Source organism: Lethenteron reissneri, chromosome 18 (genome assembly GCF_015708825.2).
Source record: "Lethenteron reissneri isolate LAM-NWPU_2019-01 chromosome 18, ASM1570882v1, whole genome shotgun sequence".
Taxonomy (NCBI): domain Eukaryota; kingdom Metazoa; phylum Chordata; class Hyperoartia; order Petromyzontiformes; family Petromyzontidae; genus Lethenteron; species Lethenteron reissneri.
Window position 1 is genome coordinate 9,575,647 of NC_083796.1, and position 144,179 is coordinate 9,719,825.

At 42.9% G+C, this 144,179-nt stretch overlaps 1 long non-coding RNA gene across 1 annotated transcript; it reads right to left on the minus strand.

Moving 5' to 3' along the window:
* Positions 1–37,380: 37,380 nt before the first annotated feature.
* On the minus strand, positions 37,381–39,221 carry LOC133343594 (uncharacterized). Its single transcript, XR_009755269.1, has 3 exons — positions 39,095–39,221; positions 38,832–38,909; positions 37,381–37,636 (listed from the first exon to the last, which is right to left on the minus strand). It is a non-coding gene; the product is annotated as an uncharacterized LOC133343594 (long non-coding RNA).
* Positions 39,222–144,179: the final 104,958 nt, after the last annotated feature.

A 144,179-nucleotide genomic window follows, 5' to 3' on the forward strand; every position in this document is an offset into this window, starting at 1 on the left:
TTTCTAGATTTGAAGCTTTCGTGACTGCAATGATTCATATTCTTAGGTTTTTCGGTAAAGTCACGTAGGTAAAAAAATTTAATTAATAAAAGTAAAATAAAAATAAAATAACATAATAAAATAAAAACGTCGTGATTTTTAATTTTATTTCTATTTTACTTTGATTCATTTTAATTTTTTTACCTACGTGACTTTACCATACAGATATGCCGATTATTTGCCCAAGAAAGCCTCAACCGAGACTCGAGACTCCGTTTCAGCAGGGGCATGCTTGACATTGGGATGCCTGACCAATTCCAGTGACGATTGTTTTGTCACGTGGGAGGAAACTGCAGCACAATTAGAGAACGCTCCCAAATATACGGGGGGGAGGGGGGAGTGTAACACCCAGCACTGCCATCTCCTGGCCACCTCACAGCGCCACACCTACCACGCCTGTCAATCCCTGGTGAACATTCAGCACAAGTGTAATAAGAGCCTATGTCCGGCTCACGTGGTGATCGGCTCTGCCGGTCCTGCTTTACAGCCAATGGGGGGAGAGCCTGGGAGCATAGCCCTGGTGTGATCGAGGGGTGCCAGATAGGGTGATTGGTTCTGCTGGTTTTGGCCTCAGCCAATGGGAAGACAAGTCAGGGGCGTGGTCCCGGGAGTTGATGGGGAATCTAGAAGATTCGGCGCAGGCTACCAAGGATTGTCTGGAGCGTACCACGTGACCCAGGCATTAAATTATGGGAGAGATGAACGACACGTGGTCAGACGAAGAACGAAGGAAGAGAGGGGCCACGCGCGAGCGGGGCTCCGAGTGCCACGTGGCGGTGCGTCTCTTGTGGTCTGTCTGCCCACTTCCCGTTGCCTGCCAGCAGCGGGGAGTACTTGTGAACTGGAATAAATAAAAGGACCGATTCCACAAGTCGTCTCCAAGAGTATTATTACACAAGTGCTAACCAAGCTCAGCCTTGCTCAGGTCTTTGGAACAGATTAAATTTGGTGCTTTTTTGTTGATGCTGCCCAGAATTGGTCCCAAATTGCAATATACAAGCAATATTAATGCATGAAAGATACCTTATAATTACGTCTAATGATAACGTGGTAGGTATCAAATGAATGCAAAAATATACCCATGATGGATACATTTTTTTTGAGAAATGATTAGTCAAATTACAATATTTTTGTAAACTGGCCAGTACACTATTCAGCCATCATGGCTGTCATCCATCATGTCATGTTATCACTCAATCATACCTGCAAAAGACAGTTCCACCCTTTAGCCTGTTACCAGGCAAGTGCTGTTAACGAGCACCTATTAAGGCCCGCACGGCACACGAGGACGCAGGTGGGCAGGCCTACACTCGGCTGCCTTTTTCTCGACAATGCTCATTTTTACACACACACACCGCATCAGCTACTACTCATTTCAAGCAGAGTCAATGTTGGGGAAGCCTAAGTACCCGTTTAGTCTGTGAGCTGGAATCGAACTCGGTTCGGCAGGTTCATAGCAGAGCGTACTCGCCGCTGCACTTGCCTCTCGTCTCAACACCAAAGCTAGCACAGTCAATGACGACACCGTCGGCTTATTCGGAGCTTTAGAGGGGTAGCATGCGGCTGAGCAAATGCCCTCGCGTGGGGTAAATGCCTCGCGTGTGCGTACAACGTTGCCTAAGAAAAACGAGGAACATTGTGATACATTATTTGCGTTTGGTGAAAGTATTAATAACTATTAATTTTACCAAGAAATATATATTTTTAAGCAATTACTGCACTTATCCCGATGCTGTAACTTGAGGCTATTGCGGGAGCAGCATGCCAGTTGACAGAGGAAGTAAAGTGCTGTGTTCGTGACGATGCGACAGTTTGAACGCGCTGAAACCACGAACGTTGGCATTCATCACGTCTTCTTGCCACACTATAGCTAGAGAAGATGAAAGGCTGTTTACCTCAATGGGCAAATTAAAAGAGGAATAACACCGTACTCTGATGTCACTTAAAATTAATTTAAACATCTAAAGGTTACAGCCACGGGCTTTTCATTTGCTCCATTTTCCTTTAAGTTAGGTTTAATAATGGACTATTTGTCAAACATTGCTTTGACTCATCATAAACATACCACACAGCTGGAAGTGACACATTTGCGCCATGTATAAAAATGGAACTGATCAACTATAGCATGACTCAGATGTGGATTTCAAATCTTTCGTAAACATGTATAATGCGTATTCTTTGGGTCTTTCGGTAAAGTCACGTAGATAGGTTCAAATTAATAAAAATTTAATTAACAAAAAACTACGACGTTTCGATCGCAACATAAGCGATCGTCATCAGGAAAAAAAAGAGGGGGAAAGCTGCTGAGGCAGACTGTTTTAAAGGCTTAAAATGGGTGTGAGAAATGGGCATGTTAATGTAAGATTGGAGAGCGGCCTCCATGACGAGGGCATGGAGGTAGCGATGTTGGTCTGAATTTCTTTTTTAAACATGTTAATGTAAAATCGGAGAGCCGAAGCCACGGGGAAAATAAAAACTAACATCGGAAGGTGGCAGGATGTGAACATCAAAGCCAGTTATGACTTCAACTGGTTTATGACGTCATTCCAATGATTGCTGAGTTTGTACCCATCCTCTCGGTTGAAATTGTGTGTGTGTCTGTATATCTGGATTGGCTTCATGAACGAATCTTTGTTTATAGTCAGTGGGCTTACAATCCACCTTCGTCGTAAAGAAATCTATTTCGTGTGAGCTAACCGCATTAATACAATTGTAGAGGAGTAGAAGAGGGTAGTGGCGTCATGTGCGCTGTCCGGTGCGATGGCGTCACGGGACGTAGGGTCACGCGCGCTAGACGGCGCACATGACGACACAGCTCCTCGAGTATAAAGGGGAAACCCCGTGACGTAAGCGGGGTCGTAGCTGTAGAGTAGTAGGGTCGAAGTAGGGTGGAACGGGGGAGCCAGGGGCAAGAGGGTAGGAATAGGAGATTGCACAGCATCAGGGCTGGACGTGGCTGTGCTCCTCGGTCGGCCGGGTTGGCTGATCCAACGGCCGGCGCAGAAGAGACGGCACAGGGCAGCCGGCTGTGTCGCGATTGAGTGGGACCGAGCCCGGGACCCCTAACCCCTGGGAAGTGGTTCACCACCCCCCCCCCTCCCGTGTTTTGTGTAGCCCTTAATAAAGCCCTTAACCTGACCTCCGTCTCTGAGTGAGTCGTTGCCAACTCTTCTACACAATGATCAGCCACAGCCGACGTATTGGTCCTAACATGGTTCAAATCTGCCTTATCTTAACGAACACGGTCCGAGACGTGTCCCTTAGTTTCCTCAATGCAACTACTGCCGCAGACACAGCCTAGTTTGTAGATGCCAGGGTATTGCATATCAGGGATCCTATCCTTCACAGATGGGATCAGATCACGAGTTTTAAGTAGTGTTAAATCGAGCCTGGATCTTGTGTTTGCTCCAAATTTTTTAAATATGTTGGTGACCCCTGCTATGTATAGCAAGGTGATCGTGTTGATTGGGTCCTCAGATGGTTCTTTCCTAACGGTTGGGGTGATAGATTTACGGATTGTGTGGTCTAAATATCCATTCATCTTGAGAGCTTGGTGAACGTGTTTCAGTTCACTGGCTAGGTGATGATGGTCGGAGATACATCGAGCTGTATGGTGTAGAGTTTTGATGAGGGAATTCTTCTGGGATGGATGGTGGTGGGAGTCCGGTTTTAGGTAGGCATCCGTATGAGTTGCTTTCCTATAGACAGTGTCCCATTGAGCCATCTGGTCTCTTTTCGATTAGAACATCCATGGTAGCTTGCCATTCTTTTCCACCTCCATGGTGCATTTGATAGCTCGGTGTATGTAATTGATGTAGTTGAGGAATTGGTTCAGAGCTGGTCGGCCATGTGGCCAGATGACGAACGTGTATTCTATGTACCTCTTCCACAAGGACGGGCGTAGAGTGGATGCCTGGATGGCGTCCGTCTCAAATTTTTCCATGAAAACATTGACTACCACTGGAGATAAGGGAGAACCCATTGGGGTGCCTTCGACTTCTTTGTAAAATGTTCCATTCCAGGTGAAGTATGTATTGGTGAGGCAGTGTCTAACCAGGGCCCGTACATCAGCATTCTGTCCTTGTTGGACTAAATCTTCAATGATTGCAATGGTGTAGGGCACATACACTTTGGTAAACAAAGAAACTACATCGAAACTAACGAGCAAATCACCTGGAGATAGTGAGATGTCCTTATTAAGGGGACCAAGTGAGCTGAGTTAAGTACAAATGAGGTGGTCTTACCAGTGAATGGTTGCAAGGTTTCAGACAGAAGCCGGGCCAGTTTGTAGGTGGGTGAGTCAATGGTGGAGACGATGGATATTTGGTAAGCGATACAATCTGGGAGGTCTATAGCAGCAGAGGGTTTTAAGGAAACCCGTTTGGTTTGTTCAATTAATGAAGCCGAATCAGTGATGATGCTGTTGGTTTTTGTAACGAGGCTGTTGGTGGGATCTCTTTAAATGTTTGTGTTGCTACCATCATTGAGTAGGTCCTGAATTTTGTTGTTTTATGTAGTTTTGTACATGATGACCGTGGCATTGCCCTTGTCAGTTGGGAGGATGACGATGTCATCCCTTTTTTTTATTGAGATAGCTCAAAACGTTTACCCTTACTGATGTTGCTGATTGGTGTCTTGGCGTTGTTGACGATTGTCTCAAACCCTTAAGGGCTACAGCGACATGGGCAATGATATCTTCCACTGGGATGTGTTTAGGGGTGACTGCAAAGTTCAACCCTTTAGCCAAAACCGATTTTAGGCCATCAGACATTGGACTATTACTCAGATTAATAACAATCTTGTCAACATCTAACTTTGTAATGTGTTGAAATTTATTTTTCCACACCAACATAGCCACCTCCGCGCCCTCATCATTGAGGCTGCTCTCCGATCTTACATTAACATGCTAATTTCTCACATTAACATCACTAGCCCTACCCACTTCGTTTATGACCTATGGGCTACACCCATTTTAAGCCTTTAAAACAGTCTGCCTTAGCAGCTTTCCCCCAATTTTTTTTCCTGATGATGATCACTTGTGTTGTGATCGAAACGTCGTAGTTTTTTGTTCATTTTAATTGTCATAATTTGAACCTATCTACGTGACTTTACCGAATGACCTAAAGAATATGAATTCCTGCAGTCACGAAAGCTTTAAGTCAACATGTATAATGCACCTTATCATTCCTACATATATGTTTCGAAGGTTAAAAATGCAGATGTGCGTGTGCGATAAGCCCACAACAGAGAATTTAAATTGTACACCCCAGTGGGAGGGCATACTCTGTGCCTGGACAGAAGCTGCTTAAAGTACGCTTTATATATATTCTTTTCTTTTCTGTTGCTGCATGGCAACAGACACTTTTGTAAATTGCGCAGCAAGCTTGGAGGCGCAATCACACATTCATGTCCCACAACATGTGGGTCCTCGTGGTTGTGTTGTGCACTGCAATCTATGAAAAGCAACTCGTATGAGATCATTGTGTTCTTTAATAGACACCAGCTACTTCGAAGCTGCACTTAGGAAGGGCAGCCGGTACGTCTCGGATATTTTTTTTGAAAGAAATCACAGTCAGTGCCAACAGACGTGCCCTCGTGACTTTATTTTCTGATCTATCGAACAAGCATGAAATATCCGATTTCATGACGTGCACCCCTTTTACGTAAAACGCGCGCCTTTGAGTGGCGAGAGGCTTCAAGGCGACTCCGCGAATGTATTCGGGTGCATGAAAAACCCAGCCATGTGACAGCTTCCCACCCCCTCCCTCCCACCACCACCACCACCGACCAGGCCATCTGACCGCGTGCTCAACATCCAAGAACCTGCGGTGATGTGGTGACCTTTCGGCGTGACCACTGAACCACGAGTTGCCTCTGCGGCTTGTCACGTGCCAGACAAGCAGCCATGCACGCGGACTCGCAAACACAGCGGGGTGAAAGGGGGGGGGGGAGCGGGAATTATAGCCATGCCAGCGTAGAACATCAGCTCAATTCCACTCTCTTCATCCACCCGCGTCATTAACTGACTTCATGTGAAATTAATGGCCAGATAGGCCCATTACAGATTTTGTGTTGTGTGATTTAAATCGATGGATAAATACACAAATGATACTTCACAGCCCTCTATCAATCCGCTTCTGCTGTGAAGGCCACCCCGGCATGCCACCGTTGTCCCGTCATGATGGGTTGTCCGACCATACTTCGCCAATGCTGGTCAGTGTGGGTTTGGTGTCTTTGTATTCTTTGCGAGAAACGAAGAAAGAAAAACAGCGTCGTAAAAATGTGCACGCGAGTGATCTATTCCACGTTAACAAAATGGCGTCCTGCCTCTCGAACTCTGGCCTTAACTTTTGGTGCTCAAAACGAATATTTGCATTTCACGCAGACCCAAGCGAAAGCATTACTTTCACGAAATATGCATGTTATAGCCAATTCGTTTTTAGTTAATTAACATAAACAAAAAGTGTTGCAGCTAAATAGCTTCATATATAGTACTTGAAATATATTTGGGCAGACACAGTAAAACAAATTATTTGGCTGGTTCATCAGAACTTCATGGATTAATTAAAACCACGTGCTACTAGAATTATAAAGCAAAGCAGACACTAATCTTAATCTGAGCACAGCAAACAGAACATAATTCAGTTGTTCGCATATTTCCAAAGCTCTTGGTTAATATCCTAAGCAGGGTTTTACCTCAAACATAGAGAACACATTCATGATGGCATGTCACCGCTCCGGAAATAGTGCTTCTCTATGCTAATTATACACAATCTCAGGAATGTTTAACAAGTTATTTCTCATAAATCAAAGCAGGGCCTTCTTTCAAACAAAACTTTGTGCAGATTATTGGAGCCACCCTCTGTGATACAGATAACATTTCGTTTATCGCATTGCAAGCGCCTTAAAATGGATTAGGGCATTAGAACCTAAGTTTGAAGAAACGATGCGTTTCATATCGTATATCGAAGTTAGCTCACAAACGTAAAACAGTTAAAAGTCGGTGGCGCTACTGACTTATCTTTGGAGCATATGGTTGTTTTGTTTGGGTGGATATCTAATGGGGAGGATGTATTTTCAAATTGTGACGCTTACAAATACGCATAAACCGTCAGGTGAGTTGTAAACTTGCGTGATACGGTTCAGGATTTGGGCATATCCCTCCGCCGCATTCACAAACTCGCCAATCGCCGCGTGGCAGATTGGGCACGACATAAAACACTCGGCGTGGCATCTCGGCTTCTCCTAAAGGGGTCCCTCACAAAGCCCTGTCATTCAACATTTTGTCAACACATGTGAAGGGTATAACAGAACCAGGGTGACTTTGCCTCGCAATATGCAATACCCTTGCTTCTCAATAAACTATATATAAGGATAAAAATGCGAACGCGTGCTCGCATGTTTGTCCGAATGCGCTAAGTAATAATAAACAAATACACGCATGTTGATTAATATTAATAATAACAATGGAAAAGAATAATGGCATTGTGGCGGCATGTAGGTGCATTACAGAGTGCTCTATGGGAGCAACAAACAAAAAAGTCGGCACTTGCAGCCTTCGAGTCGCTGCATGAGTTAGCGATGATTTTGTGTTCGTGGCAGAAGTGATGGCACCACTGGTTGACGCCTTCCCGGGAGCGACATCTGACATCCTTGCCAAGGCGGGGAAGGAGGAGGGGACCGGGGAGGAGGGTGGTTGTGCTGCCTGTGTCACAGATTGTTTGGTTACGAAAGCAACAGGGTGTGACACCCTCTGTAGGGGGGGCGGGGGGGGATCGTCATATGATCTCCTTGATATGTAGCATGCCCAATTAGTGTTTGAAAAGTAAAACAGTATTTTCTTGTTTTTTTCGGTAAAGTCACGTAGAAGGAAAATAATAAAATAAAATAAATTAAACATAATAATAGTATCTTCTTGGTTCTTTCGGTAAAGTCACGTTCTACGTAAAGTCACGCACTTTATCGTAGTACGTGACTTTACTGAAAGAACCAAGAATATTAATTCATGCAGTCACGAAAGTTTAAAGTCAAAACAGTATACTGTATATGCTTAGATGCCATTAGCAAAAAGAAGCGGGCGGAAGGTTAAATGATTGCTTTATTGTTTTTGTATTTGTTTTTAGTCGTGTTGATATGGCATTCAACAAATGTCATTCAACGAGCCTTTTGCCCGTCCAAGGACGGGTGTATTGCAGTAAATCTGAAACTTGCAAGCGAAAAGCAGACCGCGACGTGATATTCATTGCATCAAATCGTGTGCAGTTTGTAAGGGCGCGGTGACACCGATTAATTTAATTTTAGAGTTATAATTCGTTGTTCATCATGACGTCCTTTTTACTTTGATGTCTCAACAGCGTTACGGAGATCGCGTGACGTGAGGGTTCTGCCTTTGTAGTGAGGGTTGTAAGTTGACGCTGAGGAGGGGGGAGGAGGCGCCTCGCCCCCCCCCCCCCCATGTGGAGTGACGTCACCCAATAATTATTATGAAATGGGGGGGGGTGTACATTTGGAGGACGTCACCTGCTCATGATTATTAATGAGGGGGGCTGTTCGATGTGGAGTGACGTCACTTGTGCATGATTATTAGTGAGGGGAGGGGGTACTCCATATTGAGTGATGTCACCCACTCATGATTATTAATGAGGGGGGGTGGTCCATGTGGAGGATGTAACCTGTTCATGATTATGAATGAGGGGGCTGGTCGACGTGGAGTGACGTCACGAGCGTTGCACACAGACATTTTTGGCTCATTATAGTAGGTATGAATAATAATGGGGGGGGGGAGTGTCCATTTGGAGGACGTCACCTGCTCATGATAATTAATGAGGAGGGGTGGGGGGTGTCCATTTGGAGGACGTCAACTGCTCATGAATATTAATGAGGGGGGATGGTCGATGCGGAGTGACGTCACGAGCGTTAAGGACAGACATTCCTGGGTGATTCTCGTATTTTAGTGATTGTGTTAAACGCGTGCGTAACTTAATCGAGTTTCTTTTTTGTGCAGGCAACTAAAATTAAATATACATTTAAATATATGATATGAAACGTCGTTGTTTTTTTTAAGTGATTATAATTATTGCAATTAATCTTAGCACAGCTTGATGTGAGAAACGCTTAAATGTACTTGCCTTGACATCAATCTTAGGTTCATATGCTATGAGAGTATGTAAACTTGACCCTTGTATGTCTGTTTAGCTAATAATTTATCTTGAAACTATTTATTAACTATTTATTAACTCGTAGTGACATTTCGATTTAAGTGACATGTATTAGTGACATGTATTAACGTATTCAAATGCGCTTCCAGAAATACACCGTTCATATTTTGATTGACACTTTCTTTGAGGCTTCCTCGTTTGATTGTAAGAAGTAAAGTATTGGCCTAAATACCGGTATTATTGTAATCTTTTTTATCCTCAATCGATTTTGTTCACTTTGATATTGGAATGCAAAAGAATAATGGTATATATACATAATTGTAGCTTCCTATTAAATCATGCCAGTAATTGATAGCACCAACAGAGAATATACCGATTTTGAGTTTAATACAATATCTCAAAGGACGCCTGTATAAGATACTTAAAACATAAGCACAGAAGTTTATTCTGTGGCGACTTGTGAATAGCTTAAAATGTGCTTTCAGTAGATCTACCTGCTCCACGCAATAAGTGTTTAAACACATTTTTTGCCGGGGCAATTTTAGAGCGCAATTTAACTCTGGTTACTTTGACAAAATAGAAATTGTGTTAATCATAATCATGTATTTCTTTCAATCTATTATGGGAATATAGATTGGCCCATTTTTTATTTTTCAAATTGCAATGCGTCGATACCATCGTGATATTGGTCAGTTGGTTGTGATTGTCAGGTTAGTGTAATGAGGTGCATCTATTTAGTCGTTAGCAACAACAGGGTGTCCTTAATCATATTAAGGTGTATTGTGTCGGTGATAAAGATCGGGTTTTAATTCTATTGTCATTCTAATTGGGCGTTGTTTCATGATTTAACCGGGTTCACGTGCGTGACTGTGCCGATGGCGTCATGGAATCCACTTAAGGACCCAGATTCAGAAAGCGCTTTCACATTGGAACTGAGCTCCTGTTAACAACCTGATGATGCAGGATGTAATGTCAAGCAGAACGTGTATAACATTGACAACATTTTGTTTGTTTTTCAACATTCCAGTTTTTGCTTAAATATCCTAAATGTATTTGCATATTTCCCCACGTGACAATTCGATTTTCTTGGTTCTGTAGAGCGGGGAGGAATACATTTGCATTATACCAAGATGATTATCTGATACAAAATAAAACTAACTATGAATCATAATACTGGTCGTGAGAGCCTACGTGTAAAATAGCCAACCTCTATGGGTAGGATACCTTTCTTAAAACGAGAATATTGGAAAGGCTCCACATCAAAAGAGTGAAACTGCTCTCTTCGCTGACCTTTTTGAAGATATGTCGGGTCTCGGAGGTAACAGCTATGCATTTAAGTTAACGCACCACATCAAATCGCTAAACGGGAATAAAATACTAACTCGTGTTCGCCAATCCTTGCTAAGAGCGAGAACTGCTTTTTGTCTTTAGTCTGTTGTCCTTCTCCTGTACCTCCGATTAACACGGTTGACTATGTACGGTGCAAAAAAGTTCAATATACATACATGCAACAAAGTAGAAGTGAATTATCTTCTTGGTTATTTCGGTAAAGTCACGTAGAAGGGAAGTAATAAAATAATAAAAATAAAACATAATAAAATATTTTATTATGTTATTATATTATATTATTATATTATTTTATTATGTTTTATTTTTATTATTTTATTACTTCCCTTCTACGTGACTTTACCGAAAGACCCAAGAAGATGAATCCCTGCAGTCACGAAAGCTTTAAATCGAAATAGAAGCGAATTAATAAACATTTACAAAATCACTAATGCATGTACACCTGATAACACACCATTCAAATGGCAATGTTTTTAGCAGCATGAACAAAAATTAAATAACTAAATTCAAGAAATTGAGAGATAAACAAGAACACACTACCAATGGATCAATTCCTAAAAACGGTAATTAATGTGGCGAAACCAAAATGTACTCCTCATGAATCACATTTGTACGATATTCTTAACCGCGCGGGTTTTCGAATTCCGGGTCATGTCCACCTTGTTGGATAGAGCGTTTGCCGTCGATCAAATTGCGCTCGCTTCCCCATGGTTCAGACACTCGCGCGAGGACACACTCCTCGTTCGAGCAGAAAGCCATGCCTGGCACCAGCACATTGTGACACGCAACTGCCCCTTTGCTTAGAAATGTGGGCATGACACACAACGGATGCCACCACCAAACCCTCCCCCCTTTCCCAATGGGGGAGGGGGAAGGGGTTCATTGGACCCGTCAGGGATTTTTTTACTTTACTACCATAGATGGGAGCCGTGTGAAGTGGGCTTATGTTTCTCTGCAAAAAAGGTTGGCAGCAGGTGGAATGTTGGCTGTAGCGTACAGGAAATGGAATCCAGATGCGGCAAGGTGAAGAGACAGGATGGAGCGGGTGGAAGGGCATGGGTGGCGTGGCGTACGAGGAGGAGTTGGGAGGGGAGGCGGGAGGGGAGGGAAGGCCCCACCGGCCACTGACCCCATAGGAACGCAAACCAGCAGCGCGCAAGTGACGAAGCTGGGACTTGTCGAAAATGGCCAGGGTCTAAGGCCAAATTCAACCCATATGGCGGGAAAATGTCAGGATGGAATCCATTCTGAAACCCAGCCAGAATGAATTAACCCTTCAGAGCACCTAAGTGGAACCTGCTTTAGCCGACAGGGTGAAACTTGCACAAAAAAGCAATGCTTGTTTCTGTATTTTTTATACTTATTCGAAGTTATGTATTTGATTTTATGGGAGGGGGTTTTTTAATTAAAGAGAAATGTATAATTACGAAAAATGAATTCGGTCTCTTATTCAGTGGTAAATGCAGATCGTGATGTGTATGTGCGCATGCAGTGTATGTATGCAATGGTGTTTAAAATTACTGGAAAATAATTAACATCTCAATGATCAAAAATTCATGTCACTGCAAATTGCATGAAAACGGCACATCAACATATCACTTTAAGGTGAATATAATTTTCACATATACGTACAAAATACATAGCATGCACAATTGTCCATTTAATTTGAATATCATGAAATAAAATCCACTGGGCTGGTCTTGTGGTCGCTATGCAAGACCGAAAATGTGGAATTAAATATTTAAATAATATTTTAAATAATATGTTTGGAAGGCTATGGTTTTAGGTATTTCATGACCGTACCTAATCTCAGAATGCGTAAGTAAAAAGACAGGTCGTAATGCCATGGTGATATAAGAAGATTTAACAAAGCCAATGGAAGAGTCAGATTTTAATAGATATATAAAATGAACCTCGGCACATTTCCTTAAATTGTCAAGGTTGTGTTTTCCGGGAGCGTCTGTGTGCATTTAAAAAAAAATCGTGAAAGTGTACTGGTTATTGAAAAGCCGCTGTGTTCGAGAATTCCTTCCCACTGTCATCATTTATTCCAATTCACAACACAATCATGAATGCCGTTCGAAATGTCAAAAACTCATAATGACACAGCAGTGTCATTATGAGTCCACCAGTGTCTACGTGGTCCCTGAAGACTCAATGCGGGACATTTATAAACGTGTGCGTACAATGGTTTGACGAGCACATTCAACAGCAACGAGACAGTATCGGCAATTACACAGAACGTGAGAATAGCTTAAGTGGCAATTTGGGAAAAAAATAAAACATGACCTTGTATGCCAGTTGCAACATTCAAACCTCGAAGGAGCTTTACCATGTGCAAAGAACAGTTTCCTTCCAATGCGGTAGGTCCTCTGTACTCTCGCTGGGTGAACGGATCAGCTTCTTTCACTTATTATAAGCTTCCGTTGAATACATGCCGCTGCACACTTTTCCCCATCTCTTTTGCCAATAATGGCATTTGTCAGCGTCGTTAAAGCGAGTCATCGCCAAGACTCTAACATACCAGAGACACTGTTGAACCAGCATGAGATACATTTATCTCTGCCTTCAGGCCTGCAGCGTTCTCGTGTGTCACGCATTCGTACAGGCTTCCTGATAAAGCTGAGACGCAGCCTCCAAGCGAAGGCGCGCTTGTCTTGTGAAGAGCGCGTGACATCACCCTGCGTCTGAGCTTCCTAAATCTTACCGCTGGACGGCTGTCAGACTCCCCTCGGCTACGAACTGTCGGAAATGGCAGCGAGTCTTGTCAGCTGGCGTAGAATTTTATATAACGTCCTCCCTGCCCTGGCAGTGACCACCTCACGATCCCGCAGGGCTCTGCGTGTGTGACGGGGAGGGGGGGGCGGTGAGTTGGATGGATTTTTATTTTAAATATATATTACTTTTATTTTTTTTACGAGAGCCACACCTTCCGGTCAAAAGGTGAGTAGGGATTTTCCTTAATCTGAGCGGATGATGCAGCAGATGAGATCAAAGCTCGGTTTTGATTCTTGGGGATGGATAATATGCTTTGAATCCAAATGCAGCTGAGCACGAGCGAGGGAGATGTGAATTTGGCCAACCTCCCTGAACCAAACATAAAGTGAAGCGTGCAGGGTCAGGCCACGCTGTCAGCCAAACAGGCTCTAGCCACAGCACGTGAACATTTAAGCCTCCGCCCTTTTGGTGGAACACCAACAGAAATCCTGTGCAATGATATCATGTGCTTGCTCTTTTCCCGAGAACGGGTCAGTTGATGCATCAGAAGGTGGGTACTCGCGGATCCTATTGGGGCTCTCAGGGCTATTGCTAATAACATTCAAACAGCTTCAACAGATATCTTATCAAAGATCACGTCGCCTTCATAATATGAAATGTGAGTGTGGGGGGGGGAGGTATGGGCGATAGTGAAGTTATTACATCTTTGCAGCGTATTGTAATAGGTCAGAAACAATAAAATTGTTGGGTCAACAATAAATAATAATGCATAATGGTAGAATATGATGCGGTAAATATGGGCAAATAGAGCTTGGAGGCTCTAGAGAGGCAAAATATGTGCTGTTTGTGCCACGCCTTATATGTGTCCTTTGAATCGAAATTCATCTATTTAACATCACGGATTTCTCAGCACAGCCTATTGCATGCTAGAGAATTAAGTGGATATTGCATAATCTGTGGTATTTCAAGTTCTGGTATATGACTCCATTCTATAAAGCCACAGCAACAGCACAAGTGCTAAAGTTCAAGATATATTTTCACTCAAATTCTACCACAAATTTTTGCAAGCCAAGTCTGCAGCGGCTCTAAAAAAAAAAAGGTCACGCACAAACCACTAAGTTGTACAATTTCCATCAAAGAAAGTATTTGGCCTAAGCCGACTATCAGATTATGACGAACGCGATTGAAATCATACAAAATTCCGCACAGAGTAATGTTCCTCGATCAAACCATAGGAATGTAACTTTACCGAAAATCTGGGCCAGGTTTTCATGGCAGCCAGGCTGTGTTATTGTGTCACTTTACACAAAAACAGGATGATCATTAAAGATGATTAGTGCAGATTCGGCCGCAAAGCAGTACCAGCGCAAACCATTCAGTGGCACCCGATCAGGAGGCTGCAGCGGGGACTACTACAGAGCTACAGCTGAAAAATATGCCAAACTAGAGGAATGCGAATAGAGAGGGCTGCAGATAAAAACATTTAAGTACCGTCATTTAGGTAGGTGTTGATGTATGGCTGTGTTATCTCATGTAATTACTGTGTTAGGGACAACACTGCTATGCAAATATGACTCTATATTCTTTATTTTCTTCAAGTCAATGTTAGTACCCCGTTTGAATACATGTGCAATTGAGTCGTCATTGCGTGATTTAATTTAAATGTGGCCCCACATTTTATTTGTCCTCTATTCCTGTACTTCACAACTCAAATACCACGTTGTGTTTTATTTTGACTGGCATAACCAATGACGTCTTGTAAATATTTTCATAGGTCTGCATGATTTGTATAACAAAGCTGGTTTAATTTTATATTCAAACAATAAAATATAATATTCAGTTGTACGAAGAATACACTTATTGACGCCCAGTAAATATGATATTAAGTAGAACATTTCTGACTACTTTATCCAGACACATATAGTATATATACCCAGAAGCACATATGAGAACAATTTAACGGTGTACTCTTCAGAATCTAAAAGATATGTCATGCGGCATTTAGCCTTCACTGATTATCAAAGCTATAATAAAATGTAAAGAAAGTCCCACTTCAAACAGGCTCTTCTGAAAGCCCTTTCTACCTGAGCCCCTGATGAAGTGAAATGATGTGAGAGGGTGGACGGGAACAGCATGACTTCAGGAAGCAAGAAAAATAGAGAATAATGGAACAGCTTTGAGCTGTGAAATGAAAGCATCCAAAGTGGCGAAGAAAAAAAATACTGAATGCGTTACGATGAAACATCGCGAACGACGACCTCCAACAGATGCTGCTCTCGCAGCGAGAAGCCAGGTAACGGCTGTGAAAAAGCAAAAAAAAAGTGTGTCCTGTAGATTCAAATTAAAATCTTGCTCAACAAAGCTCTTTGGGAATTTTAGGTGTCATTGTACATATATAATACACTTGATAATTAAAAACAATATTTAAACAATAATAATAATAATAATTTAATCAAGCGAAGAAAAAAATGTAGTTTCGGCTGCTCATTAAAATGTTAAAGTCAGATAATTAAGGAATGTTATACAATTATGAAGTAGTCTTCTGATTATGGAATCTACCATGGGTTCAAAGTCTCCAAGTTTTATTATCAGCCAGTGATTTAAAGACATTTAAAAACTTGAGTGACTTCATCAGACAAAAGAGGAGTACAGGTATTACTGAACACTGCACAGCCAGGCATGAGAAGATTAATTATGAAACTCTCTCGGAATTCAACTCAAAGTTACATTTTCTAAACGTTATACATTGATAATGGTTCAAAGTCAGATGGTTAACGCTAACACTGACTTTAATTTAGATCTTATACAATCCACAAGTTTTAGTGATTGTAATTGATGTACGACACTATTTTCCTAAATTTTTATTTTCATTTATGCCAGTGTGGTATTTCTCGTGGAAAACAGGTCAACTTCTGACTCTGATGTATTGGTTAGCGCGCAGTGGAATTGCAATCCTGGAGGTTGCCAGTGCGATTACGTCTCCCGAAGTGGTAGTTGAAACCATGGGCAGGTATTTTTTTAAACCAACTGCCTCTGTTCGCCCATCAGTCTAAATGGGTACATCAAATGTTGTCGATTATCAGGTTGTGTGGTGAGGTAAAGTGGGTATTCCCACCTTTCCCAAAATGTCTTACCAGTACGGAAGAGTAGGCCAAATGCTTTGTGGAGGTACCCTCTACAGGAGCCCCATTGTGCCAATGGTGGGACGAGCGAGCAATTTCACGACTGTACCTTCCCCTTTCCGACTCAAATTCACTCCTGACCCAAACACATACGGACTCTATGGAAATAGTGTAAGACAAACGTGCATCCATAAGCCATGGGCTCTGTGATTACAGCAGCAAAGCTATGAGCTCAGCTGAGATCACTGGAAAGTTAATATGACTGTGGCCCACAATCAGAAAACCCATCAGATGAAATCCTCGGTTGGGAAGGCAACTCCACCTATCATTTAAATAAGTACCATACCACTTTGTGAGAATGTAGCAGTGGTTGTCATATGCAGAGACTGGCCCCCTACCATATAAATATGCAATTTCTATCACCCGCTTAGGGCTACCAGCCAAAATATGTTCTGCCCATTGCTCATTTGAACATTGTGTTTAGTGTCAGCATCATCATCAGCCACGATTTTACAACTGCTGGATGAGGTCCTACCGAAGATGCCACCATCCCTCACGGTGATCGATGCAACGACCAGTCTCATGCACACGAGCCGATCTCAACGATCTATCTCCTCGGTTGTCATCCTCCTCGAGCATTTCCCTGTCTTCGGCTGTCGCTGCGCGCTTTATGATGAACATGAAGTCGAGGGAGGCCAATGGTGAGGGCAAGAAGGGGTCATGGAAGCCACTAATGCCCTGTGTGATGCTTGGCTACGCAACATTTCACTCACACAATGACGGCCGAGCATTAATTCTCAACTATGTATGTATACATATTAAACAAAGTACAGCTTTAACATTTGAGCCAGACCCCAGGGGGTTCCATTGCAAGCAGGTACAGTCGGGTTGTTGGCCGCGGCAGTAAAAAAAAAAATTACGCGATTAAAATGACCGCAAGTCGTTTTGGGTATTTAAAGAAAATACGACCACGGAATTGAGCTACTGAACTGGCACATTTCACGTGCAGTGTCTGATAATGTTTCGGGGAGGGGAATTGTGCAGCCCCGCAGTCGCTGGCCTACGCCACTTCCAGCGGAAGGTGCCTCCTCCTGGAGGGAGCTGCCGAGTCACTGCTGGGCAGCCGTCTTGGAGGAGGTGTGAGTACTCACGCTTTACCCCACCACACGCGCAAACCTGCTGATGGGTGCCACTTGTGCGAATGGTTGTAAAGTAGCAAAGAAGGGATTCAAGAAATGCCACCCCCCCCCCGCCCACCATAATTATTTTACTGCCGCCCTGGAAGATTGAACCGCTAACCTCTGGCTTGTGAGTCCGGTGCAGAGGTCGCAAACGGGTTTTGATTCCTTACCCGTACCCGTACCCGGCCGCACCAGGGTCGCAAATGGGTACCCGTACCCAGCCGGGTACGGGTAGCCGGGTATCTGGTAGGGTACGGGTATCGGGTACCCGGTTGTGACCTCTGTTCCGGTGTGCTGACCATTGCACCACAGCAGCATCCTATCTTGTTTGTGGTATATCGACAACAACAACAATAATGTAAAGCTCTTTGTCAATCTGCTGCTGGATAAAGATCTCCAGATGCCATGCCAGTCATGGGAGTGTTTTGACCATAAGTTACCCTGCTAGTTTAAATAACATAAACTTGTACCTCGTCAAAGTGGGGTTGGTGAAGGAGGGAGCCCAGGACCGGTTCAGGTATCATTCGCTACGGATTTAAGTTTGTTGCTTAGAATTAAACTCAGATGTGCTACTTTCATAGCACGGTTGTGCAAACCGCTGTACGCTGCATTCATATGTAATTGAATGTAAAGTTGTGTCTTAATATGTTTTTACATATCTAGACAGTGTATACATTGCAAAGTGTTTCTCAAGGTAATGTGTTGGCTCAGCCACAGTAAGCAACATTTTGAACAAATACATAAAAGTTGCAGCTTATTCATGTTTGTTGAGTACATACACTGCATCGATCCCACACCCAAGAGTATTTTATTTATTTTATTGACAATCAAGACAAGCGGCAATGTTGAGGAAATATTTTATATCTGTTGCTATCAATTAGAGACCTTCAAAAGCTGACCTTTCACAATATGATACAGCGCACACACATATAGCGCATATCCATCAAATATAGTCAATAGAGTACATCTTCAAAATGGTTCATAGCAAGGTTATCTTAAAGGCATTCTCACTATATAGAGCATGTTCCACCCATTGTTACTGTGTCCCAGCATGATTGCCATCGGTGTGCAATTATAATCGTTGGAGGACCATTTCAGTCAGCGTCACTACAGCTCGACCAAAGGACACATTCTGACATCAAGGTTACAATTTTGATGGTGCTTTCAATGCGAGATATATTTTTTTATTCTTTTCACGAGGGCCTGTGTTTGCGTGCTCGGTACACCAATATGAAACTCGCCGCGTGCGTGTACTTGTGGTATCTCAGTCTCTGCGCATCGCCGAGTGAACCTCTCCAGTGTAGCGAGAGGAGAGAGAGAGAGAGCACTCATCTGCCTGTGGTTAATCATGTGAGGCTGACTTAACTGAGCGGCCACGCTGCCTGCGCATTAATTAATAGAGTGTCTGACACGGCATAGGCACTCATTAGAATCCTCGTCGGACTAATGAGGGCCGAGATTGAATTTTCTGTCAGTTCCAATTGGCAGCGAAGGCACAAGCACATTGATACGCGACTGCAATAGGCGCCACTTGATGCAAACAATGGGGCGCTCTTAGGTGGAACAAGTTTGCGGTGAAATTGCGCCATTGTCCGCTAAACTCTCTCCGCAGAGATGATGCCGCACGGGGGAACCCGTGCCAATTTAGCGGTCACATCGAAAATTTTATTTTCAGCCGCTTGCCTTAGAGCTACATCGCCGCAAGCGGCCGCCTTAAACATCTCTCGAGGAAACGGACCAAAAATGTTACAATTCTCAATTCTTGTATCGGCACACTTCATAAAAGCTGTAAGAAAAACCGGTCAAAGCCAGTGATCTTGATACACCTTAGGCATGTAAATGAGCCGTATCTTATCAAATAAACGTTATTTTGGAAACGCTCACATCTGCCAGCAGCACCACCGTGTGCCAGAGCATGGCCCCTGAACAAGACGTTACAGAACTACTTCTGAAGTCACTTCAAGGGACCCCTTTTATCGGCACTGGGGGCTCCTCTTTCTCATTGTCCTCCAAGACGTGTTCATCACGTGTCATTAAAAGCAACATGCCCATTTCTGAGAGACGTTCAAGGTAAGAGGTGGGAAAGCTGCAGCTCTGCAATTTCTGTCTCGCACCACTTTTGTAGGAAGGACCTCCACTAGACAGCTCATGGGAGCCCTTCCAGATGGTATTTGGCCTACTCTTCCACGCTGGCCAGACGTTTGTAAGCGAAAACATAGGATGTTTTAATTTTTTTATTACCCAGTAGAGACCACGAACCCACAACGCTTGAACATCGAGTTTACTCAGATATGGCCTCCCACACTCAAACCCAGGATGTCTGTGGTGCCAGCTCGGCACACTGACGAGGTTATTATTCACTTGAGCCAACAGGTCTCCAGACACACTTTTAAATATCAGTCGTGTAAGCAAATCTCGACGTATGGCATAGTGCCACATCGGCATGAAAACTGCAGAAGCCAACGTGATCATATGTCACGCTTTCTGATCAGTTACACTTCACATACGCACGAGTCCATACTTTCAAAACACATCTTTAGAGTTTTTTCGTGCAAAAAAAACCAAAAATGCACGCTTCAATTTTTGGATGCGGGTAAGGCTGCTTTCCAATAACGCCTCGCAAAGGTTGCGTAACGTTTTGAGAATGACCCATCCGGTGCTTAACGAAGCACTCGGTAGATTCGTCGTTGAAATAATTACACGAATAAAAGTGCGAGGCACAACGTGTATACACACACACACACATATATCTATATCCCAGTGGATGAGAGTCGCGCGGGCACAAATTAAAACAAATGGAAAACGTCCCTTCGATGAGAATGGACACGAACATAAACACGTGAGCTAATGAGTGTCCAGATGGATCACAGTTTACGCACAAGTGAAACCACCACCACCACCCCCCCCCCCTTTAAAGTTGTGCAGGGCCCACGTGTGCATTTGCCACAATTGTAAAGACCACATCAAACACGCTGGAGTTTGGAAATGTTTTGCCAATTGTGCTTGTCAGCACGTCCATGCCAATGACATGTTATCCCTAAGATCGCCGTTGTTTTGCCAAAACATTTTCGGCCAGCGTGTGAAGTGGGTACAATGACAGGATGTGCTGGGTGGAAACACTCTGGCAGACAAAGGGGGATATTGAAGCCATGGCCATTTGCACAGCTGCTGAGTTCCTGCCAGCCGAGAAAACATCCTCCAAGGTCCAGCTCACCGCCGGAGAAGCTGAGCACATGTGGATGATGATGATGATGCTGCTGATGATTGGAGTGTACCGTGCAGATCAGATGGAGCTGACGCACCCAACCCGTGGTGTGTTATGAGTGAATGCACGCAAGTAATGCAACTGTATGCGTGGCGATGCATGTATGTTCTCACTTGAATGATCACGTGTTGAAAAAGAATGAATGGATGATGGTGTGCAAAGGTGAGACTGATATTGCTGCTGCTTCTGCTCATACTGCTGCGAATGACACTGATGATGATTGTTACACTGCACAAGATAATTTCTACCCAACCGTCTCCAGTCAGCTGATGGACATATATACATCGCCTCGTATAGACTGGAGTTTGTGTGTGGTTGTGAATGAGCTGTTCTTGTGTACGGTTGTAGCTTGTGAATGAGCGGTTGTTGTGTGTGGTTGTGGTTTGTGAATGAGCGGTTGTGTGTGGTTGTGGTTTGTGAATGAGCGTTGTTGCACATGTTTGTAAATAAGCGGTTGTTGTGTGTGTATGTGAATAAGCGGTTGTGTGTGGTTGTGAATGAACGGTTGTTGTGTCCTTGTGGTGTGCATGGTTGTGAATGAGCCGCTGTGTTTGCATCTCTTTGCTTCCTTCATCGTGGCTGCTGAACACAGTTGCCAGTGGTCCGCAGCGCCAATCGGCCCAGCAACAAACAGCACTGTCAGAGACGTCACAGATAACGGGCTCAACGCGTTTATCGAACTGCGCAAGATTATTATATGAGAGCATAAGAATAGAGGGGGTGCCAGGGAATTCCAGAGGGCGGTGGAAGAATCAGAACGTGGGGGTGTATTTCGATCTGCAGTGTGGTGGTTGACCACTGTGGATGAGACAAAACGGCTTGGCAGACAAGAGTTCTTGACGTGTGTCGAGGGCTCTTCTGTTTGTTGAACTTCTTTCGCATCGTACATAGCCAAGCATGCTAATCGGAGGTGCGGGGGGCGAAGGACAAACTAAAGACAAAACCAGTTCTAGAGAAATTAGTTTTCAATCGAGATCATTTCGAAGTGCATAGCTCCAGCGGCTTCCCAATATCGGAAGGAAGAGTGTTCCAGACGGCCACAGAAGCACATCTGAGCGGTGACAGTCTTTGTTCGATGGCTGGCCAAAAAACGCCACAGCGAGAATGGCCGGAGTTCGCGTGATGATGGTTTATGCTCCTTGAAGAGATCAGTTGAGGTGTTGTGGTTCCATTGTGGCATAACAACGACAGCCATGCACTGACTCGCTCATCATGCGCTTACTCACTCACACATCATACACTCGCACAACCACTGACCCATTGACTCATCATGCACAGGTTCACTCATCGTGCGGTGGCTCACTCGCACATCATACACTCACTCACACTGCCGCTGACTCGCTCACACATCATACACTGACTCACTCATCATGCGCTGACTAACACATCATCCGCTGACTCACACATCATACACTCACTCACACTACCACTGACTCACTCACACATCATACACTGGGATTGCCATGCTGCCAGCTATGGCTGCAAGTTTGGTCGTACGTGTTATGTATATCGTTTATTGTTAAATTTGAATCACACGTCCTATGATTACTGTTGTTACAGTGTTTTTATAGCTTCATTTTGGTGATTCGAAAACATATGGTTAATCTCAATTGTCTTATGGTTTTTATTGTTGACTTGCACCACATTGGGATTTTTGCACACAGCGTTTTAATACGTTTTTTTTAATATTTGCTGGTTTATTCCAGGATATTTCTGTTACGCGTCGTCGCTTTAAGATGTTCTGTGTTCATATTTTGTTTGTTGCAGTTGCACCCGACTTAAGAGCCGCATGGCTCACAGGGCTATACCTAATAAATGAAAACTTTAAACTTCAGCAGCAGCAGCTTCCTAGATGCTCAGTTTCTCAGAAGGCAACCTTCGATCAACCCTTGCAGCTGATTGGCTGGTGCCAGTGATGAGCGATGATGTAATCCCTAGTAACTGCTGCCACGCCCGTAGATTAACTCAAACAAATTTAAACCTTTTACCTCTTACAGCATTCTGGAGCCTACTACAATCATAGCATGCTGGATTTACCCCGGTTGCTTGTCTCGGAGCAAATTTCCTGAACCACTGCATCACCGCCATACACAGTACACGGCATTATCCAAATTATGAGTGGCACTTCCGCCCCCCCCCCCCTATTTCTAAAGAAAAACAAGTTGGGGGGGCGCGTCTTATAACTGGTACATAGCACAGAAAAATCGTTAGCCTCCTTCCCATATTTGTTTCTCCACGTCAAAAAAAGTAGAAATTTTTTTACACATCCCATCGACCGCATGGCCTTCTGGGATTTTAATTTTTACAGCAGCATTGTATAATACAGGGGTCCCCAACCCCCGGGCCGCAGACCGGTACCGGTCCGCGGCCCGGGCCACACAGCAGGAGGTGAGAGCGGTGAGTCTGCGCATGGCCCGCCCCCATTATTTTATTTACCTCTTTGCCGCACTGCGCCCTTGTCTCAGTCACAGTTGTGGTAAACCCACAAGCTGCTAACCCCCGAGCCACAATGAGTAAAAAACAAACGTCGCTGGAGAGCTTCTTTGAAAAGGGGGAAAGACCCAATGATAAACCACCCCCTCCCCCCCCCCCCGGTCCAGTGACAAAAATTGTCTTCCACGAAAAGGTTGTGGACCGCTGGTATAGTACACGCAAACTCTGGACCGGTTTCAACATTCAGTATAAAATAGTGGATCTGTGTACGCGCGTGTGTAATACCAGAATCGGACAACTATTTGGTCACTGGGCACAATATTGGGTTGCATCTTACTTTTTGGAGGGTCTTATAGCCTCATAAATATGATAGATAACGGCTGAAATAGGAATGGTTACGAACGAACGCATTGCATTCGACGCATGTGTCTTACTTTTAATATCCCATTTTAAACTACCCTGATCACCTCAAGTCGGTGTCTTCTGCACTCCCTGGAATGCATGTGCCCTTTGCGTCACATATTGTTACGTTATTCGGTGCATTATACACCGATTATACAAACCCGCCGACTCGAAAACAACGTGCGTTACTCGATTATGTAAGCAAGCGCACCACGGATTCAATTGTCCATGTAAACTGTACAGATGTGTCCATGAAACCATGTGGGTGAGATGCTTAAATGCATTTAAAAGCTCTGTGGGTCATGTGGGTCTCCTAATCGCAAAGCCCCGTGCTCAAGGGTTGCCAGCACCTTTGGCTTGGAGGTCAGTGTTTTCCACCCAATGCACATAGGCACCGTTACACACAAAAAGACAAAGATCCCCCGTGTAGTCTTAACAGACTGTTGGGGCAAGTGCAGTTAGTGAGCACCTATGAAGGCCGGCACGGCACACGAGGGATGTGAGTGTTCAGCACCACGCCCGGCCGCCTTTGTCTCCCCAGTGGCGATGATTTTACACACCGCACCAGGTACTCATTTGAGGCTGAGTCGACCTAGGGAAGGATCAGGACCGATTTAGATAATCGTCACCGGTGTTGGCCGTGTGCGGGAATCGAACTCAGGTAACCAGGTTCGTAGCGCAGCGTGCTGACCACTACACTACCGCTACACGACACGCTGACATACACGCACACACGCGCACATGCTACAGCGGGGCATGAGAGCACGGCCATTTATCCGCAAAGTGGTGTTGGCATTACCACGTTAGCAACGCCATGTGAGAGTGCATGAGATGCCCCATTGGGACACGCGTCTTTTGAAGAATATTACTTACCACCTACATCCATCAGGATCAAAAGTTGTAGTGGGGTTAATGGGCCATGTGACCAGTTCAAGCGGAGTGGAACAAACGCAATGTTTACTCACTTTCACTCACACGCGCACCAAGACGAAGATCCTCCAAGATTAGCCTCATAGAGCTGCCGGGGCAAGTGCTGTTAGCGAGCACCTATGCAGTGCAGCCATTGCAGCACATGATGAGGGCGGCGTAGCCAACACCATCATCCCTGTGTGAGTTTTGTCTGCCCAGGGATTGAGCATTAACAACTTACCGCATCAGGTACTTACGGGAGGCTGATCTGACCTTGGTGATGCCTAGGTCAGGTTCAGACTCCAATTATCCTTGCTGTGCATGCCCAAAAATGGAATCTTGGTTGCCAAAATCGGGAGCAAATTATTCCGCGTGCTATCCCAACCGCTTTATATGCGCACTTGCACATACACAAGGGCAAACGCAGGTGATTTGATTCCAAAAACTGTTTTATTATTTATAGGAACAGATTTAGTTATCGCATGCCGCACAGGAGTTATTCGCACCTCCGATTAACACGGTAGGCTATATATATTGAACTTCTTTTGCACCGTACATAGCCAAATGTGCAAATCGGAGGTGCAGGGGAAGGACAATGAACTAAACACAAAACGCAGTTTTAACGAAATTAGTTAATCAACATAAAAGTGCATAGCTCCAAGAAGAGCGTTCCAGACGGCCGCAGAAGCGCATCTGAAGGCGGGCGATGCAGTAGCCGTCTTTGTTCGATGTCCAGCCTAAAGCCGCTGCGGTGCGAAATACGTTCAACACACGTAGATACTCATAATCAACGTTTTTGGGTTCATGAATAATATTGGTCGCGAAAGCCTACGTGTTAAACTGACACGTAGATACGTTCAGTACTCATTTCAGAGGGAGTACTTGCAACAACGACATTGCGCATTTGCTCTTCGCGACATCACCTCCTCACTCGTGACCACCGCTTACAATTCGCACATCAACGCACGCAGGGTTACGAAATCTTTGAGTGTGAGCTACGCGCCTATAGCGACGCACGAGGCCAATATACATCCCCTCGGTAATTCGCCGGTGCTATACCCTGATAAGTCGAGCGCCAAAAAATTTCAACGACACTTTTTTGTCACGTAAAATTTTCGTCTGTGGGACTATAACAGGAGCCGTAATTTTGTTTTATGGTGGGTTGGGCTCGTCTGCTAAGAACTGGTCACAGTGTTGTGGCCCCCATAGCCGCGGCCAGTCTCGGGGGATGTTTAACATTCAGGAGCGGACGGGAGTGCCGGCTTAACGTCTTTTCCACGGCTGCCCTTGCTTCCAACTAAGTGCAGAGAGGTGAGCCAGAGGCCTCCCATGTTATTTCTTGTTTAATTATTTGTGGCTGTTGTTCAAGGGACGCTTTGTGTTGTCAGGCGGCCCCATATGAACGCGACTCCTAGCGTAAAAAAAAAAAAACATCCGCAAAGAGGCGGGTGACTGCTGATGCACAATTATTAACGAGGTGAAGCATTTTAACGATTTGTTCACACTTTAAACGTTTACTTTGCGAATGTGAAAATGTCAGTGTCTTTTTTTTCAATTGACGTTTTGGTTTTTGGGGAAATAACTGATTTAACACGGAATATATTTTCCATCGACGTTAAAAACCAAATTTTGTGAAAATGGAAAATGACTTTGGGTACTTTTTTCTTAAAATGTATTTTTTTCTTTTTTTATAAGGTATAATAAATATAATAACACGATATAAATACTGTATTCATATACGTGTGCATTCATAAATAGTTGCACACAAGTGAAAAACTTAATGTGAAAGTATATGTAAAGGTATATGATTTGTTTTCGCTTGTGAGATACCACGAGGGGGGTTTTCTCATGCACGCATGAGTTTGATTCCTGGCCACGGCTAACAGCAGAGGTAGTTTATGATACGTGAACCGGCCTTGCCCCTTCGCCTTCACGATCACCGTCAGGAATTTACATTGCGTCATCAGGCCACGTGGATAAACTGTTTAAAAACAAGATAAACAATAAAAAAACACATGTACCGTAGCACGAATGATTATCCTCAATGATACCGGCAATAGACTCGACGAGTTCAAAGCAATGCACGTGCTTCACTGATACAAATAAACAAAAAGTTAATAATGCATTGGCATTATCGATCCTTTACGAACTTTTAATTGGATTTGTAGCTGTGGTTTTCATGAAATGATTTAAAATAACATCTGGGTGAGTGGACAATAACATAACTCTAGATATGCCAAAATTATCAATTATATGGCACATGTATAATTCCATTGTTTGTGATTTTAAGTGTGCATCCTATATGCATAGCTGTTTTGGCAGCAATGGCAGATGTAGGCAATACATGGTTAATGGCAGTTATCTATATACACACGCACAAGACAGAGCTCCCCCTTACAGCCTTAACAAACGTTTGGACCAGTGCGGTTAGCAAGCACCTATGAAGGCCGGCATGACATACGACGGGACGGATGACTAAAACCACGCCCAACCGCCTCTGTCTCCCCAGTGGCAATGCTTAACTTACCCCACTAGGTACTTATTTGAGGCCGAGTCGACCTAGGGGAAGCCCAGGACCGATTCATGTAATTGTCACTGTTATTGGTCAAGAGAGAGAATCGAACTCACGTCGCCGGGTTCATAACGCAGCCCGCTAACCGCCACATTATCACTCCACACATATACAAACAAAGATTCCCGTATAGTTCTAGATTTGAAGCTTTCGTGACTGCAAGGATTCATACTCTTAGTTTTTCCGGTAAAGTCACGTAGATAAAAAAATGAAATTTAAATTAATAAAAATAAAAATCACGACGTTTCGGAGGCAACACAAGTCTCCATCATCAGGTGGGACCGTCACAGCCAGATTTGCTAATTTTAATTTCATTTTTTTACCTACGTGACTTTACCGAAAAAACTACGAATATGATTCCCGTATAGCCCGAACAGACACGAGGAACAACTGCTGTTAGCGAGCATCTATGAAGGCCGTTACGGCACACACACACGCGTGTAGAATAGTGGACTTTGATTTGGTCATTGTGGCAGAAATTAGCATTGGTTGCTCTCTGAAGGGATCAAAAACGTGTCCTTAATTCCCAAGTTGTGTGTCCTTCTGGGAGGTGTTAGACCAAAACACCCGGCAGTGTTTTCGCAAGCGGACAAAAAACACACACACACACGCATGAATAATACAAAGCCGAACAATATCACAGATGGTATTTGCATACCGCACCAGAAAAATAGTTTGCGACGACTGCACTAATATCACCACGGCATTTAAATTCCACGAGTAATTAGACACTAATTAAAGTCATGCATCAATAAGAGATGATATCGGAGAAGGAGGAAAAAAGTTTCGCAAAAAAGCACCAAGTCTGCACCTGTTTACTGCAAAGACCCTGAGCATTTTATCAAAGGCATTAATTCCCCTCTAATTCCACGACAGCTATTCAAATTTTTTACCTAATTTGCATGAAAATTGCCTGCCTGCCGTTATGAAAAGGCAATCGCTCATTAATACAGTAATTTTGTAAGAAAGAATAGGAGAAGGCTGTGTCCCTAGGGCTTCCAATCTTGCTGGCAGATGCCGGCATCTCAGGGCTGGGATTAGGAACCAAGGCTGAGCAAACCCCACTTCTTGCCACTCCAGGCACATTGTGTGCTTGTCCACGCACGAGAGTAAGCTGGGTGACAGCAGGCATAATAATCCATTATATCCCAGCCTGATACACGGAAAATAATTACACCAAACAATACAATATCTTCTGAGTGTAAGGACACTTTTTTTTGGCTCATCTGGATGACTGCTACTTAACATTAAATTCCATAATTGGGCTCAGTGGTTAATGACATTTTGTAAAAAAAAAAAAGATAACTTATCATGATCCGATTCAGGAAAACTTTAAAATGAGTGTAAGCCTTTAAGTATGCGTTTTGCAGGTAAGATTATTAGATATGTTAACCGCCACAATTATAATTGGCTTTAGATTGTGTGAGTTGCATATTCAAAAAGAGTGGCACGTAATTTCCGTATGAGAGATGCGTTTTTCAAAAGTGTCCATGTTAAATGTAACACAAATTCAACAAAAATGTCATCGGACCATCTAAGAAGTTGAATCACCAAACATGCAGAACACACGTTTTAATATATTAAAATACAAGATCATGTTTAAACGACACAGCGACTTTAGCATAACTTTTACTCATGGTTATGGAACAGATTACCGTAATTGAAGCTACGCATCAAACGAAGATTAATCTGATATTGAAAACACGTGCCATGTGTATTCAGATAACTGTTCTGAAACACCAGTGAAAGCAGCCGTTAGAAATCAAATATCAACTCTGGTTAGCAAACATGTTGTTACCTATTATCATTTTGTCCCTCAGGAAAGCTACAACCTCAGTACATAATGTTTTCATATCTGTGAGCAAGTTTTTACTCGTGGAGAATCTACCAAAATGTGTACGCGTATTTTGTTAATTGGGAACCAATGATTGCTTGATTTTGACTTTCGAGGAATAATATGTTATAATATAACGTTCCCCAATGGAGTAAACCAGTTTCCAATATTTAGTTAATTTGCAGACGAGCATTTCTTAATCATACTATAGCTACCTTTTCCAATCTTGCCATTGAATATTTGATAGCAAAAAGGTTCTCTCCCCCCCCCCCCCGCCCTTCCCCGATTGAACAATGAACATTTCAATGAGCTATTGTTTCGCAAAATAATTTCAATAGGTCGGGGAGAGCAGACTTCGCGCAGACAATACGTTAAACTTGGCTTTACACATGAGCGGACGCTCTTTCGCACAACTGCAGCTGACATGATACTTCCTGTCGCAGACAACCGGGGTGCCTTTTCCTGCTGGCGAGCGGTGGCTGCGGCTGTGATTAGGCCCCCAAGCTCGCGGAGTGGAAAAGCATGTGCGCGCGTGCACCCTGGGACACCGCAGCGCGGCCCGAAAGGGCCCCGCCGGTGGTGGTGTGGACAGGAATTGGGCACAAGCCAGAGGTGGGACAAAGTCATTGTTATGCAAGTCCAAGTCGAGTCTGAAGTCATCAAATTCATGACTCGAGTCTGACTCGAGTCCAAGTCACATGACTCGAGTCCACACCTCTGCCACAAGCTATGAGCTGTAATATTGACCGTGCTGCCCCCACCGCCGCCCATCAAAACCACCAGCAATGACTTATTTCATATGTCTTCAAACACCCCCCGGGTGTTGATTCAACAACTTATCTGCTGAAAAAGCTTTGTCTGCGAAAGATACCAGGCAGACACCCAACATTTTTCATGGTGGCAATATGTAGGCATGTATTTAAAAATTTATGCGGAGTAACTTTAAATCAGATGAAGATATCTGTTGGATGGACAGAAATGCAAAACACATCAGAGTATATATAAGTAGGTAGTTATTGCAGGTGAACTGTGAAAACAATGATGAAATAGGAAGTGAGCGAGAGCAGGTTGGATGCTTTTTAAAACGTATCTTGATCATTTAAGGTGACAAAACAAAGTGTCTAGAGTGACTATTTACTGCTATGCCAAGGCTCACAATCGTGAGCACAATGGACATGGTCGAAAGTACACAAAGAAGCATGGGGAGGCAGGAGAGGAACGCATGGATCAGAGAACAAATGCAGATTAGAGAAATCATATTGACAGTGAAGAAAGAAAAGTGTTTCCCTCGGTGGGGCGATGGCCGATGGTTGAGCCTGACGAGAGAGTGGCAGCAGAAGGAAAGCACAAAGACAAAGATCCCCCTTATAGCCTGAACAGGCTGTTGGGGCAAGTGCTGTTAGTGAGCCCCTGTGAAGGCTGGCACGACACAGGAGGGAGAGGGGGGGGGGGGCAGCGCCGCGCTCGGCTACCGTTTGGCATCCCCAGTGGCGATGTTTACGCACCACACCAGGTACTCATTTAAGGCTGAGTCGACCTAGCGGAGACCCAGCACCAATTCAGATAATCTGTTACGCACAAAGAAGGAACAGGCCCGAGAGGACAATGATGAGATGAGCCTGATGCTTTGAAGCTATGTGGATAGTTGCATCATAGAACCATGAGAGATGTAAACAACTTGAGGAGGCCTTCATCCAGCAGCAGATAGAGCAGTGCTGCTGCTGATAATTTACGTCGTATTGTATCATATCGTACAACTGCCATTCTTCATCTTTGTGTCTAAGAACATGTACACGCTGTTCGTGAACGGTCTTTTGTTTATTTGTAATACTGAAGTACTAAGTATTCTTTGTTTTATTTTAAATCAAATCATTCCTGACTATAGACATGCACATCAGGGTGTCACTGAAAATCTTAGTTGGTTAATATTCAAGGTTCCGCCTCCCGGTTTTAATATTTTTCCCGCTAAACTGACGCCCCTGCGAGTTTAAATACAACCGCTCCATTTTTACCGGTTGCTTAACGGAGTGGAAAAAATGCACTACCGTCAGTAGACATCGTCATAGTTTAGAGGACTTAAATACAGATGAGAAGAGGAAGAAGATCCCAAACAATCTTGAAATGAGAAGAGATTCAAATGAAATTTTCAGCCGTTGACTTTTACACCAAAAGTAATAAATTGAGAGGATGGTCTAATCTCAGAAAACCGAAACTGAACTTTTTCCATATGCATATTGAGTGGCACCGTAATGCACGCGTAAATTACTTTAACAGATGGCATCCTCACAATCACACATTGTAGTTAACTTAAGGTCAGTCCTGTATGAGTCAACTTTCAGTTGGTTGGTTATCCTCGATTAATAGCATGGCTCATTTGTAAAAATTGATGTCAATGAGGGTCTGAAATATACACTGCAAACCACATCACTCAAATATTATTCTCTGCTTTTTCAAAGTGTGTCTGTAAGAATTACCCGACAGTACAATATCTGCAGTATGGAGATATTATCAACGTTTCCCAGATAATGTGGAAACGGATAAAAAAAAATCTTAAAATGCCAATTTAAAGATATCCTATTTTTTTGTTTTTTTTCGGTAAAGTCACGTAAAAAATAAAAAAATTGCGCATATTTATATTATATTTTTCTATCAACGTGACTTTACCGAAAGAACCAAGAATATGAATTCCTGCCGTCACGAAAGTTTGTCAACATTTCTCCTCATACCCCTTATGAATCTCATCAAGTTACTGGCCATGAATGATCACGAAAGAAGCAACCAACAGTGCATAACCTAAAATTGGTTTGCCTCACATTTTTTTTTAAGTTTTAACAATCTTAACTAAAAATGGTTTAGTATCACTCATTATGTCCGTATATCATTACATTTTCCCCAAAGTAAAATCAAACTTGGGGGGAGCTTCAGGCAATTACGCACAAAAGCTGTATTTGTTCTATTTGAATAAATGATAATATAGGGGGGGGGGGGTTGTGAGATCGCGTAAATATATAAACGTGTCGTTAAACCCGCCAACACTCGACACAGCCAATTAGTGAGGTTTGTCACGTAAACAGAACATGCCAAATCGTTACTCGTACAGCACACCGGTGTGTTGGAGAGCAAATCCACAACATTTACAATCGCCAGTAATTACAACTAGCATCATCAGGCAACAGACAGATTTGAGGTGATATCCTCATGTTTCGTTCCTTAGGGAACTGTACTAGCAACGAATCGGCATGTTCTGTTCATGTGGTGGCGAGTTTCACGACGCATTTATATGTTCGCGATCTAACTCAAAAACCTATAGTGTGGATGATATTGGTCGCGAAAGCCTACGTGTTAAATTGAATAAAGGACTTCATTTCTCTATCCAGTTGCATTATCACGCCTTTCCCTAAACTTGACACGTTTAAACACTCCTGCCAATAAACTCCGAGTCGACTTTCAACGAAACCTTCAATATATTCCTATTGACGCGAGGCGCAAATTGTTGCTGAACATCATGGCAATTGCCCTTCGAGCTCTGCAATGCACGGACGATTTAACGGAGCTTGTTGCATAGTTATAGTGCTTTTAAAAATGGGTTAGCTTTTATTCATTATTCTTCAAACAGCTTTCACAGACATGGAACGTCTGCAATGGCAAGTTGTAAACAATACGTTTCACATCCTTTGATGAAAGTTAAATGTTTATAAAGCCTCCCACGTTCTCCACTGCTCAAAGTGCTCCGGTGTCGACTTGTTGAATACCACGGCTATTTTCAGCTTAACAATGCAGATAATAACGCTTCACCAATGGTTTGCTAAGAGCGAGAGAGAAAAAAACGCCAACCGAAAAACTATATTGAACGGATAGCATTATAAATGCAATTGCAAATGTTACATTTTCAGTTTAAATTTGCTCGCATTTTTCGAACGTTCCAAAAAAGTGCCAGTCACGATGTGAAAAGTAATCCACACTTTCATCCGAAGTGAAAGTTTCACTTTCAATACTTGCTATTGCCGAGATCGAGACAGTAGTTTGCGCATTGGTCTCGTGACCTTTCTCTCGACAGTCGTTGTGTGTTCTGTTTTTAGTGATGTTCGTTTCCCTGCATGCATATCATCCCAATGGGATCACTTCATAAGCAATACTCCCGTGTCACAAGGTAATATCGCGTACACGCTGTAATGCAGTTTTCTGATTGAACAAAAATGTTTTTGCTTCCACTTGCATGGCCTGCCTACCAGCAAAGCTGCCGGTGCTGCTTTTATGTATTGTTCAACAGCTGCGACAGAATACAGAGCAATGGGCAAAGCTCGGGACAGACAATTGCCCCAGCTTCAAGCCTCAACGAGGAATGTTTCTTTCCTTTTATATTGGGGCTCCCGTGATTTCGGCCGTACTTGAGAATGCGTGAGGATGAAAGAGCAAGAGGCAAAATATGATGGTGGAAATGTATATTAGATAACGATAGCTATTTAAACACGACAAAAGGTAAACTACAGTCTAAAATAAGTGGAAAAGTGTTGCCACCATCTCAGATACAACTGTCGATAACGATATTTAAAGAAGAAAAGGTTGGGATTTTTTGTTAAATAGAAATAAAGTTGATTTGAAGCTTTCGTGACTGCAGGAATCCATACTCTTTGGTTGCAATCGAAACGTCGTGATTTGTTTTATTTTATTTCTAACTACGTGACTTTACCGAAAGAACCAAAGAGTATAGAAACAAATTTGGCTATTGAAAAAAAACTGCATAAGTCAATAAAAGTGCCGTTGTACTCAAAGAGAGGTCAGAGTTATGATGAGTGTGCCACTGAGTGCCGACTGCTGTGCCATGCTCTCGCCGATCCCACAGCGAGAGATAGCCTTACCGGCTCCAAAGATGACACTGTCTGACGTACATAGTGAATATGGCGAATGCGTCATGAGATATTTCTAATTATGTCCCAATGTCAATGTTTGAAACCCAGCACCCAAGTATCGGCGGGTACTGTATTGCATTCTTTCTAGATGTTAAGCTTTCGTGACTGCAAGGATTCATACTCTTTTTTTTCGGCAAAGTCACGTATGTAAAAAATCTAATAAAATAAATGAAAATAACTAAATTAAATCACGACGTTTCGGGCGCAACACAAGCGTCCTTCTCTTGACATACTCTATTTAGAATAGAAACAGAATGTATATCCATGCAATCGAGCTTCATTTAAAGCAAGGCACATAATAAACAAAATATTGTAAACACATTCTATTGTTGACACTTTATTTTGGTATTAATGGGGGACGAAAGAAAGCCATCCGCGCACGTGTGTGTGAGTGCGTGAGCTAATAAACATTTTCCACGTTTTAAAGTTACCCGCCATTGCTTATTTGCGAGTAACTTCCACCTCTTGTGTAGTTTGGTATCTTTGTAAAGTTTTCTGGAGATCTGTATTAATAAAAGTGATGTTTAAAATAAGTATATTACATGAAGAGCAACAACTATGAGCAATGAAATACAACTTCTACAGAGAATAAGTGAACAGATGCTCGGCTTTGCTCCGTCGGTGCCGGTCCATGGAAATGTTGTTCGAGAGGAAATCTGTTTCTTGTTGAGGGTGACACAACACAGAGTACTCACTCGGGTCATCCTCGCAGCGGCTTTTGGCTAACCATCGAACAATGACGGTGACCACATCGCGCGCCTTCAGATGCGCTTCTGCGGCCGTCTGGAATGCTCTTCCTTCCCCCCCCCGCACCTCCGATTAGCAAGGTTGGCTACGTACGGCGCGAAAGAAGTTCTACACACAGCACAGCGCCGTAATGTGTTTCCATTGTGCGATGATGAATTAATTGCCACACCTGCTGTTTTCTAAAAGTGTATGTTTTACTCTGTGAATTATTTATTTGTAAACTGTACAATAAACCTTGATTATTTTCAAACGATACAGAACATGATATTGGTATATTCTACCCAGCAAGTTTATTTTTTGTATATGTTCAACAATTAAAACATAGGGAAATAAAACACAACTCTACAGGCGGCAAAGCACTAAAACACGCAGCGTACATAAATATCCGATGTAATCAGGTCACAGCCTCTTAAACCTAATTCTAGACAGCAGTTAGTAAATCTGATCTGTCCCGCGCACACTCTGCGTTTATTGACATCGAGAGCGGTGAAGGCAACACGTTTATTGCTGAGCGCACGCGTCCTTTCGTCGCACAGGGAAACACAGCATTAACCCCGGGCTCGTTGCTTGTCAAGTGTTGGACGGTCTCTTTTTCGTGTTAAAGCAGCAACAGCAGCAGCAGCAGCCCACATTTTATATAAACAAAAAAAGAGAACTTGCCAAAGGCAGCCCCGCTTACTCAGAGCAAAGTCTCCCACATATGCACACACGGGGCCAACGCTACGTAGCCGCACGTCGGGCCAAGTCGCTTCGTTTGCGCATCGCGGTGATCACAACCTCGCTGCGGGCAAAGAGGGAAAGGAAAAACACTCGGACGCCTCTCGATCTTGACGTCGCCAGCAGATGTTGGAGAGCGAGATGATGTTGCAGGTTTGTGTGCGACTGATGTCGTTGCGATGGCCCCGTGCGTTGCGTACGTCGCACCGCTCAGACGGCAAAGACGAAATAATCGGTCGCTGATTCGTGACATAACGTAATATCAGTGTACTCTATTTGGGGTCAATTTGCTGATTCGTGACATAACGTAATATCAGTGTACTCTACTTGGGGTCAATTTGCAATGGGCACTTTCAACTTTCTTAGTCGAGAAATAAAACGCGTGCGGTGCAATGAACTTGACACGTGTAGATTACACACCCAGTGTCAACAGAGAATGTATTTAATTTACTCCCAGCTGTACAATCAGGGTATGGAGTACAAGGTGATCCATTTACGGATACCCCACCGTTTTCCAGTGACCCTCTCATTTCCTTCTCAACAGGTGATTGAATATTGTTAAAGCGATGTTGGGCAAAGTGTATCACGGGAAATTGAGAAATATTTCATAAGCGTCCAGCGTTGAGATTGGAGGTAGAGAAGTAGAGGATTTCGATGTGAATGTTGTTCTCTCTCTTAATTTATTTAAGTGGGGTGTCTATATATTGATCGCCCTCTGTACACTCTTTAATTGTTGTTGTGTTTGCAATCATGCGTAGCTTATATGAAAGAAAAAAACATATACGTAGACGGAAAGAAAATGCGTGGCATTCTGGCGAACTGACCTTCCAGAAGGGAGGGGAGGGGACAGGGGGGGGGGTTGTGTGTAAATTAATCATATTCATACCCATAGTGTTCCCTTTTAATTATCATTAATTGGTACCCATGAGAATTATCAGGGTCTGCTAATTATCAGTTTGAAGCAAGTTACACAAACCTAACAGAATGCTGACATTTCCTATGATACCATTTGACTTGCTGTTAGGTCAGATGGTCAATGTGTTTAGTGTGCGGAGTTAGAGATATATTTTCTTTATCCTCACTGGGCTCTGTTCCAAAAAAGTTAGAGGCATATTTCAATGTCACAATCATGAGAACTGCGAATCTCCATAAATAATGCTTTGCCCGATGCTGACCGCACAAAGTTTGAGAGGTGCACAGAATAAGCATCGCAAACCTTCCCGCAAAACCTGGCACGGTTTGCAGAAATTCGAACGGCATTCAGGCTTTGTGATCGATAAAAGTAATACACATGTAAAGATCACAATAAAGCAATATCTATTGTTTGAAATGTTGAATACGCGATGTCTTCATATGCAGTGCAACATTTACACGTGGGCAAACACTGAGAGCATTTTCAATTTGTATTATGACATTTTTACTTCTTTAAAATCACCGTTTCTGAAAAACATAGGCCACGCATGATAGCATTGCACGTACGACATTGCCGCACGAATTGCGTGTGCAAATCGAGAGTAGATCACACTGCACGGACACAATTCTAGATTTGAAGCTTTCGTGACTGCAAGGAATCATATTCTTAGGTTTTTTCGGTAAAGTCACGTAGGTAAAACATCAAAATTAATGAAAATAAAATAAAACAAAAAATCACGACGTTGCCTCCGAAACGTCGTGATTTTTTGTTTTATTTTATTTTATTTTCATTAATTTTGATGTTTTACCTACGTGACTTTACCGAAAAAACCTAAGAATATGCACGGACACAATTGACGTGTTGAACTACTTTGGGAATGCGCACACAGGCTGATCAATGTTGCTGCACACACCCCTTCCAAGTAGGCTACAGAGAGCCAGAAAACTTTCAATGGGGGGGGGGGGGGGGGGGGGGGGAGATGGGCAGGGGGGGGGGAGATGGGCAGGGGGGGGGGGCAGGGGGGGGGGCAAGGCCCCAGCTCTTTCTCACGGGATGGCAGTGGGGTGTGTGGAAAAGCATCGGAATCAGAGGCTCCAAGAAATCACCCCTCACTCGTGCTTCTACTGAGGAAGTCGAAGTGTTCTTCTTGTTGTTGTTGTTGTTCTCCCCTTCTCCAGGTTTATTCGGCGCTGTCACATGGCGGCCAGAGAGACAGTAAATGAGATGAGGAAGCGTGGACTTGGCAGGGACAGCCCCGGCGAAGGTCGCTATTCATTTCCTGCTCTGCGTTCTCTCAGCTCTCCCCGGCCGCTCGTTGCGGGCTGCCGGATAAACAGGGAAAGGGCCAGGAATCGCGCCGCCCCCAAATCTAGAGGAGAGAACAAGGGGGCATACGCACGCGCACACACACGCACGCGCACACACACGCACGCACACACGCGCACACACACACACGCGCACACACACATACACGCACACACACACACACAGACGCACGCACACAAAAACTACTCCGCTTCATTTATTGTGAACGCGGACGGCGCAATTAATAAAGCAGAACCGAAGCTGACAAAAAGTCTGATTGGGACATTGACATGTAATTTGCGATGTTCATGGTAATCCATTGCAGCTATTATTAAACAAAATTAATTCCCATTTATTTATGGTATATTGCTTGCACATTTTTCTTTGTATTGATTTTATGTACAAAAGGTAATTCTGGCACACCGAATTGTGTGCTTGTGTTCCTAACATTTTTCTATTACTTAAGCATTCAATATTGATCTCGAACACTGTGTTGTACTAATGTATGTCTGTTTAATGCATACTGTCAGTATTTAATGAATATTGATGTGCATTCGATTAAATTAAATTATTTTCTCTCAAAGAACCATTATAAAGTGCTCACCTTATTTCAACTTTATTTATTAACCTTGCATTTTCAAAGTTGACACCCTTTTCCTGATGCCCATTTAAAAACACATCAGGATTGTGCTTAAATTTAGGCATATTGTGAGCCTGTTCAGTTTTAGAGCCACCGACATAATTTATTAATGGAAGTTTATTCCAAGTACAAAGTAGAAATGCTTAATGCGGTATGTTTTTTTCTCCAAAACGTGCACAGAAAAAACACAAATGACTGTAATTAAAACTAAAAGGGCATTGGGATCAAAAATACTTGGAGAGAAAAATTATCAAACAGCCTTGAGATAAAGCAAAGGTTACAAAGGCTAACAAAGCACAAATTATAAACCATAATAAAGGCGCCGTGCATTGGTAATAAGCGCATTAAGTGGCACCAAAGCCAGCTTTGTCATGAGTTGGTCTGGCATTTTTCATTGCCGGCTGCCCCTCGCTGGCCCGCCCGCTTGCACACACACACACACAGGACCCTGCCAAACTTGAGCTCTGGAATTCACTCTGAAAATCTCAATTAAATCTGCAGGCTTAGCCAGCGTGTAGCAGCCTCTTTCGACAGCGCCTGCCCAGGCCCGGGTACCCGATAGCCCGCGTCTCAAGTTTTGGTACCGTCAGTGGAAAACAGCCGTTCCAATAATCCCCACCGTCAATGCCAAATAAAATGCGGCTTCTCTTTTTATAGCAGCCCCTTGCAGCTGTCAGGCCACAAGCATTCACCTTCCCTGTAACAACAATAATAATAATATAAATCTACTAAATAACAATGTAGTAAACTTCAAAATGTAATGACATGGGTGTAGGTGTACCTGTTGAGCGTACTGTTAACGTGGCAAGACAAAAAAAAAAGCTATGCAAATTTAAAGTGTTAATTCATACGTGCTAGATCAATGCGAAGTGAGAAACAAACCATTTTGTTCTGTCCGCAGCAGCAAAAACGCCGTCATTTGAATTGATCCGTCTCTGTGTACTTGAACCACACAAGTGCTTTTAGTTGCGATCTGTGAAACCCCCCACAATGGCTCTGTGTGAGCCACAGCTCACGAAGAGGAAGAGCGCCCCCTGCTGACAACACAACGAGCATTGAAAAAAATATACATTTCATGCAGGCCACATTGAAGAAAGAAACAAGAAACACACCCCCCCCCCACCCCCCCGAACAAAACTCTGCACTGTTCAAGCAAAGAGTTAGGAGGACCACCGTGCTTTTATGGTTTGAACGTGATGAAAAGTAAAGAGAATGTATGAACGTTAACACGTAAAGTGTTTTCAGAATGTCACAATTGTGTGGGAATTGTTCAATTTCAGACTAAACTCATACAGGTGTTTTCGTCTCACATTTTTTTGAAAATAAGTACCACACCAGCGTGAAATGCTATAACTATAAAATGCGAATCACTTTGTTAAAGAAAACATTTACGCAAAGCTTTCCATCTTGAAAGTGAGCAGTACATGCTAAATAATATTACGTGTGTAAAAAAAAAAATCAAATGCCCAGCCTTCTTCTTAGTCTAGCAGTCGTCCTACGCAATACAATTTCACACAGTCGGTGTAATTTTAAATAATTACAAGAAACATCTCACGCACTGCACTTAATATAAGGTACATCCCCCCCCCCTGCCACGTGAAATCAAACTGCAATTCGCCCCCCCCCCCCCCACGCATGCTCCCCCCCCTCCCCCCCTTCTACACAAATCCTGATGCAGGACAAAATGTCGTGTGGCTGTGTTGCTACACGAGATTCTGCCCATTTCACCACGGCCAGGCTGACGAGATTCACACCATTGCACCCCCTTGATAACTGCTTCAAGAAAACAATGGTATAGCCTTAACAGACCGTTAGGGCAAGTGATGTTAGCGAGCACCTATTAAGGCCGGCACGACACAATGGGTGACCAGCACGACGCCCGGTCGCCTTTGTCTATCTCGTGGCGATATTTGCACGCCGCACTAGGTACTAATTTGAGGCTGAGTCGACCTAGGGGAGGCTGGGCACCGTCACTGGTGTTCGTCTTGAGCGGGAATCGAACTCGGGTCGCTGGGTTCGTAGTGCGCTAACCGCTGCATTACCGCTAACCCGAGCTCACACCGACACATACACACACGTAGCACTGAAAATACGGCTCTGGATCTATGACTAAGAAATATATCGTCATAACATGATGTGTGAAGATGGCAGCCACACACAATGCTTCTTCCTTCTTTCGTTTAGCATGCTGTAGGGATAAGCAACTGATTTTTGGAACAGCAACAACAAGTCCAAAATAAATTGATGTCTATTTCTTTAACCGTTCTACAGTGTCGGTTGTAAGCTGGAGAATTGCTTTGGTGTTGCTATTCAATGGTTTTGATGCGCAGCAGTTGACTGTGTGCCCCATTGTTTGTTTCCGCTCCACAGTCACAGCTGGAACTATCTTTCATCTACACAAGCCAACATTACATAGGACTGAACTACCATTTTTCCTTGCAGATATGCCGATAGTTCATCCAGAGAAGCGTTGAGACTGACTATTGTCTGTCTGTCCTTGTAGGTGGATGTGCTGTGTCTGACGTTTGCCTGCAAATGTTATAATCTGTACCCTACCAGACACACAGTATGTATGTATGTTGAACGTCTTTCGCACCGTACGAAGCTCACCGCGATAATCGGAGGTTCAGGGGAAGAACAACAAACTGAACACAAAAAGCAGTTCTAAAGAAAAAAAATCAATCTCGATTATTTAAAAGTGCATAGCTCCAGTGGCTTCCTAATGTCGGAAGGAAGAGCATTCCAGACGGCCGCAGAAGCGCATCTGAAAGCACACGATGCAGTGACCGTGTTTGTTCGATGTCCAGCCAATAGCCGCTGCAAGGAAGACCGGAGTTTGCATGATGGTTTATGCTCAGTATGCATGTCCATTTGTATTACATTTAGGAATACATGTTTAGCAAGTGCTCGGAATTCATGGCAACACTATTGGTGACATCAAGTTATTTACAACGTCAAATGAGAGAAACTGCCAAGTATGTAATCGCTTTGGTTTTGTTTTTCTTTACTGGTAGTTATATAGCTCATAAACAATAAATAACATTCAATGGAAATGACTAGAGCTCTGACAGCCCCGCGAAGACATTGCAAAGAAACAGCCAGATACATATATGAATGTTGCAAGGCACAAAGCAGGACACTAGTTTAAAATGATAATAATATACTATTGCTGCCACTACTTGTGATAATGGTTTCCATAATCAGATAAAACATTCCGTGAGTGGCAGGTCAGTATGAGTGAGGAGCGGCAAGCACAGTGGTTCGTGCCCTGCATGATGAACCCCGTGACCCGAGTATGAATTTTTGGTCAAATCTAACGTTAGTGGAGATACCTGAATTGGTCCTAAGCACCCCTTTTCCCCTTTCACCAACCCACACTGACCAATGTGGTGAAGTATGGCCAAGCGACCCCCATGATTGAAACAGTGTCGATTATCAATTGCTGTTTATAATAACGATATAAATCAATGAGCAGTGTATGCAGTGTGTGTTACAATGTGATGAACGTAGGCTATAAATAATGCGTGATTAATTGTTGCAAACAAATTTAGTCACGTTGTTATCCGATAGTTATATTCAGCTGTGTGAACATTTGTTCTCTAGATAAAGATGGCTTGATCTGATATCCAAGTACTATGACATATGGTTGGACACCGGCTACCACTTAATACAGTTTACAATAATCTAGTTGTGTACTTTTAAATATATATGATGTGTGCATCCACAGCAGAATGTAATTCACTGCTTATTGTTTATATCACATTTACAGAGTGGATGAGGCGAAAAAATATACACGCAATAAAGCATTCCAACTACAGCTTGTTTTGTAATGCCTGTCTCATGCTATAATTACGTGCTGCAATTACTGCCAGAACTCATGAATTATAAATGAGCCAGTACAAGAAAGTGAACAAAGGCTCATCATTTTGCCAATTTATAAAAGAAATGAGATGCACACCAATCTGACCACATTCGTGATCAGGTGACCTCACCCGAGCCAATGGAGTGAATCCACCTTGCAAAAAAAATGGCCGCTGAGATTGCATTCAGTGGGAAAGGAGTGTTGACAGGTTGGTCTCAGGTGTGCGCTTTGACGCAATGAGCCACTTTACCGAATGTCGCTTTTCTTCACTGGCCACAGTTGCGGAAGGCAGAACAGCCCTTTGCCGTTAGTGGAAAATGAATTAGCTATAAATACCCCTCAGGGCAGCTGTTTGCAAATATAGAGCAGGGTTGACAGACAAGGGGAGGGCATTGGCAAGCCATTTAAACCCCTTTACAGTGTGCACCATCACAGGAATTCCATTAATAAAAAAGTAATCCCCAATTTTTGCTAGGTGATTATGAAATATTTTCACGGTGGGATAATAATTTAATTTAGTTGGAGTTGTGCGTATGCCATGTAAATGTATATTCCTGATATACGGTATCAAAAAATATGGCCATTTTAATTTACGGTTGGAACAGATCAGTAGACAGTTGTAATGAGATATTTATTTGGGCACGTTTCTAGGAAAAACGAAAACACATCAACTTTCCGTCACATCAGATTGATATGTGACCTGATGCCAAACAGAACCATAATTATGTCGCTTCCCCAATTATTTTGTAATTTCCACCGACAAAGAGGGTGTGCGCACGCTTTATCACGGTGCACATGTTAGCGAGGATAATCGTTTTTTTTTGCAATGTTCACGTGATTCGAGGCAAACGCTCAAACTTGCAGTTGTTCTCTTGCAGCGTCCTCCTTTAATTGCACACGGGGCTTGGCAAAAAAAAAAAAGTTTGAATGCATAAGCATAACTGTACGACTAAAACACACTGTTTCACCTTCATCATGCTTAATTAGGGTGTATCAGAGCACCCAGCGTGTGGGGCGAATGCACACATACATTTGATTCCCCGCTTTCAGACTCCACACACACCCCCAACCTTCACCTCTGACCTGCGCGATCATGTCATTGCCCAATTAGGCCAAATGATATGTGCAGAGTGTAAACATTCACAATAATATATATAACACGGAAATATACTTTTTTTATTTGGATTCCAAGAATTCCCTTTGTCGTCAACAAGCACACTCATTCACGCTTCGTTTATCTTTTCCGAGCAAGATGGAAGAGACCAGTCCATTGTGATGCTTTGTATGCAGTTTGAGTATAAATTTAAAGCACAATGCCCGTTCAATCGTACGTCCGGGGCTGATTTTTGGTAATATCACCTAAACAGACAAGACAATACGTCCGTGTATATCCTGTTATTTGTTATGTAATCTACAGCTCTTAGTCAATCCATTGCTGGATGAGGACCTCGTCACACTGGGTTTTGGGGGGAGGGGTTGAGGTGGGGGGCTTTTAGGCCTGTGCAGATATCTCTCACCACTTATACCCATGGCCAGAAATCGAACTCATATGGCCACGTTCATCGGCCAGTGTGCTCAACACTGTGCCACCACTTCATCGCAACAGTCTACTATGGAGTCGCAATGTCAAATAGCAACATAAAATTACCATAAATAATGCAAACATAACACAAATAGTGTCTGAGAATAATGAAGTATATGAAATGTATTGAGATGGGTGCGTAATGACACACTTATTTCTTGGGACTTTCCAGATTACATATATTAGATGCAAGCCCTCAAAGTGGTATGCAGGTGCTGCGTTCGGGATTTGTCTAAATAGGAGCTGTGGTGCAATAGGTTAGCATACTGCACCGTGAACCAGACGACCTGAGTTTGATTTCCAACCATGGCTAACATCATTAGCGAACTCAATGTGAATCATCGTTCCCGAACCCCCCTAACACTTCACTCACCTAGCGTGGTAAAGTATAGCCATACATCTCAATGACCAAAAGGTTGTGTGTAGAGGTCTTCACCTAGCAGTGGTTTTACGAAGGGCCATGAATATAATATAAATATTTTTTAAAACTTGATGGACAATATATACAAATATTTAGTCTTCTTCTCTCGTATGGAAAAGGTGAAACTAGCGAAAATGTATGTGTGTACAGCTTCAGCGATGAATACAGATTGAAATAGTCAAATCAATGTATACAGTTGAAGTTACGTATTTTTTTGAACATAAAAAAAACATCACAGAATAGTGAATATTTGGGGGTGTTTTCACAATTACATATGCAAATAATATTGTAAATATATATGTCATAACACATACAGAGAGTTGTATTTGCTGTCATGTTTTATACCCAAAAAAACATTCATATGTGATGTAATAATTCGTGGCCAAGAATCAGAAACGTACTGTTGCCTGACTTGCCAATGTCGACAAATGTTGAAATCCTACTCCACTAATAATCAGCTCAAAACGTAAATTAATATTCCACAGGTTGCATAAGCTTGCACTCCCCCACCCCCCAGTAGCAATTGATCAGAGTAGTTATAGGTGGCATGCTGCATCTTTGAGCACATTTCCTCATTAACATGCAAGCACCGTTACGAAGATAAATGCTTCGAGTAGCTCAGCGAAACTGATGAACCCTGGAGAACAAGCCTTCATTGAAAGTGAAACGATCATAAGACTACTTCACAGCAACTCTGGCTAAGCATCGGGTCAGGAGTGTCTTCAGATCAGAATTAATCACAACACCTCATCTGAGAATTGCCAGGCACATCAAATAAGCAGGGCCAATATATCTGCATCCTATATTAATATCCTCCTAGACAAGATGTATTCTTAATGCATCCATATATAACATTCTGACTACAATTCAAATGGCACAACTCAATTTGTGCAATGATAACTTCAACATGCATTGTATTGCAAACAAAAATTTCGTGCGTTAATTTCTGGTTATAATGACGATGCCATTAGCAAAACCGGGGTGTTTAATACTTTCTCCATTTCTATTCGCTTGGCTTTATTGCTTCAATAAACTTTTCAAAACATTTCCTGACGTCACTTGAGTCCAATAACCCTCCACCACCCGACAAGATTGTCATGGTTACAAATAAATTATTTACGCGTGCCAATGTATTGATCAAATTCTGACCAATAAAGCTCCTTGCTGGTGACTTAAGACTTTTCATCACTGAATGAAATGTCAACATATACGATGTTTCACTCAAACTGCTTTGAACTTCATCTGGTAATCCTATTCGGTAAATCGAACTGGGCTTCATACTTGAACCAAATTCATCAGGATTTTTTGCTGGTTTAATATGATCATTACTCAGCAGCCTTGCTCACTCCACTGCTGGACAAAGGGCTCCCGAAGCTGTTGCCATCTTTCACGATCCTGCACCTGCACTCGGATTTGGTCAAAGCATAAGCCATTGACTGATCCTGCCATGACATGGATAACTGTGCTCTGAACACTATGTATTAATACTATTGTCATAATTTTCCCATTAAAATTGCAATAACAAAGTACAGATTAGATTCGTTCAATACATTCACGTTTAAATATTTAATAATATTAACAAAAACAAAATCACGAACAATACATTTCAATAAGTAAAGTTTTGTGACGTAGTAACCAGAGGTGTGGACTCGAGTCATGTGACTTGGACTCGAGTCAGACTCGAGTCATGAATTTGATGACTTCAGACTCGACTTGGACTTGCATAACAATGACTTTGTCCCACCTCTGAGGTGTGGACTCGAGTCATGTGACTTGGACTCGAGTCAGACTCGAGTCATGAATTTGATGACTTCAGACTCGACTTGGACTTGCATAACAATGACTTTGTCCCACCTCTGGTAGTAACCACCTTCTTCTTCCACGCATTTATCCCACTCATGTGGGGTCCGCTACATAGTAACCATGTAAGTGTTTTCTCTGTGCAATGTTTATATCGGAATGTGTGGGAATTAAAATAAAAAATAGGCGGCTGGTGGTTGGGCTTGTGTCAATAAAACCTCGTTCAGGAGTTTGAAAGTTTGTTATATGAACCCTATTTACCTCTGAATACCGACTAATTAATGTCTGAGCACGGAGTGCATTGATGCAATGCGCATACCAAACAATACCGCGTGTACATGTGAATAGGGAAAAATGGTTTACATCGAACATTGTGGCACCATACTGAATGTTAAAACTCGCTGACCTAGGGTATTTTTACCGGGATTCACCAATTCAATTTTCTTAAAAAACAATGGCATTTAAATATCACACAAAATAAATTGTCTCCAGGATATGTAACCAATCTGTATCTGTCATTGGTAGTTTTATTTAGTGGCATTGCTTGGGGAGGGAAATAGAAAGTGATGCCCTCATCACATACGTTAGATTATGCGCAGACAAATGAAGACCCATCACCTGAAATGTATTTTTAACCACGATTCCTTTTTCTCAAATTAGATTTGTGACACTATTGGTCAGTGTCAAATTTGACGCCCGTGCATAACTCTGAATTTGAGCGCGCTGCACACCAGCGGAGCTCTGCAGGTGACGATGGTGGCTTGACCACTTTGTACGAACAATAAAATGTAAAAAAAAACCATGCTGGGGAATAATTCATCAGTGGCTGATCCAAAGCAGAGCGACGGGGCAGAGACTAACAGTGCCTGGTAGCTTGTCGCACCGGGGCGGAGAACTGCGGCCATCCGTTTGGCGCACGCTCTCTCCGGGAAATAACCTTTGCACGCCTTGCAAGTGCCGCGCATGAGAGCCATGCGTCCATTTTCAATAACCTTTGCGTACGCCGCCTGTTAGTTTGAAAAATGATGCGCGGCAAGCATGCCCGCTGCGATCGCGCCGGCTACTAACGTCCGCTGGGCACGCACGCGGGAAATGCAAGGCACGCCGCACTCGCGGCAGCTTTAATGTCAGTGTGGTCCGGGAGAAGGAGCCAGAGTGGGAGGAGAAGGAGGAGGCACTGGTTCTCCCCAGCTTTGCATGAATTGGGTGTTCCATAGGGCAGCTAAAATAAAGGTTACTCAAGCAGCCATCTGGCATTTTTACTCCAAAATGGAACAACTCTTTTTTCTTCATCCTTTTTCAAACCTATCAAGCCCTGGAAAATGAATTTAAGATGAAATCGAGAAAGGGGAGTATAAATGTATGTTTGTATGTATGTGTTTGCGTGTCTGTTTATAGATTTTATTGAACTAGATTAGCATTTTTGTGGAAATCATATACAGGCGTCCCTCGCATTACGTGACAAGCGTTCCTGAAAATAGGGCGTAAGTCAAATCGCGCTGTATGAATCCTGTTTTCCCATAAACATTACACATGCTATAAAAGGGGAGGTGCGTTAGCAAACAAAAAATAAGTATGAATTCATTAATTTCGCCCCGGATTTACAAAATACGTATAAATGTCATACTCAATCATCATATCATTATCATTACAAACATTACTTAATGAGAAGTTTAATAACAAATAATAATGAAGATTAAAAAGATGACGACTTACAACAGATGACTTAATTAAGAGTAATTTCATGGCTTCTTCAACACTGCCGTTGGCAGCTTCTACTCAGATCCAAGATGGCTGACGCTGACATGATGCGGTAACGAGATAAGATTGGGATTTGAGTTGGTTAACCTGCAAAATGTATTTTTTTTCTTTGAAACGTTATAATTGAAAATACGTTTTTTACTTCGATTTTATTTATTTTATTTCTTTCTTTTCTTCAGCGTGTAACTGTGAAACTCATACGGGTAAGTGTGAGGTATGTCCCTAGCAGATGAGTGGCATAACTACGATTTCACGCTTTGTGGGGGGGGGGGGGGGAGTCTGCGGTTCGCGAGGGACGCCTGTCCTCTGTATTAACGCATTTCGCAGTCTTCATTCGTGCGAACTGCGTTTTATATACACACACACACGCGCACGCAAAAATCTGACTTGTAAATTCCCAACTACCATCATAATAATTAGCCGTGGTCTACTGGTGGATGAAGGCCTCCCATGCCGTCACCATCCCCCTCAGTCCTGTGGTACCACAATACATCTTCCCCCTGCACACTGACAGATCTCATTTCTCCATCTGCGTGGTGATCATTCTTTTAGGCATGTTCCCTCTTCTCACTGCCATTCCATCCCCATTCTCTTCCACTGGCCAACAACCCTTTCTATCGACGAAGCATGCTCAAGCCCACTTGTATTTACACTTAATGTGACGTCTTCTTGGTTCTTTCGGTAAAGTCACGTAGAAGGGAAATAATAAAATAATAAAAATAAAACATAATAAAATAATTCTCACAATTTATTATTTCCCCTTCTACGTGACTTTACCGAAAGAACCAAGAAGATGAATCCCTGCAGTCACGAAAGCTTTAAATCGAAATTTAATGTGACGTGTCACATTTGTGTTGTGTTCCTTAATCCACGTGTTCCTGTCTCACACAGACACGTTAACATGTAACTGGACACGTGGCTGTAGGCTTCTTCTTCTTCTCTTTTTGACCCGGCGCTTGCAGGTCGCCTGATTACGAGATCTTGCGTGGCACAGGGCACTTCCTCGGGCAGCGGGCAGAGCAAGAGGTGTCACGTGGTCTAGCTGTCGCCGCAGATGCAGGCTCACCGCACCCGTTCCACACAAGGTGCTTGCCACAAATGGACCACAATACCTTGTTGATCACGTCAAGGAGCATAAACCATCAGGCGAACTCATGTCATCATTGCAGCGTCGGCTGTCTGGAACGGTCTTTTTTCGAATATTAGAAAGCCACTGGCGCTATGCACTTTTAAATGATATCGATTAAAAACTAATTTCTTCAGAGCTGTTTTTTACGTTTCGTTTGTTGTCCTTACCCCGTACCTCCTATTAGCACGGTTGGCTATGTACAGTGCGAAAAAAGTTCAACATACATGCATACATAATATAAGCACGAATATTTTTTTTCAAATTATAAAACAGGCCAGAAAATAACTAATATAAGATAATTAAAACAGACAGATGAATGCGTTTCCATCACGTGCACACTTATGATTCAGACTTTTAAGTGCCATATCGTTCCAAATACATATTTAGCTGCACAAAGGCGTATCAGCATAATAAAAAAAATCAAGGACAAGCCGTTTTGAGTACAGCGTATTGTAAGCTTCATCATCAAATCTATTGTACACACACATCCTAAAAAAAATGCAACCGTTTTGGTAAGAGACAAGTGGTATTTGTCAAACCACTTCTATTCAGTGCTTGCGGTGGCTGAAATTAAAAGTTATACACTCAAAATCTGTGCGAAGCCATTGCATATTACCAATGAATGGGTACACACGCGAACAAAAAAAGAGATGCAACACACGCAGAGTGCATTTGTGATATATTCAGAGCAAACTGACCAACACACGAGCACAATTGCCAATGAGTGCCCAGAAGCAATCATGATGTTCACAAAGGCAAAGATAAGTAAATAAATAAAAGCAGTCAGAGCTCGGTAATTATAATTTATGTAGTACAGTATTGCATTTCTTTGTTGCACGGACATATTGTTGTCAAAGCCGGAGTAAACATCCCATGTTCTCTTTCATTTGGGTAGGTAATACTGTAGACTCGATATTATCTTTCCTTGCAGTAGCAATCCAAATTATGATACTATACGTCATTCCAAGTATCAGATACAAGAGGTCTTAAGTAGGATGGGAAACATATATTTACATTGAGATACAAATATATTGAGGTGTGTATGCAATAATAAAGGTAAACAAAATATACGGCGGAACAGATTAACCACAATGCGAATATAATATCAACAACAAACAGATTGCACACTTCACACGCATTGCGCTCTTTGCAAACAGGAAAACACGTGCACATGAACAAGATTGACTTCTTCCTTGTGGTATGAAGTCTGATTGAAATATGAATGTGGTCGTTCTTTTGTCTGTCCGTCATATTATTATTATTATACAACTTCACTGTTATTTTGGTGCAGGGACTCGGCCTAGTCTGTGATTGTAAATCACAGCTCATGGCAATCCTCATGCACGTGAGCCGCCGTGAGTTATAACTGAGTCTGACACTTTCAGCCTCCTCAGATTTACAGCTCTCAGCCACTGAAGACGCGTATTTACTCTGAATAATAAATCTTTTCACCGCTGAGATATGAGCGGATCATAAAATAGCTTTATTATGCCTTTTGATTCAATTATATCCTCAAAATTAATATTTATTTCACGAGGATTTATATAGACGGAGATATAACCGTTTTGAATTCCATATATCAGAGCAAAAGGTCCTTCGTCTGAAGATCACAAATTATATTTTTACGCACTTTTTAGTACTCTTTTTGTGCGTGTGTCAAGGAAAAATAAAAGAACGAAAAAGATATTTTTTATGCCCAAAAATTAGTGCCGGTGCTTAAAAAGAAGGTTACCATCATCATTACGGCCATCAATCATAATCATCAATCACTGCCATGAGGGCAGACTTAAGTGAGCCTTCGCTGGACTAGGCAGCAGGATGCATGCGGGGGGGGGGGGCGGGGGGGCACAGTCGCTCTGGGAAGCAAAAACAAAATGCTGCAGGGCTCGAGGGGTAGAGGACGCAGGCGGGATGGTGACAAGGGAGAGCAGTTTGAATGGAGATGAGGGAGAAAGAGAAACTGACCCTTGAGCCAAAAGGGGCCACCTGTCCACTGTCTGGGCCTGAGCCAAGGGCAGGCCCACATGACCTGGCGAGCTTTTTAAAGCCATTTAAACATCATGCACACATGCGTACACGGAGACCGAAATCATTTTCATCGTGACCTATACTCCCGTCATCTAATCTCATGCACGGGGCCATAGATGCAATGTGAAAAAAAGGAGAATTCATTAAAAAGTCAATATATTTCTACTTTACATATATATCAATAATGCCATTTTAAAAGGTTAATTTTATAGGTTCGGTGAAATAGTTCTATATTTAAAATATAGTGTGAACTATGCGGCACAGCGAGATATCGTATTCCTCAAAAGTTAGTTCAAGGTTCAAACTAAAATGCACTGATTCATGACATTCATCTCATGAAGCCAATGCAACACTTCATTTCATATGTTTCACATCTAGAAAGTTCCGTTTAAAATCATAAATATTTTGGGAGGGAATATGGTCAATGTAAGAATAGAATAATTTTCTATTTACTCTACGTTTTAATTATCGGTAATTATGGATTGGCAACTAATAATCAAGTGCGTAGCAGATTGCGGTAAAATAATTTTCCGTAAAGTAATCTGATATTTTTAATCAAACACCAATGAAATTATACCATGTCCTCCTTGCAAATTAACTATGTGGAGCTGAGCAAACCTGCTTTCTAAACAAACATGTAAATGCCTTGCAACACCCTTTTGAATAAAAATGTAATCACTTTTCACACTCCGTTTGTCCTTGGGGAGTATTTTACGCCACTCATTCCTGTTGCAGTGAAGACAGCGACAGAAGACAATGAACCAGTCCCAATCCGGTACGACACCTGTTAAGTCAAAGTTTTATTATCGTTACATATCTGAGATCTTGTGTAAACAGTGTCAATTATTAATCGTACATCATTACGATATTGAAGTATTTTAAATACCCCTAATCTTAGCGTACACATTGCCTTTATACAGCTGCACGTTTGCCAACAAAGAGTGCCACCATAATGACTTCTCTGAGTGTAAAGGAAAGAATTATGTTTATTTTGTGGCCCTTGGCTGCTATGAGCTTTGAATACATTTCCTGCAATTGATTAAGCCATAATAACCGCCATTAAATTCAATACCAATATTATGTTTTTTAATTATCTCCAGAACGGCGTGGCATTTTGGTCTTGACATTGTAATGAAAGTGCCTGGGACGCATTTCCATTCTGGGCAGGGACAGTGGCCCCCATCAGAGCAGAGACACTTAATTGCACAGCAGGTCAATAAGAAGAGAAGAGAGGGCCCTGTGGAGCAAGGGGAGGGCAGGCGCACGGTGACCCTTTGAGGCAAAGGTGCTGTCAGTCTGGAGTGTGGATTAAGGAACAGGGGACCCACGTGACCCCCGGTGCCTTATACCGACAGAACCTGAAGCTGAATCCCGAGACCGCGGTGGTTGCGGGCAAGTCTATGTGTGTACACATTTTCATTAAACGCTAACTGTACCCAAAAAAAAGATAACCTGCCATTATGGTAAATACACATTTCTTTAGCACACTCACCTGCTGGCAGTAATTCATAAAATATATTCTACCGGCAGACTGCTAAGCATCATTAACCACAGTGAGTCTACTTAACCTAAATGTAGCTAATGATCACCTAAAAAATCGTGTTTTTAATTTTAAACCTGTATTTCAGCGAGACAAATTTTTACTACACATTTGCTGGGCACATTAAAGTCTGGGGCTTCGGTCTGCATGTACACATAATAAGAATTAGGTTAACATAACACACGCTCCCAACACTGCAGATTACAAATGTGTAATTTGTTTTAACAGGAGACATTATTTACGATGAAGCAATGCAAAAAAAATGGAATGTGGACACATAAAGGCTGGAGAAAGTGAGAGACAGAACCACATTAGTCACCGAGCAATAATTCTGTCTGGCGGGATGTCTGACACAACTTTACCGCTAACTGTCCCTTTTTCCTCCACAAAGCAATTGACCTCTCACAGTTTACGAACGGCATTGGGCCAGCCGCCAAGCGAAAAGGAAGTGTGTGTCCTCCGTGTGTTATTGTTTCAGCAGAGGCAACGTCAAGGGGGGGGGGGTGGACATATCCTACCATAGTCAAGCCGGTCACGTGTGCCAGCGTACACCCTGGATATCTCTCACTCCAACTAAACAACAACAGAAAACAGGCCACGCGCACATTCCAGCATTAATTAATGATTCCTATTTTGGTATCGTTATAAAATTATTATTTCGCAAGAAAATGCATAGCCCCATTCACTTGCATCATTATTTTATTTCCTGAACTATTGCATGCCCCCCCCCCCCCCAAATAAAAAAAAACATTTGGGCAATGCCAGCAAAGTCTACGAGACAATGCAGGGTTTGGCCTGCGGTGCAAAGTGAATCGAGAAGGGTGTGTGCCGTGTCCTTGAGTTTGCCAAAAAAAAACGGTGACCGATGCAGACAAAAACACGTGTAATGAAAGTTGAACTTTCACAGTCCACACACACACACGGAGGCATATAAATGGGCCCAGTCTCGCTTTCTCAAAGGACCATTGCAAGTGCAGCCAAAGATGTAATTGAATGGTGCTGCAGTTGTCCGCGCAAGTCACAATAACTACATTAAAAATAAAACATTCTAGGGAACAGGTTGGATAACTCTGTGCTGGATTGTCTTCTCAGTAAGTGTTGGTCTGATCAACCCCACTGGAAGTTTGATGTTATTGTGTAGATTTGAAGAGCGGGGCATTGTTTGCGAGAGCGTTTGCAGTTAGCTCGCATAAACTACATCTCGTTAAACTAGATTTCATTGATGAATGGCTCTTAAAGAACAAAGAGAACATTAATAATCCTTTATAATGTTTATATTGATTAAATCACAACTGAACATTGCTCACATGAAAGGAAATTGTGGGAGCTATTACGCCTACTTGATGTGGGCTGACCTCGGTGAAAAATAGTTATTAATTCCCTGCAGACATTCTGACATTGACCCTGCAGAAAACGGCACTGTTTAACATATCATCTGCGTACCTAATTCAGTTGTGAAAATAGATTTGAGGACGTAAAAAGAATAAATCGGTGTGCATCCACCGCTATGGAGTCCCCAATGTCCTTTATTATTAGCCAGCACTAGAATGAGCGATGCAAGACTCACACCTCGCCAATTAAAATGCACTAGCAGTGGAGTCGGCTCAGGGTTCGTGAACCGCGTACGTACATATTTACGTGATGCTGACATACGTCCAGAAGCATTTTGCATTTCTTCGCCGGAGAGACTGAAAGTCCGAACATCCAAACGGAACAACCAGCGCGATTCTCCACTAAGATCAACTCACCAAGTCACTCAACTAGGACAATGCAGACCGTGCCAAGATGCTGAAAGAGCAGTGCTAGAATGTGGACAACAGCATCACCAGTCTTGACTTAAAGCTCTCGTGACTGCAGGAATTCATATTCTTTGGGTCTTTCGGTGAAGTCACGTTAGATGTGACTTCACCGACAGACCCACAGAATAAGCTTCACCAATGTCTCTCCACTGCTGGCTCACCTGTTACACACGAGTGCTGTGATCAAGTGCCTGTTTCGACTATAAGCTATCGTGACTGCAGGGATTCATCTTCTTGGTTCTTTCGGTAAAGTCACGTAGAAGGGAAATAATAAAATAATAAAAATTGTCTTTTATTATGTTTTTTTATTTTTTTATTTCCCTTCTACGTGACTTTACCGAAAGAACCAAGAAGACAAGTGCCTGTTGTTTATATGACATCACGGCTTGTCACAGTGGCACACCCCATGTGATGCACACTTCCCTTCGAGCCACAGACCGAACTTAAATACAACGTCAAGTAGCACAATCATATGCGCACGCGTTGCACTTAGGCCAGCAACGCAAAGCTCCAACCGATCAATGCAGCGACTGAACGCGGTAAACAAATGTCATTACCAACGCTTCCGCGCGCAAAGTTTCCATTTCACATCTTCGACAGGAAACAATAGGTTTGGGAGCGGCCTTTTCCAGCGGGGGGGGCGAGGGAGAGGGGGGGGCACACTTTGTATATGAATTTTGTTGCCCTCTTTGTACAGATACCGCGAGAGGGAGAGCGGAAAACAACTTTGCTTTTTTTTCATTTTGGGATGGGTGGGCTACCGCGCCTCTTGTCCCTGATGTGGGCTCACTGCCCGGCAAGAGTCCATTATTGATTTAGCCTTTCCTCTGACGTCTGCCGCCGCTTCCCTACAGCAAAAGCGGAGCTGTTGGCGGGGGGGGATGGTGGGGGAGCCGCCCAACCCGCTCCGCTACGCCCGCTCGGCATGGGACCGACTCAATTGTTTTCAACCTCCTTCCTGTCTCACCCCGGCCAGCCGCCAGGAAATGGGGAGAAGTCACCACCGGGTGGGTGGGTGGCGAGCGCCACACCGCTGAGGATCGTTCGTCGGCGGCAAGCTTCGCGTGGTGGTGGTTGTCACTCGCCACTCGCTCGCTCGCTCAGGCCCTCACCGGCACCTGCTGCTGGAGCAGAGGTCCCTAAGCTGTGGGCTCCCGAGCCGCATGATGGCTCTTTAAGGAACGCGTCGCGGCTCTTGAAACATTGAGGAGGGGTTTACCGGATTCGAAGAAAAATGGCTCTTCTTTGACTTTTGGTTGCCGACCCCTGAATATGGGAGTCCAGTTTATCATAGGAGTCCAGTTCACCATGGAAAGCCAGTTTATTGTATAAGCCCAGTTCACCAGGGGAGGCCAGTTTACCATAGGAGTTCACTTTATTATATAAGCCCAGTCCAACATGGAAGGCCAGTTTACCATGGGAGTCCAGTTTATCATGGGCAGGGGTCGCCATCCTGTGGCTCCAGAGCCGCGTGCGGCTCTTTAAGGACTGCTTCATGACAGTTATTTACGAAGGACTACCACCGTCTCGTATTCAGACGCCATCACGGCTCTTTAAATATTGAGGTTTTTTTCTTTTTGGGGGGGGGGGGGTTTTACCGAATTCGAAAAAAATGCCTCTCCTTGTTATTTCGGTTGAATGGCCCCTGTGCCAGGTAAGGACTCCGCCGTTACCTTCGCGGGCTGGCTCCTCCGTTGGGGAGGAGGAGGAGTACTCCTGAGGTTTTTTTCGGTAAAGTCACGTAGGTAAAAAATTAAATTAATAAAAGTAAAATAAAAATCACGACGTTTCGGAGGCAACACAAGCTTCCGTCTTCAGGTGGAACCGTCACAGCACGATTGCTGTATCAAGTAAAGAGGAGGAGGAGGAGTTTTTTTCGGTAAAGTCACGTAGGTAAAAAATACAATTAAAATTAATAAAAATAAAATAAAAATCACGACGTTTCGGAGGCAACACAAGCTTCCGTCTTCAGGTGGAACCGTCACAGCACGATTGCTGTATCAAGTAAAGAGGAGGAGGAGGAGGTTTTTTCGGTAAAGTCACGTAGGTAAAAAATAAAATTTAAATTAATAAAAGTCAAACAAAAATCACGACGTTTCGGAGGCAACACAAGCTTCCGTCTTCAGGTGGAACCGTCACAGCACGATTGCTGTATCAAGTAAAGAGGAGATTTTTTCGGTAAAGTCACGTAGGTAAAAAATAAAATAAAAATTAATAAAAGTAAAATAAAAATCACGACGTTTCGGAGGCAACACAAGCTTCCGTCTTCAGGTGGAACCGTCACAGCACGATTGCTGTATCAAGTAAAGAGGAGGAGGAGGAGGTTTTTTCGGTAAAGTCACGTAGGTAAAAAATAAAATTAAAATTAATAAAAGTCAAACAAAAATCACGACGTTTCGGAGGCAACACAAGCTTCCGTCTTCAGGTGTAACCGTCACAGCACGATAGCTGTATCAAGTAAAGAGGAGGAGGTTTTTTCGGTAAAGTCACGTAGGTAAATTTTTTTTTTTATATAAGTAAAATAAAAATCACGACGTTTCGGAGGCAACACAAGCTTCCGTCTTCAGGTGGAACCGTCACAGCCACGACAGCTGTATCAAGTAAAGAGGAGGAGGAGGTTTTTTCGGTAAAGTCAAGTAGGTAAAAAATAAAATTAATAAAAGTAAAATAAAAATCACGACGTTTCGGAGGCAACACAAGCTTCCGTCTTCAGGTGGAACCGTCACAGCCACGATTGCTGTATCAAGTAAAGAGGAGGAGAACGACTGCGCGGATCAGCAACGCGACAGTGGAAACCGCGTGCTGGGGGGGGGCCAGGGCGGCACGAGACGAGTTGGAGCACAGGGCGGGCGGGACGGGGTCACGGGGGTCATCGAAACGGCACGGCGCGAGCGCGCGCGGAGGGAAAGGAGACGTCATAGCAAGCGAAACGGGGCACATCTTCCTTGGCAACTGACATCCTGTAAAAAAAATAAAGACGATGGACTGTCAGAAATGTCACATTAATACGAATTTACAATATCCCTGTCAAAGGCAATGTATGAGAGCATTATGTTTTTGGGTGGGAACAACCGGCGATGAAATGTGATGGTATTCGGCACGCCGTACTGTACGTGACAAATCTTGACACTGTTTTCCAAAGACTCCCCCTAATGTGCACGTTGTGCTTTCCAGGGTGAACAAGTAGACTATCATAACAATAGTTGCGTTACAAACAATAATATATGGTACATTCAATAAATGAGAATACAATTTTACTGAGTGAATCAGGATTTCGTTATTTATGATGGTAATTTTATTTCAAATGTTATTTTTCTACCAATTTCATAGCATTTTGAAAAGGGCAACTTCTATTATGTCTGTAAATTGCAGCAATCATTGGTTATTTGTTCATGTTTGGAACATCTTGCATCAGTGATCAAAGTTGTTTTTTCCAATTCAAACAACCCACTTAAAAAGACATTACATCAGGCAACTGGGCAATAATGCCACCGAGTGACATCGTACAAAAAGTTCAAATAACATGCAACGAATTCGTTTATTTACTTACTGTTTTTTATTCTTCCAACGACTAGGCGATGTACATTGCCTGTCATTCTTCCGACAGCTCAGCCATGAGCATGTTTATTAATAAATTAATTTCATGGCATGAAACGAGCAGAACCAGCTTGATGAATCAGCCTTCCACTTCAGAGGAGCTCCAGTGAATTATCACGGGAAAATAGCATATGGGACTATGTAAACAACATCTGCGTCCTGTTGTACTTTCTACACGACTTTAATTGGCTGCCACGAAGTTGCGTACCCTTCGAGATCTGCGTTCTCCCTGACAAGCCCATATATTCATGCCACACTGTGAGCCGCAAACCGTCGCACCTTTATATATATATGTGTGTATAAATGCAAGCGAGCCAGATACACAGAGTGGGAAATGGCCATCGGCTCCGTGCTAAAGAGCCAGCTGCCAATCCGCAGGATGTGCTGCATTGTTGTACAGCATCGCAGCAAATAGCGCACGTGCGGCATCTCGAGCCGTCAAACGTGCCGCGGTTTTGCCGTGCACTCAAGTCATCTAGAGTATTGCAGTGCAATGTATTACACACAATTTTGATGTCGCAAGTAGCTGGGGGGGGGGGGGGGGGACAAAGACAAATTACTCTTTACCCGCGAAGTGAGTTTCTTTTTAGACTTCACAAAATGCAATTACCGGAATCAAAAAATTACGCATTCCGTCAACACGAAAGCAGTTTTTTTCACATGTATTTAGCATTACTAAAACGGAATAAAACTATCACGTGATAAAAAAAAAACAAGCCAGTGTCTACTACAATGATACCTTGCGCGAAATTTGATTATTTTGTGAGAGAATAAATGCGTGGAATGCGTCTTGCATTTCCTAGTCTCAATACCCACAAAAGCCTAACTCCACAAAATAATGATCGTTCCAGATAAAACAACTGCAGAAGGGTCTGGGGATGGGCAGCACGGAATTCCATTAGACTGCAATGTATATTTTAGTAGATTGCCACCAAGAGGGCTTGTGTCAAGACCCGGCAGTGTCAAGCTAATCGCGCGATATTTAGCCCAACATTGTTTCAAATCAATAACTAATTATCCGAGTATGACCAGAGTACAGCGAGCGGCATGTCTGAGGTCCGCTTATTACGTGCACAGCACTGGGCAGAAAGGTCGCCTTTGTGACATTTATGGAAGGCCTCCAAGATCCCCGTGTGCTGTCGGCCTGAATTAGCATTAGCAACTAATTACTATGGAGCACACTATGCAAAGTTTTGTTCTAGTTTGGAGCTACATAGCCAAAGACTAATACTGGAATTGCTGGGCGTGTATATAAGCCAAACCAATTTACTGCAACTGCAGTAATAAGTTTGCATTGGCTAATATAGCTCCGGTGCAGCTAAAATAAAAACATCAATCCTGTGTTTAAAAAAAAGAAAGAAAGAAAAAAAAATCATTGAATTGCATGTCAGCGCTTGCACGCCTTATCGAAGTGGTTTAAAGTTTTGCGCAAAGTCTCAATAAGACTTTTCTCTGCAGCAGTGCACAAACACAAAACTTCATCCCCCATTTATGTGCCGGCAATAGAGGCCTGCCGAGTCCATTCCCCGCCCGGTAGCTTGTCATGTTAAAGCCCCCACGCTAGAAATGTTTGGGGTCTCCCATCCATAATAAGCCTTTCAGCGCTCAGTTTAGCAGAGAGGGGCTATTCTTTGGTGCGCTGCAGGGGCTGGACCCATTGTTCAGGCCTGCTGGTAGCTCCCCTTCCAACTCCCCCCCCCCTTCTCTATCTTATTCATGCTCGGAGCCAAGAATTACACGGGATTCTATCACGCTGCCCTTGGACACTGCGTGGAAAAATTGCAGTTGATTGCTTAATCTCCCACTGTAAATTTAAAACTCACAGCGTGAAAAAAACACTATTTTGAACGTTAACGCGCTCTAACGAACAGAGGAGAGGGATGCGCCAGGCGAAGACGTGAGGTCGTCGTGCACCAGTCTGTTGCAAACGCGCCGGTTGTGTTGAAAGTTGTCAGAGGCAGGAAAAGATTTTAAACATTTTTTGTTGTTAAATGTTTGAACGTCCTACAGGAATAGTCTGCAACAAGTGCTTTATTCTATTAGGATTAAGATATCCAGACTGACAAATGCAAAAGTTCTAAGCATAGAAAGCAATTAGATTAGCCTCCAGGGGCTGAAACTCATTAACTGACATAACATGCGGTGCACTATCATGTTGCTTAAATATTCAAACAGTTTAATTTCATGAACTCCCTTGTATGAATTTATAGAACACAGCGGGAATTTTTTTTTTTGCTCAAACAATTTTTCCTGTTGACATTTTTGTTTTCAAAATTGTGATTATTTTGCTTGAAACCTGTAATTCGGAGTTGAAAATAACAGCTATAATGCTTAGATGCTGGTATTGAAAGTGTATGATTGTATGATTACGAATGCGGCTTAATTTGTCTTTGCAGACGTGAGGTCTACGAACATTGCACATTCAGTTACATTTAGATCAATCCAAATAGAACGATGGTATATTTTAGCCACCAACTCGTGTGCTGACATGTATATATAGAAAAACAGGATGAATTCTGAGACCCAAATGGGGGCATTTGAGAAATGGGTCAATCGAGGTTTATATTGCACGATTAAATGCACCAAACTAGAAGTGTAAACTTCCAATTGAGTTCATAATACTCACATAGTGCCACCACGCAATGATTGCAAGTGGTAGAAGGGAAAATAGAAAACACATCAGTGAGAGGAAGCATAGATGTCTATGTCTGCTTACCTTAGCAGTACTCACCATTTCAGAAAGCAGGAAAACTGTACAAATAGCACCGGGCACTTTCAGACAATGTATTCTTCGTGAATTAAGTTGAAATTACCACGTTCATCACACTCGCTTGTACGTTTATCAGTTCGTCAAGAGTGACCATGTGTCAACTATTGCATTTAAAAATATATATGCACTACGATATTACACGACAGGACAGAGTGATGTGCCCGGAGCTGGTCTCAGCAGTTTAGACAAGGAGACAGATGTAAAGAAAATAGCCGTGAGACTGGAGCAGCTAAAGAGTTATTAATGTGTGCAAGGGAGTGGATTAATCTGCCCAACTTTACTTTCAACTTGTCTGACATAGCCCCCGGCTAAAAAGGAGATTGCAGGTGGCCAATCTCACAGATTTAAAGGGTCAACCCCGAGCAAGCGAACACACAAGTACCCACACTGAAAGGAGCCCACACTTTGCAACAGGCAGTGAATAATGAAACGAAACGTAAAGCAGTTCAAATGTACTGGGCAGTGAGTCCATACCAGTGTTCTCTGCAGAAAAAGGGGGGGGGGGCGTTAAAAAGGGGGGGGGGGGGGGGGACTTGAGTGCTCTGAAGACCACACTGCATGAAAGTGTTTGGGCCCTGTTTGAAAAAACTACCCCAATAGGTTGTCAATGGAATAAGCTCAGCAATCCGCTAAAGGCAGGGTTAGAGTAGGGGGCAGTGCTCAAAGGCACGATCATGTGACAATGTTTTGCCCAAAACAAAGCCTTACGTTTGCTTAAGGCAGGGGTGGCCATTTTTTTTTCTTCCACAGCTCTAAAGAAATTCCCTCACAGAGGAATAATAACCACCAACACAAAAGTAACAATCCTTCAAACACTCTGCACGGAGGCTAATCATCGCAACTCATACAAATATTCCCTCACTTTCATATTAGTGCTGTGTATGAGAAATGTTTTTTTTATCTTGAAAAGAAGAGGCGGGGGAATTCATGAAATACCTCATCACGAAGCCCAATGATAGTAATAATAAAACAACCTTGCAAGAAAAGTTTATTTAAAAAAATAAAATCAAGGTGTTCAAGGAGAATTGTCTCGAACGGGATCAAATTGGTTTGAAAAAGGACCGGACTGGGAAAGAGACCTCCATGCTATTCAAAGAGATTGTTGAGACCACCAGAATTGACGATTAAAGAAAAGTGTGACCTGTCTGACCAGAAGTGGCTGTGAGTGGAAGCCCCGAGGCAAACTAATATCATTGAGAATCGCACGAAACCTGCAGCACATTATTGGCATTTTAGATCAATGTTATTTCTATTTCCTAAAAGTACAATAATAACAATCTTGAGAGTAAACGTCTTACTGAAAGAAGACAAATGTAAACAAAAGCGAGCCTCATATCACAGTGTTTACTTGAGCTTATAAAAGGTTGGTTATTTTTCTTCGGAATATCAAATGTTGAATTTTGTTTCAAGTAGGAGTTATTGCTCACAGCATACCGTCAACAACATTCCTTTTAAAGTTACTAAAACAAATGCTAAATATCAATTTATCTCACTGTGTATAAGAGACTAATGCCTCTGCCTTTTCTTTTAAACAAGCTCACCGTACTATATTTAAGACATTAAAACAAGCCACAGTACATTCTATATTCTCTAGGCTGTCAATGAGAATTGCAAAAAAATTATTATTTACAGATGTTGATAATCGCATGAAGTTCAATATGGGGTCACATTAACAATTGCTTGGTTTAACTCTAACCCTCAAAGCCATTGGACAGGACCTACAGGAAATTATAGAATGAATGTACAGCGAGTTATTTCGCAATTATATATGCCTCTCGAAAGGGCACAACTGGAATGCACAGCAGAGTATGAATATCTGGGACATTTATTGAAAGCGGACTGGGATATAAATGATGAAATAGAGCGATGAAGAAGAACAGGTTAGGGTGCTGTTGGAAAACTGAACTTAATAGTGATTAATGAAAATTTTAAGACCAAAAGTGCCTCAAAAAGATTATTTACTCAGTAGTTCTTTCCTCCTGTGAAATATGTATAAAAAATGTGGACGACGAAGCAACTGGAACACAATCGGAATAATGCTGAAAGAAGCGACAAAACGTGCACGTTTGGAATTATTGACAAACAAAAAGTGGGACTCATGGATGATAGAACATATACAATTTAGAGACATTAATATTCTTCTTTGTTGAGAAAAGTGGATTTGGGCAGTGCACATCACTCGAAGTGACGACCAGAGACTAATGGCAGTGGCAACCCAAAGAGGTAAAACTTTCATGAGGATCATCACCAATGGGAATGGAGAAATGAAATGAGCTCATTTGCAGGTGCTACGTGGATTTTAGCATCACAAGACTGTGAGAGATAGATAAGTTGTTGCGAGATCTTTATCCAGTATGCATGTATGTTGAATTTCTTTCGCAGTAGACTGATTCTGGCTGATGATTATGCCAGTAACACAAGGCCCCCGCGCACTAAAATAAGTCATGAAATAAATTGTTGTTTGTTCTATGCTTTAATATAGAGGAAGAATTACTTTTTGTATAATTATAATGTATACATGTATTGCTGTTGACAGGTACACTTGCCGTAAAATCACAGATAATATATCCAGGCCTGATGAGGCAGCAGGGTACAAAAGCACTGCAGCCTATTTCTCAGCCATTTATTTCATCCTCGAAACACGTCTCTGGCCCAAAAGTAGCAAAATTATAAGAAGAAAATGCATTTGCTTCGTAAATATAACATTGAGTAAAATCTAGGCCTAGGCTAAGTTGTTCCCCTTTGACACAACGGCGATGGGGGATGGAAACCAACGGAGACCCCCAGCCAACATCATTATGCACTGGGGCCCAACATTTCTCTCGCCGGGCCTGTCTACAATCACACACGACCGCTTGCTTTTCAAGCCTTTACGAGCTTTTGTCCAGAGCCTTCCGTTAATATGATTATTAAAGCCTCCGACGAAGCATTCACTAAATGGATGCACTCGATGCACAGGACTGCATTTTGCCCCAGTGCAGAATCAGTTCCCTGCGAGGCGATTGCCTGCATGTCAGTTTCGTCATACGCCCTGGATCGTCATAGCCGTCAACGTCATATTGATACGGCTTCACGCTGAAGTACGAGTTGATAAGTTTCCAATTCTCATCAATTGCCTAGGTCCCAACGTGTTGTACAGAGTGGTCCAGATGGCCTGTGACCCCCCCCCCACCCCCGCCCCCCATTTAATTCCCTAAAAAGTTATATTTTTTAAGTAAGGTTTATTTCAAACATAAATAAACATGCAAAGGGGGAGGGGGGTGGGAAATATTTTGGGTCAATTCATTGGGGGGTCACAAGATATATGGACCACCCTTGTAGTGTAGTGGGGATTCGTATTGCTTTAAAGACACATTGAGACAACTCGACGAGATATCTAAATTCATTATCTCCGAAGCTCTCCCCACCCCTTCCAATGATGTAACCCACGTTTGCAACGTCCCCCACCCCCCTTCCCCCATGCAGATTTGCTTGGGCTTCCAGTCTAATCCCCATGGGGCTAAGGCCCCATGACCGCCAGGAGCAGAGCTTCTGCCTGGGGTCGTGCAGGGCACGGTTGGGATGGTAATGGAAGTAAGAGGAGACGAGCGATTGAGATTGACACTGACCTAGGCCCGTGACACCTCCCTTCCTTCCCATCTGTCTGGCCTGCCTAGGTCTAGCTTGCAATTAAGACCTGCAGGCCTGTGAGGGGGGCGGGGGGGGGGGGCTAAGCAGACCAGCTGTCAAGGCCTTACGCTCAGCCCGATGCTGATATCATAATTACCTTCTAGGGTAGCTCGTGGGCCCACGCTGTAGCAGTGGCAAACCTGGCTCAGGCCAACAGGGAGAGAGCTCCTAGTTTTCTTTTTTCTTTTTGCCCAGGCCGACAGCAGGGCCCATAAATTACTTTAACAGCAGGACGGACTCCTTAGACGTGACCTTGTTCCCAAACAGCACTTCGCCACCAAGTCTCTGCCCCGCCGATCCCCCTTTCATCTGCCCCTTCTTGGGGCTTGCTGCGAATTCCACAGGAAGGCTACGAGCTGCACCACCACCCCCTTATTTGTCGACTGTCGCTTCTCCAAGATGAAAGATTATGCGGCTTAATGTATGCGGCCTCAACGCGACGTGCGCACGTACACTAAAGGTGTTTTGGTTATTTATTTACTTACACGTCGGGGTTCAAGTTCAGGAATTGAGCCGAGGTCGTGTCGTTGCTGATGATCAACAAAACTGGGTCCAATCAGTGTGTTAAGAAAAGAGAAGAACGCAGTGTACCTTATGTAATTTCGTCAAGTTTGCAGTGCTTTTATTAAACACATGCTACAGGCTTTTTATATGAGTTTCTAAATTTGAAACCTCAAATGATGAATATTTTTTCAATCAACAAGTATTACTTAAATGGACATATCTGAGTAGCTCGTCTGCTTACATAGTGTCGGTCCCAGGGGTTCTCTGACCATACTTCACCATACCGGTCAATGTGAGTTGCAGGGGGGAGTCTAGGATTGTGCGAATCTCCCTCACCACTCATGATGCTAGACATCAAACTCAAGGAGTCAGATATACTGTGGAGCGCACGAACCACTGGGCCATCACTCGACTGAGTACGACTACATTTGAAAGTGTTTCACCGAAGATTACTGAACCAATGTATATGTGTAACCTAACCTTGAAGAACAAAAACATGTGAAAATTGCACGGGACACCTTACGGCAAACTTAATAACAACTTCTGCTTTTGCTGCTACAGCTGCATAAAAAAAAACATCGCCGATGTCACGACGGTGTGTACGGGAAAACAGATGTGCAGAGAATCAAGCAAAGGCCGCTTCAAAAGCCAAGAGAACTCACACTGAGACCTGCATGCAAACAACATTGTGCTGTTGAACATTCAACCAGCCTCCAGAAAACGGTGGATTTGTGGGGGCCATCTCGAACAAGAGCGGCATTTTTTGTGTGTGTGTCATTGAACAATCCAATGACCATTCTTGGCAGTGAACACCCCTTGAGTGTGTCAGCACTAAGCCATGTGCCTTATCTTGTACAAAAGAAAAAGGCACTCCATTATAAACTGGTCCACCAAAGGACATTAAATATCTCATTTAAAGAGTTTAACACCAACGTAAGTAATACGTGTATAATCGTTTATAAGTGAAGATAAATACAAAGCCTACTTATTCCTAAACACGGTGGCGTGTACGTGATATATTCTGTGTTACAACTCGAATTGCAAATTTATTTGAACCTTGAGGAGAACAAGCTGTGTTTAATGTAGTGAGGAATGCAATATGATACCAGTGAGCTTAAACTGACCTGTGCCACGGCACTATGGTGTACGTATAGAATTTAATTAAGAACACGAGTGTTTTATAAATATTTGGTATCTAAACATGAACGTCAAAATCAAAGCGCTAACAAATGGTATTTCATTGCATGCATTTCTCAGCGATTTTAAATCTGCGTGTATTATGCACAGTTGAAATGGGTGGAAAATAAAACTTAATGTAAATCCATTGTGAGGTGATGAATTTGAAGGGAACATCACACTCACCAAAACACACACATTTGGTAGAGTGATAACTTGTGTTACTGCTTCAGGCCACCCCTCAAATATCATTTAAACATTTTACGACCAAACTTTAGGATGGTAATTACCAGTTTCTGTCTGCATCCCAAAAGCCTCAGCTGTCAGATTACCATGATGCATTAGAACGTGTAATTGTTTAAATGAGTTAAAAATCCTCTGGAACAAAAAAAATGGCCTAAGAATTAACTTTCAATCATAATAGCAGGAGCAGGGCTTTTCATTTCCTACTAAGCCATCCAGCCTCTCAAATTTGCCCATAATTAACTTTGTCAACGAAGGAGCTGCGACCAATCTTAAATTAGTTTGCTATAAATCAAAGCTGTACCTTGCGATAAGCAGCGAGTTGGATTAGAGAGATTGCACCATTTGCTTTGACGAACTCCCCAGCTCTAATGTATGTGTGATTTTTTCTGGCCGGACAATGCCTCTCAGCCAGCGTGCCCCTGTCTTGTTAAACGCGAGGCATCTGACCCTGGAGGTTACGTGTTGGGTGACAGTCCATTATCTGCCCTTTTCATTTTTCCGCACAGATGAAGAGTGCCCTTCAATGACCGGCATGTCAGGAAGAGACAAGCGAGCCTTTTCATCCTTTCAGGCCCGGTTGAACCCCAAATTAGTTGCGCTGCCGTATTAGTTTCAGGGCTCCCCCCCCCCTCTCTGCACTGCTCTTGTAACGTGCAACATTCCTTCAGCATGAGCAAAAGGGCCTTCTCCGGGTGGGGGGCAGGGAGGAGGGGGGCAGCAGGGGGGCAGGACCCTTGTAGACCATCCCTACAGTGGGGGGCAGCAATCCCCAGGAGTGGGGGTGGAGTTATATGGCAGAGGGGGGGGGGGGGCACGAAAAGGTGCCCCATTTCTGCAGGTCAATCATAATCACGTACCCCCACGCAGATTAAACAGCGATTGCTTTACTTGCACGGCGCTGCGACTGCGAGAATGTTCCAGCCAAGTGCAGATTGGTCGATACGTCCTGGGAGCCACGTAATCATTAAAGAGTTCATTGACGATGACGTATTTTGCGCGAGTACGCCTATTCATTGCATGCAATGCAGTTTTAAACTACGGGGTTGGTGGGTGGAACAATATTAATTTTGAGATTCTTGCATTTTTATAAATAGGTATATTCGTTTGTTTGAAATGGTAATTATTGAAACGAAATACTTTGAACAAGTTCTTTTTTTGTGTTTACCCATCCTTCCTCGCAAAAGTGCTCTCACGAGGCTACTTTCAGTGGAACTCGATGCTGTAAAAACATACAACATAGTTTTCTTCCAGTATATTTTCCTTTTGTACATCCCTAATACTGCATATGAATGTCGAGTTTTCAGAAAACAAAGTACTCCTATGATAACTAATACCCACACAATGTTATTAAAGCAAACGAAAGAGCCCATGCTGTCATATTACACACAATACTGTGGAATGCAGCTCACAAAAACGCGCCTCTTTGCTATACAATGTAAAGCTTAGTTTTAAGAAACACCTGCCTCCTTAGGCCACGCTTACATTGGACACAAATACATATATATAATTTTAAAAGAACTTTCTAACAGGCAGTGCACAAAAAGAAAGTTGATTGCCATCAAGAGGGCTGGAGGAGGTCATGTAAGAGCCATTACTGTGACAAGGCAGGTGCAAAGGTGAGATAAGGTCACTGCAGCCAATCAGAGGTCGCCGTTAGAGCGTTACAGTAAACACTGCCCGGTGGTGTGTGTCTGGACATGTGACAAGTGTCTGCGCTGATTTGGGCTGTTTGGGTGGGATGTGACTCCGAAAAAAACGGCTCAAGTGTTATTCCTTCCTCGCTGGTGGGTTTCCTTCCTAGTGACCCAGCCCCAGTGCACTGTAAGCCTTTACAAACATTTCCTCATTGTCCCGCAAGGTTCTGCAGGAAGACACGGATTAATGAGCGTCTGACAAGCGCAAGAGCACTAAGTGTCAGCGGTTGAACAGTGGCCGCTGATATATCCATTTATTATTCAGCAACTTTGGCGATGCGCTTGATATTTTGGTAAACGGATTGATTGTTTGGACATCTTTGAGCGGAGGCGAAAAAAAATATTTTCCAGAAAAACTGCTATCTGGCCACCTGTTGTCTATTATTTTAAAGTCTGAGCTGCACATAAATCATAACCCTCTGTGAATTAATCAAACTGTCAGGCCCAGATGAAAGGTCAGTGAGCAAGGTCAGAGGTCAGGTCTGGACTGATAGAGGTCAGGACCACATTGCATTCCTCACTGCCAAGTTGGGGGTTGGTAAAGATGACTGTGGAAAAAAGAAGGTAGGTATGCTAGTCTGACAGGCAAATTTAAACTTGGTTTTCAGTCTTGTTCTGCACCAAATTGGGGTTTAAGATTGGCTGCTTTCTGCTGAACCAAGTCTGAGCAAAAACAAGAGCAAAGCCAAACATCTCAAAATCCAGTAGAAATAATGAAAGTGTCATTTAAGTTTTCGTTTGAGCTATCATGATCCATTATATATATTTAAAAAAACTGTTCTCTTCTTACAAACAACAAGATTGTTTAAATGCTATCGTATTATGTAACATATCTGTTTTTGTACCCATTATATCGACACTCTAAGATGCACCTACTTCCATAATTGTTTATGTTAATGAGACAGGGCGAATACAACATGTGGATGTGAATGAGGAAGATCGATAGGAGCAATCTGAATTGGTAATTTCACGAGTGGGGGGCCAACGTTCCTCGTGCGCCCAAAGCATTGATAACAGAGGGGGTGGACAGAGGTCTAAAGAGTAAAATAAACAGTGAAGGGAGGAGCGAGGGGTCGGCGGTCGGGGGTGTGGAGAGGAGATTGAGAAAGTCGTAAAAAGACAACAATCTTTGAAGGCAGAGAGGACAGATTTAAAGAATGTAAAAAAAAGTATATACACTGTGCATATGCTCGTGTCTGCAGGCTTTGCACACTTTTTATAAGCGTTAACGTCACACTTCGAGGGGAGGTGAGTTACTTGGTTCACTGATGATGGGAATTGTAGACTTTTGAGTGTTTGTCGAGACACTTAAAGTGACGTGCAACTTCATGCTGAGCCTGCCCTGAACGTGAAATCGATCAATCGCTGAGCTGTCGTTGTTTGAGACTGAAATGCAAAAAAGGATCGTTCTTGTTATGAACATAGACCCCACTATTTTAGTGCTAAATTCCAGAATTGTGGTCCTTCTGGAACAGAATTTGCACGAGAACACGATGGTTTATATGTGTGTATATATGATGGGACAAAATAAGATATTAATAGAAAGACTCGTACATATTAGTAAGGACATTTAGTGGTTAAGCATGAATGAATGGAACACACCAGCCACTGAATCTAAGCTCTTAATTTTCATTAAATCTACAAGATTCACTGCGTGTGACCGCGCGGGGGTTTTTGTTTGCATTGTTTATAATGTAGAGTAATACGTACAATCAGGGACAGCTAAATAAAGCGCATCACCCCCCCCCCCCCCCCCGCTCTTCGTGTGGCGTATTGATGTGATTGCCTCTGTACACCACATCAACATCGAGGTTTACTGTCCGTGCATTAGACAAAAAAACAGACAGCTAGCTAAATAACCGAATATATAATTAATTAGCTTGATAAATAAATAAAGGATCTCAGACAGAGAAACATATTACAATGATGTTTCCAATAGACACGGGTTCATCAGAACATGGTAAAACTGTCAGATTGATCAAGGGTGCGCACTAAATAATGCTCACACTTTCCTTTACGGTAATTAATGTTAATGCACAGGCAAGACTGCAAGGACACTCCATGAGAGCATCCTAATGATACAACTCATTAGCCTTTGAAAGAGGTATACAGATGACTTCACAAAGAGTTTTATTCCCTCCTTCATAATTCATCACCCCATAAAGAGAAAAGCAGTGCCCTCTTTCAATAGGATTCGCCTTATACCACGTGAAATATAAGGTATATTGCCATCCAATTGGTTGCTAAGTGCAAATTAATTCCTTGATTCTAAGAAGATGTAATTGTACGTGTGTAATGGGAGTGAATCTGTATGTATGTGTGGGGAGTGGTTGCATTTCGCTACGAACCCGGCGACTCGAGTTCGGTTTCCGCTCTTGACCAACACCAGTGACAATTATCTGAACCAATTCTGGGCCTCCTACTAGGTCAACTCAGCCTCAAATGAGTACCTGGTGTGGTGTGTAAAAACATCGCCACTGGGGAGACAAAGGCGGCCGGGCGTGGTGTTGGCCACCCACCCCCTCGTGTGCTGTGCCGGCCTTCGTAGGTGCTCGCTGATAGCACTTGCCCTAACAGTCTCTTAAGGCTATACGGGGGGTGTATGCCTTTTTGGCAACTATACAAATACGCATGTATACAAAGATAACCCATGTAAAAACATAGATGGCTTGCGTGAGTGCTCATAGTGAACATTTATTAAAGGCTGGCAGAGTGCACGTGGCGGTGCTGTGGCCAAAGCCACGTGTGACCGACCGCCTTTGTCTCTCTGGTGCTGGTGTTTACACACTGCCATCAGGTAATCATTTAAGGCAGAGTCTACCTAGGGGAGGCCAATTGACGGTTGACATATTCGCCACTGATATTGGCCGTGAACGGATATTCAACTCGATGCGCTAACCACTAAACTGCCGCTCCCAATATATATGTGCGCGCACACACACACACACACAGGCAGTATACCATACACTTTATACATGCCCAGAAGGTGCGAACATGAGACACATCAACATCTCCCTCCTGTCCTTAGTGCCTTGATCGAGAAAAAACGTCTCCATTCCCATGCCATTGTCTGCGACCCACGGCTCCTGTGATCCCCTCCCTCATCCCTGCCAATCTGTCAATTTCACCTCTCCACCCATCCCCAAGCCTCTGTGGATTTATCCTGCCATCACGTGGGTGATGTCCCATTGTTCTTCCCGTCCGTCAATTAAGTGCTATTCCAGTCAGGTGTTCTCCTCTCCATCCGGTGTTTCCCTTCAACCTCTCAATCACACCAAAATCTGCTCTACGAAATCCATTTTTTGTGCTCCTCACTCTGTGCGTGTACGTGTGCTTGTTTGTCCCTGACAGAACAGGAAATGCTGAGAGAACGTTGTTGCTTTATCACACACATCTATTGCATGTGTCGATGCTTGAAGGAATTTACATTTTGATCTTGGTTAAATGAACGCATCAAATGTGAACTTGCAAACGAATAATAATTAAAATAATGTTCAGCTCTTTGTAATTTTACTACTGAATAGAGTCGTGATGGGTCGCATAAGAAGTACTTATACTGGTAGGAACCCACTGGTTCCACCAGCCCACAGGGGATTATTGTGTCCGTCGGTCCGTCGTGAATCCAAACATGGGAGGGGTGGGGCTGGGTGCAGAGGGGAGGGTGGGGATGGGCTGGGTGGGGAGGGTGGGGATGGGCTGGGTGGGGAGGGGAGGGTGGGGTGGGGCTGGGTGAGTGGTGGGAGGAGTGGGGCTGGGTGGAGAGGGGCTGGTCACCCCGTGGTGCCCTTATCAAACTCAACGTTTAACCTACTCACGCCGGCTTGTGCCCGCCCTCGCAGTCGGCCATATTTGCAGAATACACCACGCCGCCGTTGACCCCGGCCATTGACCGAGCAACCCAACGTGCCTACCAGCTCCCTCTTCAAGAATGTGTTTCATTGTGCATGTCATGAGCGTTTGTTTCCATTATTCTTCCAGACAGAGGTGCAATAACTCGAATTGCACCGATAGATAAAAAGAGGTACACATGGATCAGAGAAAATACGTGTGTTCGAGATACCACGTTGACTTGGGTAGGACACGTCGCTGGAAAGAATGATGGTTGGCGGTTCGAGACGAACAATGGATTAGCGGACAAAGGAGGGAACGTCCCTGAGAGGATATCCACTGTGGAGATAGGGTGATCAAATCAGCTGTGTGTAGGATGGCGATGTATTGGGGAGGCCTTCATGCGGCGGTGGCTAAATCATGGCTGATAGTGGTGCATTGACATGCAAGTGGGGGCATTCATGTGGCTGTGCTCCGTTGGTTTATAGGGGCACACACGCATGCACACACGTGTGCATACCGGTGGGAGTATATTTATGTAAGTGGAGCAGTGGTGTGGAGGTTAGCGCACTGTATTACAATGCGGTAATTTGAACCTGGTGTGAACCTCCCCTAGGTCAGTCCAGCCTAAAATGAGTTCCTGGCATGGCACGAACATCGGCACGGGGATAAACACGATTTTGGTCGAGAATGGTGTTGACCCAGCTACTAGTTTTAAAAAAAGTGTTTGATAACTCTTGTAAGAACAGCCTATACAATTAAATGGGATTTGTGTTGTTGCAATGTATTCTTTGTATGTGTTAGCAATGGCATACATTACACACTTGACATACGAGCGTATGAATATGATTATTATGAATGAGCTGCCTTCCAATGTGAAAAGAAGCCATCATAACTGACTCCGACTATTGCACATCTCCAAATGATACAAAAAAATAGTTTTCACTATACACCAGCTACACTATTACTACGACTACATGTTGTAAGTAGTGGAATCGATCGCAACAATTTTGTGTAAAAGCTGTATTTTAGAAACAGGACTGCAAGAAGGCAACAATAGACAGCTGGAGAAAATATGGCATCTATCTCTATAGAAACCAATTAGAGGCAATGTTGACCCCAAACCCCCCCCCCCCCCCCACCATCACTGTTTTACTCCAGGGAAAGCAATTGGTAAGTGCAGTCGTGTCACTGTTATGTCTGCTACGTATGTGCGCCAATTGTCCACGTGTGTGATTATGTGTGTGTAACGGGGAGTGGTGGTGTAGCGGTTAGCGCACTGCGCTGCTACGTATGTGCACCAATTGTCCACGTGTGTGATTATGTGTGTGTAACGGGGAGCGGTGGTGTAGCGGTTAGCGCACTGCGCTGCTACGTATGTGCACCAATTGTCCACGTGTGTGATTATGTGTGTGTAACGGGGAGCGGTGGTGCAGCGGTTAGCGCACTGCGCTGCGAACCCCGGTGACCCACGTTCGATTCCCGCTTCGCGGCCGACGCCAGTGACGATTAATCTGAACCGGTGCCTGGGCCCTATCCGTAGGTTGACTAAATCTCAAATGAATACTTGATGCGATATGTAAACGTCGCCATCGGGGAGACAAAGGCGGCCGGGCGTGGTGTTGGTCACCTACCACCTCGTGTGCCGTGTCCGCCTTAATAGGTGCTCGCGAAACAACACTTGCTCTTACAGTCTGTTCAGGCTGTACGGTTGGTCTTTGTCTTTGTTCAGTGCCGTACCTTGCCTTCACGGGCGTTCGCTAAAAGCGCTTGCCTCAAAAGTCTGTTCAGGCGATATGGGGGAATCTGTGTCGTTGGCATGCGCGCATTGCACATAATTAGTGGTGAAGTGGTGAGCGCACTGCTCTATGAAACTCATTAAGCCCGAGCCCGATTGTGACTCATCAGTGGCGAATATCAGTCTTGGACCTCCCCTAGGGCGACTCAACCATTACTGACTACCTGGCACCGTGTTTAAACAGGACGAGGGAGACAAAGGTGGCTAGGCGTGGTGCGTGTCACAATGCATCCGTGTGCACCGTACCGACCTTCACAGGTGCTCGCTAGCAGCTCTTCTCACGAGAGTCTGAATATTGGTCGATGGGAGAATCTTCGTTTTTGTCTTTATGTAGTAAATATTCACGAGATTAGTGGCGCAGTGACTCACCCACGTGAGTTAGAGTCCAGGCCACGGTTAACATCAGTGGCAAGTGGTGTCAGTGTCTCTCCCTGGGTCAAATCTATGTTGACTCAGCCTTAAATAAGTACCTAGTACTGTGTGAATACCGCTGAGCGTTGGCGTGGCCACTTGCGGCGGCGGTGCGCCGCCGCAAGTGGCCACGCCAACGCTCAGCGGTACTCGCGAACAGAACTCGCTTCCGATAGTTCTCGGTGGCCATCCTGGGATCCAGTTCATCATTGTCAGCATCGAGATCGGCGTTCATAATCTCCCGTGCGGCGATCACAGAGGGCGGCAGTGCTCGTGTGCTTTGTCTCTGCGTTCCACGATGTGGCCAGAGTCGTTCATCGACGAAGTAAACGAACCGTGTTGGATCGTAGATTTGAAGCTTTCGTGACTGCAGGGATTCATACTCTTAGTTTTTCGGTAAAGTCACGTAGGTAAAAAAAAAATGAAAAGTAAAATAATAAAAAATATTTTATTATTTTATTTTTATACATTTTTATTTCATTTTTTTTATTTTACTTTCATTAATTTTAAGTTCATTTTTTTTACCTACGTGACTTTACCAAAAAACTAAGAGTAGGATTGTTGGATCGATTTTAAATGGGAACAACACCTGTCTCTTGATCATTAGCCCCCGGCTTGCATGGCCAACCTTGACACCCCCCCCGCCCCGTCCCCCTTTTGTTCATACCTTTATAAATACCGTCGTGTATAAGGTACAGTATTAAATGATCTCAGTCATGAGATACACTTGGCTTTAATATATTCACTCCGCTGTAATTGCTTTGGAGTGGGTTTTCTTTAAGTAATTCTAGATTTGAAGCTTTCGTGACTGCAAGGATTCATACTCTTAGTTCTATCGGTAAAGTCACGTAGGTAAAAAATGAAATTAAAATTAATAAAAATAAAATAAAAATCACGACGTTTCGGAGGCAACACAAGTCTCCGTCATCAGGTGGGACCGTCACAGCCAGATTTGCTGCATCAAGTGAGACTTGTATTGCCTCCGAAACGTCGTGATTTTTATTTTTATTAATTTTAATTTAATTTTTTACCTACGTGACTTTACCGAAAGAACTAAGAGTATGTTTTCTTTAAGTACTTTTGGAAAAAAATTTAACATACGCTGTGAAATAACACTGCTGTAAAACAGTGGCTTGGTTGGCCTTGTAAAGTCTACAGACACCACATGGGGCTGTGGTTGAAGTGCGGGCCTGGGGTAGTGACCTGCCATAATTTATAAGCACATGCCTCACACGCTTCAGACGGTGTTCATATTGCATGAATATGCGCGCATTAACAGACGCAAAAAAAATAAAGTGTTTGCTGTTAATTTAAATGTTAATTTGACGCATTATGCGTAAATAAAACTCCACCGGTCCGTAAAGGATTGAGCGGTTCCGCACATTTCTAGCGCAATATTTCTCATTGTTTGGCTCTTGTGACTGTCACAGCCCGCGGTTTAGAAGCAACAGCTGGTGTCCAGGTGTTTAGTCTCTTGCCTTCTGCCATATCAGTGAACCTGTACTCCTTTCTGGGAGCCACACTCATTTTAAAATGACTCGATGCGTGCCTTCAACGCAGCCACCATCTATCTAATATAAATGTATGCAGCAGGGATGACTTTGGAGTCAAACATTTTGTGAATTGTTAATTTCTAAGGACAAATTTAGTTTGAATCGTTTTTTTTTATTCTCAGTTTTCTAAATATCGTGTGGAAGTGCATAACGTGATACGGCGAATGGTCGTGACTCGGGTGTCACAATTTAGTCTGTGAATCGATCGTGTATTTTGTTTTACATTGTAGTGAATCTAGCGGCCTCTAGTGATTGCAGGGGCTCACGTAAATCACGTAAATCCTTTTTCTATTTGCTTACAAATAGAAAAAAATACGTAAATTCTCGTACACGCAATTCAATGCATGTATCATGGCCAAAAGGAATCGATATGAATACATACTGGATCGATACATCATCACACCCAAAATATGTATGTGTTTTACATATGTGATGTGTTTGCGCTGTTTGTGTATATATGTTCATCAGGACGTGATGCTGGCCACCCACCCCCTCATGTGCCGTGTCGGCCTTCCTAGGTGCTTTTTAACAGCACTTGCCCCAACAGTCTGTTAAAGCGATACGAGGAACCTCTGTCTATGTTCATGTATGGGCATACATGTGCTTTTATTATTCGCTATATGTATGCAAGTCTGTGTACGCGTATAAGGATGAATGAGGATCAACTCTGTCTTTGCATGCACACCGCTATTCTGTTCATTCCTTGCATTCTGATTCAAAGATTTACACAGGTTCTTGAAGGACAAAAAAAAACTGAGAGAAGCGAGAAGTAAATTTTTGGATGCCGATGTTTCAGACAATTGCCCTTCTTCATAGCGCGTGAACGCTGCTACGAAGAAGCGACCGATTTATGTATTCTAAAAAAAGGGCCATTGCCCGAAACGTCACCGACTATATTAATGTTTCCTATGGAGGCAGCGTTTATTGTTAATTGTGGTTGTGCATTATCGTCGAATAATCAATTAATTACAACTACATTGTTTTAGTGATGGGAAAGAACCCGAAACGTAGTGATGGGTAGCTGTAAAGTGCATCACATTATTGAGTTGTTCTTGTCAACAACATTATTATAAGCTTTCGATAATAAAAAAAAAACCTTGCAAAGATATATTTTTTTACAGAAAACTGGCCAGTTAGTTCCGCAAGTAGAGTGAGCAGCTCGCATTTGAAAGGTTGCATGTTAAAATCCTGGTTCGGAGGTTGACTCAGCCCATAATCCTTCTGGGGTTGATAAAATACAATCAGTAGAAGTTAACAGACTGCCTGTCCCTGCCCCCACACCATAGGAATGTGGAATTTCCACCAATGGCCGAGAGCTGTAGACATGAGATGAGTACCACCGCAATGTTAAATCATTTCGATTTTGACTTGAACATTTCCCGGAGGAGGATACAACAACGAGCGGTGAGTTGAGAAAATACGGAGTGGACAGCAATTTCATGACAAAATTGCATCAAAATATTTCCCCTGTGCGTAGTCGTGTGTGAGATACCGTTCGGTATGATTGTACCGCGATTCGCCACACATGTACGTGTTAACCCCCGCACGTGATTCTATCTAGATGTGTAAACTTGCACGAGCGGAGGGGTGGTGCAGAGAAGCAATGTTTCATGAACTCTCGTAGTAAAACCAAGCGAACTGAGCTTGAATCCCGACCGCAGTTCAGCTTGAGTTGCGAGTGATGATTCAGCTGGTACTCAAGCACGCCCTCTATAGCATCCCGTACGGACCAGTGTCGGTGTAGTATCGTCAAACGGCCCACGTGGCCATACAACAGCGGATTGGTGAAAGGGTTGTGAATTATTACCATTATCGTAACATGCTTGATCGTTTTGCTTTTTTTGTTAATCGAGTAAGACTATGTAAATCAACTTTACATGTAGTCATTTTAAGCTACATTCATGACCCCGATATCAGTACACTATTCTCATTCAGAATTAAGCATGGACATTTTATAATGGAGGAGGCACCTGGGAGACGCTTATTAAAGAATGCTATGAACCAGTGCTGTTTGCATAGGCTCCATATGTAATAAACACGAAGCTGTAAGTAAAATATCGACACGTGCACTTTACAAATCTCACACGGAAGAGAAAAATATTTCAGTTCGGCAACACCAAGAAGTAAAATGTTGAACCTCTGCTTTATTACAGTGCAACGTTTGCTGCTGGAACTTGTTTGAAGTTGCTGAGATATTGTATAGTGAACATTTACACATTGATGGAGTTTTAAGAAGCATGGTTTTTTTTTTCTTCTGAAAATCTGTCTGGCATGAATGCCAATTATACATTCAGCTTTACCGGCAACCCAGATACAATCATACAACTATAAAAACACTTGCAATTAACTGAGTCATCAAGGGATTGTGAGGCCTGGTGGCATCTTGGGGAGCTCTTCATGCAGCAGTGACCATGGCTGATGATGATGATCGTGATTGGTGAAATATGATACTACTCTCATACTATTTTCAAAAATAACACTGGTCAACACACTTTTTCTGGCATAAGGTATTCCAACGGTTTTAAGGTAATTTCGGGGTGCTGATTCCAAATCTGGTATCAGTTTTTGTCTATCACATCAGGTTTTTGAGATTTCAAATATTGCATTTTCAATAAAAACTGCAGAAGATAAATATTAAATAAATGTGGATATCTAAATAAAATGATATTATAAACACACTATCCTAAAAATACAGCACCATATTTTAACACTAAAGCAGTCACTGACTCGCAACAACTTGCAATCATAAGTCACAAAGTTAATTTCGGGTAAAATCAATGAAAATGGGGTATGCCGATAGCATAAAATGAGATGTGATAGAGCAAATCTGATATCAGATTTGGAATCAGCACCCTGAAATTAGTCTAAAACAGCTGCAAAAGTCCAGGCCAAAAAACAATGCTTTTTTTTTTTGACCAGTGTAATGTATGCCTCCAATTCCCTGGCTGCTGACTGGGCTCCTTTCCGCCCCAACAACGACTGCATTGTTCGTGGCTGTCGCCACTGAAGCTAGCCAGGTAACTGGCTAAAGAATCTATATTTTCTCCGTGTAACGAATAAACACGGAACTTAATTTAAATGGCGGAATAAGTTCTGAAGACATTGAATAGATGGTGACACCGAAGAGGCGGGAGCAATGAATACAGAAAACTGACACGGTTCGTGTAAAATTGCTCAAACGTTTCAATTGATGCTCATATTAATGTAATTATTTTTCCAGAATATTTCATACATTCTCGAAAATATTCAACAAAATGTTACCTTGGTATTTTATTACGTTAAAAAGTACTTTTATTGCTTCGAGAACAGGATCGTGAGAGGAGTACGAAAATGGCAGCTGTCTCTTATTTTCCATTGCAGAGCAACGGGTTATCTACGAGTAGCATAACAAACAAAAAGGTTTGCTGGCTGGCCGGCACACGGGAGGGCAAGTTGCGTGGTGGTGATGTCACCGTGCACATCTGCGCGATGACATCATGCGTTGAGCTGGGTTCGTGTGGTCGTGATGACGTGACGTCCCCACCCCCCTCCCAATTAGGCCATTGGGAGAATAATTTTGATACGTAAAAAGTTCAAAGCATGCATCGTAATGTGCATACATTGATGTTGCACAACTGGAATGCGTAGTTGCTAATGACCGCATTATCAGCTTTTAACAACCTTTTACAATATATAATTGAAGGTTGTGCACATTTTAGTTCCAGGCTTTTTGAGATAAAACAAATATTCCAAACAGATGAGACGTTAACTTTTATGTGGAAAACAATCTTTATATAACGCTAAATGGAGATTATTTTCATGTTCATGTGTATCTGTGTTTAAAAAGCCCTAAGAATTTTAGCCAACCGACAAATATAGGCTCCTCAAACCCTCAACACAGAATAGCATTGTGCTATTCACATGAAGATGAAGCTGTCCATGGCACTGCTCAGCATAGGCAAAGGCGCGGCCCTGCAATTTCCCGCTTTAAGCAATGCTGGTGGAAGGGTCTCCGCTAGAGGGAGTGATAGAGACCCGCTCTAGAGGGTGTTTTGTTTACTTCATGCGGGCCAGACGTTATTAAATAGCTAGGAGTACCAACACTTTACCCCCATCACACGTGACCTGATCACACGTGGTGGGCTAATCGGGGCGAATGTAATGCGTGGTGAGGCGCATACACTGCTTGGAATCAATCTGAGAAAGAGGAACCCGCGCGCGGATCACGTAATACGCCCAAGTCAGAGACGTCAAAGTGAATGTTTATAATGGTGAGTGGGCTGGGCAGGACGTGTTACTCGAAGGGATTTGATGGGCAACGGTCAACGGCTAACGACTAAATGGCAGTCAAGCTGAGAGGTCCACCGTGGAGAAGGAGTGATGAGTCTGGCTCGTGTCCTCGGTGGCGAGATGGATCGTTGCACCGTGCGATGGTGAGGGACGGCTTGAATAGAACTCCATCATCCAGTGGATAGAGTGTCGCTGATTGATGATGATGATGATGATGGTGTTGGTGATACTTGCATTTATAATGATGAAAGGAAATGTATGAATTGCAATGACGATTATTTTTTTAAATGGACAAAGAATACGTATATACATAGGATCCACGTACTGAAAATAAGAGCTTACAAAAATTAGACAGACTTTTATAAATAATCCTTGAATATGAATATCAGACGGCGATAGATTGGAACTCTGTTGTAGATGTTTCTTATGTATCATAATAAGTGATGTGATAATATAATAATGCAGAAACAGTAAAACAGAGTTTTTGTCTATGATGTAGTGTTCAAGAACAAGTTTATTTGTGCATTTGTGTTTTCTCTTAAACACGCATTTAATAATGATTTTACTGTATAATTATTACATGCAATGTTAATGCATAATACACATTGCTAGGGTGTGTGAAAAAAAAAGCCACTGTAAATATAGTTTTTTTTATCCTATATACACTGCAATAAAATATAGCATACAAAATGCACGGGGTTTGACCTCTGTCAATATCCTCTCACCTGACCATTTACGCGGTCTCAATAACAGGACATTGAGTGGGCCCCACCCCCGCCGGCCTGAACTTTATTTGTGAGATGCTGTACTTACAAAAAACACAATCCAACGCAAAGTTGGTGTGGGTGGCGAGGAGGAGGGGGGGGGTCAGGAGGGGGGAATGACAGAGGGAGGGAGGGAGGGGGTGGGGCGGCAACCCTGTCAGGGAGATGAAATCTCTCTTTCTTCACAGCTAGCCAGCCCACTCTAACTCCATTCACACCTGAATCTTTTCACGGGAACCAGTAGAGTAGCCCCTCCAGTCCTTTTGAGGGCCATCTCTCTCTCTATGCCCTATTGAGCCTTTTCACTGTGGGACATCCATAGAGGGGGGGGCGGTGGTGGGGGGGGGGGCTTCTCTGTGCAATTGCCATTCAAGGGGCAGAAGGAGAATAGGGAATTGAGTATTCACTGGCATTAATTTAGCGGTGTGTATCTCTAAAAGCAAGCCCCCTTCTTTGACGGGCCCAAATTGTCTACGTGTTGCACGCACGCGTTCAAAAATTTCAGGTTGAAAATACGCGCGTTTGAGTCCTTCAGCGGGAACGTGTATAAATGGTAAGATTAACTGAAGCGTTTTTATGAGCGTACAGGTTTTTTTTTAAGATTCGAAACAACACAGAGTGGCAACAACAAGGAGGTATGGAAACGGTTCACGTCAGGACGTGTAATTTTTTGTGGTAGCACAATGATGCAGGTATAAATGTCGAGAGATTATTAAGATGACATAATAGTGCTCCGTCATTGCTATGGGCTGATTATTTAAGATGTAGTGTTCTAAAATATATATATATATTTATTATAAATGTTCTACTCGGCAGCAATAACGTCCAAAATCTTGGGGCAAAAATATATACGAAGTATATTTAGAGGATTTATACTCTTAAATTTCGATTTAAAGCTTTCGTGACTGCAGGGATTCATCTTCTTGGTTCTTTCGGTAAAGTCACGTAGAAGGGAAGTAATAAAATAATAAAAATAAAACATAATAAAACAATTCTCACGACGTTTCGGCCACAACGCAAGCAGCCGTCCTCAGGTGAAAACCAGGTCCGTCGAGGCGACAGAGTCTGAGAGCATTCAGACTCTGTCGCCTCGACGGACCTGGTTTTCACCTGAGGACGGCTGCTTGCGTTGTGGCCGAAACGTCGTGAGAATTGTTTTATTATGTTTTATTTTTATTATTTTATTACTTCCCTTCTACGTGACTTTACCGAAAGAACCAAGAAGATTTATACTCTTAGTTAAGCGATATTTCAGTAACACAGATTTGTTAAAATGGTCATTTGAAAGTTGGTTTGTAATGACCACAATTAAACACCAAAACGGGTTTAATGAATTAAAAATGCCTCAACAACAACTACAAGCTGACTTGCCCGCGGTGAATGAAGCGTCTGCCACTTAAAGAAAAGAGCTCCCCTTCGCTGCAGACCTCCTAATCAAACGGTATGGGAATCAGACCCCGCCCTACATCAGGACCTAATAACCGTAAATATTCCTTTCAGGAGCTCTAGCCAAGCATTTTCCCCCTGTTGGCGTGGTTAGGGCACATTCTAAGCCACGATTCCGGCAGGGCAAGCCTAATTAATGTTTGGCTCGCTGCAGGCATAAAGACCAGGCTCCCAAGTCCCTTGACCGAGTTTTTTGTGCCCTCAATACGTGACCTGCTCTGGACAAACAATCCGCAGGCAGCCCGCCAGCACTGCGCGGTTCCCGATCTGTGCCCGCGCATTTGTTAGCCGAGACCACCTAACGTTCGGCTTGCCTGCCACTGAGCACTCATTACAAAACGGCGATGAAATAGGCTGCTCTGAAGCTGCAACTTGTGTGGTACGCGTTCATCGTGGAAATGAAAATCTATGTGGAAAGAGTAAAAACAAAACAACGGTGCCGTTACTTTGAGATCAAATGCAAATGGACGTGCGCGTGTATAATCAAACAATGCAACACATTAGCATTGGGATATGTGTATGTTTTTTTTACTTACAATGGTCATGCCTAAACATTTACGTTATTACAATGTTTTTTATTTATATTCAACACGTATACATTTCACAATTATCTTGCACAGTATATATTCATATTGCTTTCGTTATAGTGTGCACAAATGCAGTGCTTTTACGAAACAAGGTTTATTGACCTTTATATTAAAATACGAATGAAAACACATGATAAAACTATACTCATGTTAGGCATAGCATACTTTAGTGCTTTCTATCAAAAGGGCTAATAAGGAATAACAACAAAAAAACCGTATAAATAATAAACACATTGTCAATGCTCACTTTTAAAGGTGACTTAAAATATATAAAGGAAACACACAGCAGTTTCGATTTAATAGGATTACAGAGTCCGATACCCAAAATGCAGCAATAGGGAATGATGGATGACAACGCATTAACTCAAAAACACAAAAAAATGAAATGCTCAAATAACCTAATTACCAAATAAGAAGTAAATTTGTTTTGTTACCCTGCGTTATTGCACTCGAGGCAAATGTAAGAAAAAAATTGATTGATTACAACCCTACGTGATCATATGGGTAGTTATAGCAACATTTTCCATTTTCCAGTGTAAATTATCAGCAGACTTACATTTATCTCTGCCTCCCTAAACAATATAAACCGTATAAATAAAATAGGTATCTGAAAAAATAAATCAAATACAAAAATACACATTTAATATAGAAGTGGTGTAGCTGTATTGGATTAGTAAATGCCAAGCCCAGAAGCTTGTGACAGCTGCAAATCTATAATGAAAAATGGCCCTGATCTCAGCAGAAGACTAAATGTCACTGGATCTCAGCCGTGTGGCTTAAGCACCAGTGGATTGACACTCGGCCTTCGATCGGCGCCTCTCTTCCTGCAGCTCTTGACGTTTCAATATCCTCGGCTTGCAGTTCGCCGTCTGCGTCGCCAGCGCCCCCTGTGTGTGAGCCAGACATCTCTGGCACTTTGTCAACTTTCGATAAGACTATTTGATAAACTAGGCTATTTGATAAACTAATATACCGCTGGTGCCACTCTACTACAATAGGCTAAATATAATCTTCGGACTTTAAACAGGAAAGTGTACATTTAAGCAGGGATGGAAATTCTATATTTTGAAATTTATTTTCAGGGATATCGCTATTAAGTGGGGGATTTTTCTGCACGCTATTCAAAATATCCTGCAATGAGAATTCAGCATGAAAAAATGTAAGAGAAGAATAAGCCACAACATTTTCTCTTTGAGAGCTAGACGTGAATTTTGTTTCATAGCACGCAAGTGGTACATGCACAAGGGATGTATAAATAATATCAACAAATAGTGAATTAAACATGTTATAGTTTGAAACATCACTATACTGACACAACACTTGTGTAGAAATTGCATTGTTTGCAATGCTACCGAGTTAAACAACGTCACTGAGAAAATAAATATAATCACATCCAGTGGTCAATAGGCCTTCTAAATACCATAACACATTTTAATATTCTCACTCTATCAAAGATCAATTATGTGCTGCAATATTGATGAGAATAACATATAGGAACCAAAATATGTCAATACAGCCAACGTACTTGTCATCTGTAAAGGCTTTTTAAAAAACAATTTGTTCATCTTGTTTGCACAAAGCCCTTTAAAAATAAATAATAATTTTGCTTTATTGCATGTTTGCGTCATGCATTGTATATTACTCTGTGCAGACTATATTGTTTTTTAATGTCATCATGTTATTCTTTTCCAGCTGCATTTATTTTCAGATTTCAAGTAATTCAAAATTCTGGTAGTGTACAAAATGTAAATTTCGGTATTTTAAAGTGTCCTTTTTTGATAAATGGAAATCACTGATATGTGCAAGACACATCTTACATATAAAATGAATCAGAGCTGAATCCAACAAATTGGATTCTGGTAAGTGTCAAATATTAGAGGAAATCTGTACTACCAGATCACATGATAAAACGGAGGCAGTGACATGGTGTTATGTTCTGATCTTGATATGCATGTCATACCAGACCCAGTTTAGCCTTTTTCATTATCTCTAATTTGAACCACTTTAATGCTCAGAGTTTATTACTGATGCTACACTGGAAATCGGGTTTAAATAAAGAAGGAAACATAATTCATTTGCTTTTTTACGTGATTTTTTTCGTACTTTATTCAAAGCATAACACGATAAACTTGCAGAATGAAACAATTAGCTTTGCTGATTATAGAGTGATATTCATTAATTGGTTCAACAATAGTAAAACATCCAAAAATAACCCGCATTCTGGGATTTCTAGACGTAACGAAAAAATGCATCGCCAGATTGATGTCTGCATTGACAAGGATGGTAAATGCTAACACAGCTGTTACGACATCTATTTAAAATTAACAAGACAATCTGTGCCCCACCGTTTTGGCATTGGCGGTCTCATTAACATATATTGTTTCTTACACTATCTTGTGTGATAGCAGCACAGTTCGAAGAAAAATGATACAGCAATATACGTGTTTCAAACAAGTGGGGTTGTGGAGCCTAAGCGAAGCATAAGCAATGTACATACATCGATGAGATGGTAATTGTCCACTGAGAAACATTACAATTTCAGATTTTTTTGTTTCAATTTGTCAACATGTACACAAAGATCTGTGTTGTTGTTGATGTAGCCTCTCCAATTTTATATATTTTTTTGTTTCAATTTGTCAACATGTACACAAAGATCTGTGTTGTTGTTGATGTAGTCTCTCTCTCGGACTATGCGGCAAATAAGATTGCTCTAAGTGGGACAAGTGCGCCGAAATGAGGAGGGCCATTTGGAATGGTCTCCATGAGTCTGGCAGCACAAAGGTAAGACCTAAGACCAGACAGTGGGATAGATACTGCGAGGGAAGATCTTAGAGGTCTGTGTGTCTGCAGAGGGTAGAAAGAATTGCTGAGGTGTGGCATTCGTAGCTTGTGCCACAGAGACGTCTCGATCTTGGTCTTGAGTAACCATGCTGGTTTGTATCCTGCTATTGATTGCTAGCACATCTTAATATGGTGCGAGAAAAATAACCTATTTACATTGTTTAGCAATTCCTTAATTCGTGACTTGCACTGGCCTAAATAATATACACATATTTCTTATCATATACAGTAAGCACATTTTTCTAAATTATTTCAGTTACTGAGGTGACATACTGATAAACACATCGCATTTCCGTTTTCGCATAACACGGTGACACATCTTGTTCTAATTGTTATGTAGCTACATGATACTTAGCTTCCATGTGACATCACATTCCCATTGGCTATCCCCTCGTGTGCATTACAACTTTGTTCCTATTTTATCACTTTGTCCATCTGTTGTTGTCTTTTGCAAACATGACTTCTGCCAAAGATACACGATCTCATAAAATGTAATAAAAGAATGAATCAATAAAGTAATCCAGCAATTAAAAAAACGCATTATTTTCCCAATAAAGGCAATGGTCCTTAAAAATTCAACAGGGGAAATATTGTACAAGGCTGCCAACACAAAGCTCATGTTTCCCAAACCCATCATTATGTGTCGCAGTTAAATCGCACCCACAATGTTGAATGGTAAATCCATGCAACGATCAGTTGCCTCCATGCCGATTTGGAGGTTAGTTATGATTCCAAGTTCTTGATTTCCTATCACTACTGAAAACAGTGATGGTCCGAATTCAACATTTAAGATCTATAACCATGTGACTGTTTTAGACTTCATACAACAGTGCGTCAAAGTTAAATATATTAAGACAAGGACATACGACTGTGCATGGTTTAGGGAACATTCCCAAGAGGAAGTTCAACACAGAGATGGAGCAATGAAATTAAGCTCATTTGCAGGAGCTATACGTATGGATTGCTACATTGATTGTTACTTTGAAGAAGAACCATGAGACATGGCGACAGCTTGGGGAGGCTCTCATCCAGCAGTAGATTGATAATGACTGAACATGATGATGAACTTACTCGGGGTGGCATAGTGGCCGTTCTGCGCACCAGCTCATCATCGATTGCAAGAGCTGGCCAAAATCCTTGATATGCAAAGGCGTTGTGATGAGGCCCTTAATGCATTTGTCCATCCCAGTTTTCAGGCACGTGTGGGTTTTCAGTTGGCGACAATTGCTCCCGAGGCAGCCACTACAACTCCGGCTAATGGCACAGTGCGTTGTGCAAAAGCGGTTTCCAACGGATCGCTAATCTTGGAAAAGCTGAAAATATGTGAGCGATGTGGGCAACATTGTTGACCACGCTGTGCAAGCACCCATCCCGTGAAGAGGCTGCCTGGATCAATTCCTTAAGCACAGCTTCCCGCACGCGGACAACTGTTTGCAACGCAGCTGTTAAGTGTATATTTGAAATTAGCCGTGCAAACTGTTGCCTTGTGTTACACTTAGAGAGGTACTGTTATTAACGGTGTTGCATTCCCCCCCCCCCCTCACTCCTAGATGTTTCGTGGCAGGGGTGCTAACGCACACTCGCGTACAACTACAGTGGGTGCACTTCTTCGGCACAACTATTAATAGAAGGCAATAGCCTCATGAAAAATGTATAATAATGTGCATTGTTGATGAATTACTGTAAATATGTAGTGTTGTTTTTTATGCTAGATAAATAACCATTTGGCAGGTAATAATGCGTGTGATTAAAAAAATATTGTTACGCTCGCAAAACACACACATTGAACCACACTGGCAATCGTCGATTATTTACAGTTTCTGTAAATTGCATGCTCATCATACGCTCATACTGCATTTTGACTAATGGCCTGAATAAGAAGCAACGACAAACAGGGCGAAACACAACGAGGCCCGAAAGATGTGATTATTGAGTCGAATTGCGAGCCTGAATTGTGACAATTCATCAAACGGTTACATGCCCAGTAACTGTCCTCTGTGGTTTAATTGTTGTATGTGTACATATATCGATATAATGCGGTAGTAATTATATTGGCTCATCAGCACCACTTTTCACCACCGCGAGGTCTCGTGAAGCCTTCACTGCAAACACAATCTGGGGTCCCAATTCTCATTTCGCCTATGTTTTTAATCTCCCTGCTGTGCAGCAGGCGTTAGATTTAACACCCGATGCATACCACTTGTTCATGTGTCCCAGCGCTGTTATACAAAATCCACTGCCAGTAAGTGCTTCAATTTTGGCATGAGTGCAGCAATGTGCGCTGCACTTCAGGGTGATTTAATTTTGACCCACGTGGCTGCCCGGATTGATTTTAATTAAATATGCATGTTCCTTTTGTTAGACGTGACAACAAAAGCTGACATGTTACACGTGTGTGTGTGTGTGTACATTGGTTTTATTGGCGTGTTTTCATGCTGGCATTGTCTGCTTCTTGTTGTGCATACAGTCAATGCATAGAATAGTGCACAGGAACGTTGTGTGACTTACTGACTTCACACAAGCATATGCATACCAATGCATTGTGTAACTGGAAGCTGTTTGTGAGCATGAGTGTGTGCTGATGATTGCGATAGTAAAATACAGGTCCATGCGCATGCGTTTACAGTCAGGTTATGTTTTGTCAGCGTCATTAAGATCATCGTTATAAATTAGATTTAACTACGGCAGAATGCACCGAGGCAAAATGTCACTTTTTCAAAGGAAATAATAAAATAATAAAAATTCTACATAATAAGATACAATTCTCACGACGTTTCGGCCACAACGCAAACAGCAGTCCTCGCGTTGTGGCCGAAACGTCGTGTGAATTTTATTTTATTATGTTTTATTTTTATTATTTTATTATTTCCCTTCTACGTGACTTCACCGAAAGAACCAATAATATGAATCCATGCAGTCACGAAAGCTTTAAATCGAAAATTTTCAAAGGAGACCAGGGTTTACAAAGTAGACAACCGTACGAAGACTTATCAGTGCAGAAAAAAAAAAACAGAACCAATGTTCATTCCACAGAGATAACACAACAACGGTGAACACCCACATGCTGCACGCACGAAACAGAACTATAGAGAATGTAATAATCACACGTATTGGTATGTGTTAAATAGAGTTCATGTGTGTGCATAAATGAATACCCCCCCCCCCCCCACCACGATGATAAATAAATGCACGCATACGCATTTGTATGCGTGTCTGCGTTGCGATGCACTCCTCTTGAGCATATCCATGTGACGAGGCCCACGAAGCTATACGCAGTCGGTTTTATCAGTTAAATTATAACACTGATGTGTACGCGCAATAAATATGCAGCGTTCAGAAATGTAATTTTTAATGAAAGCTGGCAGGAACCATATATTTTCAGCAGAGGCACGATAGTTTCATCTGTTTAATGAGCTCCAATGCAAAGTGTATTTTTACCCCCCCCCCCCTCCGTCAGCCCCCCCCAACCCCCCCCCCCCCCTTAAAAAGTGCAGCTTTGACTTGTGCCGTAGAAGACACGCTATCGCATTTCTTTTTACCACTTTTCTAAAGTTTCTCTGTGAACATGGTAGAAATGTCAAGCCGTCACACAAGGGTGCTCAAAATACCCAGAAGCGCAAGGTCCCACGGGACGAGAGGACAACCAAACTTAACTGAATTGTTACCTTCCTCGACCATGGTGATAATGAAACCCATTTAAAAGATAAAATGCACCCATATCTGTACTCAAATGCTCGTGTGCAATAGCGTGCAAAAGAAGCATGGGGCATACATTTAATATTTTTTTTACCAACTGTGTGATTTGTGTCTGGTACATAGAGGACCTCATTCCATCACCTGGAATCCCTGGACTGACAGCAAGGAAACTCTATCTGACACGGAGCAATTCTGGAATCAGATCATTAGGCTCTCCTAATTAACTATTCAATAGATTGCCTAATGCGGCATCTAGTAGCCTTCATTAAGCTGTGCGAGGTATAATGTAATGGACAGTGCCTGAACGGACATTTAAATGTTGGTCTTGAGAGCCCGTGTATGATCCAATTAGGTGAGAGTCATTCTAGATTTGAAGTTTTCTGACTTATTTAACTGCCCTAACCCTGGTTTCTCTCCCACTTCAGTAAAACAAATTCCTTGCTGTGGTTGTCGCACCTGATGACGATTGCTTGCGTTGCAATCGAAGCGTCGTGATTTATTCATTTCTATTTTTATTTTTGTATTTTCATCTACGTGACTTTACCGAAAGAACCGAAGAGTAGGTGAGAGTCCACATTTTGAGATGTAGATTATTGTGACCTTTTTTTTATTGATGGGACTGGGGCTACAAAAACTCATGTCAGATGGCACCAATTGTTATTGCAGTGCCAAACTCGGACGTTAAACTGAGACTCTCGGTACTTTTTGGTACAATATTTCGACTCGGGCCTGTATCTCGCTGAGCCACGTCAACTACGTCGGCAACATAGCGCATTCTAAAAGTGCACCGAAATAAATCCACAGAGGGACAAAAAAAAACAACCAGACCGTCTTTCAATTCTGCTGCAGTTTATCAATGGCATATCAGTAGTTAAAAAAAAAGAAGCTGCCCATAACATCTTGCGTAGTATACTCCCAGTAAAGTAAAACAAATGAGACGCATGACAGTACTATTCTGGGGGGGTGTCATGAAACAAAACACAACAACAACAACAACACAAAACAAGCGCGATGCTTATCAGTCAAGCTCCGTCATGCAGAGAGGTAACAGGAAGGCAGCTGTTACGCCAATTTCTGAAAGATGCACTTTTCCCCCACCACCACCACCACCACCACCCGCTCGTGGTAAGTGGCTGGGGCTGACTTTGATACGTTTCACTTGGCGAGTAAACGGGGAGGGTTCCAATTACGTCGCTCGCTGGGAGCTCCCGTCAGGTGATCAGTCAGCTGCTTCTGACAACTTCATCAGCCCAGCCTTCGCGTTCACACCCCCCCCCCCCCCCCGTCCATTCGCAGCCAACACCATAAAACAGGCCAAGGGAGATCTGGGACCATGATCATTCACCACTGTGTTTTTCTCCGTTTCAGCCCAATCTTGAGCTAATAAACAGCTCTCAGACACCAGGAAAAATGAGGGTCACAGCACTATCTGACATAATCATGTGCCATGATCTAGTGCCGAGATTCACGGCACTATGTCGAAAAATCGATTTGCCCATTGATTGTTGTGTATGTATCTTTATTATCTGAGGAGTCATGATGAATTTTTCATCGGGTTGGCGGAGTGAGATGGGTACAAATGGGCTGCAGAACATAATAATGTTTCTATCTCCGAGCCCGTGCTGGATCTCTCTCTCTCTCTCGACTCATTTTTATTCCTGCCATGCTTTTTGGCTGAATATTTCCGCAGCCCAAGCCCCCTTATGATGTCTCTCGCGGTGCCTCCTGGGAAGGCATGTTCCTATCAGACACATCAGGCTGTGTCGAGGCAAAAGGCTTTGGAGGGAACTCTGACCCAGGGCTTTTGCATTCTGCTGATTAGACCCGGTGCTGCGGCTGCTGAAGTCTGCACTCGTGTCGACAGCTTGTTCACTATTTGATGTTTCTATTCCCCCGGCTCTGTGCCTGTATAGCTCGCAGTCTGGCCTCGGCTGCCCTTGGCATTTTCTGCCTGCGAAATTCCCATCAACATGTCCCCTTAGGAGAACCAATCTCTGAGCCTCTCATCGCTGTGAGGACGCTGCGTTCAGAATGTCAAACTCTGCCGCGAGCCCATCATCATTATTTCTTTCAATTCACCTAATGGGCATTAGCAAATAAACATTCCTATTTAATAGTGTCTTTGGAAGCCCATAGGTCGGGGCTGCTTTTTTCTATACGCCTTTCAAGCCTCCGCGAAAGCAACGCTGGTTCTCAGATCACTCCATTTATGATTCAGGCACCACTTTGTGCACCTTTTTTCTCTCTTGTGTGATATCTAATCTAAAATATCCCCCGGAGCAGTGCATTTTATTGACAGTGGTATACCCTTGGGATGTTATTGAAGAACTTGACCCCAAGCTAGTTGCAATGCCAGTCCCCTTTGAAAGAGTCAAGCACCTTGATAGCGGTTGCTGTAGGGCTGCAGATCTGAATCTGCGGCTGAAGCTGCCTTTTACTTTGATTCGCTGTATACCGGATGATGAAAGCCAGCAAGGACAAGGGGAGGGTTGTGCTTGCAGGGAGATCAGTCGCATCAGAAAGCCACCATGAAATCACAACTCTCACGGTTCCACACTTGGCAGAGACGCGGCAAATGCGGATAAATGACAGACAGCCGTAGTAAAGCTGTCAAGCAACAATCACAAGAAAAGCACCCCGTGTGCCAAAACTCAAAGCTGGGTTTTTTTTTGTATAAGATGTGCACCTTCCTACATCCTGGAAATGCCTTCTTGTTTAAAATCATTCACGTAAAAGTGAATGAAAAAACATGATGAAAATTATTAGCCATACAAACAGAATTTTAGATGTCTCAAGAACATGCTGTGCTCGATTCAAAAATTGTTTATTTTAGTTCAACATGCAACAAACAATGCTGCGATTTAATAACGTTGCTAATTGCACATTAATTCCTTATGACATCGAGTTGATTCTTGTCATTATGCACCATGTGTTCCACATGATTATTACACAAAGGTTGAATTATTAGTACACTGCCGGACGAATGCAGTCATTGATCCTTGTGTTCCCAGTTCCCGTGGCATTGTAAATTAACTATTGAAATAGTCGCGTCACAGTGTGTGGGTAGCACATGTAATAAATGTCGAGTCGATAAAGCATGACTCGAGCCATGCGCTGGCAGTGTGAGAGCACACTGAATAATGTGTGCGGTACGAGGCCAAGATACATTAGCATCGTTCACAATGAGGACAAACACTACTCAATTATCTATTCAAACATGGAAATGTCAGCCTGGCATCCAAACCAACTGTTGCCCATCGCTCCACTGGTATTGACGCATGTAAATGATATTATGTCGAACTTAATTTGAAAGGGAAAATATTGCCCGGCCTTTATTAACCTAGATTTGTATTACCTTCAGGATATTTAACAATTGATGAGATGTGATGTGAACGAATTGTGACGTGCTATGATCCAAGGTGGTCCCGTTTTTCATGCAACTTGGTGTGTGGTAAACTTGCAGCGGCGTCAAAGCCGCACGATACCGAGGAATGCTTCGCAGGGAACCTCACGTGGAGAACAACATCAGGCCCTGCCATTCCCCCCCCCCCACTCCCTTGAGTGTAACTCGGGCGCAATACTTCCTCGGGGCAGACTTTCTAGCGCACGGGGGATTGCCACGCGCCACCTTGAGGGGCGATTGCCTAAACGCGATAATCCAGCACAGGCAAGGTGTGAAGCACCGGGGGGGGGGGGGGGAGGAGGGGCTAACAATAACGTGCAACGAGACAGAAAGAAAATAAAAGAAGAGAAGAAAAATACACACACACACAAGACATTTTTTTTCTTCCCATCCCTTCATATTTTAAATCTGTCATCTCCGCTGAACCGGAGCTTTTGTTATACCTCAGCTACCGTTTGAGGGGAACTGTCAGGTCTGTCCACAGCTTTTATACTTCCTACCCCCATGACTTGGCTCGTGACATCATGGTAGAGCAGGAGCTGCTGCACCCCCCCCCCCTCTCTACCACCGAAAGCTGTTTTTAAAGCTAATTATGCATTCTCTGACTGATGCGCCGTGCTTAACTAGGTCAGCGGCAGAGACGCTATGCTGTCAGTCAGCTCAACAAAAAAAGAACCATTGCGGGCGCGCGGGCGGCATTCCCACAGAGGGCCCATCCCGCTCTGCGGAGAACCAATCACGGCGTTCGCCGGTAATTGGACAGCTACGGAATAATTACACGAAATAGCTCGATGCACTTGCTCAGTGAGGGCCTTTTACTCAGCTCCTGCCTCAATATTATCACTAAAAGACCGCTATAATGCACAAGATTTCTTTTAGCCCGCTGCTCTTTTTTTTAAATGAAGAGAGCCTCTGTGGTTAAGTAAATTCTATTGCTGTGTATATATTGCGTACGGATTGTACGGCCGGTATCGGGGGGTTTTTTTGACGTGGAATAGTGTATTACCATTTAAGAATGCAATGTAAAACATCACAAAAATAATTAATTGAAGATGGATTTTTTTTGCGTCTTTCAGTTTTTTCTCAGTCCTTATTAATATCAGGCACGTGGTGATGTCGTTTCCTACGTGCCTAAGCCGGCAGTTATTATGTTTTTCAGTCAGTGATGAGGCAGGTGGTCAAGGTATTCAATAACTGGAGGCCTCCTATGAAACCATTCAATTGCTGGCCTTTGTGAATATCTCATTGATGCGGTGAGAGATTAAAACGGCAGGAGACAGCCATCCATGCTAAATGATACATCAGAAAAACTTGGCTCCAGAGTAGAGCAATTACAAATGTATGACACACCGTCGACTGTTCGCTGGAGGATAAAATATATATATATTCGTGGCAGGTTAATATCAGATGAATTATATATATTCTTCCGAAAGTGGGAATGTAAACATACTCTATTATTATTATCTGTTTGAAAATTCAACTGCAACTGGAAAACAGTGTTTTGTTTGAAGGGCATATTAAGAGATTGCATGGTTACCCGTGTGCTGTATGCAGCCACATGCGCTTATAAAAATGTTAATCAGAGTTTAATACATTGCAAATTCCGTGCATGGAATTGAAGCTTCAGGCAGTGTGGAAATTATTGCTGGCTCTCTGGAGTGACCTTGCCAAACTAGTTCTTCCAATTAGTCCCCGGTTAGGTCTGCACATTTTTTTTCCTTTTTCCCCAAGATGAGCCCTCTGGATTCTGCGTGCGAGCCGTCACTGCGAGACTAAACGCAGGCAGCAAAGTGCCGCACATTCTAAGCTGCGTGACACATTGTATACGTTTCAGAGAACGTTTTTCGTGGCGAGCCTTCACACGAGCATGCTTCGGGTGGCATATACTGCCTCGAAAAATGACTACATTCTTGTTTTATTTTTTTCCTCCCGTAATTTATGACATATCATTGACGCAATTTGACGAAACATTGAGCTTGAAAAAAATGTGGTGTGGGTTGATACAAAAATAGCTTGCACTACTGCATTTAAAAAATGTAATATGTAAAGAATTGCCCTCAGGGTTATATTTATTTATTTTGCAGATGCATGTGTTGCTGAATTGCAAGCTTGCTGTCTAATTTTAAAATGTAAATTTTATTTGGAGAAATGTTGACTTTCTGAATCGTTTACAATCGTGGCTTAGAGTAACTGTATAGCATATGACGTATTAATAATAATCATAATACTGTAGCCCTTTGCCAAAATATTTCTGAATGAGGGGACTCCCCGTGCTATATTGGCCACGAGAGTTGTTTCACCATACTTCGCCATTCTTGGTAATTAGGTGCAAGTTGGTGATGGAGGGGAGCTCCTCGGACCAGTTCAGATATCATTCGCCACTGATGTCAGTCACTGGCCCAGAATCAAACTCAGGTAGCCAGGTCTATAGCACAGTGCACGAACAACTTCAACCACTGGTTTAACCCAGTACAGTGTATATATCTCCAGCAATGAGACTTTAGCAATTAAAAGTTGTGCAGCCATTGGCGATTGTTTTTTGTACAAGTACAGTTTTGACAATGCAAACATTTTACATGGCGATCTATGTTTATATAACTTTCCATTAATTTCAATGCAGCGAGCGCAAATCCTAAAAGTAATTTAAAACTTGCCACTAACTAATGCATAGTTACCACAGATGTGTTAAAATTTAAAGTAGCCTCACTTTTGTTCCTCAAAGAAAATTAAGATGCTTCACAACTCTTGATTTACCATTCAAATTCTAATGAGAGAGAATGCAAGCGTGTGAAAAAGGACACCACACACTGCCAATTTTGATGCATGTGTGAACTGAATGACCGCCGATAATAATATCCATTCACACCGCGGCCCAGCTCAATCAGGCCTGCATAAAAAGGAGGCTCTAATCATCGGGCCTTCATCAGCCAGCCACACAGGCAGATGTGACCTCTGATCCTCCGCTCCTTCACCTTCAACCCCATTTCTATGCCGGGATTGCAAACCGCAGCTGCAGTCTTGGGGGCTCCACGATTTCGGGTGCATTTCTCTGAGACGCAATGGATGTTATTTGACCTGTGGGATCAAATGCATTGCACATGCTATGAGAGAGTGTGACCAAAATAGTAACGTATACTTAACAGTTCCAACGTGACAATAGGGACTGTATTGGTTTGCTCTCTGTCAGACCACTTCTTTGCAAGCGAATGCTTATTCCAACCTATTGCATTATTGATACCCACGATCAAAGCGCACATTCTCCCAGAAAATATCGGCCCATGACATCAGCTGTTTTAAACCAAAGAACTCTTAAACATTATCTTTACGGCATATACATAATATATACATACAGCACGGTGTAATACATCGGTGTCAGAAAGAAGAGCAAATATCAGGATTATCGCGGCTTATTCAGTTGCAATGCTTCGTGGAGTTTTTACACGATATATAGCAGCCCTATCTTGAATCAATATACCTTTTTATAAGTGATAGATGATTCCCAATGGATAATTTACATCAGTAAATCATACCTGACAACATATTTCCCTAAAGTTAATACAGCTGGACTTTATCTGTCAAACGTTTATTAGATAGTTATTCAGTGTACCAAGCCGTGTCACAACAAGAGCTCCTGTACGGAAAAGAAAAACCCCTTGGGGGATTATTTACAGGACAGCGAATCCCTTTACATGACGTTCTTCAGATGTGACAAGCAAGAAGCTGTGACAAATGCGGTTCATTAGCAGCGTTTAGACACCGGCATCTGGCAATGCGAAGCCAGCCAGCCTCCTCGCCAAAGTTACACGGCTCTCAGGTATGGCTGTTTTTGTCAAAATTCACCCGTGCTTTTGTATACTCATTCGGTGTTCGGGAAAACCGCATTGGATCAGCGTAAAAGGCTGTCTTTGAGTGTGTTATCACCTGCTATTTTCCATATTTTGTTATAAATGTCACTCCAATGTACACTCGACGTATTATTGCCCGCCGTGCGATTTTCGCGTTGTTGAAAAATAATAGTGGTAGCAGAGGAGCCAGGCATAAAAGGTCCAACGCTGCGTCGCTGACAGATGCACTGACCTCTTGTGCGGTCCAAATTTTTTGGTGTGATAATAAACGGTTGATTAGCCAATAGTGTGGGCGAAAAGAAGAGATCCTGGCCATTGTAACTGCACACCTGCAGCAATGCTTAGGCCTCGGCTCTGAATAGGGCCACGATGACAGGCGATGTGACAAGAAAGCGCTGTTGGCAAAACACTCTGTTGCTGACAGCTCACGAAAGAGGGCAACGTGCTGTGTAACGGGGTCAAGGTAAAAATGGCTGTGACCATGCAAAACCATCTCGGACAGCAGAGGTGCATTCAAAACGTGCACGCTGTGTGTAATAGACAACACGTTGTTCGTGTCACATCGATACACATTTATTCACGCCGTGAATGTTTTGGACAAGTCAATTGTTAGAGGTGGAGTTTGTTTTCCCTCCAAACTTGATTAACTTCCTCTTTATGCTTTTAACGTTGAAAAAAAACCGTTCCCCTTTTAAATGTAATCAAGCGCATCGCTGGTGTCGGCACTATACGGACACAATATCCTGTTTCTATCATTGAAATGTGTCATATTCCATAAACAATACGGATAACCTCACCTTTCTTTCTTTATTTGTTTTTCCCAAGACACAACTCAGTACTCTCTTTGTTGAAACCTGTTACTACTGATTGAAAACGTGTCTTGAACAGCTCGGTTTTTGTTGTTGTTGTTGTTGTTGTTGTTTACTCTGGCCAACGCTCCTAACTCATTGTGGATGAATCGTATTCAACTTTAGAGAGAGAGAGAATGTTGTCAATATTTATTCTGTCACCACAAATTGGAGGCTAGTTTTTTCTGTAAACAAGTCCGTGATATTTGGACACATACGAAGCAAATAACCCCGTCCGCCAACGCCCCCATCAAATGACAACATTAAACGTATCTCAAGTCTACCATCACAGATGTGTCATTCTGCCTCACATCCATATGACATTGTGAATAATTTGTAAAGAAGTTTGTAAAGGACATTTTCCACAATGACAGCGAGGACAGCTGACAGCTAGAAGCCATAATGTTGGGCAAAGCTTCCATCTCTGTGTTCTAAGAATGTCAACCGCTATTGTGATTCTATACTTGTTAGGTCTTGTCAGGCCTACGTGCTTGAACCCTTGGAGCATTTCTGAGTTCACAAACAGTGCAATGGCACCGTCTGTGAACTCAGAAGCGCTGTGGTTGTATATCCGAGGGATCTAAAGTATGCAGATAATTTACGTAGAAGATTTTTTTGTAAGCGTTGATAAAGTTACACACAACCGGAAGTTATTTTGTGAATTGCATATGCTGACAATACATCCACATTACATGCAGGCAGATGCTAGCATAATGCTCTGATTAATTAAAGACAATTATTCTCTCTGGGTTTTAGTTAACTTTTTTTATTCGAATACAGTTATTTTTGGAAATTGATATACTAAATAAAAATGTATGTCTTCAAAAAAACATAACATATTCACAAAAACATAGAATATTCTCCTTGTACTTTGCAAAAAAGATTTCAAGTTTACTTTGTTTAACCAGGTGAGAACTCAAGAGACCAGAATAGTCTCATTTGCAAGAGTGGCCTGGGGCATTCGTCTGCCAGTAGCAGGCAATTATTGCTGTGTATAGCCCCGAGTGAGTAATTTGCAGGTCATTTTTTTTAGTTGGCAAATGTGGACCCTGATGCCGGCACACAGCGTTCATACTCTTGCGAATGATGTCAGATGGTGCGTATCATCATTATTAGTTATGCTCACTACATTCGCAGTAATTACCAGGGCGGACGCTGCATTCGAACCATGAAAACCTCTCGAGCAAGTGGCGAAGCTGGGCATTTAGGAGGCAATTAACATTTTATTCAGACGAAAATAAGCTACATGTGACAAATTCAATCCAATTGCACTAAACAGAGGCATAAATGTACAGGGGGAAAACATTAACAATTTCAGATGTGTTGATGGTAGCTATGGAGAGTAGGGTGAGACCGAAATGATGAAATAAAAAGGCAGATGAGAGTGGGTTGGATAATATAAAGTAAAATATATCTGAAGAGTAATGTTTTTAATCAGTGCATATTGCCTGTTGTGCCACGTGGATCAGAAACATGGCCACCGATGAAGAGGATGGGAAAAAATGCTCAAAATGTGCAAAGACGCGTGGAGAGATGCATAGTCTGGTTTACACTGAACGACAGAAAGAGGCACGTGGGTTAGAGAACCTACGTAACTTAACTACATTATATTGACTCAAAAGAAGTAAGTGACACTATGAGACATCTCCTTTAACAGTGGCAAAATATAGTAATAGGTTTTTACCCTTTCAACTGGTACAAAAACTGACACCTTTATACAAGGCATCATGTTTGCAATAACCACAACACAAGCAGTCAAAATGCAAACAAAAAGAAACAACTCTGATGATGATAATGATATGCACTGTCCTTGAAGTTGATTGGTCCACACCCGAGACAGCTTTTCTTAGAGCCTAGTCTCACATGGTGTTGGGCAGGATATGTCACCAGAAGGGGGTGATGACCGGTGGGTGAGAACAGCTACTGATCAGCAGCTAAAGAAGTTACCACGCCTGAGAGCACGTGCACCGTGGAGATGGAGCAATGAGATCGGCTCGCGTGCAAATGCTGTGGGATGATTGCTGCACCACGGGACCATGGGGGAGGTGCGGCTTTCATCCAATGGAATAGATCATAGTTTGATGATGATCTGTTCTGGAATTTGAATTTTGATACGATGGGCCTGCCTTCATTGCCTCTCAAGGTCACTGTAAATATGAAAGCAGGGTGCAGTGTTTGCAGTGCCATGTTTCTATTAGACTACCATCCATGAACATTATTCTTGCTAAAATGTGATGATTCGATACTTAAAATGGAATATTTACTTCAAGTGGAAAACATCAAATTGTCATTGTATAAGATGTTACTCAAACCTATTGTGATGCGTATTAAGTAAAAAAGAGTAATTGAATACACCATTACATCCATTTAATTTGCAGTAATACTGTTGATTGTGTCTCTTTCCTTGTACCAGTGTTGTATGGCAAATAAGAATGCAAACATTAATTACCGAAATGTGCAACTTCATTATGAACGATTCTATAAAATGTAATTAATGGAAAAAAGCTCCATAAACAATTACCCTTTAAACCATCTGCATGATACTAGAAATAAAACCGTTATAAAAATATTGTGTAATGATGTGAACCACATTAACAAGAGATTGAAAATTAGTGTTGTACATTTTAATTGGAGTTTTAAAAATATAATATTAATTACTTTATCTGGGACGTACAATGTCTCCACAAATGTATGTAAATGGATCATGGCAAAAAGTGTGTATGTACGTACATATACGTACACACGTGTCGACACTCAATTAGCGGTTTCAATCTGCACAACGATTTCAGTTTGATCATATATACTAGACAAAATAAATAAAGACAATTGAAACATGTAATTTAATGGCTGTAATCATGGTTTATGTTTGTGTTTTTTACTGTCATGGTAAAGATTACATAATGGTCTTTTCATGTTTTTACAATGAGTAACAGATTTATGAAAAATAATGAGCACCTTTATGGCCACTGACATGAAAATATGATCTAGGTGGGGTTCTTTCCAGTTGGCCTTCAATAGGAAACAGAAACGTTCCATATTTTATGTTACCACTAAACAAAAAGAGGTGGCATTTATAACATTCACATACAAAAATTTTGATTTGAAGCTTTCGGGACTGCAGGAATCCATATTCTTTAGTTCTTTCATTAAAGTCACGTAGGTAAAAATAAAATAAATCACGACGTTTCGGGCACAACACAAGTGTCCGTCATCAGGTGGGAAAGCATGGCCTGCTGCTTGTGTTGCGCCCGAAACGTCGTGATTTTTTCTATTTTGTTTTCTACCTACGTGACTTTACCGAAAGAACCAAAGAGTATACAGAAATTTATTACGGGCCTGCAAAGTGCAGTATGCATTGCACTTCAGTTACACACAGGTATATTAGGTAACTTGTTTTCGGGGCAGAACAGTGGAGCGGTGGTAAATGGAATGCCCTCTGAACCCAGTGAGTTGGGTTTGATTCCTGGCGGCGGATAACATCAGTGGCCAGTGATATCTGAACCTGTGCTGGAACCTACCCTCAGCCAACCCACTTGATTGACAAAGAGCTGAACGTTATTTTAATTTCATTTTCTTGCTTTGTTTCTATGGATATTTTTTCTCAGATTGTTCTACAACGAGGTTTAAAAAGTGAAGCATTTTATTTGTATCATGTCAAATGGAATTAATATATGATACAAATACTGTACAGTGCTTAAAACAAAAATAAACGCGTAATGAAAAATACATTTCGTTCACAGGTATTGTCAGTAAATACATATTACGAGCTCTATATAACCTATATAATCTTCATACAAACCTTTCCTGTCAGTGTTTTCACGTTGCACATTTCAGGGTACATCGTAAACACCGCGTAGCCCGGCATTTGTCGCTGGTCGCGTTCCATTTCAGAATGCAACAGGCTCCCTGCACTCAAAGGTGTCCGCCTGAACGACACCGGATCCAGGGCCATGTGATCATCTCTTTTCATGCCATAGGCACAACGTGATAACAGCACGGGCGTTGTGATTCAGTGCCTAGAAGGGGGGGGCGGGCGGGGAGTAGACATTGTTGATCTATAGAGAGCATTGGCAGCGGACGTGTATTTACTGTTTTCAATCTTTGAAACATTTCCTCTCTATCCGCAAGGTTAATGGCAGTGAGTGGTGTTTATAGTTGTGACAAGCTGGGTCCTTGAGTTACTTACAGCATACCTGTCTGCGTTGTAAACACAAGGCTTCCCTGTAAGGCATGTTTTTTATCGTTATTATTGCTCTGACCGCGAAGCCAAAGCTGAACTATTCATTATTTACGACAACTATCACTGAAGATTCTTTTTTATTGGAGTTTAAAAATGATTTACTTGGGTAGATCCTGTATTTGTTGTTGTTATTGGTATCACCCGCGATTAATACTGTGTTGAGGATCTCTGATACTGTTTTGCATTGTGTTTAGCGCATTCGTGTAAAGGTCTGCGCACGTGTGCCATACCCAAGCGTGATTGTCTGGAGATAAATTACGTGGTTGATAGCAATGATATGACAACGCAAGCCACTCGCATGGACCAACCACACACCCAGCGCTATCCAAGGGCGCGCCAATAGAAATTAAAACACACAACGTTGTCATTTCGGCAAACCCGTCTTGTGCAGGTGAAAGTCACCAATGCCGGTATACGTTAATTAATCTGGATTCTGGCCTCTGGGTCTTTTGTAAAGTAAATAAAATGAATTCTAGATTCGAAGCTTTCGTGACTGCAAGGATTCATACTCTTAGTTTTTTCGGTAAAGTCACGTAGGTAAAAAAAATGAAATTAAAATAAATTTAAAAAAACAATTAATTTTTTATTAATTTTAATTTCATTTTTTTACCGACATGACTTTACCGAAAAAACTAAGAGTATGTAAATAAAATGATTAAACCAACATTCTCAGTGACTGGCATGCATAGTTGATATACGATTCTTGGGATTATATTGAAATGCCTAGGGCTGGGTAAGCCAGACATCCTTAACTAGACAATTACTACAGCCACATTGCTCTCCTGTATAGAGATTTGCACTAGAGTGTCTTGCTGGATTTGTTTTAGAAATATGGTTTGCCACTGATCTTTGATCACCTGCCCAATTGTTTCTATATATATGTCCACTTGTCTATCACACGGATTTTGTAATGTATAACATGTAATGTTTTCTTGTACAATGACGGAACATGTACATTTCGATTATACCAATGCCTGTGGTAATTTCACTCCCATATGCGCGTGTCGTTGTATATGGGTTGATGCGATACCGTGTTGGCCAATTGTTGTATATGTTGGGTATGAAAATTGTTATGTTGTATGCGTGCGTGGGTGAAATTATTATGTTGTATATGTGGGTTATGAATATTCAGTGGAAATAATAATAATTAAATGAAATTTGGCCAAATGTGTAATTATCCGGAAATATGTTAATTTATGTAATTACGCACATTTTAATTATGCCAATTCGAGAGGTAATCGTATTAATTATGCGAGTGGGTGTAATTATGATAATGCAAGTCGTTATGATAACCAGACCCCGGTTCACCCCGTTATCGCTTTAACATTTACCGAGTATGTATTAGTGTGTTTATTAAGGTCACCAAGTTCAAATCTCAACGCAGAAGCAGATCTTATGCATAGATTTCAGGAAAGAATCACACAACCACTTCTGTATTGATCAATTTATTACTAATTCAACCTTAACTATGATATAGTATGCGAACTCTCAATCCCGGAACGTCAATACGGCATCAATACAGTATCATCAACGATTGTCTGATTTCACTTTGACAACTGCACATGGATCCCGCATAACGCGATGGTTGTTAGTGAGAGAGAGAGTCGTTAAAACATGCAAATACTATGCTAAGAAAACCTTAACGTTAATGAATGATTATACTCAATATTGTTCACGCAGTACCGCACTCCTTATTGATCATACGCAACCCTTATCACGTTGTTAACACCTTGGGTCACGGGACAGTTGAATATTCTGTAGAGGATGCGAGTACGTGCGGCGATTATGACTGAAGGATACTTGAAAGATTATACGGCGAAAAAAAAAAACACAATCAAAACAGTTACTATTCTTAAAGGCACCAATCTCAACAGATACATCGGCAGGTTATCTGACAGCAGAACGGCTCGGAGTAAGGGCCTGCGACGGTGCTCCTTTTCCGAAGATCGTTATCTTATACCAAGTTTACTAATTGGGGACCAGATCACCTGATAAGGATCCGGTGGGCCACCACTCCCCACGTGAGCGTGGCTCGGCGGAAGGAGGTGCCAAGAATCAGTTCGTATTGATGGATCTGTTGGGAATTTATGCGATTAAGAGTACAGCCCACTAAATATTAAAGATAAAAATTAAGAATACTCTTATACGACGGATGGCCACCACTCGGTCTCGTTGTGATGCCTTCCCAGCCACGGATGACTTATGGGTTCGAGTGTTTGAGTGGTAAGAGTTGTCTTGAATAGTCAGTGTTCGGAGTCGATTCTTTATGTCAAACAGACGCCTGGTGGTCGTGTGGTGAGGGGGCGGTGCGCGTCATACGTATCAGGCGCTCCCCTGTCACCGTGGTGAATTGCTCGGATGGCTGTTGATACGCTGTCGCAGTTCGGAACCCGGTCGGTAGGTGGCGCCCACAACTCGCTCGTAGCGTGCAGCGCTGGATCGTCGCCAAGTCGCGACGCTCACCACCGGCGGCAGCGGAGATCTCCGGCGGCAGCAGAGATTGACGAGCTGAAGATGAGTCGAGCCGACCCGCTGGTCGCAGCTCGCTCCTGAGTCGACCCTCCCGGTCGAGCTCGCTCCTGGGTCGACCCGCTGGTCGCCCTCGCTCCTGAGTCGACTCTCTGGTCGCACTCCTGAGTGGACCCGCTCTGGTCGCACTCGTTCCTGAGTCGACCCTCCCGGTCGAGCTTCTGAGTGGACCCTCCCGTCGCACTGGTTTCCAATGCTCAGGATCCTTTACTTTATGCCGAAAATTCCCCCTGGATCCCGCCCACAAGGCGGGGCTTCTTCCGATTTTTGCTGTGTCAGGATCTGTCCGTAGGCAGGTGTGTCCATGTGTCTGTCCGTATGTCCGTGTGTCCTTGTGTGCATCACTGACGGTATATTCGTTGTCACACTCCCTCCATAAAACCCACGAGCAAACAATCAGATGTTACAAATTGCCTCGAAGTCGTCTCTCTGTCTGGGTGCAATATTATCTCTTGTCTGGCCTTCTTCATGACCCAAAACACAGACGTTACAAATCGTCTCATAGGCGTCTTTGTTCGTGTTGCACAACCTGGAGGGAGGGGCAACACTCTCTCCGACCCGGCGCACAAAGAAATGGTTAAAAAGTTTTAGGTTAACATTTGTCCCTTACTATTTCACAGTTATGATTCTGTATGTAACCTAAGGTCTGTCGTTTCCCATCGTGGTGCCCGACCCAAGTGTAGGTGTTTCCCCGAGCGTACACACACTCCTATCCCGCGCTGCGGGGATACAAAGACGGCCGGGATCTCCCTTTCTCTCCGACCCTGGGTTTAACATCGTTTTTTTTTTATTATGTATTATATTCGACCTGGTTGTGATTCATCCCGTTATCCTGGCTTTTCCATAAGTTTTACTTTTGTCTTTCATGCATATACTTATTACTATAAATTTATTTCCGATATCTTAGGTTAAGGGGTAAGTTTCTTGATCCTAGGAATTCGTATTCCTTGGTGCCTGGATGGTTATATAAGCGGAATATAGTTTATGGTAAATAGAGTTAACATTGATGTTATGTGCGATATTATGTATTGTGATGTCTTTAACTTAACTTGTTTGTCAGGGCTTTACTGACACGAAGTTGCATTCATAGCCCGCAGTCTTTGCCCCACCCTATCTCTGCTCGCCGTTGTTGTTGCCTGCCGTTAATTCAAGGCCTCATTAATTTCCGTCACTCCTGAGTAGGTGAGGGCGGTTGAACCTTGGAGTCAGTTCTGGTTTTTGTCTGCCTGCTTCTTCTTGTGTCCCCTGACCCCGGGAGTTATTATTCTACTTTATGGCCTGTCGAAGCCCCACTCGCTGTTGCTGGGCTGGTGTTGTTCCCGGCTTTTTGCTTACGTTTGCAGTTCGCCGTGCTCTTGATTTCCTTCCCTCTTCAACCTTATATTGACTATTCGCTCCTGTCTGGGTGCGATTCAATTTTGACTTAGGAAGGTTCTGATTGTCATATGCTTCGGGTCGAATTGTATAGAAAGTATTGAAGTATGGAAATAACATTTCATATTGACTTAATAATGGTGATGGTTCAGTAGGCGTAACTTGTGGCCTGGTTTAATTGGAGTGGGTGTGAATATCGATAACTTTAGCCTACCCTGTTGTTAAATTCCGACTTTAACGTTACTTTAATAGCAATACAGAATAATTGAGCTTTTTGTCTTAACTAGGCGAATGCGAACTTCTGGTGACCCCGCAGCCTTGTTGTTCAGCTGGGTCTGCCTCCTTGAGAGATATACACCACTCTTATTCTCGTCTCACTGTGGTCATCCAACCTTCTGCTCTGGGAGTGTTATTCTTACTTTCAGGTCAAAGGCCCCCTCACGTTCAGACGTGCAGGGTTGTTTACATCAGCTCCCCCCCTGTGCACGTGTTCTAACTAGCTCGGAATCCCTGAACACACAATCAGTGATGATTCCTGGCTTTCTGTGGTTGTGATTTAGACAAAGGCGCCTCTGTTTCTTCCATTGCCTTTGAGTCGACACTGCCCTATTATTTGCCCATGTGCTGAGGTCATAGAATTCGTTTTGACTTCAGTAATATTAACATTCAGTATTGGATTAGCAAATGGGCAATGGTTCATTTATGTAGCTCGCAGCCTGGTCTCCAATTTGAGCGAGCGCGAGGATCGGTAATTTAGCCTACTCTGTTGTTGAATTTCGAATTTTGACGTTACTTTAAAACCATGCAGGATGGTTGGGCTTTTTGCCTTAACTATGTCTGGCTGACACTCCCACTGTCTCTGCCGCCTGCACGGGTGACATGTGCCCGTTCATCAGGCCTTATCTTTCCTTGAAGCAAGGTTGCAAATTCTGCCATCCTAGCCCTCCTCCAGTTCATTACTTAACAACACCTGGTGTTTTGCAGTTTGCTGCGCTTGGTGTGTTTCAATCATTAAAAAAAACAAGTAAAAAGATAATATATAAAAATCATCAAATATTATTAATCTCAATTATGGAAGAAGGGTTAGGATACAACATACCGCCCTTTTAAAAATGACCAGTGGTCAAATGGCCACGGGTTATTTTTAAAAAAAATGTATACCCTTCTTCCATCATGAACCATCGATTGTCCTCAAGTTTTGCTGCTATTCCTTACAACGCGCGCGTACGTGTCACAACTTAACATGGTTATATTTGAATTGAGCAAAGAAAATTAAACAAGCGTTAAACATCGATATTGCGTTACATCGGTTCTGATACATCATGACTCCGACGAATATTCATTTTTGTTTTTGTTAAATCCTGGGAAACGCTAGGTAGCGGTTTCGAACGCATTTATGCGTTACCTTCCTCATGTTGCCTCGTTCACCACTTATCACTTCGATAATTCGATCACGGTTTTCGGGTTCGTTTTTGTAGTTTCCTCTCTGACTCTCTGTGTCGTGGGAGTGTGTGGTGAAAAATTGTGCTGCACATAACCAGAATTCGCGCACACGACCCACTTTGACACTTGGTTCGAGGCATTCGCTCTCTCTGCGATTACATGCACATTTGCCGAGTCAGTGTGTCGATTTAATTCTGTCCCTCGTAATGTTGCCCTCTTTGTTTTTACTAGTGTGTTGGATTTCAACACCATTCCCGGTACGTCATGGACATTCGTCTCCATTTTAGCACTCCGATCCACATAATTTTTGGTTTCCCTTGGATATTTTCCATTCAAAGGCTCATGCCTGCGCTCCTCAGGGCGTGTCCCTGCTGTCTGTTTTTGTACTGTCCGATCACGCTTCAATTCAACCCTGTCCTTGTATTCGATCCGCGCGTCATTTACGGGAGCACTGTCCACGTTTTTACCCGCCCTGTCACTTGCAGCCTGCCTGTATTTCACATTGAGCGCCGGGTTTAACACCTCGGCGGGTGTGGCGCGTATGGGCTGCCCGCTCTCAATCACTGTGGATGGTTCATCACGTATTTGGACCGTATTCTGTGTTATTCCTCTATTCCCTCCTGGTATAGCCGGTGGAGGAATTGGTCGGAATTGGATCGATTGTGTTTGACCTCCCATCCTGCGATTCTCGTGAATGTTCGCATCCATACCTCCGCGGTATGTGTAACACCTTCCCGCTAGGTGGTTATCTTCCCATCTCTGTGCGTAATTTGAACCTTGCGTGTGTCGTGGGATGGGGTGTTGATATGGTTCTGCTCTGAACCTCTCCCTCCTACGATTCTCCTGCACCCTTGGCCCAGTGTTTTTCCCATTTGGGTGCCAAATTTTTCCTGGATTGTTACTTCGCCATCCCTGTGGGTAATCTTGACCTTGCGCATGTCGGGGCATGGGGTGTTGGTATGGTTCTATTCTGAACCTCCCCCTCCTGCGATTCTCCTGAATGTTCGGCTTTGTGCCGCTCTCATTCTCGTGCCAACCTCTCTCTGGTTTATTTTGCCACGGGTGCGTGCGTTTCTGCTGCTCTCTGCATGGTGGGACTGCTCGGTGATTTTTATTCCTCTCTGAGAGGCTGGGTTCCTCATCCCTCTCCCTGTGTTCTGGATCCGAATTATGATTCTTAGCTCTGTATAACCATGCCATGTACGCCTTGCTCTCTATGCGGCGTAAGGATGCGGTTTCTGGATTCAAAACCATTCTCACCCTTTCTGTAATCTCTGGGCTCAAGGATTCAAAAAACATAATTTTGAACATTTTATCCCCTTCGTGGTATTGATTCACATCGCCTGCGTAATACGCTCTTTTAAATTGGACGAGGTAGTCACGTGGATCTTGGTCCATGCCCTGGGTCATCGATTTTACAGCATAAAACCCCTCAGTGAGTGTCGAATATTCTCCAAACTTCCGAATCACTGCCAGGCTCAATTGTTTAAAATCATTTCTAACCTTGTGTGGTAGTGACTTTACCCATGGAATAGATTCTTTATGTAAGGTCCGTTTCAACAAACTCGCTTTTTCATCCCGTCTCCTCAGCCCTCTAATCATTGCCTCCTCTTCCACTGTCGCGATATGTGTGTGGATATCCATAGTCTTATTGTGGGGGTCAAAATCGGGAATTCTGACTAGAGCCTTGTCCATCAACTTAAGGGTTTTACTGGTGAACAGGTATTCCGAAAGTTGATTGCTGACAGCGTCATCATCAAACAAGTTATCATCAGGCAATCTGTCACTTTGGTCTGTGCTGTGTCTCTTGTGTTTAAGTGGTGTGCATTTTCTGTGTGCGCGCCCAGGGCCGTGTCGCTCGTGTTGCCATTTCCCTTCAGTTTTTGCCTCTGCCCTTAGTGTACCATGTCCTGGCGATTTTACTTTAACTTTTGTGCGATCAATCCCTGGACTCTGTCCACGTACCCAAGAGAGTGATTTGATGTTACTTCCATATTTATTCTGTGGCTCAACGTCTGTGAGTTTCGCTGGTGTCGCGAGCTTTGATTTCCCCTCCCTCTCGAGGGTGTGAGGACATTTCTCGTCGTTTATTAGAGACGATTTCTCTCCCGTTTCCTTTCCAAATTTTCCCTCATTCCACAATCCCTGTCTGTATGCCTGTGTGAGAAGGTATGAGTCCTGTCCTGCCTTCTCTGCAGTTTTTGCATCGTATTTGCCTTCGTTACTTTTTATCCAGTCAATTAGTTTCCCCCAAGGTGTGTTCGTGTTATCGATACAGCTCCCTTCCCATATGTCTCTCTGACTGTACTGCTTTGTAACAGATTGGTCGGTACGTTTAAATACGAGCTCCCCGTATCCCGTAACCCATTCAAATATTGTTCTTAATCCTAGCATCTTAAGTATGGCAAGAGTTACCTTAATATTTCTTTTCAGAGTGCATATAAACAATTGTATCACAGGATGCGTCAGTTCAACTCGAGCAAATAATCTCAGCCCAGCTGTCTTTGTTATACTCTGCTACTCTGGTATTTCCCTTCAGAGCGCGTTTTGTTTGTATACCCCCGTTTACAATCACAAGGCAACGTTAGTTCACAACACTTTGATTAACACATCAATGATTCGTTCCTGAATTCATGCATAACCTGTCTGCGAGAGATCCCGGAAGACGAGCCCCCATTATGTTGTATATGTTGTGTTATGAAATTTTGATAAAAATAATAAAAATTAATAATTTTCCGAAAAATGCGCAAATCGCATTAATTATGATAGTGTGTGTATTAATATGCATAAATTATGATAATGCGTGTAATTTATATGCATAAATTATGATAATCGTAGTAATTTATGCGGATGCTTGCGGTTATGTTAATGTGTGCAGTTATGTTAATTAGGCTTGGTTTCGTTTATCCAGGGTTATATCAATCAGGATAACACGATTATCATCGATTAAACATTTGCTGATTATCTTAGTGTGTTTATTATTTTTAGTCTCCAGGTTCAGATCTCATCACAGGATACAGTTGTCAAGAATAAGACAGTTTTGCATGGACTTGGAAAGAAGCACTCGAACAGTTGGTGTTAAGCAATTTTAATTCTAAACAAGCACATGACACTCTAGTATGCGAAAGCGAGTATACGTCAATAAATTCATGGGCAATCTTATGCAATTAACGAAATTGAATGACTAAAAATACTTCTTCATTGGCGAAATTATGCAGTTAACGAAAATGAATGACTAAAACATTTCTTATTCATGCAACTCGACGGCAGCAACTGCTTTGCACGATCAGTTGATATTGAACGCACCACCTCGAAATGGCAACCCTTTTTGAAACGCAAAGATCACTTTCCGAAAGTCTTATTCGTGTGCGTGCTGTGTGTGCGTTGTCCTCTCGTAATATTAATTGTGTCGTTAGCTTGTGTGGTGTAGGAGGATACAAACAGCGGCCAGGTGTTCCTCTCGATTGGGCGTGGCCGCCGCAAGCTCCTGCTGCTCCCTCGCTCGGCGTGTCGCTCGGCTTTTGCTCTCTCTCTCTCTCTCCACTGCTGGATTGAGCGGCGTTGGCACGATGCTGTCCTTGAAGATGCTCGGTCGCTCGTGTCACTCGGTGTCGCTCGGTGGCGCACGGTGGCGCCCGGTGGCGCACGGTGGCGCAGGGTGGCGCACGGTGGCGCAAGGTGGCGCACGCGCTTTCTTGGTGGCAGCCCCCGGCTTCTCCACTGCTCGATTGATTGTTGAGTCGGCACGATGCTCGCCGTCGCTCTGGACGTCTTGTGTGTTCACACTGGTCGTTGGTCGGTGTGCCCTCAGGCACACGGCGCATTCGATGTCGCTGTCCTCTCCCTCGCAGCCGTTTGACCAGGCTTCCTCCACTGCTTCGCGCTCTCTGCTTTGCTCGCTTGGTCGACGCTTGGCGATCTCCGCCCTTTTACAGGTTGATTGCTTATCGTCACTCGTCACTCTCTCTCTGCTCCGTGTTCCTTTTGTTCGTGCGGCTGCCAGCTTTACTCGCACTTAACTTCGTTCTGCGAGAAGCGACACCTGCTATCGGCATCGGTGTTTCGTGTCCTCACGACGCTCCACCAGCCGGAGCACGGCTGAAACCCAGCCCCGACCCAGGTTGAACTCAGACTTCTGCGACTCGAACGACTCCTTCTCGTTCCATCACTTCTCGAGGCACAACCGCCCCAGCTCTCTTGCGAGCCCCCGTCGCAACGCTGCGTCGCAAGCCGAGTTGCGAGACTGAGCGCGACTCGAACAGACTGCTCTCAGACTGTCACTTTAACGATGTCTCGTCGTTCCATCTCTCCTCGAGGCACGACTGCCACAGCTCCCTTGCGTGCCCCGTCGCAACGCTGAGCTCGGCTCGGACTAGACTGCTCGTTCGCTGTGTGTGTCTAACTTAAAACGTGACTCCCTTCTCTCTGCATTCCTTGCGAGCGGGCAACAAAAAAAAAACAAACAAACAGAGCGAGAAGAACCAGACACCGGTGCGATCCCTCCTCGTGACCTTTTCCTAACCCTCCAAGCATTCCTGGGCCATCTGTTTGTGCTGCGGGGAGACAAAGGCGGCCGTGCTTAACTCAAACACGCGAGCACCCACTCGTTTCTCCGCGTCTCTTGCGAGAGAAAACAAACCATGTCAGCACAAACCCCCCCCCCGCCCCTTGTGACCTTTTGCTCCCTCCTTGCTTGTCAGGCCCTGCTGGAAGACAAAGGTGGCTGAGGAGATGTTTGCAATACATTTATGTGGTCCTGTGTGTTACATTTATTCTTGAATTATATTTTATGAGTTCCTTCGGTCTTGGTATCGTGGTTATCATTCGTCTATGTTTAATGAATATTCGTAATGCTCCTCGTCACATTATTATTTTGGGGCTTCGCTCAGTTTAGTTCTCCAGAGATTGGTGTTTATTCCGAGTTAATTTTTTTATGTCCTGAGGTTAAGTGCACGCACGTAAGCTTTCTGGAATTCGTACTCTTTAGTTTTTCGGAAGGTCGTGTAGATAGGAAACATATACTTCTAAATAATATGTATGCGGTGAATATAAGGGAATTACTAATAATAATATTATTGTTTGTTGGTTAATTATCTATGTTAAGTTTCTACTTTTCGGTAAGGAAAACGTTAAGAAAACGCGAGTTTCAACCGTTGTTTGCTCTGCACCTTATCTGTACATCTCCAGATGTCTTTGGGAGGTTAGTCCATACATCTTTTGTCTATCTGGATGTCTATGACCTCTCTGTCACCGACTTCTTACCAGTTTAATGGCCGTTTCACAGATTCCTGGTGTGTTTGTAGTGGGTTGTTTTCAATTTTTAATTAAAAGGTATATATAGATATAATAAAAAGAGAATTTTTTTTTTCCTTAATTATTCTTAATATTAATAACGGAAAACAGGGCATAGATCCAACAAACCGCCCTTTTAAAAATTTTCAGTGGTCGATTCGGCCACTGGCGAATTTTTAAACAAAGTAAATGCCCTGTTTTTTTTCGTTATAAATCCATCAGCCGCCCTCACTCTCGGCGGTTATTTCTTACGACGCGCGTGCACGTATTACAGTCTTGATATGTTACATTTGAATTGAGCAAAGAAAATTAAACAAACGTTAAACATCGATATTGCGTTACATCGGTTCTCATACATCATAACTCCGACGAATATTCATTTTTGTTTTTGCTTAACATGGTTACATTTGAATTGAGCAAAGAAAATTAAACAAACGTTAAACATCGATATTGCGTTACATCGGTTCTGATACATCATAACTCCGACGAATATTCATTTTTGTTTTTGTTAAATCCTGGGAAACGCTAGGTAGCGGTTTCGAACGCATTTATGCGTTACCTTCCTCATGTTGCCTCGTTTACCACTTATCACTTTGATAATTCGATCACGGTTTTCGGGTTCGTTTTTGTAGTTTCCTCTCTCACTCTCTCGCGTCGTGGGAGTGTGTGGTGAAAAATTGTGCTGCATATAACCAGAATTCGCGCACACGACCCACTTTGACACTTGGTTCGAGGCATTCGCTCTCTCTGCGATTACATGCACATTTGCCGAGTCAGTGTGTCGATTTAATTCTGTCCCTCGTAATGTTGCCCTCTTTGTTTTTACGAGTGTGTTGGATTTCAACACCATTCCCGATACGTCATGGACATTCGTCTCCATTTTAGCACTCCGATCCACATAATTTTTGGTTTCCCTTGGATATTTTCCATTCAAAGGCTCATGCCTGCGCTCCTCAGGGCGTGTCCCTGCTGTCTGTTTTTGTACTGTCCGATCACGCTTCAATGCAACCCTGTCCTTGTATTCGATCCGCGCATCATTTACGGGAGCACTGTCCACGTGTTTGCCCGCCCTGTCACTTGCAGCCTGCCTGTATTTTCCGATGAGCTCAGGGTTTAACAAAACTTCAGCGTGCGTGGCGCGTATGGGCTGCCCGCTCTCAATCACTGTGGATGGTTCATCACGTATTTGGACCGCATTCTGTGTTATTCCTCTATTCCCTCCTGGTATAGCCGGTGGAGGAATTGGTCGGAATTGGATCGATTGTGTTTGACCTCCCATCCTGCGATTCTCCTGAATGTTCGCATCCATACCTCCGCGGTCTGTGTAACACCTTCCCGCTAGGTGGTTATCTTCCCATCTCTGTGCGTAATTTGAACCTTGCGTGTGTCGTGGGATGGGGTGTTGATATGGTTCTGCTCTGAACCTCTCCCTCCTGCGATTCTCGTACATTTTTGGCCCAGTATTTCTCCCATTTGGGTGCCAAATTTTTCCTGGATTGTTACTTCGCCATCCCTGTGGGTAATCTTGACCTTGCGCATGTCGGGGCATGGGGTGTTGATATGGTTCTGCTCTGAACCTCTCCCTCCTGCGATTCTCGTACATTTTTGGCCCAGTGTTTCTCCCATTTGGGTGCCAAATTTTTTTTGGATCGTTACTTCGCCATCCCTGTGGGTAATTTTGACCTTGCGTGTGTCGGGGCATGGGGTGTTGATATGATTCTGCCCTTGGCCTCCACATTCTGTGATTCTCCTGAATGTTCGGCTTTGTGCCGCTCTCATTCTCGTGCCAACCTCTCTCTGGTTTATTTTGCCATGTGTGCGTGCGTTTCTGCTCCTCCCTGCATCGTGGGACTGCTCGGTGATTTTTATTTCTCTCTGAGAGGCTGGGTTCCTTATCCCTCTCCCTGTGTTCTGGATCCGAATTATGACTCTTAGCTCTGTATAACCATGCCATGTACGCCTTGTTCTCTATGCGGTGTAAGGATGCGGTTTCTGGATTCAAAACCATCCTCACCCTTTCTGTAATCTCTGGGCTCAAGGATTCAAAAAACATAATTTTGAACATTTTATCTCCTTCGTGGTATTGATTCACATCGCCTGCATAATACGCTCTTTTAAATTGGACGAGGTAGTCACGTGGATCTTGGTCCATGCCCTGGGTCATCGATTTTACAGCATAAAACCCTTCAGTGAGTGTCGAATATTCTCCAAACTTCCGAATCACTGCCAGGCTTAATTGTTTAAAATCATTTCTAACCTTGTGTGGTAGTGACTTTACCCATGGAATAGATTCTTTATGTAAGGTCCGTTTCAACAAACTCGCTTTTTCATCCCGTCTCCTCAGCCCTCTAATCATTGCCTCCTCTTCTACGGTTGCGATATGTGTGTGGATATCCATAGTCTTATTGTGGGGGTCAAAATCGGGAATTCTGACTAGAGCCTTGTCCATCAATTTAAGGGTTTTACTGGTGAATAGGTATTCCGAAAGTTGATTGCCGACAGCGTCATCATCAAACAAGTTATCATCAGGCAATCTGTCACTTTGGTCTGTGCTGTGTCGCTTGTGTTTAAGTGGTGTGCATTTTCTGTGTGCGCGCCCAGTGCCGTGTCGCTCGTGTTGCCATTTCCCTTCAGTTTTTGCCTCTGCCCTTAGTGTACCATGTCCTGGCGATTTTACTTTAACATTTTTCCTCCCTCTATCTGTGAAGTTGTCAGTCTCACATGTTTTTGTTTGCATATGTATCTCTCCATCCCTTCTCTCGAATTGTGAGGGTTTCCCTTTGTCAAGGATTTTTTGTTCGATATCCATAATTTTTGTGCGATCAATCCCTGGACTCTGTCCACGTACCCAAGAGTGTGATTTAATGTCACTTCCATATTTATTCTGTGGATCCACGTCTGTGAGTTTCGCTGGTGTCGCGAGCACTGATTTCTCTCCCGTTTCCTTTCCAAATTTTCCCTCATTCCACAATCCCTGTCTGTATGCCTGTGTGAGAAGGAATGAGTCCTGTCCTGCCTTCTCTGCAGTTTTTGCATCGTGTTCGCCTTCGTTACCTTTTATCCAGTCAATTAGTTTCCCCCGAGGTGTGTTCGTGTTATCGATACAGCTCCCTTCCCATATGTCTCTCTGACTGTACTGCTTTGTAACAGATTGGTCGGTACGTTTAAATACGAGCTCCCCGCATCCCGTAACCCATTCAAAAATTATTCTCAATCCTAGCATCTTAGGTATGGCGGAAGTTACTTTGACATTTCTTTTCAGAGTGCATATAAAACAATTATCTCACAGAGTGTAGTCAATTTGACTCGAGCTATCTGTTATTTTCCGATTCAGAGTGCGTACCTCTAACACCATTTATCAGAGGATGCAATTGGTTTGATACGATATTATCTTAATTCCACTGTCTCTGTTTTAACCTGCTATTCTGGGTTTTAACCTTAGAGGGCGTTTTTTAGTTTTCCGCCCGTTCACAATCACCATGCAATGTTCGATCCTGATATTCTGGTTAACACGAAGTGATTCATTCCATCATCCATGCAAAACACTGTCTGCGAGAGATCCCGGACGAGCCCCCATTATGTTGTATATGTTGGGTATGAAAATTGTTATGTTGTATGCGTGCGTGGGTGAAATTATTATGTTGTATATGTGGGTTATGAATATTCAGTGGAAATAATAATAATTAAATGAAATTTGGCCAAATGTGTAATTATCCGGAAATATGTTAATTTATGTAATTACGCACATTTTAATTATGCCAATTCGAGAGGTAATCGTATTAATTATGCGAGTGGGTGTAATTATGATAATGCAAGTCGTTATGATAACCAGACCCCGGTTCACCCCGTTATCGCTTTAACATTTACCGAGTATGTATTAGTGTGTTTATTAAGGTCACCAAGTTCAAATCTCAACGCAGAAGCAGATCTTATGCATAGATTTCAGGAAAGAATCACACAACCACTTCTGTATTGATCAATTTATTACTAATTCAACCTTAACTATGATATAGTATGCGAACTCTCAATCCCGGAACGTCAATACGGCATCAATACAGTATCATCAACGATTGTCTGATTTCACTTTGACAACTGCACATGGATCCCGCATAACGCGATGGTTGTTAGTGAGAGAGAGAGTCGTTAAAACATGCAAATACTATGCTAAGAAAACCTTAACGTTAATGAATGATTATACTCAATATTGTTCACGCAGTACCGCACTCCTTATTGATCATACGCAACCCTTATCACGTTGTTAACACCTTGGGTCACGGGACAGTTGAATATTCTGTAGAGGATGCGAGTACGTGCGGCGATTATGACTGAAGGATACTTGAAAGATTATACGGCGAAAAAAAAAAACACAATCAAAACAGTTACTATTCTTAAAGGCACCAATCTCAACAGATACATCGGCAGGTTATCTGACAGCAGAACGGCTCGGAGTAAGGGCCTGCGACGGTGCTCCTTTTCCGAAGATCGTTATCTTATACCAAGTTTACTAATTGGGGACCAGATCACCTGATAAGGATCCGGTGGGCCACCACTCCCCACGTGAGCGTGGCTCGGCGGAAGGAGGTGCCAAGAATCAGTTCGTATTGATGGATCTGTTGGGAATTTATGCGATTAAGAGTACAGCCCACTAAATATTAAAGATAAAAATTAAGAATACTCTTATACGACGGATGGCCACCACTCGGTCTCGTTGTGATGCCTTCCCAGCCACGGATGACTTATGGGTTCGAGTGTTTGAGTGGTAAGAGTTGTCTTGAATAGTCAGTGTTCGGAGTCGATTCTTTATGTCAAACAGACGCCTGGTGGTCGTGTGGTGAGGGGGCGGTGCGCGTCATACGTATCAGGCGCTCCCCTGTCACCGTGGTGAATTGCTCGGATGGCTGTTGATACGCTGTCGCAGTTCGGAACCCGGTCGGTAGGTGGCGCCCACAACTCGCTCGTAGCGTGCAGCGCTGGATCGTCGCCAAGTCGCGACGCTCACCACCGGCGGCAGCGGAGATCTCCGGCGGCAGCAGAGATTGACGAGCTGAAGATGAGTCGAGCCGACCCGCTGGTCGCAGCTCGCTCCTGAGTCGACCCTCCCGGTCGAGCTCGCTCCTGGGTCGACCCGCTGGTCGCCCTCGCTCCTGAGTCGACTCTCTGGTCGCACTCCTGAGTGGACCCGCTCTGGTCGCACTCGTTCCTGAGTCGACCCTCCCGGTCGAGCTTCTGAGTGGACCCTCCCGTCGCACTGGTTTCCAATGCTCAGGATCCTTTACTTTATGCCGAAAATTCCCCCTGGATCCCGCCCACAAGGCGGGGCTTCTTCCGATTTTTGCTGTGTCAGGATCTGTCCGTAGGCAGGTGTGTCCATGTGTCTGTCCGTATGTCCGTGTGTCCTTGTGTGCATCACTGACGGTATATTCGTTGTCACACTCCCTCCATAAAACCCACGAGCAAACAATCAGATGTTACAAATTGCCTCGAAGTCGTCTCTCTGTCTGGGTGCAATATTATCTCTTGTCTGGCCTTCTTCATGACCCAAAACACAGACGTTACAAATCGTCTCATAGGCGTCTTTGTTCGTGTTGCACAACCTGGAGGGAGGGGCAACACTCTCTCCGACCCGGCGCACAAAGAAATGGTTAAAAAGTTTTAAGTTAACATTTGTCCCTTACTATTTCACAGTTATGATTCTGTATGTAACCTAAGGTCTGTCGTTTCCCATCGTGGTGCCCGACCCAAGTGTAGGTGTTTCCCCGAGCGTACACACACTCCTATCCCGCGCTGCGGGGATACAAAGACGGCCGGGATCTCCCTTTCTCTCCGACCCTGGGTTTAACATCGTTTTTTTTTTATTATGTATTATATTCGACCTGGTTGTGATTCATCCCGTTATCCTGGCTTTTCCATAAGTTTTACTTTTGTCTTTCATGCATATACTTATTACTATAAATTTATTTCCGATATCTTAGGTTAAGGGGTAAGTTTCTTGATCCTAGGAATTCGTATTCCTTGGTGCCTGGATGGTTATATAAGCGGAATATAGTTTATGGTAAATAGAGTTAACATTGATGTTATGTGCGATATTATGTATTGTGATGTCTTTAACTTAACTTGTTTGTCAGGGCTTTACTGACACGAAGTTGCATTCATAGCCCGCAGTCTTTGCCCCACCCTATCTCTGCTCGCCGTTGTTGTTGCCTGCCGTTAATTCAAGGCCTCATTAATTTCCGTCACTCCTGAGTAGGTGAGGGCGGTTGAACCTTGGAGTCAGTTCTGGTTTTTGTCTGCCTGCTTCTTCTTGTGTCCCCTGACCCCGGGAGTTATTATTCTACTTTATGGCCTGTCGAAGCCCCACTCGCTGTTGCTGGGCTGGTGTTGTTCCCGGCTTTTTGCTTACGTTTGCAGTTCGCCGTGCTCTTGATTTCCTTCCCTCTTCAACCTTATATTGACTATTCGCTCCTGTCTGGGTGCGATTCAATTTTGACTTAGGAAGGTTCTGATTGTCATATGCTTCGGGTCGAATTGTATAGAAAGTATTGAAGTATGGAAATAACATTTCATATTGACTTAATAATGGTGATGGTTCAGTAGGCGTAACTTGTGGCCTGGTTTAATTGGAGTGGGTGTGAATATCGATAACTTTAGCCTACCCTGTTGTTAAATTCCGACTTTAACGTTACTTTAATAGCAATACAGAATAATTGAGCTTTTTGTCTTAACTAGGCGAATGCGAACTTCTGGTGACCCCGCAGCCTTGTTGTTCAGCTGGGTCTGCCTCCTTGAGAGATATACACCACTCTTATTCTCGTCTCACTGTGGTCATCCAACCTTCTGCTCTGGGAGTGTTATTCTTACTTTCAGGTCAAAGGCCCCCTCACGTTCAGACGTGCAGGGTTGTTTACATCAGCTCCCCCCCTGTGCACGTGTTCTAACTAGCTCGGAATCCCTGAACACACAATCAGTGATGATTCCTGGCTTTCTGTGGTTGTGATTTAGACAAAGGCGCCTCTGTTTCTTCCATTGCCTTTGAGTCGACACTGCCCTATTATTTGCCCATGTGCTGAGGTCATAGAATTCGTTTTGACTTCAGTAATATTAACATTCAGTATTGGATTAGCAAATGGGCAATGGTTCATTTATGTAGCTCGCAGCCTGGTCTCCAATTTGAGCGAGCGCGAGGATCGGTAATTTAGCCTACTCTGTTGTTGAATTTCGAATTTTGACGTTACTTTAAAACCATGCAGGATGGTTGGGCTTTTTGCCTTAACTATGTCTGGCTGACACTCCCACTGTCTCTGCCGCCTGCACGGGTGACATGTGCCCGTTCATCAGGCCTTATCTTTCCTTGAAGCAAGGTTGCAAATTCTGCCATCCTAGCCCTCCTCCAGTTCATTACTTAACAACACCTGGTGTTTTGCAGTTTGCTGCGCTTGGTGTGTTTCAATCATTAAAAAAAACAAGTAAAAAGATAATATATAAAAATCATCAAATATTATTAATCTCAATTATGGAAGAAGGGTTAGGATACAACACAATGCACTGCACTACGAAACCAACAGCCCAAGTTCGATTCACACAGCTAAAATCAGTGGCATATATCCCAACTGGTCCTGGGTCTCCCCTAGGTCGACTCAGCCTTACATGAGTACCTGGTGCAGTGTGTGATCATCAGCACAAAGGATGACAATCGTGATGCTGGCCACACTATCCGCTGTCTGTTACCAGTGTTTGTGGGAATGACGTTGCAGTCGTTGTGCACCACATTACAAAGACACGAGTTTGATTCCCAGCCAAGCTACCATCGGTGGCGAGTGATAGCAGAACCTGCCTTGGGCCTTCTTTACACTGACTCAGCCTGGTGCGGTGTGCAAGCATCGTCATTGGGGAGACAATGATAGCCCAGCGTTGTGGCTGTCCACATCACAAACTCCCGTAACGAGAAGCCTTAATCAATGCTCGCAGATAGCGCTTGCCCTAACAGTCTACGCAGGCTCGACGGAGGATCTATCTTTTGTCTATCATGCAGCAGAGTATAAATATACGGAGATTAGTGTCTTAGAGATTGGAAACAACGGCCAACACACGTTCAATGCAATTCAGCAGTGAATCAAAATGTATTAAATTAAAACGCAATCCCCAGTGAGATAATGTACGTAGCTTCTTGTTAAATTGGATATTTTCTCGCAGAAGGTAAATTAACTCATTTTGGGTATTCCGACGTGAGAATTATTTTTCTCTAGCGCCTTTCTTGCCCGTGCCACAACTGCATTACTTAAGCCACAATGTTACATCGCACCTTGCCAAAGGTGTGTTAATGTGAATTTGAACCTGCCATGACTATTTCCCTAATTGTAATAATTAATGTACACAGCACCAAACATAATTAAGTATATTTATAAACACAGCTATGCAGTTTGACTTTCTTCCCATTCACGGGTAGCGTCGGTTATCGCTGCGGTGCGTAATGCTCCACGAAGCAAACTTCGGGTTGCCGAAGATGACAAACACGATTGCAGCGATCGTTTATTTTCAAAATACAACGTATCAATACGCGTACCGCGAGTGTGCATGTCAACATATGTTTACATTTGAACAATTTTGTATGCACTTATCTTTCAATTCATGTACACTTTATTTTCGCGACATGACCTACTCATTAAAATGTGTGACAGAGTAATAGCCCGGTTTATGTCGGGGGTGGGTGGGGGGGGATGCAACCATGAATATCGAAACGATGTCAATCTAAGCAGTGTACAGGGTAGTAATTCTAGATTTGAAGCTTTCGTGACTGCAAGGATTCATACTCTTAGTTATTTCGGTAAAGTCACGTAGGTAAAATTAATGATTTGTATTATTTTATTTTTATTAATTTTACCTACGTGACTTTACCGAAAGAACTACGAGTATACAGGGTAGTAGTTGGTGGAGATGAAGGCTGAGAGGCGACGGATACGAGAAAGGATGGACGATGCCATCAGCGACTTAAGTGCAGATCGGGTAGCTGGGTTAATAATAATGTGACGACGTATTTGCGAAACGACGTTCAAAAGTGGGGGGAGACGTAAATAGGGGTTAATACTCTTAGGTTATTTCGGTAAAGTCACGTAGGTAAAAAAAATAAAATTAAAAATTAATAAAAGTAATAATGGAAATAAAATAGAATAATGAATCACGACGTTTCGGAGGCAACACAAGTCTCCGAAGTAAAAATGGGTATTACTGGTACACGGTTTATTAACAAAACATGCACGTTTGAATCAAACGCAGATTAAGCGTCCATTGGCAAGGGTTCATTCACAATTCCTCAGCAAGCCGCAGGCCTCCTCCGCACACCACACAAAACCAACGCGATGATGGGGACTGCGCAGTCAAAATGTCTTCAGGTTAACCACATTTGAGACAAATCTTGGGTGCACGACAAGACAGCAATAAATCATGGGAAGCACAGCATCTCAACCGTATAGATCGGGATGCCGTTAGCAATCTAACGAAGCACTATATTTTCATCACCGAGCTGAAATCTGTATAATGTCATCTCGAAAGTGTCGACTAATCATTTTGCACGGCTGTATTTGCTCACTCTGATTTAATAGTCTCAAGTCCACTGACCTGCTGACATTTTCGTCACTTTGGAGAATGGAAGTGAAGGGATTCGATAAAAAAAATTAAAGCGGCAATAAAACTGAACAGAAGTCAACACAACCAAATTGAATGCAATAATCGCTTAACATGTTTTCCCGTACCAAAACAGGGTGTCACGAATGATAGCTAAGTCATAGTCACGACGTGCCAACTGCCAACAGATGCTTGGGGTGCTTCTTGACTGCACAATCTCACAATGTGGGTATGTTTATTTACTTACTTGCTATTTCATTACACGTACCATGGCTCATGGGATGCCGACGTGGAGTTAATGGTGAGCACACCGGCATTGCAATTCAGAGGGTGTTCGTTCCATTTCCCGGCGTGGCAGTTTAAACAAAGGTGCAAGTTCCTTAAATCCCTCTGCTTCTGTCCATCCAACAGTATAAATGCGTCCATAATAGAGGTTTGTTTGGGTTAGATCGCGTAAATGTATAAATGTGTCGTTAAAACCCTCCACCACCCGACACAGCCAACTAGTAAGGGTTGTCACGGTAACAGAACGTGGCCAATTCGTCACTAGTACAGTACTAATGTGTATTGTCATGTAAAGTGTAATATCTAGTAGTGTAGTGGAAAGTGTAGTGTATAGTAGTGTATAGTGTAGTCTAATGGTACAGCACACCGGCGTGTCGGAAAGCCAAGCCACAACATTTACAATCTGAGTACGACGTTTCACCAGTAATTACAGCTCCCTTCATCAGTCGACAGCCAGATTTGTGAAGAAGTCCACCTGTTTCGTTCCTTATTTCGAGGCGTAGATGTGATGACCACGCTTCTGCGCTCTTGCGCAACGTGTGTGTGTGGGGGGGGATTAATGAGTCAACGAACACTATGCATGTGCATTATGCGAGCCCTTTGATCTTATCCCTGCGATACACCTCAATTAGTCGATCGCCAGGTCACATATGGTTGGCTATAAATGTGTGACTGCTGCAACCTCTTTCAAAATGTATGACTAGCGTAGAAGAAACATTAAAATTAATAAAAGTAAAATAAAATAAAAATCACGTTTCGGAGGCAACACAAGCTTCCATCTTCAGGTGGAACCGTCACAGCCACGACAGCTGTATCAAGTGAATGAGAGATTACAAGAGCTACCACTCCGTATATATAATGGTTGGAGAGGGGAAGGGCCAAGTAAGGCACACTTTTTATTAATATGGTATATACGGAGTGATAGCTCTTGTAATCTCTCATTTACTTGATACAGCTGTCGTGGCTGTGACGGTTCAACCTGAAGACGGAGGCTTGTGTTGCCTCCGAAACGTCGTGATTTTATTTTTATTTTATTTTACTTTTATTAATTTTAATGTTTTACCTACGTGACTTTACCGAAAAAACCTAAGAATATGAATCCTTGCAGTCACGAAAGCTTCAAATCTAGAATTAGCGTAGAAGAGTAGGCCAAGTACCCCTTTGACAAGGGGGCTGTCCAGAGCTCATTCTCGTGGAGGCCCCTTCCAGCGGCAGTGGCATGAGCGAGCAATTGCAGGGCTGCACCTTTACCTGTGCATATTGTTTTTCGATTTAAAGCTTTCGTGACTGCAGGGATTCATCTTCTTGGTTCTTTCGGTAAAGTCACGTAGAAGGGAAGTAATAAAATAATAAAAATAAAGCATAATAAAATAATTCTCACGACGTTTCGGCCACAACGCAAGCAGCCGTCCTCAGGTGAAGAATGAAACACCACCAAGCTTGGAACGTATATTTAAGCTGGGTTGGAGGGGGGAGGTGGGAAGAAGAGCGCCTTGACAAAATAATTTGCATATCAAGAGGAATTTAGCATATGGAAAATGCGTAGGAGGTGGGTGGGGGGTTTCAAATTAATATTATGCCCGTGCATTATGCAGGATTAGCAGCATTATTGTATTACTTCCCTTCTACGTGACTTTACTGAAAGAACCAAGAAGATGTGCATATTGTCTTACATGGGACTTACTTTTCATAATCCGATTTGACCGTGAGCACCTAGATGCGTAAGATTGAGGCACGTCTCTAAAAAAAAAGAAACTTGCGTGATGTTATTCAACGGCTCTCTCATTGTAGCGGTAAAATGGCAAGATAGATATAAATGGCATTGATATCTGCAATTTTTTCTGCAGGAGAGCAGAAATCCAAAGCATCGTGCGTAACACGCTTTTTCACGGTATGCCGCCGAGGCACGAGAGACCGTTGCACTAAACCGAATAAATGAGCGGGGTATACGATTTACCTCGCCGTAATATAAATAATTGCACTTGCTTACAAGTCTTAGATGTGATCTCTGCAGAGTGGACCCTGTTCTTGTGCAGCAGCACGGCTTAATCCACAACTCCCATTCCACACCGGTGCTTCTCCCATAACAACATATATATATATATACACACACACACAATACACAGCTCCGTCACACCGCTGTTTATTTTTTGGATCAATAGACACAGCTTCCAGCCCAACACCCCACAGGGAGGGTCTGATGGCCCTGAAATAAACAGCAGACATTTAAAGATGAAATCAATAAGTGTTGGAGGTTTGCTCTTTGTAACGCAGTGAGGGAGTTTGGTTATTAGCTCATGTAGAGCATACACCTCCCTGTGCCTTGGCATTATTTACAGCCATGCCTTTATTTATTTATTTTTGCAAGATGTGTAACTCAATACGTAATTTAACAAAAAAATCCTGGTTATTTTTACAACTATTAATTAGTCTGAGATCACGTTTGTAGTTCATACCAAAGCATTCAGTGCATCTCCTATTTTTTTTTGGGTGGCAGCAAGGGGCGGTGGGAGGGGTAAAGCAGCCTCACATTTGTATTGCACGAGATGACATTTAAAACTGTCAATCCAGCCAACGGAAAACCTATCAGACACTTCTCACTCTTGACTGACCTCAGGGATATCTTGTTGCTACATGCAACAGAGCTGGCTGCCAATCTGCTGATAGATTGATTTTTTTTTTTGGGTGTGGGGGTAATTTTTTTTCCAAAGGACACATTTTTCCTTAGTCATGCATTTTTTTTATTCCTTTACCACAACGAAACAAAATGATAACACGATTGTTGTTCCTTTACACACAGAAGAAAAAAAATGCACCTCGCGATAAATACACCGGCGTGTTCGTTTATTAGCGTACAATGAACTTGCGAGATTACGCTTCACAATATCACTTTTATACGTGTCTCCTTGTTTTCCCACCTAAGAAGCTGTTGGCAGAGTTATAAAGGATCCCTCCCAAAGTGAAACTCGCAGCAGGGGATCTCTGAAGCTGATACAAAATACCCTGCTGTGTTCCTTGACACTGCAATCCACACTGCAGCAGCATTTAATTTTATTGGCATTATCTATTAGGCAGCCATCATTACTAATTCACGGTTACTTATGACATCAAACAACCATCTCAGGACACAATCAAAGTCCCACTTCTCACTCTTTATTGACCAGGGCATTTGCATTTAAAGGATCCACCGTAGGCACCTCAGCTCCTATGATTTCACCGCACACGTAATTCAATAGCAAGGGAGCAAACACGCAGAGTTTGGTTTGATACTTTATACATAATTTACATCCATCAGCACCACACGATGACAAATTATACAAAACAGAATTACAAGGATGATCCATTTACATACGCAAGCACAAGCTTCGTAAACGAGTGATAATTATCGATGGCATTTTTTTAAAAAAGTTGTTATAAAAAAAAACACGGGAGTTGTATCCCTCACAGAGTTTCCGCCATCTCTCGCTGCGGCTTGGGTTTGATGGACTAGTTGGGGTCGTTTGCTTCAGCCGCTCACCTCCTAAAACCGCCACTGTGATAAACACATGGTGTTATGCTGGGATCAATCGGACACAATTCTACCTTGAACCTAGCTAATTTATAACTGTGCAGTGTCAAAAGTTAAACAAGCATCGGAGTGCCGCTTTGTATTTTGTGTACTCTCATTACACAATTACAACACACATACTCGTATTTTATATGTGTGTCCTGCTGGGTGAGGGCGTGATTAGAGCGTTTGGAAAGTTACAAGGCTCTAATCCTGGTTGGGCTTAACGGAGCACATGATCCCTGTGGGATCAGTAAGAATCACCACGTTTGTTAAGATACCAATAATAGCCTAAAGGAGAATAAACTCGCTCCCGCCATGGAAATGTGGAATTTACACCACACCGCCAGCCATGATAAAATCCACTAGTGGGTGAAGGCCTCACCAAGCAATCTCCATCTCTCATGGCGCCACAGTGAAACATCGACCGAGGATCTGCACGCGAGTTGATCGCATTCCTCCATCTCTGCGGTGGACATCCTCTCGGGCATGTCATCTCCTTTGGCTCCCACTCAATTGTTAATCTCAACCACTGACCATCATTTAGTCGCACGTTCTGCCCAAGCCTCGAGGTTTTGTATGCCTTAAACATGCATACATTCCCTCATCTATGCGTTTCCACTCCTTCTCTCTCGTACTGTAATTCGACCCACGCATCTCTCCATGCACCCTTGTTTCATTTTCTTCGTCAGTGTCCCTGTTTTTAATCTGTATGTCATAACAGAATCAATATCCGCCGATTACAAACTTTCAAAGTATCATGAAGAAAAGCAGACGTTCTTTAAAGGAACATCCAAATACACCACAAATGCATTCAAAGTGAAGTAAGAATATCTCCCTGCTCGAATGAGCAATGCAGTCAGACACCGCTCACTATGTTAGCAGCCGTGAACACAGCGGTGGAAATTCCACATTCCTTTGTGGAGACTGTTGCTGGAGCCTTATTATCCACAGCAGTGCCTTGACATATCTGCCTTTCGGTCGACGTTGATACATCCTTTATCAATGCTGATATCGTGATAGGTCAACAGGGGTAATTTCTGTACGTGTATAATTGTGCATTTTTTTTAATCTTCCTCTCAAAAAAGACAAAGTGATTGTAGCTCAGCATTGAGTCGGTGCTGATCTCCTGTTTACATCTCTGAGCGAGTGATGGAAAATTCCACACTCATATGGCAACCGCTGTTGACTTCCCCCTGAAAGGGGGTACTCATTTTAATGACCCCCAGAGGGATGATGGGCTGAGTCAATCCAACCAGGATTTGAACCCACAAACTGCTGATTGGAAGCCGCTTGCTCTACCGCGGAGCCAACTATTCTGTAATTCCAGAATGTTGATATTGCAAATGTATATATAGATATTTGACTTTGCAGGGATCTTTTTTAATTATTATTTTTTTATTATAAAAAAATTGTTGTTTATAAATTAGAAGTGGTGACCGTCATGCACGCACCACCAAGAACACCTGAAGACGGTGGTGCACGTCGCAGTCGAGAGTAACCCGTCTATTACGGATCAGTTTAACTCCTAATTGTGGTTCTGCACCTCTTGCTGTTGTATTAGCACGAAATGTGAAGTGATTATTTGTACATCCCAACGTGCTTTTCTAATCGACGGAACTGAGCTGAGCACGTACATAAGAGCAAACATCTAAAGACGATACAAGTGAAAGGTGAGAGTTTAGAAATTGATAGTTTTAAACTACGTGACCCCCCCCTACACACACACTACCCGCACGTTCAGTGCACTGATTAGTTTATTTAAGTTTGCTCAATTGTCGTTTGTAAAAAAACAATAAGCCATAGGTTGAGAAAATACAAAGCAACAAACACATTTCCTCAGGTCAAACTGCTTGTGTCCAAACGTTAGAACAATAATCTGATGGGAGAGGCGCTAAAAGTCAAGCAGTCTAAATCGCAATGCCAGTGATAACTGTTTATTATGTTTTCAATCTGAAATTCATTCAGAAGCGGTCTTTTTTTTCATGTATTACCACTGAATTATGAAGGGAAAAAACCACAATAAATCAGGCAAGTGAATAATTAATTTGGAATTCCATCATTGCACCCCCCACTGGTTTGGCAACAAACAGCTGTGGATAGAGAGGGGCAAGGTGATAACAATGTGTGACCGACGTCATGTTAATTATTGTAATGTTTTTCAGTGTACAGTACGTTGTTACGTCAGCTTCACATTAAGGGGACGTCAGAGTGTGTTTTTTTTACACTCAAACAAAAAAAAAACGGCTCAAATATATTTTCATTTATACATGTGCAGAATTGTTTTTTTTTATTAATCAACGCTTCCCGTGTATAAATGTAGAGCGCCCTTTGTCAATACGTTTACTTGATCCGGGGCCCTCCCAATGCCGTATGTGTCACGAGAATAACGTGACCATAATTAAAAGAATAAAAATAAAACATAATTAAATAATTCTCACGAACGTTTCGGCCACAACGCAAGCAGCCGTCATCCGGTGAGACAGCGTCTCCCCGACAGACCTGGTCTCCACCTGATGACGGCTGCTTGCGTTGTGGCCGAAACGTTCATGAGAATTATTTTATTATGTTTTATTTTATTATTTGTATTGTTTCCATTCTACGTGACTTTACCGAAAGAACCAAGAAGATGAATCCCCTGCAGTCACGAAAGCTTTAAATCGAAATTTAACGTGACCATACTTCACCACACCGATCAGTGCAGTTTGACGAGTGAGTACAGAACAACAGTGGACGTTGTCGTGCCGCTGTCGACTGCTTCTGTGCATGGTGGTCACCCGTCAAAGGCGCTGTCCAGGCTCGAACCCGCTTGGCTTTGCGTAGATCTGACGAGATGGGGCGCATTCTGCACGACGTGGTCATCGCGATATTCATTTAGAGCGTGGGGGGTGGGGGGGGGGTCCCTTCAGTCTTCGGCGACGCTTCAACGATGAGCTTCCTTGACTTTTTAAGGAAACGAAAAACAAAAAACACTTCAACCTTTTGAATTGCGAAACTTCACGACAATTGCTCGCATATGAACTTACACGTATGATAGCATTACGATATAACGGCAGAAGGTTTGGCAATTTTAACGGAGAGAACATTACAGTGGCAAAAAACATATTAGCAGACAGCCAGCAATAGCCCCACTTTTTTATTTATATATAAGCTATTACTAGAACGCCAGATGGATTTGCAACACAAGTGCCAGCTCTAAAATAAATGCTTCTTCAGAATGAGAATAAAAGGAGGTGATGTAAGGACAGTGTTCTCCATCAAGACACCACGTTGCATTTACAAATTAACAACACCTGAGGAAAAATAAAATAAAAACGTTGCAATTTCCTTGCACAAAATAACCGATAATGTTACTTTTATTTTTCAAAATAGGGTCGTCTGTTGAGCCATGGATGCTGCGGCATGAAAACTAAAATATACGTTTAAAATTATAACAATAATTAAACAAATTATACTATAAACTAACTCCAGGCTTCCGAGACAGACATGGTGATTTCGACGGGCAGATCGTAGTTTAAGTCTTTAAAAAAAAATTCAGGAAGAATGTCCTTGATCAAAAACATTTTTGGTAGGTGAAATATTGTTTGCAATTCTAACACAAATTCATCGTTGAACTCAAACATAACTACGTGTGATTTTGGCTAGTTTAAAATCCCCTAATATCATAATGATGTCATTTGAATGTTTGTCAGAGAAAAGCTAAATACAGTTGGCTATAAATGACATACTTCTGAGTTTGATTTAAAGTAGCACTTGATCAGCTGTAGCTTTAGAAAGGACATGGACTCGTACTTTACATTCCCACCCAGCCTTGTCAACATACATTCTTTAGGAGCCGTGCTATTTAGCTTTGCGTGTGGGGGGCGGGGAAACCACGGTGCCAAGTCGACAAATCCAAAAACGCACCTTGAACATCCCTTGCCTTTTGGCGTCATCTGGTCCAACACCAATGGAGACTAGTCTCTAAGAAAAGCTGTCTCGAGTGTGGACCAATCAACTTCAAGGACAGTGCATATCATTATCATTATCAGAGTTGTTTCTTTTTGTTTGCTTTTGACTGTTTGTGTTGTGGTTATTGCAAACATGATCCCTTGTATAAAGGTGTCAGTTTTTGTACTAGTTGAAAGGGTAAAAACCTATTACTATATCCCTAGCAAGGGACAACAACAATTACTCAGCCAGTACCTGGTTATGCATTCATATTGAGAATGTAAAACATTTGTTGTGACTGTCACGTGACAGGCATGACTCTCAGTGACAGTTGGAGTGAGCGACTTCCCGCTCTCTGTTGGCCAAAAAGAATCCTTCAAGGGATTTCAGAGGTAGTTCTGGGATATCTGCTTCCACCGGCTAGTCTATACCACGAGGGGTCACGCCGTTTACGAGAGATCTGAGTGGATTCTTCGTCGCGTGACGTGACACCAAAACGCCCAATTGGGATAAAAATTAGGGAGAAGACAAGAACACTTTTTTTTCAGCCAGGCAATTTAAACGTTCGTTTAGTGAGGTGAAATATGAACATTTACGTCTGCGTGACTAACAGGTACAATGTGTAGCATGCGCTCGGTTTAAATCAAACTCGATCGCAGTTTGGGATCACATCTTGTGCCACCATTGCTAATTTGATGCCATTACACGACTCAAACAGGAATATCACGATAGCGTCAAATAAAGACTTTGGCAAACATTGCATTTTATCTGTTCACACTCAGCTTTGAAGGTGCATAAACAGTTATTATTTCACAGCTGGTCCAGCAGATGGTAGCCCTCCGTGCTAAAATGACATGAATTGGCTTTGGGTAAGAAAAAAAAGGCCTACAGTGCTATTCCTTTCATTCTATAAACTGTGTTAAAGAAAATACACACGGTGACTGCGAGGCATGGAACACAAAAAAATGAAATGACTACAAGAAAATCGAACTGGTCACTCATTGACTGACACTGTCATTGCAAATGCTTAGGTTTGGGCATGGATTTGGGGGGTAGGTGGGTGAAGTGAACAAAAAATAATTAACTTACCAAATGATTTACACAGCTATGCCATTAAACCATGGCACATTGCGCCTTTCCTGTTCCTGTTTTTAAAGGATAACAAAGCCACTAACCTTACGGCCGTCGTGGTTTTTGACACGTCACATGATAACATGTGCCACCTTGATCGATGTTTTAGCCTTGGTTGTTCCCGAACAATGTCTACATCTATTTATTTATTTATTGCACAAGCAATGGTGTCATAAACCCTTGAATGCATCCAGGGATATAATATGTTGTGTTAGTACATCTAGCCTTCTCGCAGACTTTCGTAATACGATGTTAACTTTTGTTGTGCATTGCGCAAAGATTTGTGCTTATTGTACAAACTTTTTAAACAACATGTATTTGGGGTCTCAATCTGATACAATTACACATTCCATTGGTCGGTTGACTTATGAATGACAATGACTAAAAACCAGAAAAATGCTGCAGTGTATAATTGCCAAGTGCCGTACTTGTAAAATAGATCAATAATTATGGACTTACAATTAATGCTAATACTGCAATCATACTATGTATAGGAGTGTCATGTGACACAAAGCACACGCTCAATTCATACACACGTTAGTCTGTACAACATAAATCAACGTTTAACATGTAGGTTTTCGCGACCAATATCATCCATAATACAGATTTTTGGGGGGGTTATATCACGTAAATGTAAATGCGTCATTAAACCCGCCACCACTCGACACAGCCGATTAGTAAGGTTTGTCACGTAAACAATATGCCAATTCGTTACTAGTTACTAGTATAGCACTACTGGCATCATCATGATGCTGGTTGTGATTACTGGGGAAACGTCGTACTCAGATTGTAAATGTTGTGGATTTGCTCTCCAACACACCGGTGTGCTGTACTAGTAACAAATTGGCACGTTCTGTTTACGTGACAAACCTCACTAATTGGCTGTTGGGTGGTGGCAGTTTTAACGACACATTTATATTTACGTGATCTAACCCCAAAAAACCTGTATTATGGATAAATCAACATGTATGAAGAAAATTGTTCTGAAATGTCCTGCACCATGTTTCAATTAGCTGTTTCATTCAAATTATGATTATTAAATTACCGCTACACGCTCAAAAGCTTGAAAAGAAAATAAGGCCTCATACTTCTGAGAACATTTTTTACAGGAGAATTTCTGATCCAGTGGCTTTTCGTACGAGCCAGGAGTACACTACACTGCTCAATGTCAATACTCTCAGTATTTAGTGCATTAGACATCCCTAATTAATTCCTGGTGTCAGTGATGCATCAGGCGATACCACAACGCCTTTCAATCACAGGCATAAATAATAAGGGAACATTTCATGGTCTGGAGAAATTTAACGACGTACTTCAGAGTAAACACAGCCAAATCATCATCTTCTTCTTTCATGTCCAAGATAAGGCAGTGAGCAAGTGAATATCTATTGGGACACTGTCTCTGTATGAACTGTACACTGTGATCTCTGATCCGATGTGTTATCAATACTCTGTGGGCAGGACTTCACAGATCGAATCCTGCTGGATCGAAATGTGTGTCCGTTAATTGTGCAGAAATGGAAGGTGTAGATGTCTTTGTTTCCACCAGATGAAATGGCATGATTAAAGCATATTCCTCCAAGCTCGTATCGATTTATTCCAGCCATATTTCACGAGAGGGCCTTATTTATTTGTTAACGTATTCAGCGGGTAAAGCTAACCTTTGTTACCTGTGGACGTATTAGCCTTTTGTGTTAAAGAATCTCAATACTGCCTATACATTGCGCTTCAAAATATACACGTCACAAGAGTAGGTTGGTAAAAATAATGAGTCGAAACAACGCAACACTATGAGCCAGTAATGGCTCGTGAATTTTATTTTTATTGTATAAGCCGGTCAACCACGTTCGAGGGAAAAGATTAAGTGGACGGTGAAAGAAAAGACTAAGTTGACGAAATATGTGGCAACAAAATGAGCCCGTCAATTTGGCGGCAAGATTTTGGCAACAACAAAAAAAGCCGACGTCAAACCTTGCTCGTGCGACTGACAGCGGGCACCCAACTCGCTCCGTGTGACAAAGTGGCCGATCCCTTCTGATGCGAGGCCAGTGGTGGCAGTTCCACACTCGTGCATTTGCTTTTTGTAAATCTATTGGAGGTGGGGAGGGGGGGTAGAATCCGAACCAGCCTTTGCCTTTGACAGTTCAGTAAAACGCTGCGCTTATCTTCTTGGTTCTTTCGGTAAAGGCATCACATAGAATGGAAATAATAAAATAATACAAATAAAACATAATAAAATAATTCTCACGACGTTTCGGCCACAACGCAAGCAGCCGTCCTCAGGTGGAGAACAGGTCTGTCGAGGAGACAGAGTCTAACAGCAACATGCTGCGCTTACTTTGGTCGCCGCGTCGAGCGCTTTCGGATGCGCTTCTGCGGTCCTCCGGAAACCTCTTCCTTCCGATATTAGGAGGCCACTGGGAGCTATGCACTATTACATTCAGATTGAGAACGCATTTCTTGAAAACAATTTTTGTTGTTTAGCTTGTTGTCACCCCACCCCCCACCCCCACACCTCCAATTAGCGTGGTTGGCTTCGTACGGTGTGCTCCACCTGCTGCTGGGAACAGTCTGATCCGTAGAGCGCATCGTTAGGTTTAAAAGTAGCAAACATTCGCTATGCCGCCTGTACTCCAGCACTGTGGAGGCAAGGGTTGGTGGATTGCACACATGTTGTGAAACTCCCTTCCTGTGGTCGTTAAGGTATACGAATCGCCATCTGGTTCTATCTGTACGGAGTGTTCTTTCCAATGGTGGATGAAAGAAAGCCTTCTCGTGGTCCTGCAATAACACACGCAATCTCATTGCTCCACCACCACGACCACGGTGATCACCCTCTCAAGCATGATCTCTCCTTTGGCTACCATTCCAAGACCAGTCTCATCGACTCAGCCGTCAACCCTTCGAGTGACGTATCCTGCTCACGATGGCTTCATTTGCTCACCGGTAAATTTGCTGCCTCTAACTTGCATTTGTACCCGGACCCATGCGTTTCTCTCTCTCTGTCTCTCAGTGTATTTGCAAGTACACATCTCTCCATGCTTCTCTGGACACCTTTTTTCAGCTTTTGTTCCATTTTGTTTGCCATTGTCTATGATTCTGATGATGTTCATGGATTGGCAGTACGCACTGATTGAAAACTTGCCTCTTCAGACACACTTTGAATGCTGCTTTAATGATGATGTTGAAGTTGTCACAAAGTTGGAGGAGCAAAACTAAAATCACGTACACCAACTTATTTGGTTACAAACCTGATTTGTAAATCTTGGGGTGTTTTTTTTGTTATTCTTTGGAATCTACTGAATTATCCAGTGGCAGAGTTAATTCAGAGTTAATCTTGCAGAAACTCTTAATATAGTCATTTCAAGTGAAAATAAAAACATTGTTGAGAATGTTTAACATGTAGGCTTTCGCGACCAATATTATCCATAATAGAGGATGTTTGGGTTAGATCGCATAAATATGAATCTGTAATGAATTGCCATGTTTTGTTTACGTGAGAAACCTTACTAATTGGCTGTGTCGGGTGGTGGCGGGTTTAACGACATTCATATTTACGCAATCTAACCAAAAAAAACCTCTATTGTGGATAAATGAGAACATTTTGCAAGACAGAAAAAAACAACGCTTCACCGAATTAATAACGTTTCATGCGTTCTATTTCTGCTTTGAAAAAACGCAAAGTGTTAGAATTACGGAAGTCGCGTAATTATCGAAACTTCAAGAGCATTCTTGACAACGAGTGGGGGAGAGATGGCCCTGGTACATTTTCTGAAATCGCCACAGGGAATCTGTTCTGTGGAGAAGCTGGAAATTGACTCCAGGGAGTCAATATGACCAGGCCAGACACACGAAGACAATATGCCACCACCGCCTCCATATATATATAAACACCTCCTATTGCAGCCGTGCAATGAACATACACGTGCACAATAATCTGCGAAAAGTAAATTTGCAGGGATTAATAAAGAGCTAATATGAACAATTTTGGTGAGTGTGCAAAATATCTTGCGGCAAGCCGTTGGCACTCTCAGAAAATCTCACTGGGACAATTTAACGTGGTTTATGACTGCAGGAATTTCTAGTATTGTTAGCAGAGTTGACCCTCTGGCACGCTTGACTACCTCCATAAACTTTACCATCCTTTTTTTTCAGCGTGCATTATTCACGCTCGTGCACGATGAGTCTATAAACGAGGTACGCGCGCTGTTTTATTTTGTTTACGCGGTGAAATGTTGACAATAATTCATCCTAACCATTCTGTTTATCGCTTAAGCATCGTCAATTTAAACTTCAAGCGCGTTGCTGCAAGTACAGTTATGAAACATGTCACTGCGGTGCAAAATGTACACGTATTAAACCTTCATCATTTAGTCTTTGTTTAAAACAACATCAAAATAAACATACAGGATAGGCGCTTTGGTAATGGTTGCAGGCATTTTCCATATAATGTGCGAGCTTTCCTTAAGCCAGTCAAACAGGTAAAGGGGAGAAAAATCCATTACAGCGTGTCTATTATTCTTCAGCCTTACCTGATATAACTCAGGAAATGCTCATATCACGTTGCACACATCACCATATAAAGATGTGTACTGATGCTAATGCGTGATTATTATATTTTTTTAAGGTTGACATCGGATCCCATGAAAGATTGAAATGTGTTCATATTTGTTGTTGTGCCTCATTGATGTGATGGGCCCATAAAACCTCATCTCCCTCGGTGCATTTCGCACTTTGTCACAATTCCGGAGTGCCGCGTCATGCCCCGAGTTGGAGCGGCGAACTGGCGCAATCAGAGAGTGATAGCCGCAGAATTGACTCGCTGCGTGTTTAACCCACCTTAATTCCCTGAGAGAGGCGAGCCCGGGGGAGTCTCCGCCATCTCCTGCTGTCATCTACAGTCTGGTCTCCACACCGTACGACAGACAGCTTCTGTCACATGCATCAGCTCTGTAACAGCTTTGCCGCCTGTCCGTCCTTCCCAAGGCTTTGCCCCCAAAAAACTGCCTCGTTGTGTTTGTTTTTGTGTTTGTTTGTTTTTAGACGGAACCCAGTATTGCGAAGTGATTGTAAAAAAAAAAAGTTTTGACAGAAGACAACAAAAAAAGCACTCGCCAATAATAGAAGCTTCGTTTTTTTATTTACTTCATTTATTTATTTTTAATACACTTTCACGACAGGCGGCTTTCACAGTCACCATCTGCAGAGGTGTGAAAGACCTTGAGGTGGCCAAAACCAGCAGGAAAAAAAGCCGTCTGACAGCACGCGAATGTAGCCACCCGAGTCCCAATCCCTTTCTTTCAGCCCTGAAATGGTGTTCACGCCTGCCTTTCTCCTCCCGGACAGCTCTCTGACACTAATTGAGTTGATTAGATGCGGGAGATGAATTCATCTTTGGTGGGTCAGCCTCCATGGTGACACCTTGAATTGCATTCCAGCTGCAAGCAGCACTTTTAAGGGCTGCGGCTGCCATGACGACAGTTCATCTCACAAAGGTGTCCTCGCGGCAATCTCTCCAAAGCAGCGCGCCGGTGCTCAGGTTGCAACAAAAGAGCCGGCGGGTAGAGTTATCAAAGCCCATTCTGGACAAAGCCATGCCATTGCTGGACCTTTCAGCCGTATCCCTCTCTTGCAGTCGCAAAAGGAGTAATAGCATTTTTACGCACGAAAAAATACATCCGCCAAACTATTTCCCCATCTTTATCGGTGACAAATGACGAGGGGGGGGGAACGTTGTTGCGAAAAATAAAGACAAAATGCGCGCAAGAAGAACCGTGATCGCAAAAAGCAAATGGTTAGAGGTGTCTGTCAACATCGTGATTGGCGACTGAACACGAGGTGCCTCGGTACGTGATTGTCACTTTGACAACAAAAAATGACATTTGGTGGAGGTGTTTGTGCTGCTCATCGAGAGACAAGCCGTGCTTCGGTACATGCGTCCTTTTGTTTCGCTTCCAAAAATACTCAAGAGCGACTGGGATTTCAGTACATTGGCTGCTATAAGTGTCCTTACCTGTATAACTTTATGAGGTTAATCATGTAATAGTTGAATTGCATCGTCACTTCGACTAAACTACTTCCAGTTAGTTAACCGCACTCATGGGTGTCAGTGATATGCAGTGCGATGCACTATATATATACGTATTACAAAAAAAATGCTAAAAGTGTTGCAGGAAGTAGCACATTTTAATATATAGTTTCTAACCTCGTACACAGTGAACGTGTTTTTTTATATCACAATGCAGGACTCATACTAACATTTTCTCGATAACAAAATTATCAATATCAAGGGATGCTAGCATCGGCCATGAACACGATATTTTTTTTAACGGCGTTGTCGCCACGAATGTTTGCACTCCTCTTTCACATTTTCACGTCCGTTCGTATTTGCGATATATTTGGGCCATGGCAGCGAAAAAAATAAAGTATTTTTTTTTGGGGTGCCGGCTCACCGCGGGTCTACTGCTTTCGCGCCCGCCTGTGGTCCCTACTCGCACATCTCTGAGTCATTGTCTCCCTTCGAGAGCGAGCGAGCGAACGCTGCGCGCCGAGTTGAAATCGTGAAACTCGTGTCACCGCGCAACGGTTGGGGAGGGGAAAAAAAAACCTGAAAGCCACACGTCGGCTTTGAGCCGTGGCTGTCGTTGTTTGACCAACACAGTGGCCCGGCACCTTCACGAGCTGACAAGAGGGTGCCAGGATTATATCTACCGTGCCCTGGTGTCATGGCAAAGTCCCAAGAGGAATGGCGCTCCTATGCAAATTTACGTTCATGGATTGAGAAATCGGGAAGTGGACATGGTAGGAAGGGATTCTGGCGTGGCCTAAAGGCTCGCAACGCTGGACTTGCAATCCAGAAGTTTCCGAATCGAGTCAATCTCCTGGTGTGGCAGTTAAAACACTTGCAAGTTCACTGAATTCCCCCCTCCTTCATCAAAGCGAGCTGTGTAAATGGGCGCACCACACACAACCGGACAGGTCGCGAACGGTGGAGGAAAGTGTGTGGGTACTTACCACCTCTTGCAAGATGTCTGGACAGCCGTTGGAAGAAGAGGCGAAATCCCCTCTGGAGGTGACTCTCCTGAACCCACTGTCGTGGAAGTCTTTTCACCGTACAAATGCGTAATGAGGTCCCACTCATTACACACAGAGTGCTCGCCACAAATGAACCACAATACCTCGCTGATCTCGTCCAAGAGCATACTCCATCATGCAAACTCCAGTCATCCTCGCAGAGGCTTTTGGATGGCCATTGAACAAAGATGTTCAGCGCATTTTACGCTTTCGTGTGCGCTTCTGCAGCCGTCTGGAACGCCCTTCCTTCCGATATTAGGAAGCCACTGGAGCTATGCACGTTTAAATCATCTAAATTGAAAACTCATTTCTTGATAACTGTTTTTTGTGCTTAGTTTGCTGCCCTTGCCCTGCACCTCCGATTCGCACGGTTGGCTGCGTATTGTGCGAAAGAAGTCCACGTACGTACATACATACAGAAGTGGCGTGAGCAGGTAATTGCAGGGCTGCACATTTATTTATTTTCTCACATGGCAAGACACATCTTAACTCAAGAGGTCACTACTCATGCTGACCTGCCTTCACTGCCTCCCTCTGAATGCCACTTGTAACAGTGAGCAAGAGAAACCCCCCCCGTATTGGCTCTTTGCTAGCATCAGTAATGGCAGAATGTGCTCAGGAATGTACTCGCAGCAACCTCTTGTCGTGAACTCTACAAGGGCACGCTGTCATCTTAGCACCAAGTGTTAACCGTGCCAAAAGTCTCATCACGCTTCGTGTGCACAATGTATACAACCAGCCCTGCGTTACTGAAATACAAGCCGAACGTTTGAATGGTTGTTATCGTAGAATATTGCGTTCTCATTAAAAAAGAACTGTTTTGTAGTTAATGCATATGAAATATATATTTAAAGCAAATTATAACATTACAAAAACAAAACTTTCTTATTTTGGGGTGAATTGACGTTTTGTATTTTTTGTCATATTTCAATGAGGACGTATGTATGCGTTATTGCTGGATTTACAATGAAAAAAACAGTGTACATATGTGTTGTAATGAAGTCGAATACTTTAAAAAACTGTTTGGTGACTGCCAATGGTGCTTGTGTGATCTGATCATCAAACAATGCTCTAATGCACCCTAGTGGCGGCGCTCTGAACTGCAGTGAAGACCAGAAAAACATTCGCATTTAAGAAACAATTGATGGACCTTTAATTGCCCACAATTTAGTAATAATGCAGCATTTAATGAATTAACTCTATGTAAATTGAAATGCATCGTTTAAATGTAAATCCATTGTTAAATAAAGTTGTATTCTTAAGTGCGTACTTTTTATTTAAAATGTTGTACTGGAAATTATTACTTGCGAACGTTGCATGGAGATATGGACATTTTGAGAAATGAATATTAAAAATTATTGGCATAGTTGTACTTGCCATTATGTGTTTATACATCTTGTAACAAAACTATATATTTTTTTGATATGATTCGTAGGTAATTATTAGTTTGGTTATGGCTTGTCTATATATTTTTCGATACTTGTAATGACATTGAGGGGTTTTGACAGCCTCATGTATATATACAAATGCACTCTCCAGCTTTCCTTATAGAAGAAGTTTACTTTCTTCAAAATTTTTATAAATAAAAAGAAAATCTAAAACTTGGTTATCGATGCTTTCATGCAGAAAAATCATGTAATAACATCCTTCTGTCAATACCGCTCTGAAATGCCAGTGTCTTTTTTGCCAATCCTATGCCAAGAAGAGTCAAGGATTTTTTTTTTAAACCATTTACCAGAAGCGAGACTTTGCAAACGAGCCTTGGTCGATCACAAAATGCATCCACGGTATCTCCTTCCCTGTATGGGCTCATTCAGTAGATATACAGCCCTCATCTACTTTATGTCTGACCTCTAAAATATCAATCTGCCTAATACAAAAGCCTATTATCCAAAAGCACTTAGTGTAACATTTCGCTAATTGCACGCATATCCATGAAGCTTGACATTGCTCCTTTGCGTGATGCACACAATAACGTTCTCGTGTCTTCTTCAAGAGTTTTGGTAATTAACTTTCCAAATGTAAGCAAATATCATTTGCCCGTTGGTGTCCATGTACACAAAACGACACGCGCCAGTCGCAATTTAAACGCGGCACAACGTAAATTAAAAAAAACAGGCGCTGGTCACATTTGAATAACTATAAATGCCAGTTGTTCAACATACCCACCATTCAAACTTCAGCAGAAGGCCGGCTATGCAAAGGTAAATTGCTCTCCGATCGTTATTATAAATCTTTCAGCTTCAATAAATTTGGCGGAGAGAACGAAGAGTGTGAATCCTTTCGGTGCGTTACATCGCTGGCCCGCGTCGTAGACTCGTGGGCGTGGAAGCAGCCAACGACACCGCTGGTTTCGAGAGGTCCACGTGTTCCCTTACACGTGTCCTCGCGAGTGAGCGTGTGCTGGCCATGCTAGCAGCTGGGTCTTAACCCCCGTCTGACCTACGCGGATGACATGGGGAAGTTCATGGGCCGCCTTTTAACGATCCTCGCGTCCCCGGCCGCGCGGGATTGAATTGCAAACAGCTTTCGGTGGCCGTGGAGAGCAGGGGGGGGGGGGGGATCTTCATGTCGGCGAAGACACGTCATGTCAGGGACACGAATGATAGCAGCTAATGCAGTGATCTTTTCAATTCGAAAATAGCCTGAGTGCAGTAAAAATCTCTCGACTAATTGGGGAGGGGGGGGGGGGAGCCTATGTGCTTATGGGGAATGTCTGACACGCTGCAAATAATGTCACGAAATGTAATTGTTTCAGTTAGATTACATTACATGTACATGCAATTAACACCGTGCAGCGATTGATTATCATGTACTAACTTCGTAACAAATAATTAAGTGATCGCAATGCAGTATTTACAACTTAATAGCACTAAATACATAAAAATGTGTATCGTACCATTTCATAGAAGTCACTTGCAGTGACCATGAAGCAAAGGTGGGAAGGCTGTGAGGTTACTGGATGTGAAATGCTGAAGATATTTTCTGACTATCTTGAAGATTAAAATTAGCAAAATAACTGTCAAAAACGAGACTACACACTAACAGCACGAGCAGAGAGCACTGAATCCCATGCAAATTGTAAATATATCGCGTTAGAATTGCTGCTATAGATTTGGTTAATTTTAACATCATCGGCCATTCTGGCTCACCCAAAGTGTTGGCTTCCATGAACCTGGCTTCGGGAGGTTTTACTGTTATAAAGTAATACAATCTTCCATCAGCAATAAGAGTTTTGTAAATCAAAACGTTTAATTCACGCAACTGTCCAGTGAAAACATTTAAATGAGCATGTTCCATTAAAAAAAACGGAATATGTTTCGCCGTTGAAGTATGTAAACATGATTTAAAGCTTTCGTGACTGCAGGGATTCATCTTCTTGGTTCTTTCGGTAAAGTCACGTAGAAGGGAAGTAGTGAGAATTGTTTTATTATGTTTTATTTTTATTATTTTATTACTTCCCTTCTACGTGACTTTACCGAAAGAACCAAGAAGATATGTAAACATGATCAACAATAAAGTAACGAAAATGTTTCTATACATTATTACGGTATTTAGCAAACACATTTACATTTAATGTCAGAACGTGCTTATTATTTTATACGTGCTTAGTATTTTATACATAGGGTGTAAAAAAACGGCATTTGTTCGGCATATTAAGCAAAAACACACCTAAACATAAAACACACACATTAAAATAGCGTGCGCTAAACGAATCTGTTAGAGTCCACAACATTTGATCAGTATCCCAGAAGCCACTCACAGAAATTAAATCCTTTATTTTCGAGTGTCCCCTCTATTTTTTGGCCTAAATTCGTGATGGGGTGGGGGGGGTGGACAGAGGGCATGGAACAGACAGTGGGCATGGCTTGCTGTAACTGCATGCATTTGTCAAAGTGACAATGTCTTGTGCAACGCCATCCATCACAGTGGGAGTGGCCAACGCCCCCACCACATGGCCCTGAGCATGCAGAGAGGGACGCGCCACCGACCCCCAGTCTGGCACCACTTCACTTACCTGGGAACACCAAAACCTCCTTTCCCTCGTGCCAACAGAGCTATACCTGCCAGGGTGGCACCATGGATGCAAGGCTTCTTGCCCGCCGCGCTCAGCCGTATGATGTCTCTCTTTCTATACATGTACACACTCCGTGTGTAGATAGTGTATATGCACGCACTGGCTCGAAAAAAGTCTAGGCCCAAACGCATGCAATATTCTAAATGTTAGACATTATTACGAAGCCACTGGAGCTATGCACTTTTAAGTCGAGATTGAAAACTCACTTCTTTAAAACTGATTTTTGCGTTTAGTTTTTTGTCCTTCCCAGCACCTCCGATCAACACGGTTGGCTACGAACGGTGTCAAAATAATTTTTAAAAATACGTGCATAAGGTAATAATGATGATACACTATGTTCAACCCAATGCTGGGTGAAGGCCTACCCACACAATGTAGCTTCCGTGGATTGTGTCACCGTACTTCACCGTGCTGCTCAGTGCGAGTTGGTGAAAGGTATGGGAGGGGTAGAGGAGTGGCTTGGACATCACTCGCCACCGATGTTGGCTGTGGCTGGGAATTGAATTTCGGTCTCCGGGTTCAGAACGCATTGCTCTAACCACTTTGACACTGCTACACCACCCCGTACAGATAGATACAGTTGAAATGTACTGTTTAAACTTACATTCCAAGAATACTTCTTTTATTAAATGACGAATTAACTCGCATAGGCCATGGTTAGTAAATCGAAAGTGCGCAGAAAGGTTAGAGAGCAAACAGGGAGATCGGTGTCTGAAACCGCACAAGCCATGTTGAGGAAGAGGAAGATTATATGAAACAAAAGATGGAGATGCGAAACAAAACACTGAACACACAGCACCATATAAAGTTATTAGGAATAGAAGGAAAAAGGATGTAGGTTGAAGACATCAAAGCGAGCAATGAGAGAATGAAATCAGCAAAAGCGATGTTGATGATTGTCAATTCGCAAATGGTAGCCGTTAGGGAGAAAGATGAAACCAAGATGGAAACATAATTCACGATTTTAAAAAATGTTTAAACTATCAGAATAATTTAGTCAGAAATTAGACCGTCTCTCAGATGTCGAAGAAGAAGTTCTAGATGCCATAATTGAAGAAGCAAACGATGCCCTTTGTCGTATGAATGAGGGGGGGGGGGGGAATGACTCCTGGACCAGATGATTAAACTCGGGACATCATCAGATAAGGGGGGAGTAATTTTTCGAGACTTATATATATTGTCAATCAGATACTGGAAAAGACCAATTAATTTCAATTTGCATTGCAACTTTGAAAAATCATTTCATTCAGCAGAACTTAACACAGTAATCTAAGCTCTCACTCATCAAGGCCTAATTAAAAATATATATTGTATGAATAAGGCAAGCCATTTGCAAAAATAGAACGTCCCTGCCTTGACTGCATAAAGAAAGTGCCAAAATAATATTAAGATGAGAGTCAGACTAGGTTATTCACAGTGCCAGTATTAGATATTTTGTGAACTTTGGAATTGGAGAAACACAAGCATACATATCAATGGAGATAACATTTACCATCTCGTATTTTCTGACGACGTAGTCATCCCCGCGTGCAATGGCAGTGACCCGCACAGAAATGAGAGAACAACTTAATAAACAATGCTGGAAAGTTGGGCTCAGAATAAATACGAGCAAAACAAAGGTCATGGGCAAGTTCGCTAAACAATGGTGGGCATATCTCTTTGAGGGACACAATTGGAAGGCATCCGAACATGTGTACCTCTTGCAGCTACGGAAGATGGAACGGCATCCAAAATAATAAAATAGAGAGTCAGACGAGAACACATTGAAGTTCTTTTGAAAAGCTGACCTTGATAATGAAAAGTAACAAACCAATGTACTTCGAGAAGAAAGTAATCATTGTGTTACCTACTGTGACATATGGGTCATAAACATGGTTACTGACAAAACAAAATCGAACCAAGACTGAAAGTGTATTAAGAAACTTGGAGAGACGCATGCACTACATAGATCAGAAAATACACGCAGGTTAATGACATGATTTCAACTTAAAAAACATGAAGTGGGCTTGTTCAGGACATGTCGTGGGAAGGGACATTGGTCCATGGTCCGGAATACAAATGGAGTGCAGCCCAGGGATGGACGGCATTCGGGAGGACATCCACCAAAGGAGATGGAGTGACAAAATCAGTTCTTGTACAGGTGCTATACGAATTATGACGTTGCAAAATCATGAAAGATGGTACTGGCTTGTGGAGGTTTTGTTTTATCCAGCAGTGGATGAAGGATGGCTCACTATGTCAGTGATGTCTCATTTTCGTTGGTGCTTCTAGGCTGGAAGTAGAACATGCTATGTTGCTATGTCACATACCCATTATTCATACCTTTATGTCGAATATAAAAGGCAATTTATTCGGTGGAAATGCACGCAGTCATCCAAGCTGTCACCACCGAAGACTTTTAACAAAATATAAGTACAAGTTACCAAAACCATTTGCAAAGATCTGCACTTGGATTGCACAAAGTAACACAATATAAATCATGAGAGGCGTGAGACAATGAGTTGCCTTCTTACAAAGGCTATTCGGTGACATTAGAAGATATTTTCCCAAAGAATGGAT